Source organism: Conger conger, chromosome 8, assembly GCF_963514075.1.
Source record: "Conger conger chromosome 8, fConCon1.1, whole genome shotgun sequence".
NCBI lineage: Eukaryota > Metazoa > Chordata > Actinopteri > Anguilliformes > Congridae > Conger > Conger conger.
In genome coordinates this window covers 11,695,697-11,817,817 of record NC_083767.1, presented here as the reverse complement: position 1 = coordinate 11,817,817, position 122,121 = coordinate 11,695,697, and the positions used below count along the sequence as shown (strand labels likewise).

Below are 122,121 nucleotides of genomic sequence, written 5' to 3'. Positions count from 1 at the left end.
GGAAGAAATGTGATCTAAGTGACGTTGACCGTGGAATAACGGTGGTTTGCGTATGTCAATTTCCTGGGATATTCACGCACAGCAGTCTCTAGGGACTCTCTCTAAAACAGTCTCTAAAAAATCCAAAGAGCAGCAGTTCTGTGGGCAAAAACGCTTTGTTAATGAGAGAGGTCAGAGGAGAAGGGGCAAACTAGTCGAAGCTGACAGGAAGGTGACAGTAATGCAAATAACCACACATTAGAACAGTGGTATGCAGAAGAGCATCACACGTAACGTGTCAAACTTTTAAGTGGATAGGCTTAGCAGCAGAACACCAATAAGTCTAATAAATACCACGTAAAGTTTTCACTGAGTGTACATACTCTATATAAAATCAAAAGACAAAATAAACATGGAAAATTAAAACACCATGTACACCATGTATCCTTCTTGACAAGCCAAATGCAAGCCAGACTGAGGCTAAGATCAAAAAGGAAAACTTTAAATAGAAGCACGCCCTGAAAGATAATACTGTATACCATTCTGATTAATGACCCAACGCGATGTAATCGCTCCATCGTCTATGTAAATTATATAACTGCCTGGTGAAGATTGAGTGATGTCTGTTCACTTATAACACAAACCCTCAATGTGACCTAGATCAGCTTTCTAGAATCAACGGGCATCCCATTAAGATGCATCTAGAATGTTAAGCATTTGGGTCTCTGGCTGTGTGGCTCCCCTTGCAGAAATGAAATATGTTGTAATCTATATGCACAAAAACGTTAGCATGTTATGTGAATGCCTAGCTGTGGAGTCAAAAGGTGAAATAAAATGCTGCCTTTGGGAGCAGAACATTGTTGCGATATTATGATTTACACATGTAAGCAGAGACATAATTATCAATAGCCCTGTAAACAGCAGTGAACAGTTTAGACTGGTTTACACAGAACTTTAAATAATCAACATTTTGAATAGTCATTTTAGTTATTTTAGTGCATTTACCTAATACATATTGGACAAAATCATTGGAACGGACCCCAGAGTAAATCAATCTACACCAGCATACGTTTTAGAAAACACCTCATAGGATGTTATCATGAGAACTCTTGATTGTTCCATAGTATTGAAAAATTCTCTCTTATTTTAAAAAACAAATTAATTTATTTCCATGAAATTAATCTTTCATGTAATTTTCAAAATATTTAGCCCCAAACCCAATCAATTGTTTGTGTATGAGAAAAATACTCCAATCGGCACAAATCTTTTTTTATATTAATGGCAATTACGTAACAAAACTAAGTATATCGTAGTAATGACCTAATATCACAGGCATTTGTTCATGATTTGTCACATCCTGAGATATTCCACTGAAAAACATTAAAACAATTACAGCCGCATATTTTCTCATTCTGGGTAAACGGCTCTTTGCAGGCATTCTCTGAAGCAAGTTTTAGAAAAGCGTAGAATGAGAAGTGGGAGCTGCCCTGTTAATTATTAATGTTCTGCACGGAGGCTCAGGGAGGCTAGGTTTCCTACACAAGTGGCTTATTGACAGCAGAGACTTTAGTAGACGGAGAGTGCAGCACTCACGCGGCTCAGACACTCTCAGTGACTTTTCTCCTTCATCCATATCCAGCAGAACCCTCAGGTTGTTCTTCTAATTGATTTTTAAATTAGCGGTTGTGCATCGATTCTGTTAGCATTTTGGCAGCGTGATGGACTGATGTCCTCTTCAGGCAAATCTACCCTCTCCCCACCCCTCCACCCCTCCACCGATTCATGATACCGAAGGTGATTTCAGAACAAGTGAACGTTAATGGGCTTGCCAACGTGTATCATGCAGAATGTATTAGGTTATGATGAGGTTTCGCATAATTCCACATCTCAGGCCTCCTCCTTCAGCATACCTCTAAAAACAGAGCCCAAGGCATAATGTGTTATTCTTTTTTTATTTCCAGTATGTACAAACATTTAGGCTCTTTTGATATCTTAAATGTTTTATGAGATATTTTCAGTCCTGACTTGCCAAATGGTCACATGTTTTCCAAATACAAGATGTGGGCAGCTAAACAGCTTTCACTGGACTCTTGGCTCACAGTAACCACGGTTCTGTCAAAACAAGGACAGCCAAAGATGAGGATGTTTTCCCTCGCCCATGAAAAAGCATGGCTGCCAATAGACTATAATGTACAAGCGCTATAGCTTAGCCATCCAATTTGCATTTCAAGGCTAGCTGGTTATCATTCTTTTGAGTTTTATTTAAGTGGATATGTTGCATGAACATATACATACTCACACCTTACATTAAATTCTTCTTATTGACCGATTGGTTAATGGCCATACATAGATATCAAACAGCACATTAAATTTTTCTTACTTCTAAAACAAGTGTGATCTGAAATAATGTTATATGGTATAAAATACAAGCCACATTTGCCTTAGTTCATAATGCAGCTGGCTTGTTACGCATTAAAAGGGCCTTGTTAGTTTCTGGTAGTTAACTTGCGATGAAACTACTGAGTCCAGTGAGCTAGCTCCTTTCCCTCCTTACCCATGGAGGTTATCTAGGTTGCCCCAGTTGACTCCTCTCTGGTGACAGGTTTCGCCATGTGCTTCCGTTTCTCACTACAGTACTAAAGTTACATTACAAAAAATAAGTTCCCCAAAACGTGCCTGTTCAAACAAAATTATTGATGGAAATGATAGCAATATGCTTTCAGAAATATGCTTCACAGAAACCCAAGCCCATGTACAGAGAGCGTCTTCCTAGCGTTCAGTGTGTTACGCCTATAGAGTTAAAGACATTGTTAGGATCATGTGTGGCTATAAACGTTTAGTGTTTGAGGATATATTACGGGCTGCAGGAGGCGATTAATGGACTCATTAACTCTTCAATGGCTCAGACCTGCTCAGAGACTGTGAGGATGCCATTATTAGTCCCTTGTGCTGGTGTAAAATGAAGCTGTTCTCATTGCTTGCATGAGTGAGTGAGTAAATGAATGAATTAGTGACTGAATGTCCAACACTTGTCTAAGTAACCAAAAAGATGTGGACGCACAATATTCTGTCCGAAGGTCAACAGTAGAATCACACTGGATAAAATGAGAGGGATTTTTTCCTCCTCACAAGATGCAAGGGGACGTTTCTTGGAAGAAAAAACAAATTTTGTTTTGATGTTGATGCTGTCAGAGACCAACCAGAGAGGGGAGTAAACATCGCTTTTGCAGGGAGCATTTAAAATCAATTTCTCGGCCACAGACACATCTCCACTGAGTCGTGAATCCACGGCTGCCCTGTGAATCCAGACAGGAGTTAAAAAACAATGTGGATCTGTGTGACAAACGGACAGTAATTTATCAGAGAGGGGCGTAACTTTCAGCAGCAAGCAAACAATTGCTTCCGCATCAGTATGGTTAGCGCGCCGTACATTAGTGGAATTTAATCACCCCTTGCGCAAATTATTTTTCAGGGTCACTTCTATTTCATTTTTTATTTGTTTTCCAGCTGTGTTTCCACACTCTCGGCTCTCTGTTCACATAACAGACAGTGGGGATTGGAAAACAGTTATTTTCAAAATAAAGAGAAAATGGAGGTTGCTCCTTCCAGTTCTGCTGCCAGGGCATGCTACTGAATTCTAAAAGTGTGCTAATCCCATTGCTCAAATGGACCTACACATCTTTTAGTCACTTTGATTTCTAAATTGTGCTTGTGACAACCATTTTGTTTGTGGTGCCATGACCACTGGAACATGCGTTGCTAACCGCTAACCTTAGTTGACAAACCAACCAATCAGGGTCCCACTCTGAGATTAATTTGAATGTTTTTCACTGACTATCTCTGTGCACCTCATTCAGTTACCAGCCAGGGGAGAAACCTGGTGACTGTTAAAGCACACTCCATCTTCCCAGTCCACAAATGAGGTCTGTGCCTTTTTTATTTTGAGAGGCGACTGATAAAGTAATTGAATAGGCCATGGCCATGGACCAAGGACACAATCAGGACGGCTGCCAGAATGTTCTGTACTAAAGCCTGACCGTGAGTTCAATAGGCACAGGGCTAAGATTCAGCTACCTTCAATGTCTGCTAAAGACGAATTGACCTGTTTTCCGCTCCTACCTCTCATCCTGATTATAGATGAGTAAAAACAACATTTCTGCTGGTTGGCTGAGAGCTTCATGGTTAATGTTGAAGATTCTCCCCATCACATGTAGAGCTAATATGTACCAATGAATCTCTTTGTAAGAATTATTGCGAGGATAAATGTTCAAAATAACGAATCTCCTTCCTATAGTCATTTGCTTTATAGTTCAAAATGCTATATTTCAGTTTAATACACTTATGTATTTATGCCTCTATTTTATTTATACCAAGTATACCTATTACCTATAGTAAGGGGTGCAAAGACTACACTTGGAGCAGTGGGGCATAGATAAACCACATAAATATTTTTACATAATCACACAAAATATGAGCTAAATATTTCAATGAATCATTTGCATGCACTAAGAAAAATATTTTTCAATGTGGATCCAAAGACTACTGTAACATTGGAATCAATGTAAAATGAATCATTCATTCAGTAAATCAACAGAGCAATGCTTGTCTTCTTGGAGCCTGCAGTCATATAAAAATAATGAGATTGTTGACGCTGAGCTTGAGGTATGGAAATAATTCTTAAGTGTAGATTTTTGGTGGAGTTACCCTTTAGCGACTGGCTTTGACTCACTATCTATATAAGGGCGTCTATCTGTGAAGGTTGCGGTTACCAGGCAACAGGCGTAACAATGACACAGATGCTCACGTTTGTGGTGGTGACCGTGGTGGTGGTGCTTGTGTGTGTGTGTGTGTGTGCGTGTGTGTACATGTGTGTGCGATTGTGTGTTTGTTTATTTGAGTTAAATGACTGCAATTTGAGTCCAACTTTAGAATTGAGTCATATCTGTGATTGTGTTTCACGTCAGTCTTTCACAATGTCCAATGATTTATAGCGTAGGCGGAAATCTTTTCAAAATATATCCAGATTAAACAATACCAAAGCCACTGTGTGATAAACCAACACATTTACACAGAACACAACACAATATCAATGCCTTTAGAGTTTATGTAACTGAACTGAATATGTACTGTTTGTGTCACTGTGTACTGTACATGAATATATACAAGACCTATATCTTATTTTATCTAGTACTTTGCAATCGCACTTTGCGATTTTCATCATCAAGCAGAAATTGCACATGAAAAGAAGAATTGTGAAAGACAATAATATATTCAGCAGGACAGTTAGCCATTTAATGCGTAAGATCACAAATATGTCATTAGAATGTTCATAACCGAACATTCTAATGATGGTGTAACAATCACTGGTAATTGAAATCAATTAAATTGTAAAACACTGGCTGAAAAAAACCATTGCAGGAAATGTGTTGCTGAAAGGGTTAACGCAGCACAGCTGAAATCTGCTCGCTGCGGCTCCTTAACCGCGGGAGACGGCTGAGGAGCTGCGTCTTTGTGAAATCGTCTCTCGCTCTCCCCCTCCTCCCCTCCCCCGCTCCCGCTCCCCCTCCCCCTCGCCGTCAGTCTTCCGCTTCAATCTCGCCGGCTGCAGCTTCCGCCCTCCGCCACGGGGCCGCAGATCTCCCAGAACAGCCTGGGGCCAGCTCCGTTCATCAGCCAGCGGTGCACTTAGCGACAAAGGGACGCGCGGTAATTTCCCCCCCCCCCTCCCCCCGGGGCCTCGCTCTCACCCCGGCGCCGTGGAGACTGACCCCGCGTGTCACGCATGATGGAAGCGCAGCGACACGCGGTGTGCCTCGCTGTGAGTGGCAGCGCGGGGAACGGGGGGACGGGGGGGGGACGGGGGGGGACGGGGGGGGCGCTGGAGGCTGCTGCTAACCCCAGACGCTCCTCTGCATAAAACCTATTCCTGCTGCACTGCCTGGCGCTAGGCTACACCTGTTCACTCACAAACAGACCCACACACACACGCACACACACACACACACAAGCACACACACACACACACACACGCACACGCGCACGCACAAACTTACACACACACATTCACACATACACATGCACACACACACTCACACACACACAGTCACACACATCCATTCACACATACACATACTGTACAAACAGACCTGCAGACGCACACAAGCATGCTCACATACAAACACATGAAGGAATGCAAGCAAACATGCTTGCACACACACACACACACACACACGGACATACACATGCACACGCACACCCACACAAGCACACACACACATACCACACACACGCAGACACACACATTTCTCAGAGAATCACAACCCTCATATCTTTTAGAAAAAGAAAAAAACAGTAAAGATCCATCCAATTTCATCAACTGCAATATTAATCTAAGCAAAAGTCAGTCCCGCCAGGCCGCAGTTTGATTAAAAGAGAGAAGACATATGACGTAGCCAATAAATCTGTTTGTCAAAACTGCAATACGGCAGAGGAAGCAGCACAGATAAGATGCCGTACAGTGTGTCTGTATGCAGGGATTTGACCTCAGCTGCCTCTCCATGGAAGCACTTTACTTCAGACGAGTCTCTCTTTCTTCTTCTTGCTGGAAACATAATTAGCAGTTAATGACACCTATATGATATTAACAGAAGTATCATTACCAATAATTTTACCAATACAACTCCATTGTAAACCTCACAAATTAAATTAAAACAAGCCATGAGTCTCTTTTTCTTCTTCTTGTTGGAAACATAATTAGCAGTTAATGACACCTATATGATATTAACTGGAGTATCATTAGCAATAATTTGACCAATACAACCCCATTGTAAACTGAATTAAATAAAAACAAACCATGAATGCAGCATCGCCTAGCATTCAGTGTCACAACATTATATATTGACGCAGTTGCAAAATTGTCTGACAATTACACCCCCAGAATTATCATGTTCTACAGGGTGGATGCAGCTCCGTGAATATGCTCATTCTCTTGCAGGCATCCAGCGCCGAACCGCAGGAAATGCCCCCTACATGGCTGTTCAGTCAGGTAACATCTCTTCCGTCAAGCCAGTCTACCATAAAGGCCTGATTGATGGAGTGCTGCTGAGATGGTTGTCCGTCTGGCAGGTTCTCCCATCTCTGCAGAGGACTTCTGAAGCTCTGTTAGAGTGGCCGTTGGGTTCTTGGTCACCTCCCAGACCAAAGCTAAAAGACTAAGTGTAGATTGATGGGCAAAAAAATTTAGTCAACACAATAAAGTGTGCAAAAAGTGAAGGGGTCTGAATACTTTCTGAACCCATTAGAGTTTTGGTATCGGTCCAGTGGGTATTTGATAGAAATAAATGTGACAATGACCAGATTTTAAATTTAAATATAAAATAAAAAGTTTTTTGTGGCAGCCAAACGTTGTGTAAGTTAGTCCTCTGTCATTTTAAATTCCTTTGTAACCATAACCTCTCTACTTTAGTATAGCTTGGTTCTATGTTCTTTGTTTCTCATTTTTCTGCCTAAACAAAGTAGTATTTTTCACTGTTTCAGACATGTCACATGGATCTACATTGGCCTGCACAAAAGAGAGAACCGTATCAGGTGGGAGACAGAATATTTATTCCAAAATACACTCTAAACATTGGCAAGAAAGGCTATCTCAATACCTGATGGAGGAGATACATGCATTAGGAAATCATGACAAACAATAATAACAAAAACCTGGGGCCTGGCCCGAAAAGCAGGATTACACAGTTTCTCAGCGCAGTTACCCAGCTAACTCTGTAATCCTGAGTTAACTGAGGAACAGGACCCTGCTCATGTTCTTAGATCATGTATGACATAAACTTAATATGTGACATGTATAACATTAAAAACAATCTTTTTTGCAACAATCACGGTCATATTTTAAAAGGTATGTGTAGCAAACGGCATGTGTAGAAATTGACAGTATATTTTCTTGCCTCTTCATGAATCGTTCGACAGTGCCCTTTCACATGAGGAAAATGTAAGAGGTAGAGAGCAGGTAACACGATGAGGAAAAGCGAGGAAAAAGTGAGAAGTGACATGTGTCCTGGCCTTAGCCCACTGAGGGTTAGGACAGATAAAATGGTCCCTCAGCCTCATGGGCCTGACCTTCCTCAGCTGTAACGACGGAGGTTAAATGTGATTGACAAGACAGACGCCAAAACATTTTTCTCCCCCTGTAGACAGAGCCAACCTAAGAATGTGAGCATATCCTGCTGTAAAATCCAGCTACGCCAACTTGACCAGCTTGAAAACTGCACTGGTCAAGCTGGCCACAAGCTGGTCTAGCTGGGTATGAGCTGGTCAACCCGCATGGCCAAGCTTGTCAAAAAGCTGGTATAGGTGGATAGTGCTGGTAGCTTGTCTTAGCTGGTAGCTGAGCGCATCCTTTGTTTTTTTTCATAAAGCATGACATATAAATGATCGTCCTGTGGGTCCGCCTCTCCCCATCTTCCATGTCTGCAACTGATGTGGCTTTGAACAGACATTTGAAGGAGCAAGGACATTCCATTTACCTGATTCACGTTTTCTCAATTTCCGCATCTTTTCTTCTTTTTCTTTTATCTTTTCCTAGTCTCTCCCAATGGATGAATCTAGGGGCAAGAAAATAAAAAATAAAAATAAAAATAAAGGTTTGGAATGAGCCCTTTTTCTTGTTGGGAAGAGGGGAGACTGCTTGAGTATTGTGTGTGCTGTAGAATCTGAAGGACTGGGGGAGAATAAGCGCATAATCACTGCTGATTAAGATGTGGTCATGCTGAAGTCATTTATCAGATAATCTTCAAATGAACCTGACTCAATCGCATACCCTCTGGTTATCTTTAAAACACAAAAAAGAAAAACAGACCAAACCAGGAAAAATGGAATATGATATCTACCTGCAGAACCAAAAATGTAAAGATTGGACAAAAATCCAGGTGTCTTAATCGGATTTTGAATACGCCAATTATGCAGATAAAGATGTTTACACAACCATTTCAATAATCAGAGTATTGGCATAATCGGGGTAAGATCGGGGTATTAGTGTGCATGTAAACACACTCACGACGCCTTCCTGACCTCACCATCAATCACCAGCGTGTTTTCTGCAGGCTTTCTTGCCTGTCTGCATGTGTCCTCCCGGGTAATTAAGACACACACTCTCCTCCAGTCTCCAGGGTGAGGAAGCAACAAGAATCATCTCGCACGCGGTCAGGAACCGCCAGCGGTTCAGTTTCACAAACAGCGAACGTCATCCGAAACGCGGGCAGAGTGGGGGCCAGGAGGGGAGCTGTTTCAGCATCCAGTGCGCTAAACGTGCATTTAACACTGCGCAATCTAATTGCTTTCCGATTTAAAACAATTCAGTCGTTTAGCAGCCACTCTTACCCATAGCGACTTACCGTAAGTGCATTCAACTGAGGCCACTATCACCATCAAGCTATTAGCCCAGACAGATCTCTCTCCCTCTTTCTCACTCTCTCCCTCTCTCTCCCTTTCTCCCTCTTTCTCTCACTCTCTCCCTCTCTCACTCTCTCCCTCTCTCTCTCTCTCCCTCAGTCTCTCTCTCTCTCCCTCTGTCTCTCTGTCTCTCTATCTCTCTCTCCCTCTCTCCCTCTCTCCCTCTGTCTCTCTCTCTCATATGCAGCACGTGTAGCATGTAGCATGGTGCAGCTGATGTGAGCAGGTGCAGTGGTGCAGATGTGCGGTCCTGTAGGTGTGCAGCCGGACTTGCCCAGGCTCAGCTGGACGTGTTCCCGGGTGTCGAACAGCTCGTCCACCGCAGCGCCTCCGCTAACGTGCGTGATGTCGGCGAGCTCTCCCGCCGCCATGGCCTGCGTGCTCGCAGGAACCTCTCCACCACACGCCACAGCAGGGTGCCTCACCACGTCTCAAACCGAGGTGGGGTGGGGGCTGGGCGAGCGATAAACGCAATTCTATTTACGGTGTACACGTCTTTCCTGCTCTGCCCCCCCCCCACACACACACACACAAATATCACTAGCTCTTGTCATTTGGAAACAGGATACATTTCCTAGGGTTGTGATTGCATTCCCAAAGGAAAGGGATTATTTACAGATGAAACAAGTTAATACCCTCGAGCTTGCATCGGGTTCTCTGAGGTAGCCTTCACACATTATTCATCTCCAATTACTGCCCCCTTCTTACTTTTGAGCCTCAGTTACTTTCTACCTTTGCTCTGCTTTGGAACAATTATCTGTCCCAAGGAAGGAAGTGTCCACCCACAAGGACTGTGTCATGATGATGTAGGCAGAATTTTCTTTTAACAACTGGCACATCGACTCCATCACCATCTCACACTGGAAAGGGCTAGCTCTACCGTTCACTTATAAATGATCTACTGTTTGCTGGAATTTGTGAAAAACACAACATACTGCATGTGTGGGTTGCCACCTCGATACAAACCATACAGAACTCATTTTAAATGAAAATGTAATGCATGTATAATGCACCCTTCATGCAAAATAACGCCCTCACAGTTGCGCATAGTAATGCAAGTCTATGTCTAATGCATTTGTCAGGCAATGTCAACTGAATTTGACACAGAGCTATATGTGTGATACATATGATGGCTGACCAACCTATTGACCTTCCATGAACCCAGATAGGACAGTGCTGGGATGCTTTCGATCAGCATGTACATGCCAAGCAAACATGGCCATGAACTGTAGAGCTGTTGAGGTCTAAGCTGTAATTCCTGTTAAGTGGAGCATGGTTTACCAGTAAAAAAAGAAACTACTGAAATGTCAGTGGCACGCAAGGTGCACGCCTTGCTGACGAGAAGGAAAGGAGGTCACATTAACTCCTTCGTTGAAAATAGAAATGGTCCACTGCGGTATTTAACTGTAATTTAATTTATCCTATTTCATAATGGGGTTGAATATTAGTTTTCATATGTACCTAAGCATCATTTGCAGTTCAACCCCCCTCAACCACCCCCAAAAAGAGCGAGAGAAAACAATGTAATGGAATAATGTTTTTTTTTTTATATACAGTATTTATTTTTGTGCCATTTTTTCATTTTTCATAATATCTCAGAGTACACACACATGCACACATGCACACACACGCGCACACACCGCCTGGGAGTTTGTGTGAAAGCAAGCCAAACTTTGGCGGTAGCACCTGCCTCTCAGATTGTCTTCCACCCCTCACTGTGCTGCTTCCTAAATGATTGCCTTCTGCTCTCCCTGGCAGAAATCCCCCACTGTAGCTGTAGCTGAGGATGTTTGTTTATTTATACCTGAGGGAGGTAATTATCCCGCTTTTTAGCGAGTGACGGGCCTGGCCACTCTCCCAGTGCACACTGAATTCCTAAACTAACTTCCTCTGACACCACAGTCAGCCAGCGCTGCTTTACCGCACCAAGATCTTTATTCGCACCATCTCTGTTCTTCACCCCCCCATGCTGATTGGTACTGTATAATGCAGATGTGGCGCGCTTGGTGAACATTCTGTTTTTATTATCCTGTGTTTATACAGTATGTGTCCCTGGCACTGCTTGGCTTAGCATCGCCTGTGTTGTCATTGGGTTAACGGTTAGGTGTTATCACAACACCAAACGTTTATTACTTGGACTAAGCGGCATGATTAAAGAGCTTCAGGTACTTTGAGGCAGATTTATTTGCACTGCTGCAAATTATCCAGGGGTTTGTAGGAAATCCACCCACGCAAAGTCCTTGGTTTATTGGGTATTTTCCGAAAGCATGTGCATAAATGAAAGTAGCCGCAAAATATGCATTCAAATATTTCTGCTGGTATTAAATGCTTGTCTTACACATGCAGTGATAACTAGGATCTGGGGAATAGCCCCAGAATGTAATCCCTGCCCCTGTGATGACACCTACCCATTCAGAGGAGACAAAAGACAGCCCTGTGGAAAATTTGGATCATGAGAGCTCCAACGTAAACTTGAATTAGCCAGATCCCCGAAGCAGACACCTGGGGACTTAGGACTCAGTCAGTAGGAATGGGAAGCTGGAGTTCTAGGACAGACCTGTTATTGTGCTAAAGTGGGAAAAGGGTGAAAAAAGGTTATAGTTAAGCCATTGCTGATGGGTATTAAACCATTGCTGTTTTTCTTACATTCCACAGGAATCAACAGAACTATTAAACCAGCAACAGGTTTGCAATGATAATTGAATTGTGCGGTGTGTCTGCAAATAGAGAACGATTTCAATTGAGCCGGGTGTATGGATGTGCAAGGGGTTATGCTTAGCTACTAGGTAATACTGGTGTAATTGCTAATGCTATCTTGTTCGGCCACAAAATGACAATTATCTAAGTTGAGAGTAGCAGTACCTACAGTAACAGAACCTTTTTCTACCTCTTCATCTACTATGGTAAAACATTAAGCAAACCTAACCATGGCATCCCTGCACAGCTTTGCCATATAATAATAATCATCATCATAACATTTGTAATTTAATCAGACGTGAAGATGATAGAATTAATTCGCAGAGATATGTGTGCGGTACTGGACCTGCAAGAGCGTTAAATGCAGACAACATGCATAAGTCCTCTGTGTGAGACGGAGAGAGAAAACAGGCAATGTCCGTAGAATCATTTCATCCCCCGCTTCCCCTGGGATTGTGCGCCCCCCGCCCCCCGCTACCACCCCCGCCACCCCCCACCCCCCATTGTACACACGCACACACACACACACACACACACACAAACGCTTTCTGAAGCCGGATATCTTTTCCTCTGTGAGCAGAGTGACATCAGCACTGCAGCCAAAGAAGATTTCAGCTCAGAGCTCCCTATGCAGCACAATGCATTGCACCAAATCATCGCTGAATTTAAAAACAATAAATACAGGATATCGTCCCTTATCATTACATAACACCTCTGTGTTTATTCTTAATCCCCAGAGATGACTGATTTAGGAAGAAAATACATTGAAGGGCTACAGTTTTCCACAGTATCCCTGAAGAAAGCAGTAGATGGTGATTAAAATACAGAGGGGATAACTTCATTGTATATGCCGCAATCCTGTGAGATATACCATTTCATATTTTGCTAATAATATTTTCATATTGCACAATATCAGATAGCAGATGAAAGTAGTATGCAGTATTGAGTTTCTTGACACATTTTGCGAAGGGTAAACAGTAACAGTAAACAGCCATGAAAACAAATCTATAGAAATGCCTTAAAACGAATGCATATGATAATGATAAAAATATCTTTGTTACCTGGTAAACTGCCTTCTACGATATGCTACGATAGCTTCTTCATTATGCTACACCTATTATCACCAGTAATACACCTACGTCATTTTCATGAGAAAAAAACAAGAAAAAAATATTGTAATTCACACCAGCCTAGTGAGCTGTAAATGCATTCCTAAAGTGTATGGCCTAATTTGCAACCAGATGTAAATCACAAATCTCAAACGACCTGAATTGGATGGTGTGAAAATAAGTTGCTTCTATGAAACGAGGTAGACATGGGTGATATATTGTAAACCATTAGAGGGAAAAAAAACAAGACTTAAACAAGACTACATTAAATATATAGTACCAAAGAAAACAATATGTGTCAGAGCAAGGAACAGCTGGAGTTACGGTTCCACCTTAAGAAAAGCACCTTAAAAGATTATCTCGGTTATTTCACCGGCACTGAGCCGGCACTAATAGTCGAAGGCAGATATTGAAGAGCAGCACAGGGCCACGGAGATCTATTAGAAATTCCCATCTACGTGCCTCATACATATTGATTTCTGACACCAAGCAGCAATGAAAGCCCCACGGGAATAATATATTTAGCAGGGTTTGCAGTGAGGAGGTCACAGAGAGCATAGAGATTAGCTTCAGACGACCAGGACAGGACAGTGCACAAACCCAATTCCAGACACATACAGTATACGCCTATATTTTGTGTTTATTTCACAGTATTCTATGCGTTTATGTTCATTGAGGCAAAAAGCCCAACAGACACATCTGCTGCATGAGCCCCATCAGGGAGATAGCGTATCTGCCGTTTAATAAGAAACAGATGTTTTTAATGTGTCGATCCAGAAGAAATGCTTAAGGCTGTAGCAACAATATACAATGCCGTTTAATTGACTTTGAACTTTGATAAAAGGGCGTGATCATTTGTCACACTGTCAGTCAAATGCGTTTTAAACAATAACACTAGGAGCTAATTATATTCTTTATAACAATAATATAATATAATATCATCATCATCATCATCATCATTTCCAGAAACATAACCATATGTACGAAAGTATGTATATACTAAAATATATCTGAAAATTTTACAATGAAAACAAAGTATACTATATGGATAGGGCAGCCTACAGTATATGAAACGTGTATTCACAGAGACAAGATGTGTGTGCATGCATGTGTCTGTGTGCGTGTGCATGTGTGTGTGTGTCTGTTCACACACGTGTGTGTGCGTCCGTGTGTGTGTGTTGTACAGGCTCTGACACGGCTGCTCTGGCCTTTGTTTTGTTCTCTGCCTCTACGCCAGCACGCCCCAGCCCTCTGCTTAATATGTTTGGGATGCGCCGCTTCAATGAGCTTGTCCAGGTGAAAGGGTAATTGCTTAAAAGGAAATGTGACTGCCAAGAGCATGGCTCCGACCAACTGGGGATGGCTTGACACCTCGCTGAGAGCTCTTAACACCACTTTCTCCCTCACCTCTCCTCCCACAGACGGGCGGCCTGTGCGATGACATCGACATCCTGTTTCCAGCACTTCTTCAGCCCAGCACTTGGCAGGCACTCCAGAAATTACAACCACTCTGGACAGTTTTACCAAATACAGCCCAGGTGTGGGTTTTGGACAAGGGGGAGGAGACAGAGTAGGAAGCCTCTTTTTTTATTTTTTTCATTCCTTGTGCTGCATTCAAAATCAAGAGAATTCTCAGTAACAAAATACAATTACTCTATTCTGTTTGCTTATAACAGTAAACAATTAATTATTTAATTTGCGGTCCATATATGAATCATTTTGAAAGTAGTATGCAGCTAGCTGCAAACAATAAGTATCAAACCAGAAAATATGCAACATATTAGTATTGTTTATCTTTTTTCAACATGGTAGTTTGGAAACGTATACTATTTTGAAACCATTGGTGAATTGTGGGAAATGTAGTACACAGACTAGGGGAGTCAACATTTGTATAGGGAGGTAAAGTGGAAGTCCCACTGAATGGCATTTCCGTTATACTGCTAAGTGCTATGCTAGTGAATTTCATCATAGACGGCAACAACAAACACTTCATATAAGCAAATGAAGCATTAAATCATTCTGCAAACCAAAATTACAAGGCTCCAGATCATCTGCGAACTATCGCCACACAGCTTTTCATTGCTTTTTAAAAATGTGTGTAACAAAAGCAAAGATGACGTTATCTATCCTGGGATGGCCAGTCTCACAGGACGTACCAAAATATTCACGTGCATCGTTTTTTTCCCCCAATTGCTCTTGACATTGGTTGCCAAGTCAGAATCATGCCAGTCAAGTCAGATTTTTTAAAATTGGGACGATATATGAATAAAGTCACACTGTGGGTAGTATGGTCCAATTGTGGAAATTTTGTCACTATGAAAGGGAAAGCATTATGGAAGAGTTTTTTCTTGCCAATCTAAAAATGCAGAAAATTACTTTTTATGAACTTAAATCCCATCATATTCAGTATATAGCTGGATTCATGAAAAACATACTTTGAATCCAGACTTCAACGTTACATAGTTTGCATATATTTAGCTTTTGCCTCTCTATTTAATATGGAGCAGTATAGCAGAAGTATCGTCCCCAATACATCCGCTTTACCTCCCGATAGTATTTCGCAAATAATTAATTTCATAATTAATGTTCGAGATGAGAACAAGGAAGTATCAGAAAATTCATTTCTAACCCAACCGATGCATCTTTTTTAAAATCTACAAAGAAAACACACAGACAGATAATGAGAAGGTTGTGGGATGCATTTGGCTACTTCAAGCATGATAATGCACCATGTCACAAAGCAAAAATCGACTCAAACTGGTTTCATGAACATGACAATGAGTTCCATGTTCTTCAGTGACCTTCCCAGTCACCAGATCTGAATCCATTAGAACACCTTTGGGATGTGATAGAACGGCAGATTCACAGCCTGAATGTGCAGCTGACAAATCTGCAGTAATTACAGGATACAGTCATGTCAACATTGAACAGAATCTCAACAGAATGTTTTCAACATCTTGTGGAATCCATGCCACAAAGAATTGAGGCTGTTTTGAGTGCAATGGGAGTACCTAATCATTCGTTCCTAATAAAGTGCTCAGTGATTGTATATTCTTATATATACAAGAAACAAGTCAAAAGAATCAAATCAGATGGTTAAAGAAACCATGTGCAATCCTTTGCCCCAGGTAATCTACCAAGATATCTGCCACCCTGCATACCTGACAAGATAGCAAATGAAAAAGCTGAATTCAGCCTCCTGGATGAAAAAACAGGCAACACACTGGGAATACAGTGATTGACATGTGACTGGAGGTCCATGGAGTGATGTGTTGTTAGTCACAACATGGCACAGGGAGGGAGGGTGAGTCAGCAGAGAATTCCCTGCCTCATCACAAATAGCAGTTCTTCTAGTCTATCAAGCACCATTTGAGTGTGCCAGCACAGTTACTGTAAGTGAGTGTCTGTGCAAGCAGTTACTGTAAGTGAGTGTCTGTGCAAGCAGTTACTGTAAGTGAGTGTCTGTGCTAGCAGTTACTGTAAGTGAGTGTCTGTGCTAGCAGTTACTGTAAGTGAGTGTCTGTGCCGGCACAGTTACTGTAAGTGAGTGTCTGTAAGTGAGTGTCTGTGCTAGCAGTTACTGTAAGTGAGTGTCTGTAACTGAGTGTCTGTGCTAGCAGTTACTTTAAGTGAGTGTCTGTGCCGCCACAGTTACTGTAAGTGCGTGTCTGTGCTGGCACAGTTACTGTAAGTGAGTGTCTGTAAGTGCGTGTCTGTGCTGGCACAGTTACTGTAAGTGAGTGTCTGTAAGTGAGTGTCTGTGCCAGCAGTTACTGTAAGTGAGTGTCTGTAACTGAGTGTCTGTGCTAGCAGTTACTTTAAGTGAGTGTCTGTGCCGGCACAGTTACTGTAAGTGAGTGTCTGTAAGTGAGTGTCTGTGCTAGCAGTTACTGTAAGTGAGTGTCTGTAACTGAGTGTCTGTGCTAGCAGTTACTTTAAGTGAGTGTCTGTGCCGCCACAGTTACTGTAAGTGCGTGTCTGTGCTGGCACAGTTACTGTAAGTGAGTGTCTGTAAGTGAGTGTCTGTGCCAGCAGTTACTTTAAGTGAGTGTCTGTGCCGCCACAGTTACTGTAAGTGAGTGTCTGTGCCGGCACAGTTACTGTAAGTGAGTGTCTGTAAGTGAGTGTCTGTGCCAGCAGTTACTGTAAGTGAGTGTCTGTGCCGGCACAGTTACTGGAAGTGAGTGTCTGTAAGTGAGTGTCTGTGCTAGCAGTTACTGTAAGTGAGTGTCTGTGCTAGCACAGTTACTGTAAGTGAGTGTCTGTGCTAGCACAGTTACTGTAAGTGAGTGTCTGTAAGTGAGTGTCTGTGCTAGCAGTTACTGTAAGTGAGTGTCTGTGCTAGCACAGTTACTTCTCGAAATAACAGCATAGATCTGCTGGTGTATTGCTGACCAAAAAGGAACAGCAACTGGCCACAAGTTTTTTCTTTTTTTTAATAACATGCAACAAGGTAGTTTTGTATTGGGCCAGCATGTCGCATTCTGAACTGTGTAATAAATGAAAGAGTAATAAATGAAACAGAGATTAAAAACATATAACACACAAAATTATGGATTCTGTATAATTGTGTCAACATATCACATGGTTGCAAAGAATCATGAGTGTATAATCAGATTAAACCCACCTTATTGACACCTTGTAAAAATATGTGAAATGATATTCACAATGAACAACACAATGCTATCATAAATAATGAATATAAGGAAGATTAATGTGATTGATCGTGCCATCTCCCATCACTCTAGAAATTCTCTAGAAAGTTCTGTACATTTCAGTATCTTTTGGGCAGAACATTTACAAACAGCCCTGCTTTAATCTGCAGAGAAGAGAGACCATCCACAGCTTCACTCTGCACTGCAACACAACAGCAATAAATTAGCATTCTGAGTGTACAGTGTATTTAGCATTTCGCAGCAGTTCAGTGGATGTTTGGTCCAGCGTGTTTCCTGTGTACATCTTTGAGAGCACTGCAGCAAGTGGGTGGGGACGCCTGTCAGTGGCTCATAAAAAAGCACTGGGCTAGCAGCAGATATATGCATACAAATATGCATCCATCCTGGTTATACAGGATAAAGTAGGTTCTATTAGCTAGATATACAGCATACTGTGGGAAATGCGTGTTTATCGCAGCGTAAATGACTCTTTAAATGGAAAACCCATCTTAAAGCAGAGCTACGTCTGTTAAACTTCATAATCAGATCCATTTGAAAATGTTAATATGTCAATAAAAATGATAAATTAACAATTACTCTCCCTTTGTTGGAAGATCTGTTTTGTTTAACAGACCAAGAAATGGAGTGCACTAAGTTAATGGCTGTGGAGCAATAGTAGACTTAAGATAGCAAAGGAATAAATGGCCAAGCTGATTTAGTCCCATACTTTTTGCATTATATATGAATCTGAAATTACAACACATGAAACCCCTGGTCACAGGTTACAATGCTATACCAAGCTAATGCTAATTAAAGCAAACTGGAATGTGGGTATACCACTGTATGAGCCTTAGCTCAGGTTGCTTCTTTGTATTCATTAAATGTAAATATATATATTAAATAAATAAATAAATAAAAATGTTCCAACTGAAAGAAAATAAATAATTGAACAACATTCTGCATTCTCAGCAAATATGATATTAAAATGGGGAAGGATGGATTGGCTACACGTGCCTGAGTCAGCATATTTCTTCCCCGTTCATCATGATCAGTTATCATCGGCTTTAATTTAAATAAACATTTTTAGTAGTTCCTGACGCTCATTAACAAATGTTTGCCATAGCTCAGACATTGAGGAATGTCACTGTGATTCTGTGATTAGTTCCTTTATTCTGCATGCTAACAAATACAAGCAGTAGATGCCACAGACACACACAAAGCCTGCCTTACTGCACAGTTTTGAAGAGTTGAAAAACATTTTCCAAAAGTGCAGTAAGACCACAGATGCCCAGCGGACCAGAGCAGTTGCCATGCAATAGGACAGGGAGATCCCTGCACATTGATGACAGAGAAGACCATTGCTAATTATGCATTGTACATTGCATGATCTGTACTGCAGGGCACATCACCTACAACTGTAGTGTTGTCTTTATGGATGTGCCACCTGGGATCCAACAAATTGCCTTTAGTCTCTTAATTACCCTAGTTTATTGGGTTTTTTTTTTACCAGGATGGGTATTTATCTTGTGAATGAAGCATAGCAGCTTTCCCACATTTGAAATGGTGGAGGTAGATACAGACAGTTCAGGGTACAGTAATGGGTCCATTGTCACTGGCAGAATCGTACAGCTGCTGCCTGCTTCACACTTCCTGGAATAATGGATTTCTCAAGGAGCCGTTAATGGACCGGTAATTGTTTTCCCTTTCTTATCCAACGCAACATTTGTACTCTCTTTACCAGGAGCACGGGAGTTGTGAACGAGAAAGGCAAAATGCATTATCCACTGTGGTTGCTCCCAACTAATCTGTGAGTCAGTGGCAATATCTGCAATGCTAAGGTAATGGGAGCAATGGAGGATAACAGCAAATAACACGCTTACCTTTAGCATTTCATCTACATAGGGAACTTTCTGTAATGCAGCAATATTGCAATAGTTATTTTCCAGTTAGCCCAGGAATTCAAGAAGCAGATTTAGATGACGGGGAAATGTTGCTCTTCCATCAGTTCTAGGGTAGGCTGAGGCGAGCTGTTTTTTGGGGGGGAGCTCGGCTAATACTTGGAATAACTGTGATACCAAAATGATGACTGCATTGCATGTGCATATGCATGTGTCATTGCATTGCCACCACACAGGCATATCTCAGCGAGCATTCTGTGCAGTGCATACTCAATGCAGCTGGACAGAACAGCTATGTTAAATCTGTATGTGCCAGAGAAATGGTAAAAACATCCAAACTGTTTTGTACTCTGCTGCATTTCTAATCAAAGGGTTTGATAGGATGTTATAATAGATGTGATAGAAAGCTTCATGAATTCATCTCAGAACTGCCAAATGATAGTCAGTGAATCCCCACAACCTCCCACCTTCCCGGTCCGCTCACTAACTCTCAACCCCTGGTCTGGGATCACTGCCTCCCCCCGCTGGTCCACAAAAGCTGCATCGCCGACCCTCCAGGTCCGCGATGGACCTGCTCCGTGGTCAGTCACAACTTGCCCCCCTCCCCAGTGTGCAATCTCTAGGTCCAAGATAGTGACCTTCATCCACCCTCCCACACTGCATCCACCCTCCCACCTATAGGCTATGGGGCAGCCAATAGTCAAGTGGCTATGGTGCATGACTGGAGCCCAGAAGGTTGGTGGCTCAAGCCCCGGTCTAGCCACAATAAGACCAGTGCAGCTGCTGGGCCCTTGAGCAAGGCCCGTGACCCCCCATTGCTCCCCTGCTTAGTCCCTTTGAGTAAAAACATCAGCTAAATAACTGTAATAATGTAATGACCCACCCTCTGTGTACTCTCTCAACTAGGGCTGAAGGAAGGCTTGAGTCCTCCTGGTTTGTGTAGCTGTCCAGTGAGCTCCAAAGGGAGGAACACTGTGGGTAGCCGCGTGACATGACTCAAGCCTCTCAGCCACCTCTCCTCAGCCCACATTAACAGTAATGTTTCCCCAAGGCTGTTTTCACTAGTGCAGGTCGCTACGCTAACAGAAACCCTGCACCCAGAGATCATGGTCCAGGATGATGGTGTGAATGCAGGTCGCTCTGAAAACCAAGAATGTAATTGGAAAGCTTCCACCTGACCATGGAGCGGCACAGTGTCTGTGACACTCAGGCCCCACCGATCCGCCACCTGACCGGACGCTCACACTTACAGTACCTCCATCTGGGGATGATAACCCAAGGTGCTTGCCTCTAATAGCAAGAGTATTGTTCCCCAGGAGAGGTGAATTCAATTGAATCCACTTCTCCTGGAGATAACCTTGAGGTGGTTCTCGCGCTAGCTGCTTCACACTAAGTTCCATCACCGTAGGCTACAGAAGAAATTTTAAGTATTAAACAACCAGCCCAAACCTAAAAAATAATGATATGTGAGAAGAATTAAGGGTAAGATTTGGTTTAATTCATTACTGAAAATGAAAGAGTAATTGAATTGTGATTAACCTGAATGCATGCCTTCATTTGACTTAAAATTTATAAAACATTGTGTGTTCACTGGCTGTAATATATTGTGAACACTGTAAGCATTGCAGTGGATTCAGAAACTGGCGTTACATTGAAGAAATATGATTTGAAAATATAAAAGGGTGTTTATAAATTACGACCCCCTCCTCTGTCCGAATTGCCCATGGTCAGATTTTATTTTTTGGAGGGGAAAAAACTATCGTTAATAATGGACTAGCGATTCATCATTTAATTATGATTTGACAAATGCTTGCGCCTTCACCGTTTTTTAACACCCTCCTCCTTTTCAATTCTCTGCTCTGCCAAACTGTCAGCCCCCCCTCCGAACTCCCCCCCCCCCCCCCCGGGATTAATTGGAGCTGTCTGTCTTTGTGCTCCTGCCACAGCTCGCAGGGCGGCAAGTGCACGGCTCTGTCAGTGAACAGAGAGCCTGACACTGCGAGCTGCAGCCCCCTCTCCCCTTGTTATTGTTTTCAGCTTAACCCCTTCCTGCGCGCTGGACCGCTGCTTCCCTCACACCGCGCTGCATTCAGGCCTGCATAAAGGAGGACAGAGAATTCACAAAATGGCATAATGCATATACGTATTACTCTATATTGTTCTATTATTTACATATGTCAGGAAAAGTATGAAAAGTATGCGTGTGCATGTGTATGTGTGTATGTGTGCGCGTAGTACCTGGATTTCACAGTTAGAATTTAAGTAATTGCCTAGTTCAACCTAGTACCTTGTTCAACATGGTATCCAAACATTGTGTTCACACAGGACAGGCAGCTTTGTCTTAGAACTACTTCTAAGTCAAGTATGGCTACATACTAGAACTGAAGCCTGTAGCTGAACAACAGAAGACTTCAAGTAACAAGACTGTTTGTGTCCAACTGACCCGAGGAGTCACTCATGGCCTACAAACAAGCTGGTCATAGGTGGAAAATGTACAGTTAGCATTCCATTCCTATAGGGTCTGTATGACTACGGTCTCAGTGAAGCTTAATCAGGAACAGGCTGTATTTCAATTACATGCATTTCAAACACATTTTAAATATTATTTTAACTTTCTGATTTGTATCTTGAAACTTCAGAAATACAGTAAGTACATATTACTCTATTTCCAAAATAGAGCAAATACAAGAGATAACGGAATAAAAGCCAAAGTTATGGCAAATAGTTTCTTGTTACATCAACAAGTGTTAATTGAACTAACATAATTTAATGAATCCAAAGGGGATTAAGGTATGTTCAATCAAAAATGACTAGAAATTACTCTATCAAATAAAAAATATTTTACAGAACACATAATGTGATACATGCTTGAGCCCCATTGGCAGCACATGCAAAATGAACCTATACTGATGAAAAAAGATACATTCTTTGTGATGTATGAGAATTCTTCATTCATACCTCAGCAAGTATTTCTTATTTCTGTTTGTCTCTGAATATTTTTAGGGTACGGTTGTAATCCATCATGTTTATCAAGACTGTAACTCATTAACAAACATCTGTGAAATGGGACTCACCTTTTTGGGAATTCCATATTTACTACAGTCGCACCAATGCACCTAAGATGACCTTATAAGCTAGTCAATTAAAAATATATATTTTAAAAAAAGTAATCAAAATGTTTTCATGGATAATTTATTATCTTTGAAACTGATAGCTGAAATGGCTCTTGAAATAATGCATCTTTCACTTTAAAAGATAAATGTTGAGTTCTGTGCTATTCTATGTAATTCATATTATGGGGAACTAAGAGTCATATTTTTTCAACCGGGAAAATGGTTTTAGCCTCAAAGGGAAGCCTGAAGTCAATTATTATGACATAGTTTCAAACAGGAAGCCACAAGTCTTCCTGAATAGGTGGTTTCAAGAAATTATTCTCCAATATTCTGTGACTCTGCTAACAAGGGGTTGCTTTGCTTGTGACTGCATGCAGTTGCTTATTTGTTACCTTGTTTGTTGTCTCCTGTTTAAACGATAAAAACTGAATAAACATAATAATGTTATTTTGTTATAACACATTTTTCCGGTATCCACCAACACCAACTCACAATCACTCCACACAAGTATTGTTTGTCATTCCTTTCCACTTTAAGAGCATAACACATTAACTAACTGAAAGTTAGGGAAGATTGCATCCAAAAGATTGCACAATCAACTGCTGTTTCAAAATATGACATAATTATTAAGCGATGTTGGAGAGCTGATTTAAAAAGTTGAGTCGGTATAAACATCTTGTCTGTTTTTAACAGTGAAGCCAAGGTTTCATTGGTATTGCTTCTGACAGCATACGATTGTACAGCTGTTGGTATGGAAACAAGTGCGTTTTCACCTGACTTGGTTTAGCCCACCCATTTCCTGAGGCCTTCTGACACCAATGGGATTGAGCTTGCATGGAGCAAGTCTTCCAGAAGACCCGGCCAAGAGATTTCTAAAACACCTTTCATATGTTCTGAGGATTTGTTTCCACTAAAGAGAATGTACTTCTTGCAAAGTAGCATCAAAAGATAGTTTACTAATTTTGTAATAGGCCTACTTGAAAAAATTAGGCAAAGTTTACTCTTTTTTTTTTTTGTCGACTAATCACTGAATATTATTTTACAGTTACTGAATTTAATCAATGGAAAAACACATTTCAGTTGAGTACTGAGACATTGTTTAAGAAATGAATCAAAGTAAGGACACAATTAAAGATTGTGAGTGTGCTAAATAACTGCCAAAGACCTAAACAGAGAAAACTCCAAAAATGTAGGATTGACCTGCACTAGTTACTGCATGACTAGATAGAAAATTGCGTCGCGGGATCACATGACATGTCAGTATTATAGCTACTTATCTAATTTTTGATGATGTAACACTTAACCACTCTATTTTTTGTATGGGAGACTATTACAGTAATGACATACCATTCTGCTGTAAAGCATACACAAAACGGATTTAATTGAGACCGGAAACCGCCCACGTTAGAGTATAAAATTATAGGCTACTTCCTGACAACAGGGGCGTGGAGGCGTTCTTTTCGGGTTTATTCCCTTTGCTTGATATTACAGCCGACCAATCTCTCCTCCTCCCTTGGTGCAAAGCCGGCGTGTTTTTCTTGTGAAATCAGCCGACGATCTGGAAGGACACGGGGCTGTGGAACACAATGGCTCCTCGCTCTCTCTCCGCGCCGTCAATACCCTCGTCTCTTACGGCCACGTAAAGAGAGGAAAGCTCTTTGCACGGCCGTCCTTCAGCGCGCCACTCTGGCATTTAAGAGCACTCCGTTGCCGCGTCTGTGATGTAAAACCATTGTCAATAATTAGCCATTCAGGAGAAGCCCATTGAATTAGCGGAGACGTGACGCTCGCTACAGAGTGGGCGACCATCAAGACATGACAATTACTGGGCCCTGGATAAGGGAGGGAGATCAGTAAACAACAGGCAGCCGGGAATATATGTCAGCCAACGGTACCAGGGTTCAGTTACGAGCCAAATAATGCAATAATATGAGTACCACTTCGAAGACATTTAAAAACATAGATTTCACAGTGCTATTAGTTTTTCTTGCTAGAATACCGGCATATAACTAAAATAAAATGTGATAGGCCTACTGATACAGACTAGCATTTGTGCTCTGGTATCACAATTAATATTTACATTTGGAGTCTGATGCCTTACAATGAGTGTTGTGATACAGTGTTGTGATGTGTCAGTCTTTGGAGACACAAACCACAATTTCTGGGGTATTACAGAAATATCGCACTTCGGCGACTCACGTGGAATGTGTCCGCTCTGTCAAATGATTCCATTATTCACACTTCAAGTCAGGAAATGGGGGATTTCATGTATGAAGCATTTGCCGGCAGTTTCTGTCAAGCTCCAGAAGCGAGCTCTAATGAAGCACCAACAGCAGCGATAATGAAGACATCCAGCACCTCACACAGCAGGCCTGACTCCACCTAGTGTCAACCTCGTGCACCTCCCAAACTGCAGCAAGGACTGTAAATCCACCGGCAGACATTGCAATCATAGCCTCCCGGAGTAATGTGGTTGAAAGTGACACACAGGGACCCATGCCAAATTGGGTTTCATTCGCATATGTTAATTACACACCGAAATCACACTCTGGCATATTTAATTACTGAAATTGTCAAATCAAAGGTGTTTCTGGACGTGGATTGATGCTGTCGCACTGCTAACATGAGCCAGGGTTTGGATGGTAAAATGCCAACGCTGTTGCAGTCAGTAAGCAATGTGACAGGGTAATTGTCAGTATACTGTTGTCTTCTATGTTTATGTTTTTTTATTTTTATTGTTGCCTGATCTATAACCTGCTCAACTGCAACGCACATTATATGTGATCCCTGACAAATAAATGAAATAAATAAGTCTATTCAAAACTTTTTGAGAAGATGATATCAGAGTTAGTGATCTCATTCCACATTTGGTAAATCACAGCATATCCGTTGCTGAATAATGTTACATTACATTATTACATTACTGGCATTTGGCAGACGCTCTTATCCAGAGCAACGTACAGTTGATTAGACTAAGCAGGAGACAATCCTCGCCTAGAGCAATGCTGGGTTAAGGGCCTTGCTCAAGGGCCCAACGGCTGTGTTATTGTGGCTACACCGGGATCACGAACCACCGACCTTGCGTGTCCCAGTCATTTACCTTAACGACTACGCTACAGGCCGTCCCATGTCTGTTCATTGAGAGATTCTGATTCTGATTGTGATCAACTATACAGAAAGTAGCCTACATATATTAGTGGTTTCATTGCACTTTAATTTAATCAAATTTAATTTCTAAACAATTGCAATTTTATTCTTATTAAAGAATATAATTATCTGAAAAGGTATGTCCTATACATGATGTTGTAATGTTTACCAGTTCATCACCTGGAATTCTAAAGAAGGAATGTGACACCAGCCTTCCACAAAGAAGCCAAACAATTTGAAGTAGAAAACATTTTTCCAGAATGTAAGTGCTCACCTCGGTTCGTATGTGACTGAAGGCCACGACATATGTGAAATGAGGTTCCTCAAACGACTGGACAGCTACTCAAGCTCTGTGAATGTAATCATTTTGACCCCTCTCCGTGGAAAGAAAATGCTTTAACAAGGTTGAACAATATCCATTCAGTACCACCGATAGTTCTTTGTAAACATTACATTAGTTACATTTTTTAAAAACGGTTTCTCATAAAAAATTAAATGCTGTCCTTGATCTGAGCTAACATTATGTAATGTTGACTGAGATGTGAACTGTTTACTTTGTGTTGTAAGAGTCTCTCTTGTGAAAGAAAATAGTTAACTTTGCATTAATGCATGGTGCTCCAGAACATCAAAAAAGTTATCAGCTTCCTATACACATTTGCATAAAATGGAGCTGTGTCCACATAGAACAGACTGTCAGTAGCTCTATTAAGCAACCCTATATTAGCTCCAGCTAAAGGCACAGATCTTAGGTTGTCACATTTTCACTAAATAAGAAAAAATGATATAATCCCAGTCTTTTCTGAAAGGTAACCCTTTGGGTTTTGTTTTCCAAGTGTCATAATTACTCCAGATATTACTGAAATGACTGAAGTTCCAGAAGCTCAAAAGATTATCTGTTTTTGACTGGATACAGATTATTGTAGCTGTGGCTTGAGTGCTTAGAAACACAATGGAGGCAAGTCGCAACACTGGACAAATCCCCTTTCAAGGACAATATCACCAAAAATGAGCATTCTGCATTGTTTTTACTAATCTCTTCCAAAAAGGACATTTGGAAACTAAATGATATTATGGGTCTTATGAGATGTAAAATGCTGCATTTTGCTTGCTGAACTATACAACACTTTTTATCCTCCCCTACCTCTCTGTCCCAAACTCCCTCTCCCTGCAGCTATCCTCAGACAGCAACAGGTGGCAAACATCCAGGGGAGTCCTCTATTTCATCTCAAAACCGCCAAATAAATTATACACTTTGGAAATGTAATGTCATTAGTTATACTGAATTTTATTACACACGGATGTGGGTTTTTTCTCTGCAACTAAATTAGAAAACACAAAACAGGCAGCCTGTAGTGTAGTCGTTAAGGTACAAGACTGGGACGCGCAAGGTCGGTGGTTCGATCCCCGGTGTAGCCACAATAAGATCTGCACAGCCGTTGGGCCCTTGAGCAAGGCCCTTAACCCTGCATTGCTCCTGGGGAGGATTGTCTCCTGCTTAGTCTAATCAACTGTACATCGCTCTGGATAAGAGCATCTGCCAAATGCCATTAATTTAATGTAAAAAAAAAAAACATAGATGATAGCATTTTATGTACAAATAGTTTTGTAGAAGTATATAACAGCGAAAAACGGACAACAATAATAATTCCTCCAGAGAAATTCTAAGTAAACAATGGACATTCTATCAACGTTTCTCTGAGTTGGCACATTATTAGAATGAGGAACTATTAAGCATTTGGTCAGCAGTACACTTGTGAAAAGGACACTTTTCTTTGTAGAATGCGGGTTTCCAAAAGGCAGATAAGGTGAGGTCCAACCGCACCCACATGTTACAAAATAAGGAACTTTTGTTGTTGAAGCAATGGCATGTTAAAATATGTTATACAGATAGAACTGTGAGTTTTAATGCTTTCAAACAGTATATCCTGTTACCATAGTGATTGAAAATTGCAGGCAAAAAAAGGAATGAATGCAAAATAAACCCTTACTGGCACAGCCCTGGGCCGGTGGGACTTAAGGGGTTAAACTGTTATAGTGTCCAACACCATCCATAGCAGAACATGGTCATTCAATTTATTTAGCAAGTGCCTGATGATAATTCAAAATTTAAATTACATAAACAATTAATGTGGTAATGAGTCATCCATTATATCTGAAGTGTAGCTATTGAATGCATTTGAATTCAGTTGCATTGTATTTTTTACACCAGATGCAGATAAGGTTAACAACTGGTTTTCAACTGTAACTTCTACCTTGTGATGCAAATTAGCCAAGCCATTATTTAAATTCTCAAATGAAAAATATAACATTGAATGCAAATTCAAATGGATCACTGCCATTTAGAAAGTTTGTGTCTTCTCTCTACACCCCAGCTGAAGATAATACAACACTGTACTTCTATATCTTTAATTAATTTTGCACTGAATGCATTAACAACTCAAGTGTAGACAGTTTGATATGCATCGTGTATTTCAGAAATAACTGAATCCAAATGTATATTTTGTCATGGACAGTGGACAGACACCACAAGAAAATAACAAACCTGCAGTTTCTGTTATTTTAGTCTATGACCTATTTTTCATCTTTTTCTTTGTGTACAAGAGGCTTACCAGTGACCAAATAAACACAACAGGTTGAAACTCTTTGTGCAGGAAGGAGTATCGGACATTGATAATGATGTACTTTGGGTCCAGATACGGTACACTGTATTTAGGTAAGGATGGGGTTAAAAAAAATTTTCAGACTTCCATCTTTAGGTTGCCACCTAGTGGCAGGCAGGCTTTCAGGAAAAGGCAATATTATGCCGTAACTGCCTTTTTGGTTTTCAACTGGGGTTTCAAAGCTTGTGTGGGTGGGAGGGTGTGTTTTTTGGTGTGAGTGTCTTTAAAAAAATGAGCTTCAAATTTTTATTATGTGTATGCCATCACCATCCACCACAGAAAAAACCCCACAAATGGGCAAAATATAGTCCAGGTCCAGCACGGTATATAGGTAATGCTTATGTATTCAGTAACAAGGGAAGCTGACAAATAAACACATAAAGAAACAAATAGTTTCTTCCAAATGTACTCCTATGGAAGACAGAGTTCTGAATACTGTTAATTGTCCACATTAATTAAATATTAATTAATGTGGATACCTGATGACTATAAATTGAAATTGAAAAACATTGGCTGTTTAGCCAGCCTACCATTTCAGGCTACTCATATCCCTTGCTTTTCACTATTAAAATCACAGACTGAGCATTCTTGTTTTGCATTCTCAAAAGCACCATTTCACTTTTGATGGGGGCCTGTATAGCGTGAAACGATGCATTTCAATTGGGAGAAATTATGTCAAAAAGACAAATAAACATAAACACAATAATAATGCTATTGGCCCAAATGGAATGGTTAATATGTATTATCTATGTATTCTCTTTAAGACTGCAATCCGGGCACAACACAGCAGTGGAATTTAAAAAAGCATACCAACAGTACCTAAAAGGAAACTAATGTACAACAAGTTTCATGTGACACTAGTCCAGTAGTAATTAAACACATCTAGACATAATTTATTAGTAGACTGGAGCATACAACATCCTTAAGTGTTAGCCAAGTGTGAAGACAACATTAATTCTTGAGACGCACAGCATCTGTCAATCACAAAACAAACACCGTACAGGCACAGAACAGAAATAGCCTGTCTCACAGTCGCAGAAGGGGCTGAGATGTGTTTGCAGAGGGGGCTGGCATTGTGCAGCTCTGCTGGGGACTAAAGCCCCCTTTACCAAACCGCGGCATGAGTCACCACGGAAACATCCAGTCAAACTGCGCTGATGTCATTTACCCTCAGCGGCGACAGCCAATGGAGGAGCTGCTAGGGCTGGTGGGGGGTGACAGGGCTGCACCTCACAGCTCAGTGCTGGGGGGGGGTTAGAGTGGGAGGGGTGAGGAAGTGGCTGCCAGTGTGACATTGAGGTGTGAGATAGGAGAGGCCACTGGCTGTCAACAGGAAGACCTGCACAAGCAAGCGCACACTCTCACATGCACGCACACCCACACACTCGCATAGCCATAGGCACACATGTTCATTCACTTGACTTCACTTTCTTTATTTGATCTTACAGCAATGTAGTATTATCCTTTGCAGAATTTTCATTTTCCTTCCATGCTCAGATAATTGCATTGAATTTCATTTATTTACATTAAAAAAATATATATCTTTAAGAAGATATATATTACAAAATTGATTTTACACAAGCTGTATGTTGCATTCAGAACATTTGATCTCGCGAGGAGTCCAGAAGCCCCCGGCCGTGAGGACAGGTTATGGGGCGACGTGGCTCAGGCCGTAAGAGCAGTCGTCTGGCAGTCGGAGGGTTGCCGGTTCGATCCCCCGCCCGGGCTGTGTTGAAGTGTCCCTGAGCAAGACACCTAACCCCCAAATGCTCCAGACAAGCTGGTCGGTGCCTTGCATGGCAGCCAATCGCTCTTGGTGTGTGAGTGTATGTATGAATGTGTGAATGAGCAGCATCAATTGTACAGCGTTTTGGATAAAGGCGCTATATAAATGCCAAACATTTACCATTTAGGTTATGGATTTGGACATCAGTGACAAAGGGAGAGATGTGCATGGCAGAGATGAGGGACGAATGCTAGAAACAGCTGGCTCAAAGGAGTAAAGGTACATAGAGATTTATACCTGCAGAAAAAAATCAGCATAGCATGTTCCAGTAATAGCGTTAAGGTTCTCCTGAAATGTTCTATGGTTCCGGATAGTGTGCCCAGTTTGGACACCATTCTGTTGCATGGCTGAGCCCCAGGGTTTTGGATTTCCTGTGCAAATGGATCACTTATCACATCATGGCACTGTCAAAGACTGGTCACTGCGTCGCTCTCTCTCCCTCTCTCTCTTTCTCTCTCTCTCTCAAGGTTAATCTTTACTCATCTTTACTAAATCTTTACCCCCTCCCATCTGGTCACACACCCCAGGAGACTCCAACCACCAGCCATGGTATAAACATTGGGGACTGGGGACATATTTTAAATGTAGGTCACTTGGAAAGATACTCTCTTGAACATATATATCTGCAAAATATGTAACGTTCGACCAGGAGCCCTGCTCCTGGAGAACTACTGTCCTGTAGGTCTTCATTTCAACTCTAATTTGGCACCGCTGATTCTATGAATAAATAAATAAATGAATAAGCATTTATTTGTTTAAATACCTGCTGTTTATATAGTCCAGGGACCAGATTAACAGGCTCCTCTTAAGAATTCTGTTTTGGCTTGTGTTTGCCCCCCTGTGGTCATATCAAGTATTGCCACATACAAATCAAATCTAATTGAATTATACATTATGTACTGTACTCCATAATTATTTAGCACTTAAAATATAGTACATTACATTACATTTTAGATATGCTTCCAAACATTATTGTGGAATATCGGCACCATTAAAGCCAAATAATCTGCACTAAATAATTTCCATATTATTTGTAGTGGAGGTGTGAACAAGCGCTCATATCAATGAAACAGGGTGCTAGGACAAAGGGTTGTGATTTTAGGGAACCCTGCAATGAAAAGTTTTGGGAGCTGCTCTCCCTGCACTCACTTGTGTGTGTGTGTGTGTGTGTGTGTGTGTGTGGGTGTGTGTGTGTGCTCATGTCACGTCACACCAGCCTCCTTTACAAACCACATGTTCCGATGAGTCATCCGCCCGGGCTCAATTATGCACTCCTGCCAATGAAAGGGGCTTCCTGTCCAGGAAGGCCTATGCTACGCTCAGAAAACTTTGCGGGCAGTTTTATTGAAGGGGAAATTAACCTTAACCTTTTGAACCTTAATGGGAAGCTTCATTCAGACTATTGAGAGAGAACTACTAACAGCAGCTAGTGCTCTGATTAGCATAAAAAGACTATGTGTTGATACAGTTTAGTCCACAAGAATTTAAATTGAAAGCATAACACCAGTTACAGACAAAAAGGATCAATTGTTTATCTAAGGTCAGAGGAAATGAATGACACTGTATCCACTTAAACACAAAACAGTCCGCTTTTCTTATCTTGTCTGGTTTGCTTATCTCATGGCATTGTAGTGAGGAAATGTATTTCTGATGTATGGCCTTCTCCGAGGACCTACTTATTATGTGCACACTATATATTTAGTCGTTTTCATTTGTAAATGGTCTGGAAAATGTCCTTTTTAAGGTGGAGTACAGGGTTATTTGCTGACATCTATCAGCAAATTAATTTCACAGTATCACTTCACAACTATTTCTTGAGTTTAGAGCTCTAAGTCTCTCTTTCTCTCTCTCTTTCTCTCTCTCACTCTCACTCTTTTATACTCCCCTCTTCCTTTATTAATTACTGTCATCTTAGTTCATGTCATTTGCTTCCTGCTAGCTGGCATACCCTCTCTCAGTCAAATGCCAGCAGATAATGTTGTGCAATGAGAAAGCAGGGAATCAGCCCACGCACATTAATGTGGCCAAATTAGGGAGAGCTGGATTCAACTGGAGAGAGATTTCTTTGCTGAAAACCTGGCAGCATTTATTTTGTTGTATAAATACAGACTGCATGTTGACAGATTAATAGAGACTGCATATTCACTGTACTCCTGGTATTCATTCTAAATGAGATTATATGACAGTGCAGCCTTCATACAAAACAGTTGTGCTTTTATATACACTCAATATGTCACTTCTACAATTATGGTCTGGATTCTGAATAATAAAAAAATGTGGGCTACTTCGGTTAAACCAAAATTTGTGTGGTAATCCAACACTTATGATGCAATACGACATTACTTTTATGTCCTCTCCTTTAATTCATAATTCATAACTCATGACTATGAAACTTTTAAACTGTCTACAGAAGCTCATAATATCTTAAATATCCTATTCATCCCTGAATATACTTGCAAAACACCAAGGCCATCAAATATTAATTCTAAAATCTAAATCTGTCTCAAATTAAAATGTCTAAATTGGTAATGAAGAATATTTTTTGTATTTGTTATGAACTCTGTTAACATATGTATGCATTTTCAAAAGAATTCTGGCTGATAAAAATACAGGTATTATGCGGCATTTCTCTGTTGCAGAAAATTAAGCACAATAATATTGATGAAATATAAAATCTAGATCTATCAGTTTTGCAGTATTCCCCCATTACAAGATATAATGATACCGCTCAAATATTTGCTTCCAAACCATGGAACATGTTTGATTTGGATTATTGTAAACACAGAATTTGCAATAATATACAATGCATGCACTAGCAAGCATTTACAAACTGAAAGAGAACAGTCACATTTTTGGAATGCAAAGAACAGTAGTCCATTGTGCCATTTCTCACTACATAATCCTGGCTAGATTAAGAACACCTGTAATGACTGATATTCTGAGATGGACACCTGTGCACCACCTCCACTACCCTCAATGCTTACGTAATGATGTAACAGCCTGTTTTCTTCCCACAGAAACACTTTGTTCTCTTTGTGGCTTGAGTATCTGTTTGGTCTGAGAAAAAGAGCAAAATTATGGTTGCTAGCATACCTGTGGCTAGCTTCAGATATACATTTCCAGAAAGCCCCTTTATCCTGACAATGCTGTTACTGTGCTGTTATTTACTTTAGAGTCTAGCCACAGGCTAGATCATGTTTCTTCTTTCATCTTTATTGCCCCCAATTGCCCTACAGTACTGCAGGTATAAAGGCCCGCTGTGTGGAATTTATCCAAGACAGTGCACTTTGTGTACATCCTTCAGGGCTTTTCAGGAAATTAATATAGCAACTGAAACGGTCATGTCATTTTCACCTTGAATTTGACCGGTGGTTCAAAACCATGGCCCTGGTGGGGCTGCGGGTGTATGCTGGGTTTTGTTTACACTTTCAAATCAGCAACAAATCTAGATGATTTTAGATGAAATTAGATGAAATTAGTTTACTGTAGACCTGGGCTAAATACGCAATTGTTTTGGATATAAGCACTTTTCTGTGATCAATTGGTCTTGCTTGGTGCAATTGAGCCAGCCAAGATGACCTGAAGGTTGGGTTTGCACTTTTTGAGAGTATTTCATATGCTCTAATACACCAGACAAGCTCAGTAAAGCATAGAATAGTATTTGAATCCAAAACAATGACTTATTTGGCCCAGGTGTGGTTTACTGTGTAAACATCTTGAACCAATTAATTAAATGCTTAAAACCCCACATATAGATTGATTGATAGACATTTTTGTAGATCTTGGATGGACTGGTATGAGACTGTAGATGGATTATGTTTTTGCAATAGCATAATCATATGATTCTTTTGTTTAAATTAAGAAATAACGGCATTTAACTTGGTTTGGCTGAATACATTATAGGCATATTTCACAAGCAACATTAATAGTAACAATGGTATTAAGATTATGTAACATAATTATGTAATGTCAGTCCAGTTTACACAGGTTCTGTCCATGGTGCTGACATCAAATCGCTTACATTTTCATAGAAATACACAGTAGGTCTAAAAAATCACCCAGCAAACTCTGTTAATATTTAACAGTTCCCTGGCGAATATCATATTTTGGAAAAATTACGAAGTGCACATCATTAGTTTCACTTGAATAATAACAAATAATGGTTGTGACTCAACTTTTTCACAATCGACATACAGAACACTCACCTGCAGTAGCAGTAAAAGACAAATATTTTCAGTTGAGTGACATCATAAGAAGTCAGTCATATCACACCCACAAAAAGAGAAATACAGAAACCAACAGTAGTGCATCTGTAAAATGGAACATGAGTTACTGTATAGCCTGTGGGTGACGAAACTGACTGGAAGTTCATTTGTACCCACATGACTCAATCATGGCCTCGGTCCAAGAGGGGTGATTCAGAGGCGGACAGCTGAGGCCTGTTGCCTCAGATTGGCTCACAGATGCCCATTGTTCTTCATGATATCATGCCTATATGAAGTAATGATATGCAGGCAGCACAGATGATAATGATATCATGATATTAATGATATCAAGGTGGCACCGTTTAATGATATCAAGGTGGCACAGTTTAATCGCATGAAGGTGGCACAGTTCAATGATATCAAGGTGACGCAATTAAACAATATCAAGGTGGCACAGTTTAATGATATCAACGTGGCACAGTTTAATGACATGAAGGTGGCACAGTTTAATGACATGAAAGTGGCACAGTTTAATGACATGAAGGCGGCACAGTTTAATGATTACAAGATGACACAGTTTAATGATATCAAGGTGGCACAGTTTAATGGTATCAAGGTGGCACAGTTTAATGACATGAAGGTGGCATAGTTCAATGACATGAAGGTGGCACAGTTCAATGACATGAAGGTGGCACAGTTTAATGATACGAAAGTGGCACAGTTTAATGACATCAAGGTGGCACAGTTTAATTACATGAAAGTGGCACAGTTTAATGATATCAAGGTGGCACAGTTTAATGACATGAAGGTGGTACAGTTTTATGACATGAAGGCGGCACAGTTTAATGATATGAAGGTGGCATAATTTAATGATAGCAAGGCAACGCAGTTTAATGATATCAAGGTGGCACAGTTTAATGACATGAAGGTGGCACATTTTAATGACATGAAGATGGCACAGTTTAATGACATGAAGGTGGCACAGTTTAATGACATCAAGGTGACGCAGTTTAATGATATCAAGGTGGCACAGTTTAATGACATGAAGGTGGCACAGTTTAATGATATCAAGGTGGAACAGTTTAATGATAACAAGGCAACACAGTTTATGGACTGGCAATAGTAAATGTGACTTTGACACAGGTCAGAAGATAAATCATGCCAAATTATTGATGTGTACAATGTTGAGGCACATAAAAACCTATAAGCGACTTACATTTGTACTCAAAATATCATATTAAACAAATGTCTGGAAACAAATATGAAACAACATATTTTTCCAATGTTCTTCAAGTTACCACCAATAGTGAATTAAAAAGATTGTGCAGAAATAACAGATTTAAGGTGAAAGTTCACCCAAAATGAGATAAATCTATATTACCCAGATTACCCAGAGTAATATCCGTCCATCCAGATAGTTTTGCTGAGATTACCAGATAAACACTACAGCTTACCCTGATGTTTAAACAAAACATTTTAATTTGTGAACTTCCCCTTTAAGGACCACGGGCCAAAACAGGAAGTGGAAAAGACACAGTTATCTCTCAACTGAAAACTCAGGGGTCAAGATATGTTCTGACATCAGGCACACGTTTATATGTAAGTCACACATCCCTCAGAAAACAGATTTTACTGTTTATCGTGATATATACATGAAAATAATATTGACTTTCACTACCTATTCTGAGCATTTATATGATATATGACATACTGTAGCATAGATGCAATTGTTGTTCATGAAAACTTGACATCTGACAGTCGACAGACTACAAAAAAACAGACTTCTCAATAGTCTGTTGACTGACAGATATTCACAGAACAGATAAACCCTCCAGTAATATATTCTCACACCTTCAAAATAATGTGTGGGAATAAATTGCTGACGAGGAATTAAGTATTATTACTAATACGGAGGCAATGTGTTCAGTTTGAAATCCAATATTGCAGTGAGCAATCAAGGCAGAAATGATGTTGTTTGAATGTCAAGCCTGTGGGTGAGGGGGTGGGGGTGTAATCAGACATTCTTGTGGTATGTGTGATTAATATAATTTCCATTGATCGAGAATGTTTTTAGAAAGCTATGCAAGGTATGCCATATATACACACATACATACTTCAAATTAATATTTTTGATTTTTGGAATGCTAGGCCAAAAGTAAAACAATAATACAACCATATAAAGTCAGCTGGAAGTGTCTAGTCTAGTTTATAGGATGACTCATTCCTGTCTGTGTGCAGGTTTTCCCCTTGCCTTGAGTCAGAATGTCTATCTGTTTGTTGTCTGGCATCAGCAACATTTCATGAAGGTGATTCTGTCTATTTTATGACAGCACTTGTCACAGCATTCAATCAATCAAATTGGCTGGAATTCAATCAACATTTTTTCTTCACTTGGACTAACAATTAAAAGCAATATTTTCTTCACAAATAGTTGCTGAGTTTAGCAATAAATAAAAATGTATATATTTATAAGAGGGAAATGTTGGGTTATTTCAGGGATGTACACTCACTGAGCACTTTATTAGGAACATGTACTGGGAATACTGGGCAGGGCCTTTGCTCTCAAAACAATCTAAATTCTTTGTGGCATGGAATATATTATATTCCTTTGAGATAGATAGTTTTCAATGTTAACATGACTGGATCACCCAATTTCTGCATATTTGTCAGCTGCACATTCAGGCTGTGAATGTCCCGTTCTACCACATCCCAAAGGTGTTCTATTGGATTCAGATCCGGTTACTAGGAAGGTCACTGAAGAATATTGAACTCATTGTCATATTCATGAAACCAGTTTGAGACGACTTTTGATTTGTGACATGGCGCATTATCATGCTGGAAGTAGCCATTAGAAGATGGGTACATTGTGCCCATGAAGGGATGCACATGGGCAGCAACAATACTAAAATAGGCTGTGTCATTCAAGCGATAATTGATTGGTCTTAACGGGCTCAACGTGTCCCAAAAAAACATTCCCTACACCATTACATCATCACCACAAGACTGATAGACATTGACAAGACCCCCAAATGGAAACAGGGTCAGCCAGGCTTAATGAAAAGACAGTGCTTGTCAATACAGGACTATTGATCCCATCACTGTATAAACCATGGGTTTTCCACATACAGTGTTTGGTGTCTTTAGATAGCTAATGTTGTGGGAAATAGTTTGGTGTCATTGGTGGTGTAGTACACTTAGCTGAATAAACACAAATACAGGTAAAACAGGTAATGCAAGTTACCTGTGAGTCAGCATCCAGCTGTGCTACAAAGGTTAACCACGTTTGTTATGATTCTTTATTTGATGATTTGTTGTTTTTCCTGTAAACCCTGGGTATATAGAAGGAAACGTGGAATGGTTTGAGGAGACTCACTATTATGACCTCCTGCGCACCATTCACATATAGCCATTCATATTACACCTTTCCACATTGTAATTATATTTCTGCATTGTGCATTGTTGAATAAATTGTATTAATTTGAACCTGCATCCTCTTGACTCGCACCACTGCACACTGCACAGCAGTTTAGAGTCCGAACAGACATAGACAACATAGGATACCTGCATCTCATAGTCACTCGCCTATACACTAGTGCTGTCACAAGATACATAAGTGTATCACTGTAGGCTATACAGGCCACAGGCACATCCGCATCTACACAGATAGATAGTGATCCTATAGAGCCACACTATTGGCGGATATTCTCAGTTCCTTTTGTTGAACTGTTGAACTTATCTTTTGGAGTCAGATAAACGAGAAAACATTTCAATTAATCCTGTTCCAGTAGCACTTGGTAAGACTGCAGGCGTTTCCTTCACCTCTTAAATACTTTTTGGTGTATTTGGGGGGTTGCTACAGTTGGGTCCATAGATTTATGCTTTTGGCACCAAATTCTGACTCCACCATCAGTATGTCTCTGCAGAAATCGAGTTTTAGTGAACCTGTTCCCACTGCAGCTTTCTGTTCTTGGCTGACAGAAGTGGAACCTGACATGGTCTTCTAGCCCGTCCACCTCAAGGTTCATATCAATGTGTTGTGCATTCTGAGATGCTTTTCTGCTCACCACAATTGTACAGAGTGGCTATCTGAGTTATCGTAGCCTTTCTGTAAGCTCAAACTGGTCCGGCCATTCTCTGGTGACCTTTCTCATTAACAAGGCATTTCGGTCCGCAGAACTGCTGCTCACCGGATGTTTTGTGTTTTTCACATCATTCTGAGTAGACTGTAGTGTGTGAAAATCCCAGGAGATCGGTAGTTACAGAAATACTCAAACCAGCTCGCCTGGCACTAACAATCATGCCACGGTCGAAATCATATGTTATAGCAGTAAACATGTTAAGTCTTAAACATTAGGCTATTTTACATTCAGAGAGCTTTAAACTTGTATTAAGAGCATTGCTGGTTGAAAATGTGTATATTCTGACAAAAAAATCATTGTGTTGTGCTGTACTTGGTTATTGTGCAAAAATTAAAAATGGATTGGACCAAAGCTGGGCTGTGTCAAATCAAGCACATCGTTGGTACTCATGAGTCAAACCCAATAAATAATTGGCAACAGCTGTCAGGGATGTCCTCATCAATGTGGAAATAGTCATGCTGATGGGTACTATAAATGGCTGTTGCCACTGACTAAATGAAAATAACTATTTTACTTATGTTCCATGTAAAACATGATACTGCCTGGTATTTGCTTTAATTTTTCTGTCATTGCTATGGTTACATTCCCAGACTCCTTATTCGTTCTCAACAGCAGGTTACAGACATGAGCTTGCAGCTTGATCCCTTTGTGAGATCACAAACGTGTGATTAGGATGTTCTTAACTGGACATTCTAATGCTGACGTAAAATTCACCCCTGGAAATTGAAAGCAATGGAGAAAAAATACTGCTTTCTGTCCCCTATCCTATTTCCAAATAAAGGTCCTATTTATAGCACAGTGTGGGAGGCTGTGTGGAGGAACAGACTGAAGGTACCTTTCATTCAGGAGAATGTTACTGGAATATTGATGTAATCGGAGGTTCACGCTGTGAAAATCTGAGTCAGAACCCCTCACACAGCCTGATAAGGCACCAAACCCCTGCTTTTACCTCTCCAGAATAACCTAAACTACAGGCTAGCATTGAATGACTCATCGGTGACCCCTGAACCCGGTATGTTCTGAATGACATATAGTCTGAGACACGCTTAGCCAAACAGATAACAGCATCTGGCACATGCACAGTGATGTCATATGGTCCAGGCATTAAATAATATTTTAAGAGTAAACTGATGTTTTTACTCTGGCTGTGAATTATATTAAATACACACAGACTATGTATGGCACAGCTATCTTAGCTATAATATGGACACGGCAATTGCAATATTTAAATACAAAACATAAACAATGATGAATGTTGTCCCACTGTGCTAGCACTGTAATGCCTGTTGTTTCAGATTTAGGTGTACTGATCATTACAGCTTTAAGTAAATGTTGAACATTTAAAGTAACAGGAAGGCCTATTGCATACAATTATAGGCTACATGAAAGTGTGTTCCTTAGACAACAAGGTCACAACAAAACATGGCCTATTGTTCCCGCCTTTAGATGAAATGCAGTCTCCAAAATCATCATTTGTACACAACAAGAGGAAGTATAGGCCTACAGCATGGGGAGATCTGAAACAATCATTTTTGTGTGTTGGCTACTGTGTTTCCCTTTTCATTAGCCAATGTTTTAACAAAAAACAGGTTTATTAAAGTGAATTTACATTTTTAGTTTTTATTTAGGTCACATAGGCCTACAAGCATAGATGCACATATCCTTAATAAAAAATAGTTTTTGCGAGTAGTGCAACTTAGGGATAAACACCATGTTTAGGCAGCGCGATCAGGAGAGCACGGGGATTTCCAAAACCTGACCAAGCCAATTCTACCCACCCACGCCAACCAAGGACGCCGAAAATCCTGTTCAGTTGATTAAACAGAAAAACCCTGCAAAGATCTGTGAGCTTTTACAATATGAATAATGAGTTTCCATCTGTTCTTTTCAAGTACGGTATGCCCCTTGCATTATTGTTATGCATAAATGTTTTGAAAACCGCAAAATTTGATTAACCCTTGTGTTCTGTTCACTGGGTCAAATTGACCCGGAATATTATTGTGATTTTACAGCAATACAGAAATTAACATTATACAAAAGTACTTGGCATAATTTGTATAAATACAATACAAATATTGTCTTTATCTCACTACCAAACAATATAGATAAAATATATGGTTAATGCCTGCTAGACCACATTTAGCAATTATAGTGACCTTTGTTTTTGTGAGAAGGAAGAAATCCACGATAATGAATTGATGGGTTGCAAAAATGTTTATCTTCAGAAAATGTAAATGAAACAAGGTTTTCATGACTATTGATGTTTATTCATTTGTGCTAAACACAAAACAAGAACCAAATGTAACAGTTTTCATCACTCATTATGAAATGGATCTCTCAGAAATGTGTAAAAAGAAATTCTGAAATGACACTGGATAACTGCATGTGCACTCTGTGGGCATGCCTGTCTACACACCACATAATGGACAGAATCTCAGTGTGTGTATTACAAATATAGGCTTATTTGTTGCACTTGCTGCATGTAGTCTGTGTTTTTGTATCCTCTGATAGTCTTCTTCTGATCGTTTTCTTTATCCCTCCCCAAATATACTGCATGTGTGTGCATGCGTGTATATGCGTGTGTATGTGTCTGTGTGTGAATTTGTGTGTGTATGTGCGCTTGCATGCAACTGTATATTAATTTGTGTGTGTGTAACTTGCAGGTGATTTTGGAATAGGAGTAAGGGGGTGGGGGGGTGGGAGTTGTACATATCAGGGTGGAGGTGGCTCACTGGGCTTGGGATATTTAGTTTTGAGAATATGGCTGTCCAATCCATGATGATTCATAGAAAGGCAACAAGAATATACAGTATATGTCCATAGGAGTAAGTATTCGTGTACCTGTATGTGCAGGGATGTGAGAGCAAATTAGAGATGAAGGTAGTGTGACAAAAAGTGAAGACCCCTTATTCCCGGTTCAAATTGACCCGAACATCGGATCAGGAACGTACTTTTTTTTTTAAGTGTGTTGGGGGGGTATAGCATCGGCGTTCAATTTTTTTGTTTTTCATGTTCTACACAGAAGATAGAGTTGTAATGAAAATGGAGTTTCGGGTTAAAATAATTTCCAGTATCACTTTTCTTTTAGTGAAAATTTAAAACGCGTCAATTTTACCCGAACGCGACATGAGGGTTAAGAATGTTCTGTATTACATTTCCATTTACAAATTTGGATAGAAAAATATCGATTTTAATTGGTATTATTAGCCTATAACAGACGAAACTGCACAGTTGATTAAATATATTGAAGACGTACAAATCGTCGTGAAAAGATAATTATTTCGGCTCTGTGCGTGACTGTATGGATAATAATTTCGCTAGTTTGGTTGTTATGAAACCTACCATTACTCGATATCGATACAGTTTTTCGAATTACTATTAAATTAATCTTTCATTCACTGACAGACACGTTGAACGCTGTTTTCACTTGTCACGAATTATAAATTTAGCAGCCAAATTTAGCAGGCAACTCCAAATACAAAATTGCAAAACAACAACCAACAAGGAGGAATGTGTAGCCTAATATTGCATTGACACACGCTTGCTAATTAGAAGGCAATAATTCACTTTCTTTCAGTAGGTGCTTGTGAAAAAGGAACTGCGTTACCTAAAGTCAAATGAAAAACATTGAGTGAATAAAGGCCTACCTATGTTTTTTTCTTCTTCTCATCCAGCCACGTCCTGTTGAAGTGATTGTATCAAGATAAATAATGCCTAATTACTGATGCCGGTGTTTGTTTTAGATTTTTTTTGTTGTTTATGTTCCAATATAGTGTTTCTATCTCCAATTTCGAAAACATGTGTAGGTAGGCTTCATATGAACTTTTGTCAATATTTAGCGTCATTGGATTTCATACAATACAATTCGTACAATACGATCCCGAATAGACATGCGTTTTTATATAGCCTATTAATTTACTGACGTTAATAGCTTATTTTAGGCTGCAAGTAACTAGGTGCAACTGATGGCCCACATTGACCTATAATTGATAAGCTCAAACAGTAGGCTAGAAAGAGCTATATTTATATTAGGCCAAATAATTCATATTTGGACTATTATAATGGTTACAATTTTATGGCTTATTTAAAATAACGTTAAATAAAATCATTATTTAAATGTGTGTCTCAGGCTATATGGCGGACACAGCAACATCATATAAATGTTAAAACGAATGGGAAATTGGATGCTTTCACAAATCACGGGGATATGGTCAAGCCTACTTCATTTCGTAATTTTGCATGAGAAATTCCGTGAAGAGTTCCATCTTTTCTCCCCCGTTGGCTAATTTATGCGATAGTCTATGTTTGTTTAACAGTATACGATTTACAAGCGAATGCACATGTATCGTACTTTTAACGTTAGCTTTAACGTGACAGCGAAGAGCAGTGTAAAATCACCATTGTTGTTTCGCTGTTTATAGCCTAGGCTACATTTCGTTCAACTGAAACGGCCAGCAATCGAGCAACAAATAGCCTACTATTTTTGCATCATAACACGGATGTAACACGGATGTCGCGCCCTAAGGTGTTCGCAATTTTACTTTACAATCCCCCAGATATCTGTATCTTACATAGGCTAGACTATTTATCGACAACGCTGTATTTCCTTTTATGACTATGAACTTGAGATTTCCGTTAGAAGGGTGCATCATCCCGGCCGCTTCAAATGTGTAGTTTAAACAAATCTATTAGACCTTCCTCTTCCTGGTGTTCAGCTAACTGAGCGTGCGCACTGTTTGCGTGACGTTAGGAAATTGAAAAACGGGCAAGTCTCAACAAATATCTGTTCAGTCACAACCGTGGAATAGACTATTCTGAATGAATATAGTGGTGAGGTGGTGTTGTTAGACATCACATTTAAGCGCACGAATGACCGCCTAAAAGCAGCCTAAATGAGGAAGTGTCCGTTTGAAAAATATTGAAACTCGCGATGCACTTGGCGACGTTGACATGATACCTGCAAAATTGGCATACCGATTCTGTAGAGAAGACCTGTGTTATCCAAGATGATTCCCAAAGATGAGTTAGCATCAGCAGCGGCGACTGGAAATACTGAGCTTGTTAGAATTTTAATTGAGAATGGAACCGATGTCAATGCTGCGAATAGCTTTGGACGAACACCTCTTCAGGTTGGTGCCCATGTCAGTCGAAGGTTTTGATGCTTTGCATTTCTGAATAAGCGAATACATTTAGATGACAACAGCGTGACTCACTTAATTGTTTTGGCATCAGACAACTTCATTGTGCTGGATACAGTAAGTGTAATATCAGGCATACAAAAGTATTCCATGCGTGATCAATTTGAGTTTAACGTGGGACTGGCTAATTATAGAAAATTAATACAATCGTCCAGGTATAATTAAGGTCTCGATCTTGTTTGGGAACGTTGCGGCTTCAAATAATGATAACAATTATTGCATACACGTTCTAATCATTATATAAAATCAATATTTTGATAATCGTTATCACCTACAAATAGGCTACTCCCAACTTGTTGACCCCCATAAAAATAAATAAGCGCATATAACTTAATCTGTAAGCATATCGCAATTATTGCGAAAGGTTTTAGTCTATGTTCCAAATCGGTTGCATTAAAAAAACTCAAGTCATAAAGATAAGAAACAGAGTGACAGCGCTTTCGTTTACTATTAAAAGTAAAAGCATATAAATAATCATGTTCACGTTAAAAACAGACAGGCTTTTTTTAGGCTTTTGAACCCTCTCCCAATTGAAACCTCTTCCAATCTGAACCAAATAAAATAAAATAAAAAATACATGGGCCTAAATAATACTATATAATGAATAATAATACACAATTGGGCGGCAGGTGTGGGCCTCGGATTATTTGCGGTGATGAACAAACGTTGGCCTAATAGTAATATCATAACGTAAGAATATTTGTATGCATCATTACAATTGTGATAGAATGCTTGCAGTTGTGTTTGTAGAACTTGTGTTTAATTTTATTTTTGTTTGTTTTGTTTTGTTTTCGTAGGTATTGATGATGGGGAATACAGCCATAGCACGGATATTACTTGAAAATGGGGCGCAGCCGAACAAACTTGACAGACACACGGGTAGCACACCGCTTCATGACGCTGCAAGAGGGGGCTTTCTTGACACTGTGAAGATCCTAATTCAGTACCACGCTGATATTCATGCCATTGACTATTATGGCAAGAGACCCATTGACTTGGCAAAGACGAATGGGCACCAGGATGTTGCTGATTTTCTGGGATCTGCACTCTCAGAAATAATGTGACAGTGGCCTTTTTGTTATTCAAGGATCACATTTCCCAAAGGTACCCCGAAGGTACACTAATGTTCTCTTTGCGTACAAATGAGATCGTTTTCCTAGCAAAAAAAAGGTACAAATTACTGTATATTGCTGCCTTTTATGCATCTATAGCATGTGTACCTTTTTAGGAACTTTTCGTACCTTTATTTCTGAGAGTGTATGTGAATTCAGTCATGGCCTTTTTATTTTTTATTATGTAACCTACGTCTTATTGATTGATCGCCTAATTGTGTATATAGGCTACGAAAATGATTTTGTCCATTTCTGTAATTCCTTTTAAGCTTTTTGATAGTTCAATAGGATTTATGTTGTGAAACTGATACATCTGCTCGCAAAACTTATACCTGTAAATTAATATCATTACAATAAAGTAGCTGTTGGTATGCTCATACCATTTATGAACGGTTATTCGGAAGAGTTAATTCACTCACCAGTCACCATTAATGTGCTAGAGATTCATAAACAGCCGTCGTATTTGGTCAAATTAGGTAACCAATCTTGTAATGATTTAGGCTGGAATCATGTTGTCCATTTTTCCCTTGAGCTCCTTTTTTTTTTTTTTTTTTTTGAGAATTCAACAATCAGTAAAATTGTCAGTCACTTAACTTGATTTGGTTAAAATCTCAATCCTTATTGTTTTCTTCAGAAAATTAAATTACACATTTGTTATGATATTGCGTCGTCTTATTTTGTATGTTGATAAACCTTATGTTGCATTGGTGTATATGCCTGGAATACATGTAAATATAAGATCATGTTGTAATTTGACATTTAAAAAGTACAACATGATTTAACGGCCTTCGTTGTTGTTATAAATCTGTTGTTGTTGAAAATTAGCTCATTAGCTAGCTCTGGTACATTTACATTGATGTGGAAACTGAAAATGTTCATTTATGTGCGCTGTCCCTGGTAAATAAAAATATGTAAATCTAAAATAACTTTATTCAAAGCATTATCCACGCGTTATCGTGGCCTAGCCTACTTTTCGCATGGTTGGCACATATGATCGGTAGAGGTCTATATATATTTTTTTTGGGGGGGGGGGGGGTTTGTTTTTGTTAGAAACACAGGACAGCGGCTGCTCTCCAGCAACGGTGATTATGTTTCACAAAAATCCATTGGGTCTACCAATTAAGAAGGATGTCTAACCGTCTAAATTTAAGTATGAAGCAAATGCATACATGTGATTAATTTTGACATCGAAAATGTATTTTTCATTTCAGTGTTTAATTACTAACCGATGCCGTTTATTTATTGTTTGATTTGCATCAGCAACACTTTTATCACTTTTTTTTAAGTGACGCGTCAAATTTGCCTTCTGTTCTCTCCAAAGCGCTCAAAAGGTTGCATTCTGAAATGAAAGTTTTAATTAAATGGCGTGTTATACGATGCCCCGTGTCGAGAGGGGGGAAAAGGTTTTTATGTTCACTGATCTTATTCCTAATTCCTCGGGAGGACATAAACATGGAAATTCATTATGAACGTGATTAGACGAGCCTGTGCTAGTTGTAGCAGTGGCAAATTGAATATATTTTTTAATTAATTCATTTTACTGTTTGTGATTCCATAAAGGTTATCAGTTATTTCCTGTTGTGCATTGTTTTGTTTAACTGTTCAACGTTTTTAACACAACTAGTTAAACACGTTTTGAAAACGTGGCCGCATTAATCCAGCTCGTGTCCATGAAGCAATGCGAGCAGACAAAATGCAGAACAGGAAATAAAATAACGTTTTTTAAAATGCGAATGTCCTCCCAAAAAGTACAGAAATCAAATAGAAACATGTTCCACATTATAGACATACTGCAGCTAGAGTCATAAAATAGTTACAGTTTGCCTTAAAATCATATTTGCACACCCATTTGCATGATTGTTGTGATCTTAGGTAACACTTAAAATGAATACTTATCAACTTGAGTCACTTGGTTTCAGTTCACAGGGAAATATTCAGTGTTAATAACCTCTTACATACTGGATTAATATGGGGTGCATGAACACTGTTAAGAGTTGAATTAACACTGGGAATTTCACCATGTAGGCCCCTACTTTACGCATAGTGTTTCCATGCCTACAAATTGAAGGTTTAAAGTAGAGAGGCTTTGAAAGTACATGATACGTTAAATAATTTCTAATGCTGTAAAGGCAAATTCTCACTCATAAATGCTTGATTCATACTTAATAATACAATCAATACAATTATTTAGTCAGACAAAAATATTGAGAATGGGGTGTTTTTGCACTTTTAGGAAATTGAATTTGAGGCAGGGATTTGGATAAGTCCTATCTGAAATTCAGTTTTTAATGGTGAATTGATTCACAACTTCATTGGGGCCTGTATTCAATCAGCATTTGTCCTTCACTGTTACTCACAAATAAATGTAATTTTTTTCTTCTCCGCAAACTTGGTTTTTAAGTATTAATTATTAATGAACATGCGAACCAAGCTGTGTTCTTAGCCAAACTTAAAGGCAAATGCTGATTGAATTCCAGCCTATACTGTACTGTATGTCGTATTGCTTATATTGCTGTGGCATTAACATGAGGTTAAAGGTCAATATATTCATAATGATTCTCTTATTAATCAAATATGGGCTTATTCAATTTGTAGTGAAAGATTAAGAAAGTACTGCTTTTTTCAAATAGGTCATTATTATATGAAATGTAGCTTATTGTGTTAGATTTCTGTGGGATATCTGGAGGAACTGGATACATGCAATTTATAGTGACTTGAATGGATTTGTAATGAAGTAATTATTTTTATTTTTTTGTAAGTGGATTGGTTTTCCATGCTCTGGCCTAAAGATAAATTAAATAAACTGGAGTTAGGAATCCTTATGCAAGTGTAACATTGAGCAGCCATTTTAAGTCAGGCGCATGTTTAAATATATTGACACAAGGTGTGCACATTCATCAATACCCTTGGGATATAGGCTTAAGCAACTGGTCTAGGCAGCTATACTTTGTAAATAGTGTATGTTCAAATTGTTTGTAGTTTTTCATTTTTTCTTACAGTCGTTGTGTTGTTAGCAATGGTCTTTAAAATCACCATAATGTGTTGATAAAGTGTTTTTCAAGAAAACATCATGAACAGGAGGCATATAAAATAATGTTTTTTTAACCTGTTTTTAACCATTACTGGCAAACACAATTTCACGCATGAAAAAATTCAGTTCAATTTTTTCTACTATTTCCCAAAAGCAACAATGCATTTGATAGTTCCCATAACCAAAAGCTACTGCCTTAAAATCATCACTTGATACATAGTTGGCCTGCCCATTGGCTGTAAGTGTGGATGGCCCGTTGGCGGTGGCAGCTGCTCCGGTTGTCTTTGATGATTAGGGCGGGATAACAGGTTTAAGAAAGAAAACTGAGATAAGAAAAACTTGTCAATAAGCCTCTTCTTTTAGAAATTATGTTATTTTAAAGGTATAGCCAAGTCATTTTACAGTTCAAATACATTATTATTTGGTGAGGTGAGGAAATAATGTTACAGATTAATTACTGTATAGATATGAGATTTAATCCAACCATAACAAATTATTTCACATTTTGTGTTAATTTCCTATGGTATATTGGTCAAAATTGTTGATGGATCATTCGTTAATATATAAAATAACACTATCCATTCTCTTGCCTTGCGATGGACTGGCGACCTGTCCATGGTGTATTCCTGCCTTTCGCCCAATGTATGCTGGGATAGGCTCCAGCCCCCCTGCGACCCTGTTCAGGATAAGCGGGTTAAGATAATAGATGGATATCCATTCTCTACCTCAAGAGAATTCGGCATTGTCACAAATGACCGATTCTTTGATTGCAGATATCAAACTTGATACACAGTACACAGTGCTGTTAACTGAAACACTTGAACTTCAGTGCTCCTCGAGGATGGTCTGATGGGCAGTGCTGCTCCATTTTCAGTTCCCCAGGTTGTGACGAGTGGGATTGACCGGAGGCCTTGTTAGACCTATTGACAGGTCTCTTCGCTTCCTACCGGAGTCCGGAGACTGACTCAGACCCGCTGTCAGGCCGGTAGCGCTATCTGCCAGGAGCAGTGAAGGTGAAGGAAGGATGTAGTGTTGTGTGTAGGAGGGGAACAGTTTCATCCACATGGGCAGGAACTAAGGAGAGCCAACAATGCTTTAGGAGCAAACTATTATCAGGCTGGCAGCCATTCAAAGGAAGCCATCAGGCATGGGATGTTTTTTCACACTGTGGTGTGACACCATGAGAAACATAACATTAACATGCTATAAATAATGAAAAACTAGATCGAGAAACCATATTAAAACAAGACAAGTCTAAGCTGTCACAGTTCATGGTAATTAACAAACAAACCAAAAATGTTTATGGGACTCTTAGTAGTTTTACATGTGAAAGCTTACAAAATGATGCATATTTATTATGTTTATTTATTTCCGTGTCTTTAATCCAACCTGCTGCTCGGGTTGTGGGTGAGCCTCGGAGGTGGGATCTTGTCTCATACTGTACAACCGTAGTAGCAGCCATTTTGTTGTCCTATCATTGATGCTTTTAATACGCTGCAGTCGTCTGTGATGCAGGAAAGGGAAGTCACTTCCCTCCACGTGACAGCACTGTGTTACAGTATGGATCTGTCTGTAGGCCAGCTCTGTTTACAACAATCAGACAGAATTGGGGACTTGTTAATGTTATGGAGTAATGACTGGCATATAAAATAATGTTTTTTTAACCTGTTTTTAACCATTACTGGCAAACACAATTTCACGCATGAAAAAATTCAGTTCAATTTTTTCTACTATTTCCCAAAAGCAACAATGCATTTGATAGTTCCCATAACCAAAAGCTACTGCCTTAAAATCATCACTTGATACATAGTTGGCCTGCCCATTGGCTGTAAGTGTGGATGGCCCGTTGGCGGTGGCAGCTGCTCCGGTTGTCTTTGATGATTAGGGCGGGATAACAGGTTTAAGAAAGAAAACTGAGATAAGAAAAACTTGTCAATAAGCCTCTTCTTTTAGAAATTATGTTATTTTAAAGGTATAGCCAAGTCATTTTACAGTTCAAATACATTATGTATTATTTGGTGAGGTGAGGAAATAATGTTACAGATTAATTACTGTATAGATATGAGATTTAATCCAACCATAACAAATTATTTCACATTTTGTGTTAATGTTAATGTTATGGAGTAATGACTGGTCCTCATTTCACCAGACCTCAACCAGGAGGTTAACATCTCACTCAAATCGTACAGTAATGATATAACACAACAATAAAACAAGATCCTGATTTAAACACAGTCATACAGTGAAGATGCATCTGTGTTCTTTCAGGCACATATTTCCAAAATGTACCCTGAAAATACAATGTTCTATTTAGGTCCTAATAATTACAATATCATATATCATATATGGTACTTACAGTATATACAGTATTATATATAACATTATTATGATAATATTTTTAAATATTATAACCTAGTGTGCATGATTGTGCAAACTGATTCATTACAAACAAGTCAATGAATGCAAATGAACTGTATTTATAATGGTGATACCAACCTAAGTGAAAATAACATCTCATCCCATTAGTTCAGATGATAAACCCAGCATCAAGTGGATGCTGGTCAGAGTAACCCAGTCTACAGGGTGTGATGGGTAATAATACTAAATTGTTACATATTTCATAGGTTTTGATACATAGTCATGATAGTGCCCTTCAAATAATGCCATGTCTCTGCTGTGTGTTGCCACAAAGTTATAAAGCTGTTCTTAAGAGTAGTGCAACTGAGGCTCTTTAGGTGTTAAGCTGTTAAGGGGTTAACTTTAAAAAATAAACAAAAATATGACTTCTAGTCTTATTATCTAGTCTGGGTGTATGTTTCCAGAAAACCCCTTGGGAAACCCTGTAGATATTATATACTTAGACACTGCCAGGGAAGCATGTTCATGTTTTTATTTACTTCTCCCTTACAAAACAAACTTTCTAACAAAGAAATAAAATATGAAGCTGAGCATCAGTTGTTTTCTCAACCTCTGCTTTTTACAGAGAAATGACATTCACAGTGGATAGGATAATAGCAGTGACTCACGGGTTTACATTTTGGGGTCCACCACAGAACTCCACAGTGGGAATAACACATATTATTACCATGTACAATCTTCCTGTCTGTCAGCATGATGTCATGCCGCTACAAGCTTAAATTAGAACAACACAGCCATTTTATGTGAGAGTTCAGTAAAATAACTGCATCTATTCTGACATATCACACTCAATGTTCCATTGCTTTCATTGCAAATACAACAAAATAATAAAAAAAACATTAGTCACATATAATATATCTAATAATATTTTCAGTTTTAAGCTAATTTATATAAAACCAGCTAGTACATTTACTGTACATAAAAACATATACATATATATAAAATGTACATTTACTTCCGCATAATCTGCCCACAATAAGGAAATGTTATTTAATGTGTGTGTGTGTGTGTGTGTGTGTGTGTATACATGCATACATGCATGTGTGTGTGCCTGCATGTATGTGTATATCAGTTTGGAACAGTCACTTCCTTCTGTACTTCAACAAATGTTCCAGTTTATGGAGCAAGATAAACTAAACAAGTCAACTAAACAAATTAGCCCTGCGCTTAATTACCATGGTGACTACCGCCATGGTTTGCACACCCTGTTGCTACTGACGACTATACTTCTGCAAAGAATATGGCTGATTATTACTGCATTCAGGATTCAGTTTTGTCAATTAACATTCTAGGGCTTAAAATCCTTGTCAAGAAAACACAAAACAGAGAGGCAATACTGCAAAGAATTCACATGTATTCTCTGAGAAACAAAAACTGTTAATAACAACTGAAGAATGTACTTCAATTAATTTGAAGGGTTGTAGAATTGTATGATCAGTGGCAGGACAAATTCTTAGAGGTTTGCCAAGTGTATATTGTCCAAGATTAACCTCTCAGTAACTGAAGGTGCTTTGATTGTTTCTGTCTGAAAAAAAATGTGGTTGGTCAGGAAGATGGCAGTGTAAAACAAGCTGAAAGTGTATGCCAAGGTTTTACCATTACTATAATGATAGATTTTGTGAGCCATACTAGCTGTTCCAGCAAAGATGAGTTGTGATTCTAAGATGGTCTTAAAATTCCAGCTAAGATGTGTTGTGATTCTAAGATGGTCTTAGCTGGTCATAGCTGTTCTGGCTGGTCAAAGCTGGTTAAGGCTGGTTAAGCTGGAAGCTGGCAGCCGAACTGGTGGACTAGCTGAGTATAGACTGGTCAGCTGGTATAGACTGAATAGCGTGTTGAGCAGCCAAAAGCAAACAGAAGTGAGGAAAACCCTGCTTCACCAGCTTAGGCCGGTTTAAACCGGAATTTGCAGCAGGGAATTTACCTCTGTATAGTCACTTTTCTAGTGTGGGCAGGCAGTCTGCAAAAAACGTCGGGGGGAGTTCAAAGCAAGGCCCACATATTGAAATAACCCGATTGTTTGTTTTTTTCTCAAAATGAGCCACAATTGATAAGATTTTGCTCTAATTTGGGTTGGTCTCATTTTTAAAAGGGGTTTTAATGTCAATGTGAAGTCCTCGTCAAATAAATGAAGTATCAGAAAATAATGATTAAAACGTCCCTTTTTTGCCCTTTAATATTTGCGACAAAATGAAATGCTTGGGGGTATTTTTATTTCCTTTTCTGGTTTTACATGCAGCAATGTTAGCTTTATTTCCTCTTGTGGTGACCAAAAGAACAGGCAGAAAACAATGAGGAGGGTGAGGTAGTGTCTCAAACGCTTCCTCGCCATGAGCATTCACTGCTGACGGTGGTGTGGGGTTCCTGGCCTGCTGGCCAATCTCTCTGCCACTGGCTGGCCATGTTCTAGAGAAGGCTTCAATAGGCTGGCTCAGAGAGAAGTGGGAGGGATTAAACAGCAAAGGCAATGATTGATGTGCTGTTGGCAGTGTGGAAAGTGCCGGCATTCAGTGTGCTCACAATACCTACATCCAGTAGTGGAAAACACACACATTGCGTTACAATACGCATATGTCTGTATGTACACACACACAATACAAAAACACACACACAAACACAAACATTGCATTACAATATGCATATGCCTGTATGTACACAACACAAAGACACACAATACAGAAACACATGCACACACACACAAACACATACACACACACACACACAGAACTATTTATTTTTGTTCATGACTTAAGGAAAATATGCACGTTCCTTTCGTCAATGAATTACCTGACAAATGCAGAGAGACAGAGCTTTATTGTGTTCAGTGGTGTGCTGTGAGATTAGGAAATATTCATCTTTGCCTCTCCTCCAGCTCAGAAGCAAATGCACTGCATTCCAGTTCTCTGAATCCCTGTGTCTTTACATCCACACAAAACAAAAAACAAAGGTACGAGGACCCCAGTGACCGATATGCCATTCAAATTCCTGGTGAAATGTGTGGTAGGCCTTGTCATGTGGAGACAATACACTGCAGTCCTGAGAGATTCCTCAGGCACCATCTTGTCTTGATTAAATTTTGAACTCAGCATCTCTTTTGACACTCCATTTTGTGCTGCCCATCACTTAATTACATTTAACATTGACCCAAGACACAGCACCTATGGTCAGGAGAGCACATGTCACACAAACACCAGTTTGTTTCGTGCCCTACAAAATACTGTTGTTGTCAAATACCTTCTTTCTAATACAGGCACTTTTGTCCACATTAACTATATCAGGGAAACAACAGACAGCAGTTCCTCAAACATATAACTACCTCTGTTCCCTGTTGCACATAACATTCAAAATATGTAATTGTTTAAGGGGATTTAACCCTTTCTAAAGGGGTTTCTTTTTAATAAACCTGAACATGTTAGCCACAGTGTTACAGCCAAAATGAAACAGTCATACAGTTATTCCAGTGAAATTATCAATACAGTTACAGTAAATGAACTAGTATTCTATTTATTCTATATGTATCTCTATAGTCATATGTAGGAAGTATATTATATACAATATATATATATATATACCCTTACTGAGCACTTTATTAGGTAAACCTGCACACCAGCTTGTTAATGCAAATATTTAATCAGCCAATCATGTGGTAGCAACTAAAGGCATAAAAGCATGCAGACATAATCAAGAGAGTCAGTTGTTTTTTAGACCAAATGTCAGAATAGGGAAGAAAGGTGATCTACTGTAAGTGACTTTGACCCTGGATTGTTGGTGCCAGACAGGCTGGTTTGAGTATCTCCAAAACTGTTGATCTCCTAGGATTTTCATGCACAACAGTCTCGAGGTTTGATAATGTTTACTTTAAAAGATATAACATTGACAAAACACCTTTCATACATGAAATTATTAAACTGCATTACAGCAACTGTACAGTCACATTTGCAGTCACATGCTGAACAACAAGGCTGCACAAACCCTGACATGCTGCTTCACGTTTCTGTGTTTGCAAGGCCTGCCGTTACTTGAAAAAACAATTTCAAATTGTGTTGGAAAAGAACACGCCTGGTTGAACACACCGGAAAAATATCCTGCCCTTGGATACTCCAGGGGTTTACAGTATGTAATGCAATCCTTTCTTAGTCACATCTGAGAGGTTCAGTGCAATTTGCATAGGGTTTATAGTACCACTGGTAGTCTTCAAATGGATCCTGACTAGGCAAGTATCACACACATTGTGTATAGTCAAGATTTTACTTGCTTTATTGAATAAATATTGAAAAATTACACTGCAATGTTTGTTTTGTTGACATCAACTAACTTACCCAGACTGTTTCACTACAGATCTTTCTCTCGGGTAACATTTGTAAGTGCCAATGAACCATGTGATTTAGCTGAGGAATCAGATAACTATATCCTGCCTCATGTACAGTTCTTTTGTAAGAAAGTACACAACAATACATTTCACAATGAACAATGAAAATTCATGCTGAAGAAGCATGCTAAAAAAAATTATTGCAATTCCTCATAGTAATTCTTAAAAAGTAGCAATATAAGCGATATAGAATTCACAATGATTCATACTATAATCTCAATAGTCAATAGCTACAGTACAGGATATGGACAATATTCTCTAATGCAGAAAAGTCGTAAAAATAACAGATTAAAGGCGAACGTTACCTTTGCTTGTGGTTTATTTGGGTGTTGTCTTTTAAACTAAGCTAACAATTACTGGTGGTTTCTGTTTGCACACATGAAACTATCACAAATGGTCTCATTTCGAAAGTTAAGTGTCAGTACTTCCTTCTCTAAGAAATATTTTGCATTTCACAGTACTATATAAACTACCACCGTGATTCAGTACTATATAAAATACCACTGTGTTGCTAAAAACACAGTACAAATGTCAACAAAATTATATTCTAGAAAATACACATTTCATGTGCTGTACTGTGCAGCCTTTATTAAGTTCAGTTTTACCATCACTAAAATATCACCAAGACTGAAGAACTGAATGGCTGTTTGTGTTTTAAAAGTTTAGGATACTGACCTAATACTGCTTAATATGCTTCTTCTGACTGGCAGTATACAACATATACTGCAGCTCTTACACAGTGGTCTTCAGTTTACTTAAGCATAACCAAATGTGTGCATGTGGTACACCATGAGTTATTTTCATAGTGTATGCTATGCACACAGCATTTGCAGTATTTTAAAGAAGGACGTGATGCAATTTCCAGTTCTAATTTGTTATATTTAATGACAGCAGACCTTGCAAAAAAAAGTTTCACATTTAATAGTTAATTATTCGTTTTCAGTTTAAATGGTTTAAATTGAGTTTTGGTAGTGGTTGATATAATGGTATATTAAATGAGATAATGAGAACTATAGTCTCTAAGACTTCTATTAAACACTGTGTACAGAAAAACATGGTTGATATGCAATATTTTCTGGAAGGAATTTTTCTCTTTTATAAATAAGTAGAATTTTATTAACAAAGTTTTTTTTTTTTTAAGTAATTGTAGTGGATATACTACTACATTTACAAGCACAGTTTATAAAAGCTCTATAGACAAGCTGAACAGTAAAGCATGGCCATCCAACAGGTGTTTAAATATGTCTTACTGGTACTCTATATAAGACAAAACACATCATTTCATAATTGCGTTTGAAGAAGTTGCTATAATGTCAGTGTTTGCTTGCTTCCACATGCTTTACAGTATGCCTTCTGGGTTTCCTGACAGAAGAGCATCAGAATAGAATCTAGGGTGTTTTCAATATTTCACATTTCCTCCTCTAGCCCTCTTCAGGGAGTCATTCTGATTGCTATTATATAAGTCCTCACAAAAATCACAAACTAAAGTATAAACAGGCTGCCCCATCTGCCAGCTATGAGCAGTCTACAGGAAGTGATTTTCATATAGAGTGAGTTAAATTTGCAGTATGTGAAATTAAATATATTTAAGGTAAAGGTTGTGATGTCATTGTTATATTTAATGCAGCAGATTTACCTTTCTTACTTATTTCTACTTTTTATTATTATTATTATTATTATTATTATTATTATTATTAGTACTAGTAGTAGTAGTAGTAGTAGTAGTAGTAGTAGTAACAAACTTTCTATGCTGACCTGCATCACTCAAATAATTCAGATGAATTATAACATTTTAACACAATTAAGAATGCAATTCATTTATATAAAATGTTTCAAGAAATTTAAGGTGAAATAGCATGAATACAGAGATCTTTCTCCCCTTTTTGTTAAAAGTGTCATTGCATGTATTATAAAGTGGGTCAGTTTAGCATCTATCTCATGCAGTGATGTTTTAGTTTATTACAGCAGAGATCTTAACACGGTTATTGACTCTATGCTTCGTGCAGAGGGAGCACTGCCCCCTGCAGGCACCAATGAACATCAATTATATATATTTTACCATTATATTTAGTTTTATTTCAATGTGTTAACCATGCTCAGTTTCTCCTGAATTCAGCCCCTTTTAAAAAATTGCAGATTCTGGTATGCTCCAGCCATGCTTGAGAAACTAAGCCCAGCTGCACTATGTGCAAATTACTGACACTTGCCTACAGTGGGTTAACACAGTGACAATCCAGACAGATGCAGTGATACAGGTTATGGAATATAAGTGTACTCATCACCTCTGGTGTGAATACACCCATGAAATAAGAACATGGGTGAAAATGGTCTGTTTACCACTTAAATAACTTCCTCAAAAACAATAGATAATACAATTGTATATATACAGTACAACAGATCTTAACATACTTTATCTGTACTATCAGATTTTATAGAAAATAATCTTATAGGCATCTCTTTACAGTGTTTTATAGAGATATATACAGAGAATAGCCGATGCAATATTTCAGGTACAGAAGGAATTAAACATAGTAATTATTAAAAGCCTTTATTGAGTAATGGAGTTACAAATTAAAGACAGCAGGTCCAATTATGAGAAAGATTAAAATACAGAATTGTTTTATAAAAAAGCTGATACAATGTATTTTTCCTGGACAGGTCTATCTTGTTTTCTCAATTTTAATTGTAGTGTAGTGTATTTATTGTATTGTTCTATTCTCATTGTGCCACTGTAAATTAGTTTTTCTCTGAATTAAATACACTCACACGTAAGACAATGCACATAAAAAAATTAAAAAAACGATGACCCAAAAGACCAGACCTTTGTCTGGCAAAATCAGTTTTAGAACACTTTGAAGATCCCAAAATATGATGTACAGTACATAGCAACTGGAGTGTTCATGAGAACTATACAATGTGCCAATGAACAATTGTTATGAGCTGTTGAGAAAAGTTGCCTTTAAACTCCAAACATAAAACATATAATCCCAAGTATATGTACCATAATATATACCATAATAGAATGAAGTAAAGTTCATTTCCTGGCATAAGGAGGACACACGTCATCATTAGCATTTGTTGCGCCAATGGATTTGAACGGGGTTCTCGACTTGTATCTTCTGATGAGCAGAAAGTTTCAGGAAAATATAATATATCATACTAAGGACTAAGGACAGCATATTCAGAAATGTAGGCTAGCATTCTACTTGTTCAGTCAGGTACCATTCAGTTGAGAATACTATGGATCACACGGGCTCACACAAGGAGGAGACTAAACCATGACTTGTTGGTCATATTGAGATTAGGAACTGGGCTGTATATCTGCTAGGTCAAACTGCCTCAGAGGAAATGTGACATCTTTCCACCTCCTGAAAGTCCTCTGTTTCTTGGTCTCGCAGTTCTGGACAACGAAGCTCCTAATTTTGATCAGAGGCAGGTCTTCTATTTCCATGTATGACGCAGTGATCCCCCAGTCAAAAGAAGGACAGTGCTTGCAAAACAGTTTCATCTTTTCCTCAAATTGCCCAAATCGTTTCGGATTCTTGTGGGGCTTGATGTCACAGCGGTCGAAAATGGTTCTGTCCACAACAATGTGATGTGTATCCTAAGATAAATACATTGATCTGGTTAATGACCTGGCAACCAACTGACTGAATGCTCTACAGCACTGCTTCCAAGCCAATAACCCAATTCATAAGCAAATGCTTATTTTGCGATTAACAAGCATGAAATGCAATGCCTGTAATTATGTCAAAACAGCGGCATGCACTCTGTAACTAGTACCACGCTTGGAAGTAATACAGTGTTTAACTTGACTGGTCTAAAAAATGAAAAGAATTGCACATATATACTTTATAAAAACCTGGTAATATTATTACAGTTACTACAGCAAGTAAGGCATTACTTTACCTTCAAAATCTGATTTTATTGGGGTTTTTCTTCTAATTTATCTAACCAATTTGTGTGCACCAAATGTGCATCCAGTATCCAGGCAATAAGAAAATAATCTAAATAATTTAGAGATGGTACATGCTACCATTAAGCTAGAAGATTACATTCCTGCTCAGTGCACAGTGAATGTGACATCACACACAACAATCGTCTTAGTGCCTGACAACATTCATCATACAAAGTATAAATCAAGCCTATGGTCGATAAGTTACCTGGTTATTGATGTGTGGTGGTGATGACAAAATCATTGTGAAAGTAATAAAGAAAGTAATACTGTAAAAGTAACATTACTTATAACTGAAGGTAATAACTAATACTATTTTTAAAGTAACTTCCTCAAAACTGTCAACTGCATGGTTTTATTTGATATTCTTGTTAATGACAAAATTCAAAATATGTGAATTCTAACAAAAAAAAAAGCTAGACACTGTATTGCTGTCAATGGAAATTCTATGCGAGATGAACCACACCTTCACCCTCACGTCGTCGGAGAAACAAGCAAATCTCTTGCATTTTGCACAGAGAAGTTCGAAGCTGCCAGCAGTCCTGGGTCTCTCTGGCACTGAGTTCTTGTGGTCACGTACCCTCTTGTCTTCTCTCTGTAAGATGTCAATCTAACAAACAGAGGAATTTTCGATTATTTGAGACAGTGGGCTACTCCTCTATACACTGTACTATATGTGCAATACGAGACATTTGAATACTGATACCTTAGCTTCCATAGTTTCCCTGGATTCCTGCAAATTTGCAATAGCTTCCTCCACTATCTTTTCACGCTGCATGTTTAGCTTTTCTTTGACGATACGCTCCTTCCTGTCGGATATCAGGAAACACTTGCTGCCCTCCGCCCGTCCACGACCTTGAACATGAAAGTATAGATTAATACTCACTTTTTTCATCTTTAAATATCTTACCAGAAATGTGTATCACAAACCTGAGAATATACAGTAACTGGGAACAATTCCACAATATACATATAATATAATATAATATAATATAATATAATATAATATAATATAACTATCCACTTGAATGAATAAGTGTTGAGCAACATTATTGTGTAGGTTTAACCTTACCTCTTACTTGGATCATCTTTACCACATTACCGACGTACTCGTACATCAGCACAAGGTTGCACATCGGAATGTCAATCCCTTCATCTGCCACAGAAGTGGCAATCAGTATCTTACTCTGGTCCGAGGTTTTAAAGGATTCCAGAACCCCTTTCTTGGAAGTCAGCGTCATTCCTACAAAACAAAATACATATGTGAGAAATACTACACTTCAGTCAGATAAGAGCTGATAGCATAATATCATAATACATACATGATATTGTATCATCTAGTAGATAAGATTACAAAACTAAAGTTATCAATAAGTGGCTGATGTATTACATTTTATATTGATAACTGTGTTACAGCATGCTCACTAGACAAGCCAACTGTTTTAAAATCAGCCCGGTGAGGTTTATTGTATATGCCTTGTACTTCCAGGCAAACAACATGCAATTCCTATTCAAATATTTCATGACTTTCTCCAGGAAACTATAAGTTAATGCATCACTATTCTTAATGTCTTGCACTGTTTAGATAGGGTGGCTGCCAACCTGAACCTATCTGGTTAGACTTCCGTGCCCTGCCTATCAACACTCCTGGCTTTAAGAACTTCAATGTGTCCGTTTCCTCGATCCAGTTTTTCATTGCCTGTATGAAGACATATTTTTAAGGGTTAATTTAAGAATATATGGTATAGTACAACATAACAGACAGGCTAAATAAGTAACAAGAAAGCTTCAGCTATCAGTTTTTGATAAGAAATTAACTGTAATAAACATAATATCCATAGACGCCCAGTTCCCCAGACACATATTGTGATTAATAGCTTGATTGCTGCATGAATGATATAAATATTTAACTAAGTTCAATTTCATATCTATAGAATTTAATTCTAGGTTGAAATGCATTTTAAAATAAACAAACAAGGTTTACCCCATACCCGAATAAAGCTCATGTCATACCCTGGCTACATCCTGGTCGCCTATAAAACTTTCAACCAGTGCCTAGACGGCTTTGCACCGACTTTCCCCCACAAAAATGTTCACTGGGGTAGGAGTGATTTGGAAAGGGCACAAAATGGCCATACCTCACCAGTCTATTGATGGATGTGACTTACCTCAGCCAGTGCCCTGGTCCTAACGAACAGCACAGTGCGGGTCTGGTCGTTGTTCCTGTACTCCTCATCCAGAATATACTTCAGCTGCTCCAGTTTGGGGTTCTGCTGTCCTTGCTCGGACAGCTGGACGAGGTGAGGGTGCTGAGCTGGAACACAGAGCACTGGGAGTAAGATCAGGGAAGATGGCTGCCGTACACCCTAGGTGATGGAGACAGCTGGGCTTGTATTGTAGATGAAGGAAGTGTTCAATAGCCTTTATCCTACAACTTCTGAATACACAGGAAAACATTCAGTGTTAATTCAATTGAGTTTAAGCAAATTCACAAGAGGCATTCTATCAGTGTAGAATCAGTTAAGTTTGCACTAACTATTTTGCTGTGTACAGTACAAGAAGTACAGGGATTGTTAAAATAGAACAATCTCAGCCACAGATAAAAGCAACCTCTACACACATTTGAATGCACGGGAAACTTACAGTCGAAAAACGCAGTCAGTTTTTGTTCAGTTTCATCAAACCCAGCCTGTCTCACTTGATCAAAAAAGGCCTCCAAGTAAACCAAGGCGTCCTTGGGCCTAGCATCCTCATTGATAATGAGTGCGTCATTGTATTTCTGTTAAGAGATGCAGAATGACACATTAAACTGCACAGGTGGAACAGTGTAACAGTGTCTGTAATTACAGTGGCATGATGGTCTGGTGTGCGAGGTTTAGAGTGGGAAGTATGTTTACCCTCAGGTACTCTGTGTAATTGAAAAGGGCTCTGCACACCCGGCTCTCCTCCTCTTTGTCTTCCAGCTGCAGGACTCTGCATCTGTTCTGCACCTCAATAATCCACTGCTCGTATTTCTGTGTGCCGTATTCACGGTTCTCAATGTGGGACAGAGACTCTGAAGGGAGAAAGGCCACACTGTTATTTTCCAGTGAGAACAGGGCAAGCAAGAGTCACTGTCAGGAAACTTTCCAGTTGCAGAGGGTAAAATGAGGATTTTTACCAATGTTGTACACGGTCTTGGCCAGTTCTTCAATTCTGGACATGATGTTATGGATGATGCCAATGAATGGATCGCCTGATCTTTTCTCCACCTCAAAGAAATCTTTGAAGAAAAATATATTTCAATATTACTGCTTGCTTGCATAATTCCAGCTCTCTCAGCTGCTCTGATAATTTCCTCTCATCATCTATGTGTGTGTTTGGACACACACACATTCGCTCACATACCTAAATTAATATATTGGGATACATGCACGTACACACAGACATATTAGGTGTTGAGTTAACCTTTTTCTGGCATATGTACAAAGGACTTGAGCTCCTCCTTTTGGTTTTTGACAGTTGAGATGATTCTTGCATCCAGGTTTGAACACAGCTGACAGATATTCATCTCCGATTCAGCTCTGTTCTTGAAAGTCCCGACCCCCACAGATGCCGTCAGCCCCACAATCTGATCAGGTGAGGATGAATACCAAACACACCATACATTATCACTACTACTGTCTTTAGGTGCTTGACTGGATAAGGCATTTCAATAAGAAATAAGAAAAGGTCACCACACTAAAACCAAGTCAATGCAATTTAACAAATACTTGTTTTTAAGACAGGTTTTTTTTTTCTACATGGTTAAAAGTTATTTTAAAAGGAATGTCAATAGACCTTGAATGTCTGCCTCATTTTGTGAGATAACGAAAGGTCTACTACATTCATATACTACACAGAGAGTTAGGACAACTTCCTGAAAGTATAACCTACCTGAGGCAATGGCTCATTCCTTTCACTGAGTTTGGTGTCTAGGTAGCTATTCATGAGAATTTTGTAGGGATGCTTTCCGGTGGCATTGTGACACTCGTCAAAAATGAGCAGAGTGAAGACGGAGAGTGAGGGCAGGTCCTTCTGGGTTAGGGCATTCACCAGGATCTGGGGCGTCAGAATGATGATGTCGTTGTTTTCTGCGATAATGTCCATGGATATTATCTGTTCGCCCATGTCCCCACAGAGACCTGTAATCCTGAAGATACAGTAAAATGCATCTGGACAGGGCAATGGATTACACGGGGAGACTGAATGGGATTAAACACTTTTCAAAGTATCTATTCCTCCTCGATAGAAAACATATTTAAATACATTGGTTTCAAAACCCAAGAAACAACGCTGCCATACTTTTAACACTATGGTGTTAAGCACATTATGGCAAGCTTATTAAACTAGTTGACTATTTCAATAAGCTTGATGCCAGTGGTAAAAAAAATGTAGCCCCAATTTCCATGTATCCCTTTGAATCTCAAAATGGCTTCCAAATTCATGTCTTTATAAAGAATAAGAAGAAAACAAACTAACCTGACTTCTTGATTTATGCTATTAAAGTGATCCTTGAACAATTTATACTGCTGTTCATACACATCCACTTTGGTAGCCATGAAGACAATCTTGGGGCTCGCGTTAGCTTTAGTTTCCAGGTGGTGTTCACATATAGCCAGGGCAACAATGGTCTTTCCACTGCCTAACAGAATGAGTAAAAAGGAATACACGTGTTTCAGAAATAAAATATCTTACTTTTCTGTGTTAAATATACTAACACAAATCTTGAATTAAAACACATTATGTTAGGAGCTTGGCCTAAAGGAATCACAGTAGCATATGTGTCATTCCAATAACAAAGAGATACTTGTAGCTACAATTAAGTTGAACTTAGCAATGAAAATTTACATTGACAGTACAATTTCAGGATTGTTTCAAATTCAGTACCTGTGGGAGCACAGACGATGGTGTTTTTCCCATCAAAGACAGGTATTGCCAGCTCTCTCTGATAGGCTCTCAGCTTTCGTTCTCCAGAGATTTTACAAGGCTCCGCCCAAGCACTGGCACCTGCAGGGAACATAAACTGTAATATTAGCTGAAAAATATTAGCTCACACAGCTTAATATTTTCAGTCTCAATCTTTGGCTATATTACTTTCCAATATTAAGGAGAAAATTCACTTATCACCTGCTACTCCATCTTGGTTCTCAGTAAGGTTCATCTGATTAACACTCCCCACCAAATCATTAGCACAAGCCTCTTCCCTGTACTCAATTCGGAACGTTGTAGTTTCATCATTTGCTTCCCCGTCTTCTACTTCTTTACCAGTATTTTGGTACCCTTCATGGCCTATAAGGAAGGAAAGAAATGTGAATATGTATGTACAAACGGCTATCTTCATTACTATTCTCAGTATTCTGAAAAAGGAACTAGAAAGTGAGAACAGAATACAATCTGATTTCATTGGAAGGCATTATCTAAATATCTAAAAGAAAATAGAACCGCAGTCCTCAGACAATGTTTATAATAAGTATGTTCAATTATTACATTAAAATATCTTTGCTTTTCCCAAAGGAACTTACAAATGTAGCAATGGAATGACATACATACAAAACGAAATGTATTGCACAGTAATGAACACAACATATAAAAGCACACACAGTAAAAGACTGGATAAGACATCCCAGAAATCTGGCTCATTTTCAAGCCTCATTGATTTAAAGACCTCCTTGATGGCAGCATAAACCTAAGGGCTTCCCTGCCTTCAAAAAGCTTCGACAGTACTTCAGCTCTGCACATTTTACAGAGAGTGAGAACTGAAAATGTTGAGAAAGAAACGCGGAACTGATACTGTGCCTGTATTTGGATCCAGTAACCGCAGGGCATTAGTAAATTCATAGTGTTCCAGGGCCAACTTCAGGAGTTTGAACCAGTTGGGTTTGTCTGACCTTTTCAAACATTCCGTCAGTTTTTCTGCCCCTGCAATTTGACCTTTTTGTTCAGTGATCTAGGGAAAAAAATGTTTACAGTTATATTATAATATTTATGGGTTCTGAACTAAAGTTTACAGATTCATTGGCAGTCTTGTAGATGATGATTGCACTGTTTCATTTAAACATAATTATTCAATTGATAATTAAATGTAAACATTGCTAATCACACATTTTTTTAACAAAATCCTTCAGAAAGACGTAAGCAGCCACAACAAAACAAGTTTGGGACTGAAAGGGCAATATGACTTCATCAGACTTCCACATCATGGGAGTGATCAGCTAAGATTTGAAAACATCACACAAAATTTGGCCTGAATGCCGATCACAGGAACTGCCCAAATAGGTACATCAGTGCAGCGAGTCAGTCCTGCTGGGATGGATATCACCTGAAATTCAGTGGGCATAGGGGCTGGGTGGGTACTATTCGCTGAAAGGCTAAAATAACATGGAGACAAGACTACACACACTGGTATACTATGTTACTGTGTGGGACAATGGGGTGTTCTAATTTCCTCCCACAGATCAGGCAGAAAGTTAACTATCGCTCATAAAATGTGCTACCATATGATCCTGGCAATGTTTCTTTCAGTTGATTGAGTCCTAATGTGTTTTTTTGGGCGCACGTGTGTGCATGAGTGTGTGCATGCATGCATATGTGCATGTGTGTCTGTGTGCGTGCATGTGTGAGTCTGGTGATGCAATGCTCTCCTCTCTTGCACACTACCCCTGCAAGGCTCAGCTTCATCTCTTTTAAGAGCCCCATATGGATAAAGTGTATACTGAAAAGGTGGAATACCATGAAGCAGACTACAGTTGTTATTATTATTATTATTATTATTATTATTATTATTAGTAGTAGTAGTAGTAGTAGTATTATTACTATTATTATTAGCTATACGTCCAATATTTGCGGAACAATACTAAGCCCTACAAACACATTATAGCCTATATGATATAAAGATGTTTGCAGGAGGACTACTGAAAAATACAACAACAAAAAAATGTATACTTACTGCTGTTATTTCTTCACGATCCTTGGTAAAAATGCATTCAGACATGTACCTAACAATCTCCATTGGCTTTATTTGTTTGGTGAAGGACGCTTCAATATGGCGCAGAAGAGCCTTGTGAGCTCTCATTTGTTCAAGCTTTTGAAAATCCCATTCCTTAATAGCTTCACAAAGTCCTGTGTATCCTGGAAAACAAGTTAATCAGACAAGTCATAGGCTGCTCATCCAACACCTACTTCATGATGTATATTAAGGGAAAATGAGTAGTAGCATGAATACATAATAATAATAATAATAATAATAATAATAATAATAATAATAATAATAAATGTAGGCTACTTTAATTATATGCATTGACATTGTTATGGTTCAAACTGTTTCAGCAAAGTTCTTTGCTTTTATTCTCTGTTGTAACGAACTTTTTTCTTGCAGTTCATCCAAAAAAGCTTGAAACCAGCCTCTCTCCTCCAGGTTCAATATACTTTGAAAAAGCATTTCAGCCGCGGATGTGACGGAGGTGTTCTCTTCTGAAAGGATTCTCTCCATGATCTCTGGTGAAGAGCAGAGGACGGTAAACTCAGCAATTCACTTTTTTTAATTAAGTTTTGTGATTTTGAATATGTCACCAGCAAGTCAATGGGTGCCCCCTGGTGGAAAATGAATGTAGCTGAATGTAAGATATCTTGTATGACTCGACATATTTTATGCCTCCTATTCAACAATATGTCGTGCATGCCTTAGAAAGACAGCCTAATCCATATTGCATTTTTAATGATGCTACTGTACAATAAATGAATAAAGAATTGGCTCACCCTTGTATCTTCGAGGCGTGACGTAACAAATACCCTACTGGACTTACTTTACTGCAGTCATATCACCTCTCCGTAGAATACTCAATAGCCTGATTAATTTCACACTTCTGTGCTTGGTGGTCAAACTGTGCACGTTTGTCCGATATAGCCTTTCATGCAATCATTAATATTGTCTGTGGTGTTGCTCTTTTAAGCCCAATAAGTAAATAAACAAACAAACCTGTTTCCAAGTATGCGGACATAAAACCTTTGATGTAAGAAGGACGAAGTATTTGTACTATGTAGTCCTTAACCCGCTTCAGCTGTTCCTTCTCCTCCTCGTACATTTTGTAGAGTAATTTAAGTTTAGATAAAGGTCTTCAAGCTGACTGGGGGTTCTGTCTACTGAACCTGTCTTATGTGGATCGCCTCTTTTGTTGCATTTCATCCAGAGGATAGAAAGCAGGCTAGGAAACGAAAGTAGATCTCCAAAATCGAAACTTACGTTCTCTCTGGGGGAAGCCTTACAAAATATGCGTAACGCTATTTGTTCTCAAATCATCGGTTTCAACTACAATGATCGGTATTATCTGTATTACATTTACTTTGGATATACTGCGTTGTGTGGTATCTGTAGACATAGAACTACGTTGTTGGCCGAAGTTGTTTGTTTTTTGCATGTCGTCCGATCAGTATTCCTACGTCGTATCATTCAAAGTAGGTCATTTGTAGGTGTAGGCTGTACGACAATTTTATAGCAAGTTTATAGCAGTATATGCTTTCACCATTATGCTATCATATGGTACGGACACGCGTGTATCTGCTGTAACGTTTATATTGTGTCCGCCTAATACTGAGGAGATGACTTGTTGCTTTTGAAGACTAAACTTATTTCTGTACAATGCATGACAACTCAAGTAACACGCTTACATTCTTTGGACTATTGGACTCCAGGGCGTCTTAATACCACGTATTCGCTGAAGAATGTATTACAACAATGTCAAAACGTGTGTATTGCTATATGTTCCAACACAACATGAAACTGAAAATTATTGCGTATGCCTACTTTTTATTTGGCTGCTTCAAACTGCTGAGTGTTCAAAATAATCAAATGAACTAGCAATGCAGTTCATGACCGTTTAATGGCGCACTTTAAGTGAATAATAATATCCATACAGAATGGACAGGCCATGTCAGACCCCAGCTCTAGTGTAACCTGCCTTACGTCAGTATGGAATAATATTTCCAAATATATAATCGCAAAATAATATAAAGTACACATTTGCTCGCAAATGTGCAAATATCCCATCTAAAGCTCACTGGCCTTACAAAAAAATAAGCTCAACGGTAGTATTACGAAATTATGTAATACTTTACTATTTTTGTATATATATAATTTTTATAACATTACTGCAGTTACATTAGGATGCAGTTTCACCACTTGAGTATCCAGTAGGCTACTGATGAAGTAAAACTCTACTGTAGTGAATCTAAACAGATCCGTAGGTCTACTTCAGTTGAACTACAGTATTACTTCGCAGTAGCTGCAGTAACTTCTTGCAAGGTTGGCCAACACTCGGCAGCCAGCCCATTCACTCAGTACCGTTTATCCTAGGTTTGGTTTCTTCGGTTTTCAGATGACTGCTGTGCGGACTCCAATACAATCATGAAAAAAATCTGGCAATAGTTACCAGTTCCAACAAGATGCCAGATACATGGTCGAGGAGAGAATTAATGCTTTTTGATTTACACCACAACTGAGAAACTGGTGCTAGTATAATTTTCTACTGAAGCCATGACGATACAAAGTCAATGTTAGGTAAATATAACCAATAAACCTGTATTACCTACCATAAGCAATGGCAACACAAAACTGCTTTATTCAGAAATGTCCAGTAACATGTGAAAAATACATTTACATTTTCAAAGGTTAAGTCAGCAAGTCATATGACAAAAACCAGGATTTCATCGACAGGTATGGTGTGTTGTTTCAGCCGAGTGGTATTAATGCGAGGCAGCAATCTTTTTTCCCTGAGTAATACAGCAAATCAACAACTTCTAAAAGTGACTGGAATGGTTAGTAAAATCAGCAAGTATTTGGAAATATTAAAATGTGACAGTGGACGTTGAACAGTGCTGAGTAAGAAAGAATCGGAAGCTTGCCATTTAGGAAGGGCATAGTCGCTTACAAAATGCTGATGTTTATAAGTACAGCGTCGTTATCTTTAAATTGCAGAATGTAACCACACTTCCACAAAACACACCTCCAACAAATGTATTGTAAATGTCTGTCCTGTAAGTTTTAAATTCTTGCCCTAATTTATGGTTTGGTACATTGAAAAACTGGTTTTGTATATTGCACTTTTCTGAGTCTCAATCAGAGCGGCAGACTGCGTTGGTGTCCGGCGCCTCTTCCAGACCCATCGGTTCAATAAAATGGCTTTCGATAGTTATTACAGGGCTAGCGCCGCTCGCCTCGTCGTCGGACGAGAGAGCGTAATGTTTGTTCTCGCCGTGTAGCATGTTGCACTTATCGCTGTCGAAAGAAAGTTCAGCAGCGGCCGCTTCCGTGTTGCTAACGCTGGCAGTGCTGTCCTGATCTACAGGCAGGATGTGCTGTTGCAGGTCCTGGAGGATAGACTCCAGCAGGTTTGCGTCAGAGAGAGGTCCGATGGTGGCGGAGACTTCGTTTTCGCTGCCGACGGGGCACGTGTGCTCAGCGGCGTCGACGGTCTGGCCCGAGACGTCTACGACTAGGTCGCTGATGTCCACGGTGCTGTCGCTGTCGATGGTGATGACGGTGGGGGACCTGCACTCCGGCAGCTCCCTACTTTTGCGCCTCCTGCTCCTCTTTTTGTGTTTCCTCCTCTTCTTGGGGTGCTTGCGGGCGTCGCCCGTGGCCCTGCCCTCGTAGACGATCTCCACGCTGGGGCTCCTGCTCTTCTTCCGCGACTTCCTGCGGCGCCTCTCGCCGTTCCCCCGTCGTTCCTTGAGGGCAGCGGCGGCGGAAACGGCCAGCGCTTTCTGGGCGCGCCCTTTGGCCGTCTCCTCCAGGTGGCGGGTCTTGTACTTCCTCTTCCCGCCGGGCTTGTCGTGGCGGGCCCTGCGGGGGCCAGAGCAGGAGCTGCTGCTGGAGCGGCTGCGGGACCTCCTCCGGCCGCGGTGCCGGGTTGGGCGGGGGCTGCGGGAGCGTGAGCGGGAGCTGCGGTCGGGGCTGGTGTACAGGCGGGAGCGGAAGGCCCGGCTCTGAGTGTACAGCACCCCGCCGGTCCCGCTCCCCCGGCTGTAGTGGCTGTAGGACTCCCAGTGGTAAGAAAACGCCGCGTTAGTGTGGCCGCGCCTGGGCTGGCCTGCGTCTTTCTCCCGCCTCCTTTCCCGCGCCCTGTCCCTGGACGACAGAAGGTCCTTGCTACCCGACCGTGAGCGTACCCGTTCCCTGGAGAGCGGGCTGTCGCTGTGCACCGATATGGTGGGGCTCCGCAGGGAACAGCTCAGCGCCGCGTCCCCGGACCGCTCCTGTCTCCCATGACTCCCGTGGTCCTTTTTGGGGTCGCACTCATCGCGCCAGCAGCTTCCGACCGTCGGCACGAGGGCCGCATCTCCGTCCGCGTAGCAGTCACCGTCGTGCGCCTCCGTAGCAAACGGGCCTTCGTCAGCTGGCTGGGCACTCCCGTCGGACATGCCCTCGCCCTGCACGCGCGGAGACTTGCGTTTGGGCGGCGGGGATCCTGCAGACGAGGGCGGGCTGAGGCTGGGGAAGCGGAGGAGCTGAAGCGGCTCAGGGTCCTTCGGCGTCTCCTCGGGAGCAGACTCCTCCGAGTTGGAGGAGAGCTGCACGAGCTCGGGAGTCCGCTCCGCCATGGGCTTCACGTAGCCCACGATGACACAGTCTTCCTCGGCCGAGGAGGCGTCCTCCTTCTTGGGGGCCTGGTCAGCCTTCACCAGGGTGCCCTGCTGGGCCTCAGCCCCCCTCCCTGCCGACCGGCCGCTTTCGGACTCAGACTCGCTGAGGGACAGCGATGGCGACAGCGTCTGCTCCGCTGTGGAGTATGACGGCCCCGGCGTTTCGTCGTCCCACGGCGCCTGGCTCAAGCCGCTGCCCGTCGCTGAGACGGGTCGCCGGGCCAGCTCTGCCTCGGCCTCCTCATCCTCCGATATGGCGATGACCGAGGAGTCGGAGCTGCTGCCCTCCTCGTAGGAGGGCGCGGGGCAGTCGTAGACGGCGTGCTGGTCGTACACCTCCATGTTGAAGGGCGAGCGGGCAAAGCTGATCAGCTCGTGCAGGAAGTGGTCGGTGCGCGTCAGCAGGAAGGGCCGCAGCTCGTCCTGGATGGCCTGCTGGTCCATGTCGTAGCGCGTGACACGGGACATGATGATGTGCTGCACGATGTTCACCAGGGAGCCGTGGGTGCCGTAGAGCACCGTCAGCTCCCGCTTCAGCCAGGGGACCAGCCGGTGCAGGCAGGCCGGGTTCCTCTGGAAGAACGCGGCTGAAATGTCCCTGTGCCTGCCTCCGTCTCGAACGCTGCGCACACGCACCCCGGTGCGGTACAGCGCCCGGCGGAACGTCACCATCTCCTGCTCCCGCAGGTGACGCACCATCCGGCCCTTGCTCTGGGCCCGCCTTCTGGTGGCCAGCCTCATCATCATTCGATGAATGCCCCGGTCCTGCTGCAGGGGGGCAGAGCCCGTCAGGCCTTCGAATATGACCCCGTTGTCCGGGGGAGGGGAGGTCCTTCCGGGAGACTGCCTGCTCTCCCGCGTCTGCGTGGTGCTGTAGCGGAGTCTGAGGGCCCCGGGGCTGCTGAAGGACCCGTTCTCCGAGGTCCTCAGGACAAACTCCTTGAAGTCATTCTCCGCCTTTATGGTGTGGAAGATGGAGTTGAAGGGCTGCTTGCATAGAGGGCATTCGGCTTTGTTCTTGGACCACTCGTGGATGCATCGAAAGCAGAACTTGTGCAGGCAGCGGTCCAGGTAGGCCATGTTGTTGAATCGGTCCAGGCAGATGGGGCATTTGGAGTCAGGGGAGGCTTCCGCTGACATGCTCTGTAACGCCTTGCTTGAGCCATCCTTCTTTCTCATCCGCAGTTTCATCTTTGTAGGTGCCATCTTCTATAGGTTGACAAACAAATAATTAATGTACATACCAATTGCAATGTCAGTGAATCAAGAATTCAGCTTACAAGTATGCTTAATATTTTTTTAGCCGATTACATTTTTGATGTAAAATGAATTATAAAACAGTTCTTGAAAGAAGTGGTTCGCTACTTAAATATACAATTTTCCTCCTTTGTAGGACCATAGCTGGCTTATTAAAATTAAGCCACCGAATTGTGCTCTCCGTTATTTGTGCTCAACTGATACTTGTGGAAAAAACAATACAAAATCTGACGTTACATCTAGCTAGCTACAGTAGTCCTCACTGAACCATTCTAGTTTTGCTTACATTAACGTACATGACATTTCATTGCGCTCTCGGACTAACATCAGTTTGACAAAATACTAGCTAAATGATCAACTGTAGTGGGTATCACTTGGGTGGCTAGCGTTAAGTATTTAGTTTCAATTCACTTTGTGCACACATTTTTAGCGGTGGCCAACAAATAACATTCATACCGACCAAAGGCCGACTACGAAGCGTTGATAGTTCCTTGCTAACGTTAGCAAGCTAATAAACACAAATCAATTTAAGTTAGTACACAGAACTCATAACATGTACAACTGACAGTTAGCCACGTAAATAAACGCACATAGACAGGAGTTACGGCGAACCTTGCTGTACCTTTACGTTCTACTGTCCAATTTAAACAAAATACTACCTACTGACAAGCCATAACAATTAAGCTAGCATAGCAGCTAAATCAGAAAAACAAGCTTCAGTTAGTTTCGCCTTTAGCTAGCCTAACTATCGTTAGCTAGCTATCCGACTATTCGTCTTACCTGGACCAGGCGACAGAAAAACAGGGGCTATTCATGTGTTTGCTCTACTTTGTTGGTCAAAAACATCAAAAAAAAATTGTTGATGAAAAGCCCCGTAACATGACGATAAACTGAAATAAACAGGCGAAAGATTCCTTTTGACCATCACGGTAATGCTAATTTACACTAGCTAGCAAATAACAGAACTAGCTCACTGAGTAATACCATATCTACAATACCATAAAGTGCATGCTTAAACAAAGGATTCTGGTATATTGGAGGCCTGCCTTTTTACATGTAGCCTGGCGGTTTGGAGGAACAATTACATCATTGCATTCTGGATATTAATAGTTATTACGGCATTTAATGTTGTGTTTTCTACGGAAATGTAATACGGCTTGATATAACTTCTATACTGATATATAGTTTGTCGTAAACACGCATTGTCTATGTCCTGGCGAATGGTGGCGCTATAATATTTAGTGCAGGGTTAAGCGATACGTCATTCTGTTCCATGTTCCGCTTCCGCCATTAGTTGTTTTTTTATATTGTTGAGCAGTTGTCATAGTTATCATGAATTCAAAGCGCACATTTGTGTCTGCATTTTGAGATGAGATTACACGTTTAGCTGATGTTATATAGCTGGGGGTAGCAAGCTGTGTTGGTGCTAAACATGATTTATGTAAGCGATCGAATTTTGGACAGAATATATTCTCTGGTGAGTATTTTACTGCCAGCGTCTTGCAAAGGTAGCCCGCTCAATCTATTAGCTGCTTGAACTAGCTAGTTTGTTAAGTTTTTATGACCTAAAAAAAAATGTTTTTGAAAAGAGTAGTTACACTGGTGGATTTAATAACAAACCAGATTGTTTGGAGAAAGTTAATCCACGGCTCTTGTAGCCTATAACTATAGCCTATAAAAGTTCCAGCTCTAACTCCACTTTCACCATTTGTGTATGTTCCGCAAGGCATAGTCCTTGGTCCAAGTCCAAGGTTATCTTTAGTTGGCTAAGAAACTATCAGAATATTGCCCGCTCAGGTTTAACTTCTTTTTGAGGTTTTGTCAAAACGATAAATAAAACGATTATCTGAGTCTATATGCGCTCTCTTTCTTAGATTCTCCTGGCAGTCGTACTTCTATCCTGGGGATATGTGATCTACGGAACAAGGATTGCAGCGCAATGGCAACTGGATAAAAAACTGAAGATGCAAAACTGAAAGCTCAGTTCAACAAGGGACAACATTCAGGAACACTTTTGGACATTCAGGAACACTTTTGGAATTTCTACAGCAAGATTAATGGACAGCTGTAATGGAAAGATTTGGACCACAAATTGGCGTGGACTCGGAGGACGTTCCACAATGTGTCTGGCCGTCACAGAACAACCATTGCCTGATCTGGTCATCAACCCAGTTGTGTGTGATGTCTTTTTGGTTTCTTTCTTTTTACGAGAATGACTTTTAAATCCTAAATATTGAGTAGCATCTGAATGCCATGAACATTTTGGCTCCCAGTATTTCCCCAGCAGATTGGTAAAATATATTTTCTTAATGTAAACATTAAAATAACATTTCTTGGAAAAATCAAGGTCACAATTGCTTTAATGTTTAGCACACCATACTTTTTTTTCTCATTCTGAGTGGCTTGCAGGCATGCAGATGCAGATGTAGATGTGACAATGGTGATTTAAATGTAATTCTGAGCCTGTACTCATTATGGTTGAAATAATTGCTTCATAAATATCACTTGTGGCAATTGATCAGAACAGGTATAATGCATGAACTCATCACATGCTGCTAGACTACAGGGCAAAGCCTAGAACTTAAAGGTGCAATAGGTAGGATTTTTGTTTTAAGACATTGTTACAAGACCATTGTAAATCCCTTCCTACCATTGAAAAAGGCTCACTGACATGTTGACTCACCCTCTGCCTGTGTTTAGTTCTTACATTACATTACATACATACATTATTTGGCAGATACTCTTATCCAGAGCGACCTACAGTTGATTAGACTAAGCAGGAGACAATCCTCCCTTAGAGCAATGTAGGGTTAAGGGCCTTGCTCAAGCGCCCAACGGCTGTGCGGATCTTATTGTGGCTACACTGGGATTAGAACCACCGACCTTGCGTGTCCCAGTCATGTACTTTAACCACTAGGCTACAGTCCTTAAATTCCGGTTTCAAAATAAACAGAATACAGACCGACACTGTACCAAAACATTGTATAGCTGTACATTAAGTCAAGCTCATTGGTTGAAAACTGGTTCTAATTGCCACAGCCAATTGCGTGGGCTTGGGCGTGGGGGGGATAAACAAGGGTGAGGGATAAACAGTGTTGTGGATTGAAGGTGTTTGTTGTTGCTTTTCCTATCTTGACCATTAGAAGTCTGAAATGACCTTTAAATTTTGGTTTCAAAATATACAGTTGACTGACCGACTGCAATTCAAGCTCATTGGTTGAAAATTGGTTGAAATTGCCACAGTAAATTACCTATTGTACCTTTGATTTGTACAGCAATATGCAGTATCTCACTGTCCACTGGGTGGCAGTAATAAAAAGGTAATGTTCTCAGAGACGCCAGTTGTCCAGAATAATGCACATTACAGGATCTTGTAATTGCTTTCTTGTGTTTTTGCACTTGACAGAAGATGAGTCTGAAGCCAGATGTATTCTGTTGAGGCCCGCAATGATGAGAAATACGTTTTTACTGGACAAACTTATCTCCTATCTCTCTGGGCAAGGATTGTTTCCATCTAGTAGACTTGGATGAAGTACCTGCATTGGCAATGTACAAAGGACAGTAGGTTTTTTGGAAAGTTTTTAAAAATGCAAAGGACTTATGTCCCATTTCATTTTGAGTGCATGTTGAGAAAAACGGCTTCTAAGTTTTGTTGCGAGAGTTATGTGAGGCTGAGAGACAACCAACACTGGGCTAACAAAACTCGGGCTATAACTTGTAATCGTATGTATAAACCCTTTAAAACTATCCTATAAAAGGCTTAAAAACTAGGCCTATATAATAATTTTAAAAAATGTATGTGCATTAGGGAATGCTGATTATGAAAGCTGATTTTAGGTTAGTTTGAAGATGAAAGCTTAAAACAACCAATACATAAACATCGATTTATGTGAAATTGGCCATCATGACTTACGACTGCTTATGATAGCACGAGTCACATATTTGTGATAATTATAATGACATCTTTGTGATCTTACACCTTAATGGGTTAAATTGTTGTTATTAAATACATTACAGATGTGAGAAGATCTTAGAAGGGGATGTGTTTCTTTTGTTCATGTGTTCAGTGATGCTTATGGCCTTCCTGGGCAGTGAGCACAGGAATCAGTTCTGCATTTTCCAAAAGTAGACTAAATAATTCGACAAGACTATGGTCATAGCACCCTTTCGGTCTTATAGTGCTGTCCCTACTGTATTTATGTTCTTTCCTCTTTGATAATATTGTATGCTGATACACATTGACCTAAGTGGACATTAGCATATGTTGGGTATCCAGAAGATGCGGCTCCTGAGCTCAAAATCGAGGAGGCAGAAAATATCCCCTTAAACGAATTATTGGTCTTGACCTGTTTTCATTTTCCTTGATTAACAACTTTTTTAATAATGGGAATAATCAATTAGCTGGTAAACACATAGCTTCTTTCTTCACGCCATATTAGAGAGATTAATCCATTCAATTTAATGTAATGTAATTCAGTTTATAGGGACGACGTTGTATTTACAGCATACACGAAAAATGTAGGCTACTGGGTTGCAATAAAGGCTACCTAGCCTGAGCTCAATTGTTTAAATGGCTACATTTGCGTATTGATAGATACATCTTTTCCATTAATATTATCGCAGTTTGAGTGCGGAAAACGAAGAGTAGCTAAATGTATCAACAATTTTAAATAACGTCGATTGAAATGTGCACAAATAAAATAGTTTTATTGCTGTCTTACCTAATTGAGTAAAGTGGCTACATCTGATAGTACCAACGCTTTGTGACTTGTTAATCACGTCACATTGTTAATCAAGGAAAATGATTGAAAACAGGTCAAGACCAATCATTAGTTAAGGGGATATTTTCTACCTCCTCGAGTTTGAACTCAGGAGCCGCCACTGATGCACACATATGGTTTTATAATGAATACAGTTTGTCAGTTGGGAGAGAGAAATAGGTTTTAAATTCATTTTGTATTTTTTGCTTAAAACCAGATGCAGTGTGAGCGGCTTATTTTCACCAGTGTATGTGATACAGAACTGTCCTTTTGCTTTGATCTTTGTCGTGCTTTCAGTGTTTTCCTCATCGTCTCTTGGAAATGGTAATGATATGGGTAATTTAAATAGGAGAGGGTCTTTGTGCGTAGGCTACACATTTAATTAACATAAGCACTTCAAGGGAACCTGAAAAAGAGGACATTGTGTTTCTGTGGTTGATGATTTGCTGAATGATTAAATAGAAACCCATGTGGTAATTTTCAGGAAATTTTCAACAGGTGACTAATGCTAGAATTATCCAAAATAATTTGTGGTAATTGTTTCACATATGAAATCACGTATTCAACAGGTAAATGGACAATATGCTCAATTAGTAATACAGTTACAGAAAATTCAAAAGCCTTGAAGACCGCAAACTAATGTTGTGGCCTTTCATTTAGCTGATCATTTAGACCAACATTTATTTTTATTTTTATGTGCACATACACATATTTGTTCACCCCAGTTGAATATTCCCTTCCACTCTTCACCGGGATCAGTATCGGGTCAGTTCTGTTGATCCTGTAATATGAGTGTTACTTCATCACATTGTGAGAGGAACCGAGCAAGCCTTAGCACACACGAGGTAAGTGCTTTGAGGCCAGCCAGACAGGCACCAGCTGCAGCAGTCATATCCCATTCAGAACACTGAGAACAGTAGGGAACCATTCCTCACCCGTGCGTTGAGATAATGAGTGACAACATGCTCTCTTTCTCCATGGCTTGTGACAAAACAAAACAGGCAGTGAATTCCACTGATTAGAACCCCTACATTCACATTTATGTTTCTGGGTCAGCCTAGAGACGAAATGGGCTTTCTTTTGGCAGGGAAATGTCATGAAATCCATTCAATTATGTTGCACTTTGTGACTCATCTGTAACATACTGAAGTGTAATTGGGAAATGCCGAATGTTGAAAATAAGCAGTTGCAAGGCTGTGAAGAAGTGTTGTTTGAAGTAGGCACTTGCGTCAGAATGGGACAGCGATATGATAGGACACTTGTATTGTAAAACACTGGGGATTTGTTCTTAACATCTCTTCTGGGTATTTCTAAACATCGTTCGGCCTGCTGTGTGACTGATGGCAAAAGAGCATCCCCCAGATGTCGATCCCTCCTCATTATTTTATCTGAGTCTCCTTTGCCTGGGTATAGTCACAACAGATGTTTCTGTCCTTCTCCATAAGTTCTAGAGGCCCTTAAACTGTATTAGCTTGATTATGTTGTGTCGTTCCATGTCGTTTTTTGTTTCGCTCTTGCAAATTTTGACCAAAATGTCAATCCTCTTGGCATTACAGGAGCTGCACTCATCCAACTGATGTCATGGCTTTTGTCTTAAGGCTGTATATGTTTGAGAACCTGGAAACTGCTTGCTACAGCAATATTCTGCTCTCTGATAAAATCTCAGGGCAGTAATGTGTGTCCATTTTTTCGGCAATGGCACAGTTCAGAGTCAAAGCCCATCCAGGTCATCCAGCAAGTGTATTTTTATAATATGTAAGAAAATCCATTAGAGAATGGTTGCTCTGAGGGAATATTATCTCTAACTGCTATACAATGCAGGCACACTAATCTCAGACATTCGACAATGTTAATGTGCTCTCATCCAAGTAAACACCCTTTCAGACCTTACAAGTAATTACTGAAATGTAGGTTATGAGAAAGTATCAAAATGCACGCAAGAACTATTCCAAAATATATACTCCTGGTAGAAGGGAATCAACATCTATTGCATAATGCAGCCCTGGGATAATATATGCACAGTAGTATACAGTAATATCTGTCAAAAATGCTAGCGAGACCATGGCTAGGATTCAGTCAAAAGTTCTCAATAACAATTTACAGCAAGGATTTCTTTATGACAATGTTTATATTTCTTCAGTTTGGTAAGGACAGCAATCACAAAAAAAATAAAAAATTGTAAATTACATTTACAGTACTTATATATCAAATATTTAAGACAAATTCTGACTGAATACAGGCCTAGGAATGAAAACCTGAAGGCTTTCAGTGTTGGAACTGATCATTGGGCATCAACATTTGGCTCTTTCTTCAAAGAAAGCTGCCACTTCAATTACATTTTACAACACAAAGTAATAATGCATCAGTTCCACATTGATAAAAGCTTATGACAATGATACTTTCAGAATAGGCTTTCAAAGCTTGAAAGCACTGACCACCTGCACTAGCACATTTACACATTCAATTAATCACAAGTCATGCATAATTCATAATTAATGATAAGTAATCCATCCTGGTTACAGAATTATTGCAGTTCCCTGAAACAGTGCTTTTCTGACATCTTTTTTTGGCTTTTTATTTTGTAAAAAATTATTTCAGTTTTTGAAAAAAAAACCAGCAATGTAAATACTGTGGTACAACTACATTCAGGTAGTTGTTCTTTAAATGTCAGTACAGTGTTGAATGCAAAACAGAAATAAATAAATGTGGCTTCACAGCACTTTAAGCAAAGCCTGAAAATACATATATTTCTTTGTTTCTCGGTTTGTAAGTTTGAATGTGCATTCAGTACAGAAGAATAAAATCAAACTAATAAAAATGAACTTTGACATCAGTTGTTTATTTGTGGGTCAAGTGCATATGCCGTAATGGAGCAATGTGACACATGTAATCAAGACAAAAATAATATGGCATGATAAATATACAATTTTATATGTCAAAAAGAAAGAAATAACCACAGATTCATACAGACCTTTTCGGTTCTCATGGTTAGTAGCACAGTAAAAGCGATTTACTCAAGAAAATGCCAAGATAAAGCTGGAGAAACCAGCAGTAATCTACCAATTCAAGGCAAAGAAAAAAAACAACAAAAAAATGGTTAGGTCTCAAAATGGACTGCAGACACAGAATAGTCTTTACAGCTATCACAGATATGTTACAGTACTTGACATTAATGATATGAATTAATGCGACAATGTGAGAATAATTTCTGGTGTTAAAATGTTTAACATTAGTATTTTTTAAAAAGAGAAAATGCATCATGAATGAAAGCCCAGTTTCAATAGCCCTGTCTATTACTCAGTCACAGTGGATCTACAAGTAGGTCGTTACCCAGGACCCCAGGGATAGATGTGTATGACTCCTCATTTTCCAGCATAAATGGAGGTTTTTTAGTGCACTCCTTAATGGCAGGCGTAGCATGTTTGCCTTCTAACCAGTAGGTGACCATGTCGCCCTTGCCCTGAGACACAAGAGCACAATCAGAGAGATAGGTGCAGAACAGGACCGACATGTCACTATTAACTGTAACTTTTCAAAATTGGACACCAGAGTCTCTCCCTGTCCAATATAATTAACACTGAAAAGTATATTTGCTTCCAAGAAGAAAAGAAAGATCACGTTCAGCTTGCATGAATAAAACTCCCAGGAGAAGAATCAATTATTTATTAAAAATGACCACGGAAACAGATAATAGTATAGAATAAAGATAATTGTATTTTTAGTCATAATGCAACTTTAACATAATTACTCCAATATGTGAAATAATGGTATTGCGTACCTTAACCTGCATCATCCCTCGACACTGTAACACATAGCCCCCAATCTCTTCCAGAAGGTAGAAGGCACTGGAGCTGCACTGAATCTTCAGAGCTAATTGGGAAACATATTTATACATCACCACAACAAACCTCTTGAATCCATCATAAACATACTTACTTGCATAACATTTGTCTAAACCAGGGGTCGGCAACCCTGGTCCTGGAGAGCTGCAGGGTGTGCTGGCTTTCGTTGTTACTTGGCATTAATTGATCAGTGAAAGCCGTTGATTACACAGTTAACTCACCTCACCTGGTTTCTTGGGTCTGAATCGGTTGCTTATTTTAAAGTGGAGACGAAAGCCAGCACACCCTGTGGCTCTCCAGGACCAGGGTTGCCGACCCCTGGTCTAAACCAATACAAAAGGTTCTGATCTCCAGCCATTTATTTAATTTGTTTCTCACAAACTAAACTAGGACCTGAATTTTTTTAAACCATGCAGTCTGCCACTATAGCTATTACAACACTTAAGTATATCTGTGAAGTAAAAAGAGGGAATCTATTTCCATGACAAGTGTCATTTGATACCTTCACTGGTAGACTCCATCCTAGAAGCTGTGTTGACTGTATCACCAAAGAGACAATATCTGGGCATTTTTGTCCCAACCACACCAGCAACAACGGGACCTAAAACCAAGCACAGACACGGCCTCTGATGTCTTGGTTCTTGCCATCATAACATACAGTCTGAACAGACAATGGTACCACATCACACAGAAACTCTATCTACCACTTCATACCTGAATGGATGCCAGCTCTGATCTGAAGCAGAGTGTTGGGTTTGTGGGGAATTCTGAAGGTCTTGCAGACGGCAACCAGATCCAGGGCCATGCTGGAAATTTCAGAGGCATGAAGAATTCCATTCTCCTTTGGAACACCGGAAACGACCATGTCTGAAACACAAAGTCAGACACCCTCCACTAACTATGCTTATTATTGATGCACACAGGAGTTATATAAACATGGCAGCAATGTTGCCAGTGAAAAGCCATTTAATGAAGGGAAATGTTTTGTTAACAGTATAATGAATTGCATATGAATGTTGAAAGATTCATATTTAAAATAAGAGATGAAGCTTGAAAGACACTTCTCAATTTGTAAATGTAAAATGAAAAAACATTTTTGTTCATGAAACTTTTTTTGCAATGTCAGTAATGACATTATGAATATAGTAATGATGCAATGAAACAGAAAATGCAAGAAAATCCATGTACTTACATGCATCTCCAATAGTCTCCACTTTGTACACATCATGATTGTCAATAATTTCATCAAAGGTTGTGTAGAGTTTGTTTAAAAAATCCACCACTTGATATGGTGTGCTAGTACTAGACAGTTGAGTGAAACCCACAATATCGCTGTGATAGAAATAAAAAAGAGAAAATGCAGTGTAAGAAAAACAGGAAATGTAATGTATCCATCGGTTTAGAATTGCATTTTATAACCTAGGACATGCGCAGGACATCTACTATCCTATAGGTTTCCATTTCAAACAATTTGGCACACTGATTCTACTAATTAGCAGCTCACTGAGATCTCTAGCTGTTGAATGAGGTGTGCTTTGTTTGGGTTAGAGTGGAAACCTCCAGGGTGGTAGATCTCCAGGAATAGGGTTGAGCTCATAGGTTGAAATCATGGCTCTTACCTGAAAAATACTGTAGCGCTTACATAGCTTTGGGCTTCTGAAGCCTTTCCTTGTCTGAGATCATCAGCAACTTGCCTTGGCAGCATACCTGAAGCAAGGACATGCCTGTTTTAACCCAAGCCCAAAACCACATAAACTACAAACACATTTATCCTTGGATCTATATTACAAGATAATGGTGATCCTTACAAAAACACTTACTTTAAGGTTTTCAACCTTCTCTGATCTAAGGACCCATAAACAGGCTCAAAGACATCCAGGGGACCCCCATCGTAAGTCAACAAGGGTTATATAAAAAAACAGGTTTTATAGTTTGACATATTTCCCCAAATCTATACTGTATATAGTCAATGGCCAGGGACCCCCTACTGTAACCTCAATCACCCCCATATATCAGCAAAACCCAGGCTTTAAATCAATCCTTTCACCTCTTCTCCAGACCATGTCATCCGGCATCCTGACACTCATCTTCTGCGTGATAAATTTGTCCCTTTCTACAGGCTGTGCACTCACAGCCTATCCTGGTACTGAGTTGTCGGCGGTCCTGAATTATCGCCCAATCTCTCTGCTCCCTTTTCCCTCCAAAACCCTGGAATGTGCTGTATGTAACCAACAATCTTGCTTCCTCTCACAGGATAACCTCCTTAAGCTCTCTTCCAGTCAGGCTTCTAGTTTGGTCACTCCACTGAGACTGCCCTCTTCATCCTCTTCAAGGCATTTCAATCAGCTAGCATCTTCCCTGTCCATCTGGACCTCTCTGCAGCTCTTGGCATGGTACACCACATGGTCCCCTCTCCATTCTGTGCCCGAGATCCTCATGTGGGTCTCAGGCACAGCACTTGAGTAGACTGAATCCTGCATCTGTGGACACTCCCCAAGGGTTTATTGTTATGGTGACTCGCCTAGACCCCAGGGTATTCTTATGTGCCTTATTTCACTTAGGTCTGTTCATCTTATCCCACAGTTCCACATGCCTCCGCTATGCTGAAAATACTTTGCTATTCCTCTATGTTTGTGTATCTAACACTCAGATCTATCTCAGCTTGCCTGAAGGGCAGCTTGAGCTGAATGATGGACTGCCCAATGAGGTTCAGTATAGCAAAGACTGGGAGGCTATGCATTCCCTTCAAGTGGTCCACACTGCCGGAACCTTCCATTCCACATCCTCGGGGCAACTGGCATGGTCATTTTTCCAAGCCCTGTTTCCAGTGTTGGGATGAATATCTCTCTGTGGTCAGCATAGTTGCATCACAGGCCTTCAGCCAAGGCAACCTAATGATTAACCTCTTCAGAATGCATTCTGACACCTCTTCCACTCCCATCTATAGTACTCCTATCTTATGTAATTAATTCAGTTTATTGCACCATTTTTATTTTTGACCTTTATGTTTTTATGACTTGTTATGGCTACGATCTGTCTTCGCAGTGGTTAGTCTAAGTTAGCAAGGTTTACTTACATTTAGTGTTTTAATAATATTGCACACACACTCACTGGTCTGGGAATGTTGTTAGACCACAGCCACTGTTGCTCATATGACTCAAGTGGATGCACTTATGTTGGATACGATGGACTGCTAAATGAAAGGAACGTAATATCATGAGTAATTATGCTTGAATATAACTAAATTACACCTTGCTACTTTTAATAGGGATTGCATTCTGAACACTACTGACTATTATAAGTAATTTTCTTATAATAGGCATGGTCAGAAATGTTGAAACATGGCTGCTTTTCAGGCTTGATTGCCTTGGCATCACAAAGAACAGAGAGTCTGGTCACTTTATGGTAAATTGTGAGAGAAATATCCTACTGTATAAGAGGCGGTCAGTCTTCTGTTTCTCATGCATCAGATCCTGTGTCCTCTCTGCAACCAGAACCTCCAAATGCTTGCTGTACTTCTCCATCTGTGGAAATCACCATAATGGAAACTAAAGGCATGGTCTTTGTCTCTATGGTGAGACACCTATTGTGTTCAGTAGCTGAGCACCTTCAATAATGAAAAATATATCCTCTCTTTTTTTCTTTTTTTTTCTTTCTTCACATACCAGGCTCATCATCATGTCAACGGGGCTGACTTTGTGGGGGTTGATTCTGTGGACAAACTTCTTGATCTGCTCAAAGGTGGGCCGGTGGACAGGGTTGTGAGACCTGCACCTTCTGATAAGCTGTAAGACCACAGTAAGAGAAATGAGACAGTCAGAGCAGCAGTGTCCTCCCATTTGGGGAGAGCGATGTGGCTTTAGAGGCAGTTCTCTACCTACCTCTGCATACTCTGTGGGACAGGGGCATGTGTTGTCTGCCTTGCCAGAGATGAGTTCTGGTAGAGGAGGGCACCAGGCACACTCAAGGGCACTATCCTCTACCTGGGAGACAAAAAGGAGAGGTTGATTATAACGGCCTGACTATCATTTAATTCAGTACCAGCATACATTACAGCCAGGGCTGCCCAGCCCTGCTCCTGGAGATCTACATTCTGGATTCTAATTCAACCATAAATTGACGCACCTGATTCTACTAATACTAGTAGTTCAAGGAGCTTTTGAATGAAGTGTGCTTTGTTAGGTTTAGAGCAAAAACCTACAGGATGGATCTCAGCCCTGGTTTAAGCATTAACCTTTTTACTCTTAAATCTAGTGTGACTGACAAAAGTACCAGAAAAGAGGGGACACAAATGGGCTGGATGTGATGTTTTAGTTATCTGATAAAATTTTGGAAGCTTTGAATCTTTCCATGGCAACACCACACATGACAATGCAGAGACAACCACGTGACAAAAGCAGATGGTGTGGCAAACCAACTTCAGACGACAACTTACTGGGACTGGGTCGCTTCTAGTGGCTATTTCCAGTAATATAATTGAATAACTGCAAGAAAATGCCATAATAATTTTAACACAATGTAGATATCTAATCGCTAATAACAAGCTAATGATCACTGTGCGAATGTCTATGCCTTTCCTTTATTACTATTTACAGGGTGTTGCAATGAACTGAGGACTAGTAATGGAGGAGTAAATCTGTTTTCTCATGTGTTGCCAGTAACTCTGGTCAGTGAATGAACAAACACACGTGTACATGTTTTCCCTGGACTTGATCACCTGAAGACATCCCACTGCAGTGTAGGCTCCAGGCTGGAGGTCTGTGCCTCTGGGGGCATGTACACTTCCCTAAGCCTCTGCTGGTACGTGTTTGGCCCTTCTGCCAAGTCCTCAATTCTGTATGTCGGCAGGCAGAAGTCTGAAGAAAGAGAAACATTTCTCACATTTCGGTGCTCCTTTTATTGCCATGACATGAGAGCCTCGTTGTGATGATCGAGAGAATGTCAAACTTGCATCAGCAAGAAAGGGACCTCCTGAACTTTCTATTGAGAGTGCAGCTGCCCAGGTGACCATGCTGTAAAGCAGTAATGTTGCCACATGATCCAGCCCAGAAGCCAGCAGCATGTCCTACAGACAGGTAGGTCAGAGGATCTTACTGAGATCACAGATTAAGAGGCCATTGTAGTACAGTAACACGATACAAATACATGTCTTTAAAGGCCACTACATGGCTGCTTCTTAAAGTTAGATACTCACTGTTAATCTAGCTCTAACTGGGTTTAAACGTCATGGTTTGAGAGGGAAAGGTAAGGTGTGCTTTCTCTGCTGCCTACCTGTGATCTTACAGACCCAGCGATCGTCAATGACACAGTTAGGCGATTTGAGCCTCCCGTGACAAATCCTGTGGTGATGAAGGTAGGACATCCCTCGAGCAATGTCAGTGGCAAAGGAGAATCTAAAACCAGGTGAGATATGAATAAATGAGTATGTGGGATATGCCCCCTCTGAGTCTAATGTGTAAGCAGACTGACACAAGTCTAACCTGAAGCCCCAGTTGAGAGGGATCTCCTCGTTGAGAAGGACATCATTCAGACTGCCTTTGGGGCAGTACTCTGTGACGATGGCCACGTTTGGCACCTCAACACACCCTCCGAAAAACTTACACAGGTTGGGATGGTCCAGCTCTCTGAACACATTCCATCCAAAAACAGAAGTAGCTGTCAATTCCAAACAAAAGCTTAAATATCAAAATTCCAGATTGGAAAACGTGCCTGAGACATGATAGTGTCACTTACCTTATTTGCTTTACTTCCCTTCGGATTGTCTTAGTGAGGGAAAAGGTCTTAGTTTGAATTCTCTTGATGGCAACAGTGCGACCATCGCTGTTGGGCACAATTCAAAGCGTGTTAATTCCCAAAAAAAAACAGCCTCCTATACATAGAACCTCAGCAATGTCAGAACTTCTCAATATTGACCACAGCGCCCTGATTAACATAGAGCACCCCCTACAGGAGCCTTGACCCTGGAGGTCCGCAGAACACTCACTAGATGCCGGTGTGGGTGAAGAGCTGCTTACGGGGGGCGTTGGGGCCCCCGGTGCAGGAGCTGAGGGCAGTGACACAGCTGGCATTGGAATCACTGTTGGCATTGGGGACGCTCATTATGCTGCCCATGGTAGTTCTTGCCAGTTGGTCTGACAGGGAAAACAGATTATAATATCATGACAATTAAATGGTAAATGGTAAATGGCAGGCATTTATATAGCACCTTTATCCAAAGTGCTGTACAATTGATGCTTCTCCATTCACCCATTCATACACACACTCACACACCGATGGAGGCGATTGGCTGCCATGCAAGGTCCCGACCAGCTCGTCAGGAGCATTTTGGGGGTTAGGTGTCTTGCTCAGGGACACCTCGACACAGCCGGGCGGGGGATCGAACCGGCAACCCTCCGACTGCCAGACTACTGCTCTTACTGCCTGAGCCATGTCACCATAATTATTGTAAAATTATTGACGACCTACTTTCAGTCACACTGACATGGTGGCTGATATTTGACATAGCTTGATATTTTGCAGTTTTGTTGTCTTTAATCATGGTAATGAGGCATTACATTCATTAGTGTTTGTACTTCTGGCTCTATCAGTGTTCTCTCCTTGTACAATGGCATCTAAATTAATCATAGGTTAAGGTGAATGCAATCACCGGAATCACTTCTTTATGCGAATGGCAACGCAATCAAGATCCATGTAAACAAATTTGGAGGGGTTCAATTAGCTGAGCTTTCGATACAGGATCCAGATAGCTCATCAGAAGCGCAATTCATAATCAGGGTTTCCAGATCAAAGAAACATTCAGCACTCATGACATATAGTGTCCCTCCAATATCCCTCCATTACACTTCCAAGAGGTATGCATATTTCAAAGACAACCACTTCAAAATATACTATGAAAAAAACTATGAAAAATACCTTGTTTTATTTCACTGAAGTCAATGACCCAGCTTTCATCCCAAAACATCTTCTGCTTCTGATACCGAAACCACTACAGTCAAGGAAGGAAACTCGTCGGTCAAAGGTGGACATTTGCTTATCATAAGTGAAGCTGCATATTGTGATAGAAAATTGTATTGAAATATATTAAGAAGTAAATAAACATCCAACAAACATGATGTGTAATTACTGCAGAAGCAAAGCAAGGCATTGCTCAGCAATTACTGAGTAAATTTGATGCTGTTATAATGTAAAGTATTATATTTATTGACTAAGGCCTTAGCATCCAGATATCCAAAAGATGATCACTTGGTGGACACTGTTCAAAAAAGATTTATTTTGTCATACTCACCACGGCTATGAATGTGAAGCTGATGAAGACAACAATAACAGGCAGACCGATGGCTGTTTTTACACCGGCAGTCATGGGACACTCGCCGCAGTCAGCAGGACACGTGGCGCACGTCTCGTCCTCGTCACACACCGCATCTCCACACACTGACCGCAATACAGCAACGTCACACACCGCATCTCCACACACTGACCGCAATACAGCAACGTCACACACCGCATCTCCACACACTGACCGCAATACAGCAACGTCACACACCGCATCTCCACACACTGACCGCAATACAGCAACGTCACACACCGCATCTCCACACACTGACCGCAATACAGCAACGTCACACACCGCATCTCCACACACTGACCGCAATACAGCAACGTCACACACCGCATCTCCACACACTGACCGCAATACAGCAACGTCACACACCGCATCTCCACACACTGACCGCAATACAGCAACGTCACACACCGCATCTCCACACACTGACCGCAATACAGCAACGTCACACACCGCATCTCCACACACTGACCGCAATACAGCAACGTCACACACCGCATCTCCACACACTGACCGCAATACAGCAACGTCACACACCGCATCTCCACACACTGACCGCAATACAGCAACGTCACACACCGCATCTCCACACACTGACCGCAATACAGCAACGTCACACACCGCATCTCCACACACTGACCGCAATACAGCAACGTCACACACCGCATCTCCACACACTGACCGCAATACAGCAACGTCACACACCGCATCTCCACACACTGACCGCAATACAGCAACGTCACACACCGCATCTCCACACACTGACCGCAATACAGCAACGTCACACACCGCATCTCCACACACTGACCGCAATACAGCAACGTCACACACCGCATCTCCACACACTGACCGCAATACAGCAACGTCACACACCGCATCTCCACACACTGACCGCAATACAGCAACGTCACACACCGCATCTCCACACACTGACCGCAATACAGCAACGTCACACACCGCATCTCCACACACTGACCGCAATACAGCAACGTCACACACCGCATCTCCACACACTGACCGCAATACAGCAACGTCACACACCGCATCTCCACACACTGACCGCAATACAGCAACGTCACACATCGCATCTCCACACACTGCACACAACACAGCAACGACACACACCGCATCTCCACACACTGACCACAATACAGCAACGACACACACCGCATCTCCACACACTGACCACAATACAGCAACGACACACACCGCATCTCCACACACTGACCACAATACAGCAACGACACACACCGCATCTCCACACACTGACCACAATACAGCAACAACACACACCGCATCTCCACACACTGACAGGAATACAGCATCTCCACACACTGACAGGAATACACTGACTGTGGCTTGCAGGACAGAGTATACTGTATTTGTTTGCACCACTGCTGGGGGGGGGGAACTGGAAGTATGTTTACATTCTGAATTGGTAGAGCAGATTACAGCAATGAAATAGGCCTATAATCCTAAATAATAATAATCCGAAATAAGGCCTATATTATTCTAAAATGTAAAAGAGCAGGGACAAAAGTGACATAAACAAATACATTTGTTTACAATCCAGGTATTTTGGGTGAGAGGTACCTATGGCTGGCAACACTGTGCTTGTGGCTTCCAAAGCAACCTGCATGTTTCCCACTCGGATGTGTGCGATGAGCGAGGTGACCCCCAGATGGAAGAGAACCACCTGAAAGAAGCAGAGCCATCTGTCTTAATCTCACACACCTGGCTCTGAGCTGAGTGATCACTCAATGCTCTCACGAGAGTGCCAGCTCCTTAATTACACAGCTGAGCCAAACCTTGGCAGTCCAGTTGGTTTGAGTCATCTTGCCTGCCGTGGAGATGGTGTGGGTAAAAATCCTGCCATCGTCAGGGATCCAGGGGCCGCAGATTCTCTCCTTCACCTGGTGGGGGTGGGGGGCATGAGGAGAAGTGGCATTAGCATTCTGGGTGGAGGAGAGGGAGAATGCTTTTGAGATGAATGGACAGTGGAGATGTACTACCATATAGCCCATGGGGCAGGAGTGGATGTTGGCGTGGTGAATGCAGCAGTTCTCCCCATTGGCGTCCTTCCAGTTTGAAGGGCACTCGTGTTCCTCGCAGAAGTGTTTGGCAGCCTGAGCATCGTTGATCGAGCTGGGGGACACATGGGGGGCTTGCCCCCTCCACCGATTCAGAACCACAAAGTGTACAGCACCAGAAACCTGTCTGATCCCGCCATTCCTCTGTTACGTCCCTGAGAACTAAACCCTGCTACATTTCATCTCTATAAATAATTAGACAAAAATTATGAACTTTGAACATGTTTGAAGAGAATACAGCTTCAAAAGTTACACTTCTAAATATCTGCCACAAAAAGTACTGTACGTATTATCACATCTGCACAGTAGGGGATTGCCATATCAATAAAAAATACTCATCATATAAAATAAATGCGTAATAATCTGTTTGTTCGTTCAATTACAGGTTGTCCAACAATTATTTTTGGTGAATGGTGAAAACCTGTTAACGTGCCAAAAAGAGTTGTACAATTGTAGCGACGGGTCCTTTTACCACTGAAATGAAACAGTACCTGTGAGTGAAGATCATGTTGTCCACAGCCCACTGGTAGAAGTCTTCAGAGACAGTAACAGTATAAGTGACACTGAATATCTCCCCACTGATAACCTTTTCTGGAGGCCGCTGCAACCAAGCCATCTCCAGACCTGGTGAAGAGCACAGAAATATTTCCAGCAACGCTTGACAGAGCACCAATGTTTCAGGTAATGCTTGAAGGAAGAATGACAAGTGGTAATACAAAGTAATTCAATATCAACAAATTTCACGCTTTGCGAACGAATCATGTGTAATATTAAGCTTATCAACATCAATCTCGACACCATTTGTATCCAGGTACGTATACAAAATTAAAAGCGTTATTTCGTTTTATGTAGGACCAATGAACACCAATGCCATCTAGTGGATACATATACTGTTTGCCTGACCATATTTGAAATACAAAATAAAACGCTTTTGTCTGCCCCAAGTTCACATAACATTACTGTTATAGTAGTTTATACGGGCATGTTCTGGATTCTGGATTTTTAAAAAAAGGAAAATCCATGTTCTCCTAAGACCTGGCAATTCTTTTTTGTGGACACGAGTCTCTGATCTTATTGCCAAAAACATATGTTCTATTATGCTGAAACTACAACAAGTACAAATACAATAAATAATATACAAGCGTATTATGTCAGAAAAGTAAAATACGTCTGTCAGGTCTCAGGAGGATATATGGACGATTTTCTTCAAATGAACTCAAAATAATAATGTTGAAATTTGCGTCCAAAAATAAATAAATAAATACATACATACATACCTACATACATACATAGTAAAATATAAATTAACGGAATGTATATTTGATAAATGTAAAGCAAAAGAGGGTTGAGTATAGATGAACATCATATTTAAAAACTCACCTCCACACTCTACCATATTGTGTTCGTCCGGATTTTCTAACGGCCAGCAGTCGTATTCGCTGTTGTCTAAATCATGCCATCCTGTTGTTGTGCTAAAAAAAATAATCTGGAGAAAGGAGCAGAAAATGTCTTTGCGCATGTTTTTATTTATTTTATATAACAAGAAAATACTTATTTCCTTTCTTATAAAACTAACATACTCCTACATTAGAGCGAGTGTCGTTGGTTTATGCAGAGTTTTCTTACCAAAGCAGGCAGTTCATAACTTCTCCAGAAACGCATGTTCAGTAGAAACTTCGAAAACAACCTGAGACTAGCCTACGATTATTCGGTGCCCACAGTCTGCAAGCAAATAGCCACAACCTGGAAAGACAGAATCACCCGGGGCATGCGCCGCATCAAAAACGCGAGAATGAAGAGCTGAGAATGGATGATGTATCTTCTCGCTGAATGACACACACTTAATTTACAAACAAGAGCCACCGAAGCATCTCAAGCCCAGCCTGCTTGTATTGTGTGTGCGTGCGTGCGTGTGTGTGTGTGTGCTGATTTATTTAATATTTTAGTTCAATGTCCTACAATAAAATAAAATAAATATATACTGCATTTGGATTTGGGATTTTGAGATCAAAAGAGCTGTTTTTCATGTTATTTAGGCTACATGTAATTAGGCCTACAAATATTTTCACCAATTTACAGAAACAGCTGTTCTCGCGTTGTCCACATCTGAAGCAAAGGGATGAACTCATGCAGTTTCGTGTGAGATAAAGCTGATGTAGTGAGTTGAATTAACATGTAGGCCTATCTTGAGTTTAATCTACAAGTGTCACAATTTATATTTAAATCACTCCACAGTTTAGGGTCGATCTCTACACCAAAGTCCTTCTCCCACCGGAGCCTAGATTTCTCTCATTCGGGAATTTACAGACAAGACAAACATTTTAATAAACTCCAAAGATAGTACTTAACATTGGTTGACCATTATGAAGGAGCTGTTAGATGAGTGCCATCTTTGGTAAATAGCATTGTCCCTTATGGTTAACTCTTGTGAAATGTCTTAGCTGCAATTATTTATTTTCTAAAATCCTCTGTTGGGTAATTGGTATTTCTGCATCAACTGTAGAAATCGCATAAAAATTCAATCTGCAGAGCAATTCTTTAATCGGGTAAAACTTTTTTTCAGTGGGGAGAGCACACTTGAGTATGTTATGCACTATTTTTAAAAAAAAATGTCTTTATGTTTTATTTTTAATAAAAGTTACATTTTTATTTCACAGTGATTCCAAACATTTGTGTAGTAGTGTCCATACATGCATACACACATACATACACCCTGGCTGCCAATCGTAAGTCGATGATGACGTCTACTCCACGGGGAAGAGGTGTTGGGGGCGGAGAGGTCTGTGCTGGTACCACTTCATGTGGCTGTGAAGAACGATGTGAGAGCCACACACTCTGCTGCAGGTGGGGTGAGGGAACTGAGATGTGAGAACCACACCATCTGCTGCAGGTGAGGCATGTGAACTGAGATGTGAGAACCACACCCTCTGCAGCAGGTGAGGCATGTGAACTGAGATGTGAGAACCACACCCTCTGCAGCAGGTGAGGCATGTGAACTGAGATGTGAGAACCACACCCTCTGCTACAGGTGGGGCACGTGAACTTAGATGTGGATGGTTCGATCCCTGCAACATATGTAACCATAGCAACATGCTGAAACAGTAACCACCTTAACGGCTTAAAGTTGTTAAAACCGTGTAATGACCACCTAGTCGTGGATTATTCCAAACATAATATAATGCCTCATAAACACATTTCAATCCCCAAATTAACCCATTGTAGATAGCTAATCACTGAAAATATCATATTCATTAACCTCCAACGTTTTTTCTGACTTGACCCTCACTCATACAAACTCATCATCTATTGGCTTACTCCAATCCCAGCAAATCAGAAATCAGTGCGCCTTATTTTCTATTTTCCAAGAGGGAAAGACTCCGCCTATTGACTCCTTTCTCAGGTTATGCTGCTAGCGCGATAACCTTGTGCTAATGGAAATGGTCGGAAGAGAGAAGATGGGAAGGATATTTCGAGACTGGGGGAATATGGGGGATTTGTTAATTTTTACTTAAGTAGATCATCCAAGGGAGCAGGTAAATTCATTGTTTAATCAGTATTTGTCTCGATGTAGCTCGCTAACTTGATAGCTACCTTAACAGTTACACTACTTTGCTACAGGTATAATAGCTAGCGTAGCGATATAAAGCTAGCTAATTTAGCAAGTAATAATGGACGTTATTTATATAGCTAACGTTAGCTAACGTTCGATAGATAGGCTCAGTCGTGGGAAGATGTCTTACGCCACAAATAAGATATTAACATTAGCTGCTACTACTACACATCATCCAGAATACGACTTTGGCATTCTTAACACTGGAAGTATCTCTGTCGGCCTCGTCCTAATAATGCCCCGGAAACTCCCGTTAATAACCACAGCCCCACCTGTTAAGAAACAACTGAACACGGAAGGGATGTGTGGGTGGACCTGAGTTCTTCAGTGTCGTAATATGTGGTTAAACGAGTTAAAAATGTATTATTAGCCCGGTGGCTAGTTAACAGCATTTCAGTCGCTGACGAGCCATACACATTCATTTTGCAGATTCTTCTTAACTTTGTAGGTCAACACGATTACGAATTGAGGTTAGCTTCCTTGAAAGTCTTCTGAATCTGGCCAGCTAACGTTAAATAGCATAGATAAGTAGCTACGTCCTCCGAAAGGCATTGAAGATGAAACATGCACATGTGCTCCTTTAACGTTGCAGCCCACAGCATCTGCTCGTTGGAGCGCACGGTAGCCAGTTCCCCTAAGAAAAGAGGAACTTTTTGGTAAGTAATCTTTTGGTTGTATTTCGGTTCAATTTATTTTCTGTTATTTGCCTGAGATGAGCTCTTCCTTATCCTTACACATCTGCTGTAGTTCAACCCTAATAGCGACAGCTGATTGTAACGCACGGTGTAAGTAGCAAATATTACCTTTTAATCCATGTCTGATCTAGAGATTTGCACATGTGCACATTCTTGGATAGGTCTTTTTGCTTCTTATCCTTGCTCCACAAGTTACTCAAGAAAAGGCTGTGACAGACACAAACGTCATGGCAGCGTTTCCTTTAGGCACGCTCTTCCCTTCAGTTTTGCAATCGAACCAACCGTAACCTTCTGTTCTCACTTTAGAGTTCCATGATGGTGAAGTATTTCATCAGTGAGACGGATATTAGGAATGCATGGGACCATGTTTTCTCTGCTTTCTGGCAGAGGTACCCCAACCCATTCAGGTAATGACAGCTGTGTGTGCAGTCCTGGAGCTAAACATCTTATTAACTATGTGTCATTTGTTAGCCCTGTATGAGGACAGCTTGTCCATCTCTGGTAGAGATTTTAAATACAGTTTGACCTCAATGCCTGACATTTATTTTTTTGTAAATAATAGGTTGACTGAAGAATAACACCCTTGGTCTAAAGCAGTGTTTTTTAAACTATGGGTCGGGACCCAAAATGTGTTGCGGGTGTATATGCGGTGGTTGTTGAGTCCACCATAAGTTGTAGTCCACCAGGCTATTCTAGTATGTATATGTCTCTGAAAGGTTTCTGATTTGGGTTTAAGAATCAGTGGTCTAAAGGGATATTAATTTCAACTTATGGGTAGTTGAAGTATTACTCCTGGTTAATGCTGTTAATGGCAGTACAGTTGAAGATTGAGACTCCCACTTCCTGTGTCTCTCAGCACCCATGTTCTTACGGAGGACGTGGTGTACCGTGAGGTCACAGCGGACCACCGGCTTCTCTCCCGACGCCTCCTGACCAAGACCAATCGGCTTCCCCGCTGGGCGGAGAGGGTCTTTCCTGCTAACATGTCACGGTCCGTGTACATTGTGGAGGACTCCATTGTAGACCCAACAAATAAGAACATGACAACCTTCACCTGGAACCTCAACCATGCCACACTAATGGTGAGGCTGTACTCCGTACTCGCTCTCATTCAGACAAGCACGTACTCACACACCCAGAACACCTAACAACTAACTCTTACTCTCTCACATACATGCCCTCGCCCACAGGGGCAGGTGTTGACTCACAGCCATACACGTGCTACTGCATTTCAGTTCAGCGCACTCAAACATAACACTTTGATAAATGGCAGAATCAGCTTTTACAGAAAAAGCATGTCTCCCCTATCTTGAAATGGCTACAGTACCATATCTTTTTGAGGTCACAGTACTAAACAGAAATATACTGAACAGTCATGACAATGGAGATGAGATTATATAGTTTCAGAAGAGAACCACTGTCTTCTCGTGCATGTCTAGATACTCCGTCTTCCTCTCTGTAATTTAGAGAACTTTAGTTTGCAGTATATATTCCAGTCTCTGTTGATTAGATAGATTTCCAAGTAATTCTTTCTTTGCTGCAGATGGTCACTGTGGTTGTGGTAGGGCAGTGTTTCCCAACTCCAGTCCTCGGGACCCACTTGCCAGAAGGTTTTTATTGTAACCAGTCGCTCACACACCTGATTTAACTAATCAAGGGCATTTTTGTGGTTTGATTGGTTCAATCGTTAAATCAGGTGTGAGTTACTGGTTACAACAAAAACCTTCTGTCATGTGGCTCCTGAGGACTGGAGTTGGGAAACCCTGCGGTAGGGGGAAGCTTAAGTTGCCTTGTGTGCCATATCTGAAATCCCTGTCCAGCTTGCTTTTCCAGAAACCCTAGCTTGTTACAGCACTTTAATTCTGTTTCTCTCCTTGTCCCGCTGTCCTTGCCTGGTTAGACATTATGGTCTTGTGCAACCAATCAGCATCCTTGCATTTTTATCATGTGATTTTCTAAGAATTCAGCTGTGTAACTCTGAAATCACAAGGTAGACTTTGTTCTCCAGCTAAATGTTGCTTATTCCACAGTATCTCTGCTGACCCAGGGTCACTGCAGTGTAAGAATAGGACCTTATGCAAACTATGACCATTGCCATTGTAACGAGACAGAAATTGGATTTGAACCCTGGCCTCTCACTTGTCCAAAACATTTTGGTAGACGAATGCGTTACCAGTCAGCCGAAGACGAAATCGTCTCTAGGGCCAAGGGTAATGACTGAGTGTTGCCGCGGTAACCTGCTAGAGCTTTCGCTTTCATCCTGCTTACTAGCGAACTAGCCGAGCTAACCCTGCTACACCATCACGAAGATCTCTTTCAGTGATTTTGTTTTATGCAATATTCCAACGGTAATTACATCGCACCAGTCAGCACATTTTCTGAAAAAGGGCCAAAATTTGAATCAACGGTGTTTTCCATGGAAAGAACGCACTCTGGCATGACTATTTAGAAATGGTCGATTTCGATTGGCTCTCTAGTTACTGCTGTTGTTCTCGGTGTGACCCGCCTTTTAAGCTCAAAACAACTTGTTTAAACTAGAGAGGAGCAAAAGTATGTGGTGTTTTGAGTACGTGAGGTATGTGCAAGCCACAAACACTTCGCAAATATTGGTCCAAATATGACACAGTTGGTTGCGCAACGGTTGACTTTATTTTTATACAGTCTATGGGTTGACTGGCCAGGGACCAGAGTTCAACTTTGTTTTCAGGTTCATTTGCTGTACTGCAGTGTGGTGGCATCAGGCTGGCCCTGACTGGAATACTTATAAATAAGAGATTCATCATTTTGATGTTACTATTCTGGTTATGATCGTCTTTATGATTGATCACACAGATTATAAAGACGTTTGAGCCTATCCATGATGGATAATTTAATCAATTGTAAATCAATGTACAAATTCCATGCAGTTATTTTCATGAATAAAAATGTAGGCTTTCAGTTTGTGTGGCAGGAATTCCTGAAAATGGAAGCGAAGCTTGGTTTTTGATCTTTTGACTTCAGTCACCAGTTATAGTAGAAGTGATATGATAATAACCCGAGCTGCTTTACTGTAAGTGCCCTGTGTGTGGAAGGAAGAGGTGGATCAGGTCATTACAGCAGAGTGTACTCTGGGCGGCCTGTAGCGTAGTGGTTAGGGTAAATGACTGGGACACGCAAGGTCGGTGGTTCTAATCCCGGTGTAGCCGCAATAAGATCCGCACAGCCGTTGGGCCCTTGAGCAAGGCCCTTAACCCTGCATTGCTCCAGGCGAGGATTGTCTCCTGCTTAGTCTAATCAACTGTATGTCGCTCTGGATAAGAGCGTCTGCCAAATGCCAATAATGTAATGTAATGTAATGTACTCTGGACTCTGCAGATGGTGGAGGAGCGCTGCTCGTACCAACAGAACCAGGACCGGCCCGGCTGGACTCTGCTCCGGAGAGAGGCATGGATCTCCTCAGGAGTGTTCGGACTCTCCCGGCCCATCCAGGTAAGCCCTCCTGGACCCCAGGCCCTACAGTAGGTCTTGCCCCGCCCAAAACCCAGAGGAATAGGTGGTGCTAATACCAGTTAGATCACATTGAATCTGTTGAGATATGAACAATGATTGGAGCTTTGGAATGAGCTGTTCCGGCTAATGCTGAAAGCCCGTGGAAATGAGATGAAGGGGTGTGAGTATGCTTGGAAACCTGGTAACAGCGTAGTGTGTTGTTTTAGCGCTGTGCTGCCTGTTTTCCTGAGTGCATATTAGCACGTTTAACTGTTCCCTGTTTGCCTGAGAGCACGTTAGCAGGTTTAACATGTTCCCTGTTGGCTCAAGAGCACGTTTGCAGGTTTAACATGTTCTCGGTTTGCCTGGGAGCACGTTAGCAGGTTTAACTTGTTCCCTGTGTGCCGTCCCCAGGAGTTTGGCCTGGCCCGTTTCAAGAGTAACCAGGCGAAAGCCATGAAGGGCCTGGAATATGCACTGTCCAACCAGCATGGTACGTAAACCTGGTTATCAGTGCCCAGGAGAGGACGGGACAGGTTTGTCTTGGGGAGGGAGAGGGGGCACAAGGGGCAGATTTGGACATGGGAGCAGTCATGGTTTTGCTTGTGCATGACATTTTTCAACAATTTGAGATTATTCTACTCGGTCATCACAAAGAGTTCCCTTAGTTCTGTAGTTCACGGAGTAGACCATGTCTATGCCTTCTTTCAGTAAAGTTGCAAGATGATTCCATGAAGTGCTCCAGTCTATTTGGGCATTAAAATGGAGAAAACTAAGGCCAAACTACTGGCCAAAACGGACTTTTATGAGTTCATAAGTCCAGCTAACCATGTATGCAAAGCCTGGATTCGGAACCACCACTATAAATACATGCATGAACACAAAAGTGACTTGGAAATTCCGCGTCTATGCACTGTAAACCAAGTAACCAAAATTAATCTTACCCTTTCCCTGTCCTGTGACCTCAATCCTTATTTTTTCTGTGCCAACACAGGCTTCTATACGGCAAGATGCATTGAAATGCTGTAAAGGTGTCTTCACAGTAACAATGGTATACCTCTACATTGGCATGCGAGTGTGTTAAAGAGTGTTTTGTGTGCAATTTTTATTTCCTGCACTCACTATATAGCACAGGACTCAGCCATTGCATTTCAGTAGGGGTAAGTACACTATGCATCTGCCCCAGGGTTGTAATACGCATGCTTAGGAAGTATCCTTAATAGCATGGCAGAGGTGCTAGAACCATTTTCCAGGGCGGCCTGTAGCGTAGTGGTTGAGGTAAATGACTGGGACACGCAAGGTCGGTGGTTCTAAGCCACAATAAGATCCGCACAGCCGTTGGGCCCTTGAGCAAGGCCCTTAACCCTGCATTGCTCCAGGGGAGGACTCTAGCTTGCCATTGCATTGCTTAACATTAACCTGCTTGCAGGCTAATAATCATTATAATTGTAATTATTAGCTCAGTAGCTGACCTAATAATTTGCATAATATTAGCCAGCCAAATTCTCTCTTTTTTAAGTTTGTATTTAGTTGGTAAGTAATTGTTATGTTGTAAATGAGACAGACATGGTTGAGTAGCTGCTGCACTGGGACTGCAGTTTTGGTAGTGAACCACTAATATCTGTAGATCTGTGTTCTTTGGCTGGGAACTGACAAAATTATGCTCGCCCACGCCTGTCTATGCAGCAACAGCGAATAATGCATAACTTAGCAAGACGAAAACGCTACAACTGCAGTGGTTGCAAACTGCATTGTTGTAATTGCTGTCATTTTTCAAGCTTTTTGCAAAAACCCTTTCACTTATGCTGCCTCAACACAGCCAGGAAAGGATTGTTGGGTTGGGGTCTGTCATGCTAGTTGTCTCAACTTTCAGAACAGTCTGCACAAATAAGCACAGAAAAACAATAGCTGGTATTTAGCACATGCTTCCAGTATCATCTGATAACAACATTTCCAATTTAACTGAAAATCAGAGCGTATTTCATACTGGGGCGTGTATTCAGTGTGTTCCTGAAACCAGTAATGGGCTATAATGTTGGAGAGCTGTAGCATGGTACTGCAATCCAAAGGACTAGGACAGGTGTGTACTGTGCACTGGTGTGGCAAGGCCCTGTGCTCCATATCGATGGTCAACAAGACGTCCTGTCATGTATTGGTTATTCGAGTCATTGATTGTATGAAATCTTCTACTGTTAGCCTGCAGGACTACCTTTTTTGGAACAAGAGCTCCCTCTACTGGTCGATTGTGGTCTGCACTGTAGCATGTCTGTATAAGAATGATGTATTCTACATTCCTGATCTTGTATGGAAGAGAACCCCTGCACAGATATCCCATCCAAATGCATATTGCAATTTAAATCAATGACATTTTTCTAACAAATGAATCAATTTTCACTAAATTAACCGTAATGTATAGGGCTAATTGAGTTGCCTTCCTTTACTTTATGTATTGATGTGTTGTTGTTTTCATGGAACAATAAATATTAAGCTAGTATTATTCTGTCCTATTATAATGCACAGAAAGAACCCAAGTGTTTTTTTTTTAAATTTGGTAACAGAAATAGACTTCAGAAAGCTGCTGAAAGATTAGCACGACTTCAACACCAGTGATAACTCATACCACCAAATCTTTAGCTAAATAAAAAAGTAAAGTAAAAAAAAGTCACTTCCTACCCTGCGAAACGATAATGCAAAAATGAAGGCATTGTTGATTGTTTCCAAAGAGTTGCATGAATATGTTTAATAAGTGAAAAAAAAAAAAAAATTGTTAATTTAAGACCAGCTTTCTCTGTGTCCCTTGCATGCACCCCTCCCTCACCCCCAGGAGACCCCCCACAGAGGCTTCCCAGAGACACCGTGAGAGACGCGTCAGAGAAGGCCAAGGAGACGGCGATGGCAGCTACAGAGAAGGCCAAGAACCTGGCCTCAGCCGCCGGCACTAAGAAACCGCAACAGTTTGTGTAGCATGGACATGGACAGCTGAGCCAAACGCACAGACACACAAACACACATGTACAAACACACACGTGTAAGGTTTGTGAGTAGCACAGACACAATGGTACAGCTGAGCCCAGTACACATACACACAGACAGAGTTAAACTGGGATCAGTTGTTCCTTTGTCTGCTGCATGTTCATGCGTTTCAGGTCTGGATCTGATGGACACCGTCTCAACAGTTTACAACCGTCCTCTTAGAAATATTTTATTGTTGGTGCTGAATCTCTCAGGTTATGTACAATTGTACTCAATAACCGTCTGCATCATAATGTTTACTACTACTACTACTACTACTACATATAGTGTCCTTTTTTGACCCAAGAATAGTATAAGGGCGCTTTCACACCTGCCTCTTTTGAATCGAACCCTGGTGCGTTTTCCCCCCGGTGCGGTTCTTCTGGGCTGGTGTGAATACAGCAATCGAACCCTGGTTTCGGACCAAAACAGCCGTACCCAGACCCTGTTGAGACAGTGGTCTCGGTCCTCTGGAGCGGATCATTTGTGGTGAGAACATGATCCAACCCAATTACAGGAAGCATTGTGCATTTTGGGTTAAACCAGCTGCTGTAGCGAGTTGCCCTGTGCATTATGGGATAAGGTTTTGTTTTTCCGGTTTGTCCTACTCAACTCTACAAATTTCTGTCCAATAAATGAACGACCTTAGCACACAACCGGTTTTGTTCAGAAATCATGGTTCGCTTAAAAAAAGGCAGTGTGAAACATAAGCGTACCTAAGAAAAAAATGCAACATTGTATTTGGTTCAGGCCAATTCAAGAAAACTATAGGTATGAAAGCACCCGAACAATAAGTGCATTTAACTGGTTTGAAATGCAGAATCAAGCGCGCACATTCAAGAAGGCATGCAGTAATGTGCATGCATCTGCAAAACAGAAGCTGGCAATTCTGATACTTAAGTTTGTCTCAGGGTGCAGTCAAGAATATTATTCACATTATTTTACATGCATTTTATTAATTCATACAAGTAATATGATCTAGGTACTTGTATAACATCTATTATTATAAAAAATAATTGTGCTATACAGGTATGTTTCAAATGTTTTTGTTTTTTTAACTTAATTTTTCCAAATGTTTTATTTGTGAATTTTCTTGACTTTTGTATGTCTGTTCTTGTTTTAAATTAACATTTTTGTTGTCATGTTTTAATGTATTTATGCCATTCCTGTTTTGTTGGAGTTTACATCTACAATCAATTTATTGCAGTCCTTTAGAATATAACAAGAAACCGTTTGAAGCGTTTCTTTTATATGTATTTTTGTATCAGGGCTAACGTGAAATACTTGCCAATATTATGGACCTACAACATCAATTTGTTTCCATGTGTCCTTTTTGGAAAACTGCGTAGACGTAGCTTAGAAAAAGCAATACAGAATGCTAATTTTTGGTGATTTGAAAAGGGATTTTTTCAAGTGTGGAGCTCTCTAACACACGCCAGCTAAAACCACAACCTGTATCCACTCAAACCAAATGTATTCAGTTAGAAAAAAAGCTTTCGCTTTCACTGTTTCAGCTTCTGTTAATTTGGAGTAATATTTGGAGTAATTTAGAGTATTGAAAATCAAACCCCAAAGAGTTACCGTTCAGAAGAGAGCAGGATTATGCCTGTAGTCAAAAGGGTCCAAGAATAGTAACCATTTTATTTTGGGTATGTAATTGTCAAGATTGTGTGAAGAAAAGGGGTGAAACTTCAGGGGTTAATGTCAGGACTGGCTGTACTTTGTAATATCTGACAACAGAGGGCAGAGTGTATTATGCATCTGCCTCTATCCATTTTGAACACAATTACTATACATAAACTCAATTCTCATCTTCAGCCAAAGCCAATTATTTGTTTTTAATTTCAAAAACAGCACACAATGTTTATGTATAAAACTTTTATTATATTACAATGAAAGAATAATACAGCACAATACCTTAATGTGTTTGCTGCGAAATGCAGCCAGCACCAGGTACCCGTGTACACAGAATGGACAATATCATACATCTTCCACAAAACACTCTGTTAAAAAGATACATATTTACAAGGTCTCTGGCACAGAACCCACCGTTCTCAGTGTTGCCTGACGTAACGTCAGGTGGTTTCTTCCTTAACCCAACCCCCCCCGTACCCTGGACAATGAACCCTGCCAGCAGAACTCCAGTGTGTGGCTAAGCTTGGCTATCAGGTCGAATCAACTCCACACAGAAGACCACCACTGCCCGAAACCGATGGGATTATCTCTGGGTCTTCAAGGCGACAAGTGTCAATCGTAGTTTCGGATGGACTCAACTGCTACGTGAATTACGAGGACTCTTAACTGGGGGTGGGGAAGGCGTTAGCAGTACGTCTTTCACAAAAACGCCAGTAGTGATTCCCACCCTACCGATTAAGGTTACCTCCGATATCACAGATTGTCAATAACGTTTTCAGGTAGCGTTTGAATATTGCTTTGCTGTAGAGCCTCAAGCTTCTATCCCTAACATTCAATTCTTAGTGATCTTAGACCGGGAAAGGGCAGAAGTAAGGGGGCTAGGAGAGGTACGTACATACCCATAACTTCGCTGTGGAATGTGTGCGCTGAGGCTCTAGTTGAAATAATGTGATGGAATCCATCGAGACTGCCCCACCGCTCCCGTTAGCTTGTCTTCAACACATGGTGCTATGGGAGGTTCTGTGCAAGAGTTTCTTTTACAAGTCACTCAGTTGTTCATTTTACCAACAAGCTGAATTCGTACATTTGTGCTATTAACAGTTACATGTTGTTACTTCACATGAATGTTACTCCACAAACATCTGTGTTTTTACTTTCTCTACTCCTTTAGAAAAAGCAAAAATGAAAACAGCACACAGGACTTGTAAAAAGTTGGTCACGAGACACACCAAGGAGTTAAAGTAATCTTTCTCCTTTTGAGAAAAAGGTAAAAACAGCACATGATGTCTCAGTATTGCTGTCTTGCCTCATAATATGCAAGGTATCCCAAGAGGCTGTGGGCACACACTAACACTATAGTGGAGAGGATAAAATCACCAGCTGCCATTATTGAGTGGATTTTACTCTTCTCACACAGTCTTCCTCTTCATTTCAAAATGAACAAACGAGATAAAAACACAAACACCCTTTTGAATAAAGAGAGCCTACAATGGTAACCCAGATGTTGGAAAGCTGCCATGGGATTACCAGTGTGAACAAAGCTACACAACAAGGCCCTTATGAAAAGTCCTACAGGTCAGTGCGCGATTGGACTTGCGTGTAAGGTTGAATACATAGGACACTTTCAAAATGGGGGATGGGGTGGCGTCTCTTGGTCTTTGCGTGCCCCTGCTAGCAAAAGCAGACGGTGCTCTTTTCGTACGGGGTAAACTTCGGCACTGAAAGGGTGGAGGGCAGGAAGGTAGAGGATTTCTGCTGGGACGAGACCTGAGGGGTGGCCAGGAGGGGGCGGCCAGGAGGGGGCGGGACGTGGGAGGGGCTGAGGTAGGGAGTCATGGCAACAGTGAATGAGGCTCGCCAAGGCACAGGATGACAGCGGGAGAGCCCCAGAGACCGCCCACATTCTCCCGTCTACAAGCCCCGCCTCCGGTCTCCTCATACTTCTATAGATATAGCTACTCTTTTTTTGTCTTTTCTTCCTTTACAAGAGAACATTTACGAAAATATAATACAAAATGTAAAACAAAAAATATAGATAAAGCAGTGTAGTCTATAAGTGTTTTTATTTTTGTATAGAGGTTTTCATCGTTTTTTGTCTTTTTTTTTTTTCATTATTTCTTTTTTTGGCGCAATACGACCTTCAACAGATTGCTGGTTTTTAGAGTGCTGCTAGGCCATGCTCTAATGCGTGGGTAGAGGCAGCGCAGAGAGGCAGTCAGTCAAACTGCTGGCACACAGACACGCTCCCTCCATCTGCACAGAAAGCGGAGGAGACAGAAACACATCTATCCTGCAGGGGATCGTACACCCGCGCACTCGCTGGACTGCCTAGACGCAGCTGCAGTTTGGTCTGTTTTTTTAAAAGTACAATCTTTTAAGCTGAGCAGAGGGAGGGACAGAAAGATGTCGCTTATAACAGGCGAATGAAGAAAGACAAATGTATACTTAAACAACTAAAACAGAAACCCCACGCAACGCGTACACTCGCAAAAGACCTCCGCCTTATAGCTGGCACTTCTTCCCGTGTGTGGATTTGTCAATATTTTGTGTACAGAAATGACATGTCAATGTGAACCAACACACAAACACACAAACAAACACACAGGGGAATTGCAGACGCAAGTCTGCTGCACAGGCATTGGCGTAACTAGGTTTGGGCTCTGTTTGGCTCTTTTGTGTCGTTCCTTTAGTTCTCACCCCAGAGGGGTTTAATGCAGAGGGAAAGCAGTGCTCCCTCTTATGTACAATGCTACATCAAATGCTACTGACCTTGGGTTACCATCCAGGCCAAAGGCTGCAGGGCCTATGTTCGTTCTCTCCGCTCTGCGGGGTCCAGAGGGGAACCCCGATAACTTTGGTGAGCGCGCGGACGAGCCTCCGTCCGCACGCGCGACAGTACGAAGGGTGCCGGTGTGTGTGTCGCACGCGGCGTCTCGAGCGGCGGACGATCTTTAGTGCTTTCATGACAGCGGAACCGAGCACCGCCACTGGAAACCAGAGCCAAAATGTCTCCCGCGCCATTCACGTGCGCCGGGAGGTGCTAACGCAAGCGGAACCACATTACACAGACCACAGGCACACCTGGTTCTCATTGACAAGTCAAAGCTGTGCAAGTGCACCGCAGAGGAAAGCCAGGAAACCATGATCTGCTGTTCTGAGCGGGGCTGCGGTAGCGGCTAGCCGGGGGGGGGGGCGCGGGGCGGGGGGGGGGGGGGGGGGCGCGGGAGCGGAAGCCGTGAGGGGCTCTGTGGTCTGCTTCCTGGAAGAGTGGCAGTCTGGGCTGGTGGAATGGAACGGCTCACGGGGCGGGGCCTGGCAGGGGACAGGGCCTAGCAGAGGCGGGGCTGCAGTCTGAGGGAGTGGGTGTAGCTGCCATCGCTAGAGCTGCTCTGCAGACTGAACTGGTCCTCCCCGTCACTCAAGCTGCCCAAGCTGTCCACTTCCCCCGGGGTGAACTCCATGCCCTCGATGTCCACGTCTGCACAGAGAAACAAACACACACACACACACACACAGGTGTCAGAGACAGAGACATCTGCTTCTCTCAGACATTTCTGCTAACAGAGCACCTACCCTGAGAAACCCAATGCCCCATAAGCACACATCCACACCTGCTAAGTGTGCTTACCCACACCATCCCCATTAAACAAAGAGCATTTTTAACAAGGCACCACACAGCACCCAAACCCTGACGTTATCTGTCCTTCAGCATGTTAAACCCTCATTATTCACACATAATCCCGCCACAAATTAGCTACCGAACGTGATATGAACACAGCTTCCATTGTGCCCACGGCCTTAAGCCTCTAAACAGGACTTCTGATAATTGAGCTCGTTCAGGAGCATTACTGCAGTTTAAGCGCAGCCGTAAGCACTTTCACAGTCCTTAACGGATTTAAAGCTGCCGTGTGCACCTGGGACTAAGAAAAGGCCACGGAGTGCTAACTGTCCGCAGTGAACTACAGTCTGTAGCTCCAGTCCCGGTGTGCACTGCAAAAAATGACCATCGCAAGAAAAGTTTTAGACTTAAGTCTTAAGTAGAGAATATTAGCTTGTTTTCAGTTACGTTTTGCTTGACAAGTTCTTACCCCATTGGCAAATCCTGAAATGAGTCAAACTGCCTTAACTCGTTGGCAATAGTTTTGTGTTATTTAGCAAAAAAAAGAAATAAGACTAAGTCCCAATACAAGACATAAAATACTGATGTGTCAGTCTCTGCAGTGTGGAGCGTGAGTCAGGCACCTTGCTCAGAGTCGGTGGAGATGGTGGAGCCCATGCTGTCAGTGCGGATGCGCTCCAGAGAGGAGGGGGACAGCTGCTCCAGGCGCCGTTTGAGGTAGCGGTGCTCCCGCTGGAGCTGCTCCTTCATGTTCAGGGCCTTCCGGTCCTGCTCCTCCAGTTTCTGCACAGACACACCCCAAAATTACAACTCCGCCAACCCTTACCCTAACCCAAAATTACAACTCCACCAACCCTTACCCTAACCCAAAATTACAACTCCACCAACCCTTACCCTAACCCAAAATTACAACTCCACCAACCCTTACCCTAACCCAAAATTACAACTCCACCAACCCTTACCCTAACCCAAAATTACAACTCCACCAACCCTTACCCTAACCCAAAATTACAACTCCACCAACCCTTACCCTAACCCTAACCCAAAATTACAACTCCACCAACCCTTACCCTAACCCTTACCCTAACCCAAAATTACAACTCCACCAACCCTTACCCTAACCCAAAATTACAACTCCACCAACCCTTACCCTAACCCAAAATTACAACTCCACCTACCCTTACCCTAACCCTAAATTACAATTAACCCTGCCGGTTCTACACTGGTTTCTGCTCACAGACATACACCCAAAATTACAATTACACCAACTCGTACGTTCAGTCTAATAAGCTGTGACTGGATGCAAATCCAGTTTGCATATCACCCTCATATGAAGAGATGTGTCATTCTAGGGCTACAGTAAGCAGCCATAACTCGATCCAGCACGGAGCCATTTAAATTTACATTTTTCACCATATCTCTCGTTAACCTGGATTACTCTGATACATACCCAGCTGTATTAATTGATAATATGTAAAAATTGCAACAACCAAGGCCTCTACTAATCAAATAATTCATGTGAAGTCTATCCCGAAGTCTCTGGGTCTTGGGTAGATGCTCTATGCTTGAGCTTACTATGCAGAGCAAGATGAGCGCAAATAATTGCAATAAGTAAATAAAGCTATATTCACAAGAATATTTGAAGGCATTCCGGGTGAGTCCGTATTGAATGTCTTTTCGCGAAGAGAAACCCATTACTCTTGTTCTACTCCACAGCGCCACCTGGGGTACGGGAGCTGTTCTGCGGGCCCTGTGAGGAGGATGCGGTACCTTTATGTGCATCTTGGCCCTCTTCAGCAGGCTGAGTGTGGTGTGCCTGGTGCTGTCAGGACCCAAAGGCACCAGCTGCTTCAGCTCCTCCAGGTACAGTCTCAGTTTGGCACGCCTGCAGAGAGTCCCCACGAGGGAGGGATATCAGACACACACGCACTTACAGACAGACCCGTTCAGGCCATCTCAGACCAAACACGGACACCTACACACATACTGACATACTGACACACACGCGCACACACACTAGCAATCTCACACCACACAGGGACACACACACAGGCAATCTCACACCGCGCAGCGAGGCACACGAGCGCACAGCGCACAGCCCCGTGGGGGCTTGCTGTCACTCAAACCCGTGGAGAGAACGCGGAGCCTCTGAGCCTCCCAGCCGGGAGGGGGGGAGAGCGGAGCTGATGACTGAAGCGCTCAGACACAAACACTGCCTCCGCTATCGGGTTCGCCATCCGAGACCAGCCCGTGGGTCAGCGCAGCCACTCGGCCCGGTTTTCACGGAAAAATGCTCTCTCGGAATACCCCTTCAGGGCCTCCGGGAAGGATTAGCCTGCTCCGGGAGGAAGGACACACGGGAACGCTGTGTGAATTTAGGGCAGGACCCCGGCGAGTGGTAAACGGGATCATTCCAGTGCGCAGCACAAACTTTACCAGTGAGCAAGAGAAACTGTACCAGGGTGCAGCAAGACTCTCTCCGTGAGCACCATTCCTACACTACCATCTCAAGAGAGAGTACAGCAAAACCCTGTTTAACTGACAACATCCAGGACAATTTCAATTCTCAGCAAGAGACTGTCCACGAAGTACAATTGGGTGCATTCAGCAACATCAGTGACCTGGAAAGTGATCAGTGTCTCACCTGTGGCTGTCAGTAGTTCGACTGACTGCTGCAGCACCACATAAGGCATGCTGGGATTGATACAGCACCTTCACATACTTCTTATCCTGAATGCCAGTGCTAACCTGTACACGCCCTGCATATCCTTGCACGTTTTCCCAGTTCTGTGTTTAGCAGAAGGACAGAGGTAGGCCTATGTGCCAGCAGGTCTACAGCCCAGAGCCAAAATGGAGCCAAAATGGCACCACTGCTCAGCTGATCCACTGCAATGCAAACCTTCACATGGGAGAGGAAAAGCAGAAGGCCGTCTCCACAGAAATGTCCTCCTGTCTGCTGCTACCTTCACTGGCTCTCTACATCAGCCCCTGTGTGCTCACACGCACACACATGCACACACACTCTTGCGCGCATGTACAAATCACATTCTGTACATACACAGGTCATTCTACACACACCATATTCTGTACAGTGTATGCGCACACCATTCTGCATGCGCGCACGCACACACACACGCCGCAGGCAGGCTGTCACACTTTTCCTGCAGGTGTAATGATCCATTGGCGGGATGGTTGCGTAAGAGCAGAGTATTATATAACTGTACAAAAGGGCAACCCTGCTGTCACTGCAGCAGAGTGAAACCTGGCCAAATATACTCTAAACCAGGCCTGTCCAACCCTGTTCCTGGAGATCTACCATCTGAAGGTTTTTAAATTAAACCCCAATTTTACATGCCTGACTCTACTAATTAGCAGCTTAATGATATCTCTGGCTGTCTGGTATGTTTTGTCGGGGTTGGAATGAGAGAAACCTACAGCCCAGCTCTAAACCTTAGCTCGAGCACTCAAGCTCCCGTTTTCATTTTAAAACTGCGCACAAACACAGGAGGCGGAAGATGGTGGAATAGGAAAACACACTAAAGAAAGTGGCGGTCAAACAAAGCTTTGTGCGCAAGGTAAGTCACCTGTTGCTCAGGTTGTTTCGATAGCGTGCTAACAGAGACAGACATGGCTGCTATCGGTGCGCCTGGCTGACTAACACGCACGGTCGTGCTGCATCGCCCAGAGCAGACGTGCGTTAGGGAGGGGTTTGGATTCCCCTATTCCTCCACCCCCAAACCCTCCCCCCAGGTCATGTGACACACACCCCACCATGGCACAGTAACCTGGATATTCCCCCCACTGCCTGCCAGCTCACACATGTGTACTCACGCACGTACACACACACACACACACACACACACGTGTACTCGCGCACGTACACATACACATACCTGTACTCGCGCACAAACACACACACACACACACACACACACACACAGGTCACTCCCAGTCCGTCTCACAGGTAGGTCCTGGGCCAAGCACTACCACACACCTCAAACACAGACAAGGTGCGTCCAAGTATTGTGTGTACGTGACGCTGACTAAACACTGCTTCACTTGGCTGAAAGGACAAAAGCCCACAGCAAAAGGACAGTAAACAGTTATTACCCTTTAAATGCCCATTTTCAGGTCAGTTTCTAAGAATCTTTAGCTCCTTAATAGCTTGCGACTACTGTAAACTACAGCACATTACATTTAAGTGGGCTTCAGAGTGCACTAGGCTATTCCTTCATGGAAAAAAGGGTTGTGTGTCCAACAGATGCACACACACACATACACACATACACACATACACACATACACACATACACACACATACACATACACATACACATACACACACACACACACACACACACACACACACACACAGACACAAGGGAGGCAGGTCTGTTCCGAGGCATCTGCACACGCCTGCACACGCGGTCTGAACGCAGGTACTCAGCATCTGTCTGCACACGGCTAAAGGCAGGAGTTTGGGTCTTGCGTGCCGGCAGTGGGAAACAAGCTCTATTCAACAGCCCAGCAGGAGGCCAGGCCCTGGTGCACTGTGTGTGTGTGTGGGTGTGTGTGAGAAAGAGTCATACACTGCCAGTCACAACCACAACTACTGTCCTCAAATATCTCCGAAATCTATTTCAATGTCGATTTCATGTCCAGCACAGGAGAAAGCAGAAGGGCCTTCAGGCTGAAAGGGACCACCATGACCAGTCGAGTCTCCTACAGGTGCAGCCGGGTCATCGCTGCACCAATGCACTGAGACCCTGCGCCGCCCCCCCCCCCCGCCCCCCTGACCAGATGAAGGAGCTGGCTGCAGGCCAGGGGAGCAGACAGGAAGGGGGGGGTTGAGAATGGCGTGCTAAGCTCCGACCTCTCTATCCGGCCCGCCCCCTAAGCTGCACCCACTCCCACACTTTATCTCCATTATTTCCACCTGCGGCCCCACCCCGAGCAGCCGGAGATTTCCGGAACAAGGGAGGGGAGGGCACAGAAGCAACCCATTCCCCCCGCTCCACACTGCTGCGGTCTGAGCTGCTAAGGCCCATCCACACCAAGATCTGCAACTATAACAATAACAATAACTATAACCATGAAGATGTGAGCTTCCACACGAACCCTGAAAATTTGGTTAGATTTTTGATTGGCTGTCAGTGTTTTATCATTCATGGAACTGGAAATTTAAAAAAAATAAAATAAAATAAAAATCATAATAATTATCATTCTTGGTGTGGATGGGTCTTTACTCTATACACTGGGCTGCAGATCCTGTCGGCACAGAGACATCACAGCTCTTCACGCCGTTCTGAGAACAGGAAGTTCCCCTGCTGCTCCCGGTGTCACAGGAAGCCAAAGGGCTCTACTCCGTGCTCCGACCATGCTGAAGATCGTTTTTCCGGAATGTTCCTTTCGCGGCCCTGCCGTTTGCATAGCTCTAAAGCCAGGTGTGCGGTCTATTTTTTTTTTTCATCCATCAGGCTGCAGTCAGTCCATAAGCAGGCTTGCAGGTACGTCAACGTCAACACGTCTCTCAAAGGGCTGTAGAACATTACTCCAAGCGCTATCCTAATGGTCTACTGTAGAAACTTGTGAATTTCAGTCTGGAGCTAGCAGTTTAACCGTTTATAGACCGGCTCCACCTGGTTTTACTGGATAAACCGCAAGCTGCGGAACACCAACGGTGACACACCACGACCAAATGAATTTCCGCAGACATTACGTGACCAAGCGCTTTTGCACAGAGGTGCCGCGACCCAACGCGTTCGCACTGCGGCCAGCTTCCTTCACACCAACACGCCACCAGCAGCCAGACCCTGGAGGCGCTGTAACGACTGGGGTGGTTTGGATAGGGTGCTGGAGAAAAGCACACAATGCCTGAAAGAAGGGGTCTGTGTGTGGGGAGAGCGGGAGGGTGTTTACGCACTGTGGCCCAGGGTCCCCACAGAAAGGACCCTTTCACTGCCGTTAGCGGGGGGACGTGGTCGTTGGAGGGAGCCTAATTGAGCACACAGAGGGAATGGGACCAGGCCAAGCAAACACTGGGGGACCCCGCCTAGGTGGCTAATGAGTGCATTCTTGCGGCTCCATGTGTGTGTGTGTGTGTGTGTGTGGGGGGGGGGGGGTGCTCATCTGGTAAACACTCATCCCTTTCCACCGGGGTCAGAGGTCACCAGAACACCAGGGCAGTGATTCCTGCCCACGTTTGTGCTTCAGTAAATCATGTGTATGTGCCAAATGTCCCTCACACTTACACAAACTCACACATGTACACACACACGTACGCACGCACACACAGACACACACACACACCATCCCTGGCAGAACTTAAACACTGCATGAATAAACTTCCCTTCCTGACCCAGGAACCAAACGCTCACAAGGTTTCTAATAAGCCGAGGCCCCTCTGCACTCAGGCATGAATGCCACGCTGGTGAACGTGACGGAACAGTGCGTGTGAACACCACAGAGGCTCCGGATCCAGCACATCTGGTTGGCTGGCTCCGGAAACCGCAGGTGCTGCAGCCAATGACCTGCCTTCAAACGGAGCAAGACCGGATCCGTCTGTTCCACAGGGGGGGGGGAGTTCAGAGCCCCTTCGGCAACCTACTGCCAGATCCAGAGCTTGCTTCTTCCCACCTCACCCAAGCTGGTGAGCAACTGTTTGCTTTTACCCACAAGAGGAGCTTTTTGGCAACGTTTTTGTTTCAGAACTCCATTGCTTTAAACTACCAGTTCCACTGAACACAAGCCAACTTAAGGTAGCCTAAAATACAATGGAGTTACCCTATCAACAACATTCTGTATATCACAGCAGTTAAAGAAATAAAACAATTTAGTCCCCAAGCTGGCGAGCAACTGTGTGGTTTAACCCTCCAGAGTAGGTTTTTTGCAATGTTTTTGTTTCAGAACTCCATTGCTTTAAACTACCAGTAATGCAATCCAGACTTACACCAATCACAAGCCAACTTAAGGTGGCCTAATATCCAATCAGAACAGAGGCACCCTGTCAGATCAGTGTTTACAGATCAGTCAACACACACACACACACACTTTCGCTCTCCCTCTCTCACACACGCACACGCACACACACACATACACACATACACACACACGCAAATGGTACTCCAAGCCCGACTGTAATCACGGAATGTGCAAATCAGGTGTAAATGTCAGTGTCTAGAGATGCTCACACACGCCTAGCCGACACCCCTGTTACAGCAGCACTGCATTCTAGCAAAGTAATACAAACCCCAACACACCCTGCCTTGGCAATTTAACTCAGTGTAATGCCTCCAAACAATTACACACACCAGCTCTACAGTGCTCCTCTATTAGGAGCATTCACCCCAGAAAATGCATGAGTGCCAAATGGAGATGTACAGTATTGGTGCGCTCCTTTTTGAACTTGGAAGCACATGTGCACACTTGAGCATTCACTCACACACACACACACACACACACACACACACACACACACACACACACACACACACACACACACACACACACACACACACACACACACACACACACACACACACACACACACACACCCATACACACACACAAGCAGTGCTGAAAAGAGGTACCAAAGTCACTGATATGTTTAGCACATGCAGAGCACCCTCCATCACCCGGTCCTGTGGTTAGTGTCTATCCGGCTAACAAAATGGAGGCTCCATCTCTCTCTCCCTGCAGCGAGCAGCATCTCCACAAACCCCCCTGCCCTGTGACACACCGTCTCCAGAGTAACGGCCCTCCTCGTGCGGAGCGTGAGGTATAATCTGGGGCTCCAAGCCGCGCGGGGACAGGAGATAGCGTGACCGGGCCTGGCTGTCCTCAGCTGCCTCCCCTCCCCTCCCAGTTCCAGCACAGGCAGCGACGCACGTGGAACGCGACCGCGGTCGCCCTGTCCACGGTCGCGTGAACCGCAGGAGCAGAGGGGCGAACGAGGCCTTTATCTGCGCTGCTGAGGAGGGCTTCCTGTTTGCCCCACGCCGCCGCGCTGAGCTGGCGGTCTGAGGCGACGCCACTTCCTGTCGCGGCAGCTGAGCTCGGAAACGGGCTCGACCGACGCCGCTGCAGGGAAGCAGGAGAGCGCCTGCCTGTCAATCAGCATCGGTCACCGCGGCGACGTGCGGTGGAGGAACCGCCCCTTACTTCAGCTCCTCCCTCTCTGGCCTGTGTGAACCTACTTTACCCAGAGCCTCTGTAGACCTCTGCAGTCATATGACTGCCGTGTCGCAAAAAACGATCATCTCACCAATCCGCGTACAGGCACTAAGCAGAACCCAGCAACTAGATCCACAATCTGCAATCTTCTCCATAGCAACCTCAAGCTTCCCTCCTCAGAACGCTGGCCTCCTGTTCAGTGAGCTCACCTCCACAGCTACAAACCCAGTCCTGACAAAGACTGCATTAAAGACTTTATACTCAATCCCTCTCCCTGCAAACATCTGCTGGTCTCTCACATAATCCTTCGCTAATTCCAGATGCATTTGTGGAAGAAGAAAACAATAAAAAACACAAACACACACACACACACACACACACGGCATGTTGTTAATATGCAGGCTCAGCAGGAAATGTTGACTGCGAGGACTCCAACTGCCAGAATTAAGAGTCTTTGCCAAGAAAAAAAACAAGGCGTAACTATTAATAGGTTCTATCAGTACGCACATGTTTGTGTGGGTAGAGGAGCTGGCATGACAAGAAAGTAGCGATTAGTGAGAAAAGGAAGGAAGGAGTCCATGCCATCAGAACCACAGCTGCCCAACCCTCGCTCTGGAGAAGCCAGACCCAAACCCAGCACAGAGAGCTCCACAGTCCTCACACACAGACAGGCAAGAGGGGGCACACTACTGACAGAGCTCCACACTCCTCTGTCAGAGATGAGAGGCCATGCCTGTGTAATTTGAGGGCAGGTGTGTGCTTTCGGGATGGGTGGTGGCGGGTGGTTTACCTAAAGTCCTCTTAAGAAGCCATGGTCGCGTACCCCACGCTAGAGGCTGTCATTACAGACAAATGTGTGGCTTACCTCTCCCAGCTGGGACTAAGTGAGGGATAAAACAAATAAATAAATAAACCAAAATAAGTAAAATAATAAATCGACCCCAAGTCATACAACAGAAAGTGAAAGCTCTCGATGGGAAAAACCCTTTTGGCCACAGCACTCGATATTGCACCAGTTTGCTCAAATCGCGTGTGGATTTGGCGATTTCTCAGAAGGCGCGTCCTGGTTTGACTGAGAATGGGGCCCTTACTCAGCGTGAGAAACGCTGTGTCGCCGTCACACTCCCACCGTCAGAGAGAAACAGGAAATCCTCTGTTCACGCCATAGCGCACAACTTCTGCTTTTCCAAAGACCGCTGTTCAGTTACCGTAACTATGACAGACATTTACAACATAAACAAGCTCCAGCCCCCAACGTGTCATTTAAAAAACTAAAATGAACAAACATTGACACGTGCTTCCATAAATATCTGAGCAATATCTGATATCGGAGCAGCTTCTGAAGCTCTAATCAGGGTGAACGGGCTTGTTTCAGTTCTGCGGACTCTCAAAGGCATGTCTCTACATGCCACTTCAGGTGCTGTAGTCATCAATTACAGACATGTGACTAATAGACCACAATGCCTCCACAGACATGACAGTCTACAGCGCTCCTGTTGTGACATTCAGGCATCTACAGAGTGTCACAACATGCGCATTCACACCGCACACACACACTTCTCCCAAATTCCCTAAAACAAGGCCACTGCACATGAAAGGCACAAACAGAGGGCAGAAACACACAGAAGTAAGCTGTGACTGCCTGAGTTTTAGCCTGTGTAGGCCTGGTGGTTTGAAATGCAACAAAACCGCATCTGTGCTGCTGTCACTGAGATGCTGACAGGAAGAGAACTCTGACTGAAGCCTGTCATCCTGATCTCCCCGCACCTCTCCTCCCAGCTCCCGTTTTTCAGCCACGTCTCCATTCTCCCCTTCTCACAAATCGCTTCCAGTTTCCCCAGAATAAGGCTATCTTAAGATAAGGGCTCACACCGCAAGAAAAGCAGTCTTAACAAGTGTTTTAGTCTTCGTATTCCTTTTCTCTCAAGTAGGAACTATAAGCTTATTTTAAGTTAACTTTTTGCTTGACAAGTTAAATTCTTTCCCCACTGGTAAATCTTCAAAGGAGTCAAACTCTCACCTCATTGCCAATATTTTTGTCCTGGACTAAACCGAGTTTTGAATGGAGAAATTCAAAATGTAATTTTGTCTTGTACTAGGCTTAATCTGTGTCCTTGGACCTGGCCCTTTAAAACAAAATAACTTCAGTGACTCAGTCTCTGGTTTTTGCAGTGCATGGGGGCAGATGGAAGTGGCAAAACCCCAGCTCAGCTGGGGTACGTGTGTCAGTGCAGGTGTTGTCTACAGTTCCAGCCCCTCCACAAACTCACCTGTGCTTCTCCAGTTCGTTGTGCGAGGACCTGTGAGAGCAAACAAACAAGGACATGTGAGCATACCGTTATACTGTCCTGCATCACCACCAATGTGCAGAAATACCTCAAAGAAACAGCAGGCTTAGGACTAGCAGCAGGGGCATTCATCCAAAGCACATATCACTCAGACTAGAGCTCTTTCTGTTGACAAAGGGAAGAGACAATGACAGAGGAGCATTTCAGTCTAACCATCACTAATTAACTGTTAGATAAGATACTACATTTAGCTCTGGAAAGTACTTTGTCTTACAAGTTTAATATGAAGAGAGTCTGGTTCATAGGCAGGCTTCCAAGAATCACGAGTCCAAAACAGAGACTACTCAGAACTGTGGAGCATGTACATCACATACAACTTGCTCCATCAGAGCTACAAAAATATAACTGCTAAAATTTGAATGAGCCATAAGGGCAGACCCAACTTAAACTTGAAGCAAAGAGCTGCACTGCAGAAGAAACCGGTCAGACTTCATGCAGCGAGCGCTTCTCCATGCGATACAGCATGTCTCTCACAGAGAGCGCTTCTCCATGCGATACTGCATGTCTCTCACAGAGAGCGCTTCTCCATGCGATACCGCATGTCTCTCACAGAGATCGCTTCTCCATGCGATACCACATGTCTCTCACAGAGATCGCTTCTCCATGTGATACAGCATGTCTCTCACAGAGAGCGCTTCTCCATGCGATACCGCATGTCTGTCACAGCGAGCGCTTCTCCATGCGATACCGCATGTCTCTCACAGAGAGCGCTTCTCCATGCGATACAGCATGTCTCTCACAGAGAGCGCTTCTCCATGCGATACCACATGTCTCTCACAGAGATCGCTTCTCCATGCGATACTGCATGTCTCTCACAGAGAGCGCTTCTCCATGTGATACAGCATGTCTCTCACAGAGAGCGCTTCTCCATGCGATACCACATGTCTCTCACAGAGAGCGCTTCTCCATGTGATACAGCATGTCTCTCACAGAGATCGCTTCTCCATGTGATACAGCATGTCTCTCACAGAGAGCGCTTCTCCATGTGATACTGCATGTCTCTCACAGAGAGCGCTTCTCCATGTGATACAGCATGTCTCTCACAGAGAGCGCTTCTCCATGTGATACAGCATGTCTCTCACAGAGATCGCTTCTCCATGTGATACAGCATGTCTCTCACAGAGAGCGCTTCTCCATGCGATACCACATGTCTCTCACAGAGAGCGCTTCTCCATGCGATACCGCATGTCTGTCACAGAGAGCGCTTCCCCACGCCCTCTTTCATTCCCTGTGACAAAAGGACGTGTTTTTTCATAAATAAGTAAACTGCACGCGTTATGAAAATTTCTAAATGCAAGCATTTACAGCCACCAATTTACATAACGGGGATTTTTACCGGCCCGGGCAGCACAGCAAGCAGAACAGAAATAAAATGCCCATCAGGAGGTCTTCACGCACAATACACGGACCGTGCAATTCAGTAAAGCCCTGACAATCTCCACACACGGCAGAAAACAATGTGTGCGACACGCAAAGAGCAGGCAGACTGAAAAATACTACGGTTGGGTTTTGAACGCTCTCTACGCACAGTCAATGTGTCCGTTTTAGGGAAGAGAAATTGAAAGATAGCACGAGTGTCGCTACGCAAGCAGGTATTTACGTAAACAGAAACGCAACCGTGAGGCAGTTCCTGAGCGCTAGCATAGGAGCCCTTCATTCAGCCTGATGAATGAGGTTTGGTGCACAGATGACAGTGGTGCCCGGTCTCCTAAGAGAGACAAATGGCCTGGCATTCACTGTGCTCGGCGCAGACACATGGAACAGAGGCGTCTTATCTTTGCATTATGGGCTGAGGGAAGTGTCTCCATTCAAACGTGTGCAAATCGGGGACTTGTGAGGTGAAGGCAGAGGGGGGAGGGGCGGGGAGCAAATGTGTTCCAGAATGCGGTGTCAGTTTTTACGATTAATTTGTGCTTGACTGGCATGACCTAATAGCACTCTGTGTGAGACTCCCTTTCTTTCCATAAAGTCGGTGTAATTAATTGGCATGTTCTTTTAGAATATCACTAGTGAAAGTCTTTACAGTTCAACTTGTCCTTATAAAAAAATGTATAGACCTTATTTCATGAGGTCTATAAGATGACATTCTCTGTGGACAATTCAGTCTGCAATTACACAGGCCTGTAATTGAGTATAACAGACACAAAACTATATGTTGGTTTTGCATTAACAAAATACTATGTATTGCATTGGATACTGGCTCATTTTCAAAATTAAGGAATACAATGGGCTAAAATTCTTCATTTACATAAATGTGACATTAAGACTCTTAATATGTTGCAAGTTCTCTTCAAATTTACAAAGATGATATATCATCAACAGATAATCTAAAAGAAATCGTCAGAGGATTAATGCTCAAGTCATCAGTGGATGCAAAGATAGGCTGCAGAAGGCACTTTATCTGTAAGGCACATGCATAGCACAAAATCCAGATAGCTAAATAAGGGGGTGCAAGTTATTTTTCAAAAAGAATAGCAGCTGAAAGCATTTAATAGCTTGAACGCAAATGTCACCAAAGCAGTTCTTCTTCCCCAATGCAAATGTCAAATATAGTGCAGCACAAGCCTTTCAAATAGCAGCTTTGCACTGGGTCTTGACAATTCGCATGTATTTGTATGATGGGGGAGGGGCTTTCGCTATCCATCTGTGCCGTTGCATTGAAACATCACTAAGAACTATCTGGCTGGTGGTAAGGCATATTCTGCTTTGAAACATGCAGTACTCCAGGGCCGTAGCAGGGACAGAGCACATCTGCCCGTCTATACCGCGCGATCATGACATCCTGGCCCCTCCCCCATCCCCCTGGAGTGCAACTCAGGAGACTTAACTGTGACTACCATCTCGAGGGCAGCAGGCCTGAAAATGGCACACTTCAGTGCCTCAAGACATGCACCAACCACAGTTTCAAGAATCACACCAGTCCTTAATACAAAGTCTTACCTAATGTGTGCTGCTTCAAACTTTACTGTCAAACTTTATAGCACCCCCACCCCCCAAAAAAGAAGGTTGAAATAGAAGCTAGTATTTATTAATAATAATCACACATAAAATATGAATTATATTTTATGTAATGTAATTACTTAAAAAAATAACTGGAATTATTTCAAGGCAATAGAACATTTTTAGATTAACTATTCACATTACCAACATGAATGACGCAGATAAATGTATCAATTTGTAGGTCTACAGGACATTGTGCTGCAGGGCAATTTATTTCTTTATCTGTTCATTCATTCATTCCCATCATCCATTTATTGTTACAGTTGTTGGGGAACAAACAAAACAAAACCGAACCGCTGCGTCCACTCCATAGAAATATAGCCTGCATAGTCAACGTTTCACTGAATGTGAAGCCAGTGAGATGCGGGATAGGCGACATAATTCAAGCGTGCGCTGCTCGCTAGCATACGCCGAAAAGGCCGACTTTCCACGGCTGCTTGCTCTAATCTGCTCAGGATATTAAACATTACAGTAGCGGCACCTTGAGACGTGCCGCACGCTCCCTGGCCCATATAAAGACGTGCGCGCTCTGTGGCGCTCAGCTACACAACTGGCTGGAGCCCAACACCGCTCCAGAGAAATCCTTAAAGCTTTCTTTGCGATTGCAAGTTAAATGTTAAATAATAACAATCTTTAATTCCCACTAATTTTTAGGTACCGAGCTACGTGTACGTGCTTTAGGATCAACAGACAGCCAACACAGCGTCAGCAATGCGATGGACATGATCACGTAGGTAGAAAACAATAATGTAACGACTCGTGAGGTATGAAGTTACATAAATGCAAACTCAACTAGCTAGTCAGTTGTGCATGTTTGATAACTAATGACACTAGTAATGGGGCTACTCAACACTCGTAGCTACAAATTGTTGTCCTACCGCTGACGTTATGCATTTAGAGTATGAAACCCCTAACTTTATCTGGCGGAACGGGACATAGTATGAAGTAGAATTAATTAGCTAAGAAAGTTAAAACAAAGTTCAGAATGCTAACATTAGGGGGTAAATTACACTTGACGCGTGGCAATGTTTATACCGACATGAAAAACAGGAGCCAAGCCCAAATGATAAAAATGGCGATTTACATAGAGCCTGCGGTGAAGACCCATCTAGCAAACTATATATACATCCAAAGTAAAGATAAAGGAAAATATGCCACGAATAAACATTCACATTTACCTGTTGTTCTGAGGTTTTCTTGAAATAGGTGAAGTTTTCGTTTTCTTCCTGGAAAAGTCACTATCGTACGGCAAGACCGATGCGTAACCATGTTCAGCTTCTATTGAGAAAGTAAAAGCGATCGTTATTTGCGGTGCAGAAAACGGAATGTAGAAATGAACAAGTACCCCCAAAAAACTGTGATGCCATTATAAAAGCAAAACGGCATAAAACACCGAATGTGACGTCAGTCAGATGGACTATGCTACCCTGTAAGCTATTAGCTTTCAGCTTCCAAGCTGTTGTATTAACATACAGTTAGTTCCTTCCTATCATAGGATCTTACATTAAGATACGAGCTGTTACATAGCCATCGCATTTAAAAATGTCAGATTTGACAGAGGGAAGGTAGCTAGTTATCCAACGTTGGTGAATTCAATGTTATAACAGCCGTTATTCTTGCTAACCTTTTGAAAATTGTCAGGTCGTCCTGCCAGCAGTTTTTTTAAATATATATTTCTAGGTAGCTAGCCATGTTTAAACGTTCGCTAACGTTACGGATGCAGGTAGAGGTTAAGTTCCCAGCTACCCAACTAGCTAAACCTGCAAGCCATCAGACAAGCCTGTCATGCTAGTTAACATATAACGTAGCTCGCCAGCAAGCCAGTTTAACACATCACCGTTTCAATTGATTTAGCTAGCTTAATTCTTTGCTAGATGGTAGCCAGCCAATATATGTAATTGTTTCAGAGCAGACCATGGCAGTTCAGTAAGCTGCTAGTTTAGGTTGCAAGCAACATAGTTCAAATAAATGATCAACACGCAAAAAATAGGCAGTTAAAAGTTTACTAGCTCGTTAACTGGTTAGTAACGTCAACTTACCTCGGTCTCTTCTTTCCAAATATTCCGCAGCCTCCAGGAGAATTAAAAGAGAATTAAGTTCCATGTTACAGTTCTACTTTATAAACAAAAAACAATATTATTAAAACTATGTATAAAAAAGACACTATGTACAAACAGACGTGTTTAAAAAATATATATTCTAAATTAATATACTACAAACAGCAAGATCAACGTTGACTGCTCTCTTCAAAGTCCCGAGGACTTCCAGCCAAGTCCATATCAACTGCAACTCAACTAAAAGTCCGAATATAGAGTGATAGTTTTGAGAACCAATCATGACATAGTATGACCAGACAGTAAATGGGTATTAGCCAATGGGAAGCTGCTGTATCTCAGGGTTAAGGCTGAATGTTGATACTCTATGAAACTGTGTTTGATTGGCTTGACCGTGGTAGTAACAATTTAGAAGCCAGACCCTAGCAACAACACGTGTGACCCAGCCCAACAATCGCTGATTGGTCTAAAGACAAGATCGCTAGATGTCAATTGGCTGAAGGACTGTAGTAGGCGTGTCTTTACGTGTCCTCTGAAACACGAGCTTGAACTTGACGTTGCTATGAGCGGAGTATTTAGACGAGAAGAGAAGGGATGAACTGTGCTTTCCTCCTTATGCGCATTCTAATAATAAT

The 122,121-nt window shown here is 41.6% G+C and overlaps 5 protein-coding genes and 1 long non-coding RNA gene across 7 annotated transcripts; 2 read left to right on the top strand and 4 right to left on the bottom strand.

Moving 5' to 3' along the window:
• Positions 1-57,501: 57,501 nt before the first annotated feature.
• On the bottom strand, positions 57,502-67,121 carry rigi (RNA sensor RIG-I). The gene is made up of 18 exons (XM_061253246.1): positions 66,921-67,121; positions 66,308-66,439; positions 65,892-66,073; positions 64,742-64,892; positions 64,073-64,234; positions 63,833-63,952; positions 63,425-63,587; positions 62,840-63,095; positions 62,372-62,534; positions 62,085-62,186; positions 61,822-61,979; positions 61,568-61,703; positions 61,093-61,238; positions 60,527-60,623; positions 59,997-60,167; positions 59,631-59,779; positions 59,391-59,534; positions 57,502-58,573 (listed from the first exon to the last, which is right to left on the bottom strand). Exons 1-18 carry the CDS (start codon positions 67,024-67,026, stop codon positions 58,271-58,273), a joined length of 2,841 nt encoding a protein of 946 aa, XP_061109230.1. The 5' UTR covers positions 67,027-67,121; the 3' UTR covers positions 57,502-58,270.
• A 1,401-nt stretch (positions 67,122-68,522) lies between these two features.
• Positions 68,523-72,815, bottom strand: LOC133135905 (E3 ubiquitin-protein ligase Topors-like). The gene is made up of 2 exons (XM_061253247.1): positions 72,620-72,815; positions 68,523-71,791 (listed from the first exon to the last, which is right to left on the bottom strand). Exon 2 carries the CDS (start codon positions 71,786-71,788, stop codon positions 69,053-69,055), a length of 2,736 nt encoding a protein of 911 aa, XP_061109231.1. The 5' UTR covers positions 71,789-71,791; positions 72,620-72,815; the 3' UTR covers positions 68,523-69,052.
• A 104-nt stretch (positions 72,816-72,919) lies between these two features.
• LOC133135916 (uncharacterized) lies at positions 72,920-74,185 on the top strand. The gene is made up of 2 exons (XR_009709456.1): positions 72,920-73,316; positions 73,714-74,185. It is a non-coding gene; the product is annotated as an uncharacterized LOC133135916 (long non-coding RNA).
• A 5,323-nt stretch (positions 74,186-79,508) lies between these two features.
• On the bottom strand, positions 79,509-94,382 carry LOC133135915 (atrial natriuretic peptide receptor 1-like). The gene is made up of 24 exons (XM_061253260.1): positions 94,287-94,382; positions 91,500-94,117; positions 91,254-91,359; positions 90,365-90,497; positions 89,796-89,928; positions 89,592-89,696; positions 89,377-89,479; positions 87,727-87,872; positions 87,354-87,426; positions 86,425-86,572; positions 86,175-86,261; positions 85,922-86,065; positions 85,713-85,834; positions 85,159-85,297; positions 84,877-84,925; positions 84,323-84,424; positions 84,107-84,226; positions 83,872-83,965; positions 82,061-82,148; positions 81,634-81,773; positions 81,156-81,308; positions 80,944-81,042; positions 80,378-80,469; positions 79,509-80,059 (listed from the first exon to the last, which is right to left on the bottom strand). The coding sequence occupies exons 2-24, from the start codon at positions 91,533-91,535 to the stop codon at positions 79,901-79,903; spliced, it is 2,571 nt and encodes an 856-aa protein (XP_061109244.1). The 5' UTR covers positions 91,536-94,117; positions 94,287-94,382; the 3' UTR covers positions 79,509-79,900.
• Positions 93,244-101,971, top strand: LOC133135912 (PRELI domain-containing protein 1, mitochondrial-like). 2 transcript variants are annotated; one of them, XM_061253258.1, is made up of 7 exons: positions 93,244-93,406; positions 94,076-94,139; positions 94,485-94,585; positions 95,035-95,260; positions 97,533-97,646; positions 98,061-98,139; positions 100,474-101,971. In XM_061253258.1, exons 3-7 carry the CDS (start codon positions 94,491-94,493, stop codon positions 100,608-100,610), a joined length of 651 nt encoding a protein of 216 aa, XP_061109242.1. In that variant the 5' UTR covers positions 93,244-93,406; positions 94,076-94,139; positions 94,485-94,490; the 3' UTR covers positions 100,611-101,971. The 2 variants fall into 2 exon arrangements, with proteins under 2 accessions (XP_061109242.1, XP_061109241.1); XM_061253257.1 differs by having other exon boundaries at positions 93,247-93,406; positions 100,471-101,971.
• A 3,545-nt stretch (positions 101,972-105,516) lies between these two features.
• LOC133135914 (max dimerization protein 4-like) lies at positions 105,517-121,700 on the bottom strand. The gene is made up of 6 exons (XM_061253259.1): positions 121,472-121,700; positions 120,611-120,710; positions 116,355-116,384; positions 107,683-107,797; positions 106,536-106,695; positions 105,517-105,771 (listed from the first exon to the last, which is right to left on the bottom strand). The coding sequence occupies exons 1-6, from the start codon at positions 121,533-121,535 to the stop codon at positions 105,623-105,625; spliced, it is 618 nt and encodes a 205-aa protein (XP_061109243.1). The 5' UTR covers positions 121,536-121,700; the 3' UTR covers positions 105,517-105,622.
• Between the last annotated feature and the right edge of the window lie 421 nt (positions 121,701-122,121).

Excerpts from the sequence above, each read along its gene's own strand:
- LOC133135905 (XM_061253247.1), bottom strand. The coding sequence starts at position 71,788 with ATGGCACCTACAAAGATGAAACTGCGGATGAGAAAGAAGGATGGCTCA.
- rigi (XM_061253246.1), bottom strand. The coding sequence starts at position 67,026 with ATGTACGAGGAGGAGAAGGAACAGCTGAAGCGGGTTAAGGACTACATA. Across the intron at positions 64,893-65,891 it reads ATCGTGAAGAAATAACAGCA|ATCACTGAACAAAAAGGTCA; the intron begins GTAAGTATACAT and ends TTTTTTCCCTAG. Across the intron at positions 59,780-59,996 it reads AAAGATGATCCAAGTAAGAG|GTCGTGGACGGGCGGAGGGC; the intron begins GTAAGGTTAAAC and ends TTCATGTTCAAG.
- LOC133135912 (XM_061253257.1), top strand. The coding sequence starts at position 94,491 with ATGATGGTGAAGTATTTCATCAGTGAGACGGATATTAGGAATGCATGG. Across the intron at positions 95,261-97,532 it reads TCAACCATGCCACACTAATG|ATGGTGGAGGAGCGCTGCTC; the intron begins GTGAGGCTGTAC and ends TGGACTCTGCAG. Across the intron at positions 98,140-100,470 it reads TGCACTGTCCAACCAGCATG|GAGACCCCCCACAGAGGCTT; the intron begins GTACGTAAACCT and ends CCTCACCCCCAG.
- LOC133135914 (XM_061253259.1), bottom strand. The coding sequence starts at position 121,535 with ATGGAACTTAATTCTCTTTTAATTCTCCTGGAGGCTGCGGAATATTTG. Across the intron at positions 120,711-121,471 it reads TTTGGAAAGAAGAGACCGAG|AAGCTGAACATGGTTACGCA; the intron begins GTAAGTTGACGT and ends CTTTCTCAATAG. Across the intron at positions 107,798-116,354 it reads AACGAACTGGAGAAGCACAG|GCGTGCCAAACTGAGACTGT; the intron begins GTGAGTTTGTGG and ends GACTCTCTGCAG.
- LOC133135915 (XM_061253260.1), bottom strand. The coding sequence starts at position 91,535 with ATGCGTTTCTGGAGAAGTTATGAACTGCCTGCTTTG. Across the intron at positions 85,835-85,921 it reads CCTCTCAACTGGGGCTTCAG|ATTCTCCTTTGCCACTGACA; the intron begins GTTAGACTTGTG and ends ACCTGGTTTTAG. Across the intron at positions 81,774-82,060 it reads AGCGCTACAGTATTTTTCAG|CGATATTGTGGGTTTCACTC; the intron begins GTAAGAGCCATG and ends TTTCTATCACAG.